Source organism: Pogona vitticeps, chromosome 3 (assembly GCF_051106095.1).
Source record: "Pogona vitticeps strain Pit_001003342236 chromosome 3, PviZW2.1, whole genome shotgun sequence".
NCBI classification, from domain to species: Eukaryota; Metazoa; Chordata; class Lepidosauria; order Squamata; family Agamidae; genus Pogona; species Pogona vitticeps.
This window is the reverse complement of record NC_135785.1, coordinates 242,368,349-242,511,752: the sequence shown is the minus strand read 5'-3', so window position 1 is coordinate 242,511,752 and position 143,404 is coordinate 242,368,349. Positions and strand designations below refer to the sequence as shown.

Genomic DNA, 143,404 nt, shown 5'->3' with positions numbered 1-143,404 from the left:
TTCTCTGGAACTGAACTTCTATCTCTTATGTCAAGTGGAAGTTTAACAAATGAGCCTGACTAATTAACTACCTATACTCTCTTGTGAGTGTATTCACAATTCATTGTTTTTCTTTTTAAAAAATGTGCATGGTCACATCTTGAAGAAGAACAGAGCCTGGCATAATTTTAGTTATCAAATGCTGGTAATTGACACAGAGACAGGCTACGCTTTACACAGGGTTATAATTAATCCAGTTCAGTGACCTCAAAGGCTGCTCTTCTGAGAAATGGGTGACTTGCGTTTTGATATGTTGTCAGCTACTTCAGCAGACATAAATTACAAATGAGGTACTAATGAAGTATTTCATCACCAGTTTACCTTCTGAGATCAGTCTTCCTACAGCAATTTGCTGGTGGCTCATAGCTTTGGGGGAGGGGAAAAATACTTGGAAGCACCTCTGAGATGTTATGAATTAGCACATAGATTCCAAAAAGAACTCCTCTGACTTTAACAAGGCTTTGTGCTGGCCATTAAAGTTTTGGATGGATGGAGGGAGGGAGGGAGGAAGGAAGGATGGATGGATGGATGGATGGATGGATGGATGGATGGATGGATGGATGGATGGATGGATGGATGGATGGATGGATGGATGGATGGATGGATGGATGGATGGATGGATGGATGGATGGATGGATGGACAGGTCACACTGGGGAGTGGGCAAATACTCTGGGCAGCACTGGCAGGCGGACTGGAGCACCAGATAGCCTGTAATGGGTGGGAGGGAACTGTGCCATCAACACAAAGCACAGCACAGTTGAGTGAGTGAGCACATTCTCGGAGTAGCAGTTAGAAGAAAGGAAGTGGCAGAAGGAAGGGGCAGCAGACTGAAGCATGGCATACCTAGTACTGTGAGCAGCGTGTGCCATTCTCTCTTACTTAAAAAGGACTTCAGAGAAGTCCAGCAATGGGAGGTTGGCCTTAAGGAAAACAAGTATTTTAACAGATCCACGTGTGAGCGATGTAGGCTGACAATGTCCCCTATCCAAGAAAACACTCCCTTGCTGGGAACACTTGCTGGGAACACAGCAGTCCCTCAGCCACCTTGGCCAGAGCCCCCCAAAGAGACTCTTTGTCATCCCAGTACGACAAGGGACCAGTCACTTTTGACACAGGAGGGATTTGCTAGGAATGAGGGCTGGGGGCAAAATCTTCCTTGAATTATGATGAAATGGCATGGTACAGATATGGGAGGCAGTGCCTGGTGCTCTTCATAAATCTCTTTCCCAGCACCATCTGGTGCTGCCCAAGCTGACAGGGTCAGTCTGACTGCTGATGCCATTCTTGTCTTTCTTTGGCACGTCGGCTCTTTGAAAGCGCGATCTTCGCCATCTTTTTTTGGCCCTTTGCCGTGGCAGGATTGGCCGAAGATGTCACTGGAACTTGTCTGAGGTTCACTCTGATCTATCCCACCTTGAACCAGAGGCTTCCCTGCCACACCTTTGGCACACATGTGCACACACATGCACACACACACACACACACAGAGAGAGAGAGAGAGAGAGAGAGAGAGAGAGACGGTTGCTTGTTGCCCTTTCATAGGGTCAGTGCTGAACCAGACAGCTAGGTGGCAAGTTTTGTTTGGGGGCTCACAATAAGAGTTGTAGGCCTCTCCTCCCCCTCTCCCCTCGGAAGAAGCTGATACAGGGGGTGCAGGCCACCTCCTTCTACCACACACGTTTCATCTTGCCTGCAGACTCTACCCAAAGAACTGTACAGGTATCCGATTCTGCTGCCATGGCACACAAACCCTTCCAATGAAAAACACACAGGCACACACAGACACAAAATCTATTAACTTAATAGACCTGTCTATATATAACAAAATCTTATTCCCCTGCCTGCAATATCCCAAAGGGGCCTAAACCTAATATAAGAAATAAGAGGCACTTTAAAAAGTTTCATTTGCCTTCAATGACAATCTGCTTAACAGCTATAAACAGCACACTTTATAAATATGGCAGTCTTAAGTTTCTAAAAAAGTTAAATATCTCCTGCCCTATTTTTCACTGGAAGCATTTAGTCTGATGTAGTGCTCGTCAGGAAATATTAGAAAATTAAATTGGTAATAAAGGTAAACAGGCATAAAGTTTTAAAGGAAGGATTATTTGATTGTTTAGACTAAAAAGAAGCACAGCTTTATAAACGCCGACCTGTAAATAAGCTCATTATCTTTAATGAGACTCACTTTTAGGGAAATGTGTATAGCTGTGTTTCTCGAACTCAGATCCCAAACATTGCTGGACTTCATTTTCTAGAATTAGGGTCTGGCCGTAGCTGGGGACCAAAAATTGAAAACCCTTAGCATACATGACTCATGGTTAAATGACTGCAATGATCACAGTTGGAAAACATGGAGAAAACCTTCCCCAGTCAGAGAACACACTCCTGAGTCTGGTGGAGCTCTCATTCCATCCAGTATAATGCAGGCTGCTATGCTTTTCCTCCGCTAATATGCGAAAAAGAGAATATGCATGTGTGTGTGGTCAGGACAACATCTCGCTTCTGCTATGGATAAACAAAGAGGCTTTTTGGAGAAACCTATATCCGCTCATGGGATTTCAAAACTTTTTTGTTTTCTTTTCACTAATACCTAATGACACACAGACATCGCAACAACAGGCTAGTGCAAACCTGCCTGCTCACCAAGTTTGAAACCATATTCCAGTGCCAAGTCTGCAGGTGAAGATCTTTTGTTTGTGACACGAAGCCACATAGCAAGCCTTTTCGGACATCACCTCTTCGGAATCCATACTGACGTTGGATAAAACCCTTATTACTAATCCTTAGTCAAAACACTTTCCCCGCCTTTCTTCATTGCACATTGGCAGACCAGTGTATTTTTTTGGGAGCAGACTGCAGTATTTTAGGCAAAACCTAATGGCATGCCGTATTTTAAAGGACAGAAATGGCAGAGCAAGATGGAGGCTTGCTTGGCTGCACATCATTAAAAGAACTGATGAAGCGCAGGTCTGCAGTGAGGGGGACATGCTGACAAATTTACTGTAGCTATAATTAAGGATGTAAATAAAATCTGTCCGTTTTATTTCTGTTGTGTTTTTCAAAATAATATCCACAAAAGACCAGCTAATGACACCCATCAATCACAGTGACAGATAATGTCTCCTCCTTATCACAACAATACACCCACAACAAGACACACTAATCACCCATCTCCTGAATAGGACAAAAAGCCTATCTCACAGCCATAAATACTCCACTCCCAAGCAAACTACACCAGAGCACAGAGTGCTGTCCTCTGAAGATGTCAGCCACAGAGACTGGCGAAACGTGTGGCCCCTGGAAGCTACTGAGGAGAGAAAGTTGTCCCCTGGACGCGTCGAAGTTACCAATCCATGGTTTGTTTTTTGCTCCCCTTCCTCTGTTGTTTATCCTATTCCAAATTTGGGAACAGAGAGCTGTCCTTTTATATTCTGTAAAAAGGATCCGGTGCATTGCTGGAATTATAGGTAAAGGTAAAGGTTCCCCTTGATATTTTTAGTCCAGTCGTGTCCAACTGTAGGGGGCGGCGCTCATTCCACTTTTCAAGCCATACAGCCAGGGCTTGTCCGAAGACAGTTTCCGTGTCACGTGGCCAGCGTGACTAGGGAACGCCATTTTACCTTCCCACTGAGATGGTACCTATTTATCTACTCGCATTTACATGCTTTCGAACTGCTAGGTTGGCAGGAGCTGGGACAAAGCAACGGGAGCTCACTCCGTTGTGTGGATTCAGTCTTACGACTGCTGGTCTTCTGACCCTGCAGCACAGGCTTCTGTGGTTAGGCCCCCACCACCAACAACGCCATCAAGAAGATGCATGTCTTTGCATGGGGAAGAGGAGAGAGGGGACCTTCTGGAATTATAACTAGGGCCTATTCTGTTGGAAGTAACCATGCACAATTCAGCTTACACTCAAGAAGATGCATGTCTTTGCATGGGGAAAAGGAGACAGAGGGGACCTTCTGAGGTTTTCTAGCGTGTCCTTTACTTGCTCTGATTTGTGCTGACTTCCCTTCAACAGACTGCTATTCTTAGGACTGATGATAATCTTTCTCTCACCTCTCTCTTGTTTTGCCAAAGAGACATTTTGACTTTGTGTTTGAGAGATGAAATCTGAATATACACATGCTGTAAAGCACTTTGTCAGGGACCTGAGATTCATAAGTGGGTCCCTCTTGACAACAGTGGTGCAGTGGTACTTGGGACTGAAGGGTCAAAGTAATGGGACTTTTGATTATCAAGAGGGTGACATCATCTGCTCTCCCCATGTCTTTGCTTTTTCTACACAACTTTAATCTTCATGGTAGTTCTGGTGGATGATGTGGGCTTTTCCCTAGAAGCAAGGCTACCCCTATTGCAATCCCAAGTAGTTATGAGTGGCTTAATCTCAAACAGCAATTAAGATCCATTGGCATTACAAAAAGTCTGTTCCTGATGGAGTTGAAAACTGATAATACTGTTTACCGGTTTGTGGATCAACATAGCTGATTGTTTCTGATTCTATTTGGGAGCATAGCTAATGAGTTGTCATCATAAGTGTCAGCAGTCCAAAATTTACCACTGCACAACTGATTATTGAGAGCAGACCAAATGATGAGTAAGGGTTGCTGCTGTAAACTATAGGAAAATGAACAGAAAAAAACAGCTGGTAGCCATTTAAAATGTGTAGGTGTTAGAGGGATCAATAGAGTGGAGAGAATTTAAGAGACAAGCAGCAGAGAAAACAGAGAAGTAGGATTGCATACCACATAAAGAAAGCTTGAAAGAAAAATTATTGCTTAATTCAGATGAGAAAAAAACAAGCAATGAGGAAATATAAAAAGATATAACTATTTGGGAAAATTCAGAGAAAAATGGCTTATCATCACTAACAATGGTTAATGGTTTAGTTCAAGGACTGGCCTCAGTTCCATGTCAGTTCTACATTAGTGCACTTTCATTCAGATCACCTGTGTTTTGGAATTTCATCATGGGCAACATGTTTCAAAAATAAGTAACACCAGTGTTATCAAAGAAATCACTTCCAGAAATCTAGCTATATGCATATCTACTCAGAAAGAACTCCCATTGAATTCAAGGGGACTTTGGCCTTATTCATTCACTCAGGAAATTGGCTTACTTAACATGCAAGGTACAGTAGCTCACGAACATGTCTGCTTTCTGTCTTGGGTTCTGTTGCCCTTGTACACCTTGAGGGTTAGAGCCTGAAGTAGAGGCAAATATACACACACAATCTGTGGAGGTTCTTGTGACGGCTGTGATGACGTCACCTGCCTATCAATATTATGCTGGAGCTCTTCTGCCTATAGCAGGGCAGGAGGTGGGACTCCAGGAGATGGAGCTATGTATATAAGGGGGGAGTGAATGATGTGTGGAAAAAGAATGAGCTAGGATGAGAAGATAGAGTTGGAGTTAGGGCATGTATGTTATGAAGTACTGTGTTAGATAAGGTCTGAGTGATAGAGTGATTGAAGGGATTCTTTATTTTAATGATTGACTTATTCAGTTCATATATTGATTTACTATACATTAAGTTGTACCAATAAACAATAATTTTTATTTTTAAAATCCATACCTTTGTCTGAGGAGTCAGATATATGTGTGTGGTTGGTGGCAGCATGTTAAGAGAAAGAAAGTGTGAAGTGGCGTCCCCTCTGTGACGTATGAGGAGGCGGCCACAGTTCTCAACATGGCTTAGAAACCTGTCATGAATTTCCAAGGATAAATGCACCTCTCTTGAGGTTTGCCACCATGTGTAGAGGTTAGTCAAGCAAGTGACAAAATGTTTGTCAAACTAACATGGAGGGCCTCCAAAGATAATGCTGTCCTTTTCAGACTTTATCAGCCTCCATATGTAAAGGGCAGTTGAACCAGGTAGGCAAGGCGAATATATTCCCACCCCCTACTCTCATGTTACATTACCATATTCTGTGGATGGATGGAAATGACTTTACACACAGGTGAATGTACTGGAATGTCCATTCTGTGCAGTCCTATATATAAGCCCCATTGAGGTCAGTAGGGCTTACTCCTAAGTATGTCAGTATTCGATCACAGTCTAAAGCAGCATTTCTGGAGAATTAAATCCTGAGTCCTGGACCACCCAGTTGGTTGGCCTGAGGAAGTCTTCTCACAGTCAGCTAGGCTTTGGCACAGCAATAATGACTGCATTCCTTAGACCTAGCTAAGCAGCTGGGTTTTCTCTCTCCTGATCCAGACTCTGGGTGTTCTTGTATTATTTTTCAAAGGCTGGAGTGTGAATCGAGAGAGCTTGAGCTAAGAGTCGAGACAGGTGGTGACATTTGAAAAGGCATCATCAGGCATCCTGCAGTTGCAGTGGGAGGGGCTCTTTTGCTCTTTATTTACTGATTTAAAACTATAAGTCGCTTTCCTGCAATTATATCCAAAGCTGCATACATGTAAAAAGTAAGCATCAAAAGAGTAAGACAATAAGAAATAAGCAGCACCATGTGTCAACAAAGCACCAGAACACAAACAATTAAATGGCAAAGAACACTGGGAGTAGAATAGGACATCTTAGTGATGGTGTTTTCTAAAATATGTATTAACTTGGTGCTTAAATTCGGTTAATAAAGGTATTTTCTGGGCAACAATCTTGGAACCAAGAAGGATCAGCTGCAGATACTTGTTTGTCACACTTATAGTTCATTTAACACAACAAAAAACACATAAAATAACAACATCAAAACACACAAAGAATAATCAACCCACAGGTAGTACCTATATATTAAAAATAAAACAGAGAATCCTAAACAAGTTTACAAGCAAGGAAAACGATGCATTATAAAGTAGAGGGTTTTTAAAATAACTTACCACATTTAAAACTCGCATTTTCTCTTCTTGAACTGTACATAGAAATGACTTTCAGAGCATGGAAAATAGAACGGCGGGGGGGGGGGGAGGCTAAGCCAGCTGAGGCTTTGCTAAATCTAAACTCCGCCCAGCCTGTTTGAAATTTTCTCTAATTCTGGCCTAACGTTGGGCTGGGATAACAGCTGTGAGTCTGTGCTCTGGATCTGGCATAACACAGCTCCTCCCCTGCTCCTTTTTTGACTCTTTCTGCCTCTTTTTGATGCTCAATCACACATGAGAAAAGAACCCATTATACTAATTCTTTTCATACGTCCATTGTACTGACACATTTTTTTCTCAGTGCTCACATGGTATCTATATCAGCATGAGCGCTCACGTTGTTTTTAACTGCATTAATTTCTTTCTTTATATTTGAACCGTTATAGCAGGCTACATTGGTGTTTTTTATTGATTCATTTTTCTCTACTGTGTCTTGGGGAAATGAGGCCCCCCCCCCACTTGTTCTTGAAAAATAACAAAAGTGATACATTGACAGAGCAATAGAGAGGTCCAGGCATCAAGAGGAGGAAGCGGTTTTGAAACACTTGCAAAATATTGTGAAGAGCAAGGTGAAAGAAAGAGAGAGGGCAATGCTGAAATTAGAATCGAGATACAAAAAAAGATAAAATTGTGGGCTTTTTTGAGGGGAAAGTTCAGGTGGATGAATTATGGATTTATACTCATGAGAAAATAATCAAATATATATATATACTTATTGGATTATGACTTGGAGGATGAGATGGTGAAAAAGAAGATGGTAAAATGGGCACATAATTTTGGGTATAATATTGATACTGATGAATGATGTGGAAAGAGAATCATAAGATAATCAAGCCAGTGAGTCTTAGAGAAAACATCCTTAAAATGTTTCATAGATGGCATTTCACCCCTGTAAGATTGGCAAAAAATATCAGAAGGTAATAGCAATGTTTGTTGGAAGTGTAAAAAAAAAAAAAATCCAGGGACTTACTATCATATGTGGTGGTCATGTGAAAAAGCCAAAAGATTTTGGATACAGGTTTGGGAAATGGCAAAATAAATTGTTCAACAAAAATTAAATTTTAAACCTGAAATCTTATTATTCAATATTATGCCAGAAATTATTGATAAGAAAATAAAATATAGTCTACTGTATATATTTACAGCAGCTAGGTTACTCTGGGCCCAAAAGTGGAAGAATGAAGAGATGCAAACGATGGAGGAGCTTTCGAAGAAGCTATTCAACATTGCAGAATTAGACATCCTTTTAGAGGCACTACAGGATCAACCAAGAGACTTTGTAAAGCAAAGTTGGAAGCTGATACATAACTGAGCCCAGAAAAAGACAGGAAATTGGGGGGGGGGGACTTAGTATTTAGCGAAATCACTGCTCACTGGAATCCTCTTGAAGACACTCAAGGTCCAGACGATGATGGAATCTCTGTTCCAAAGGGGGAGGAGGGATGGATTCGCGAAGGTTTTCACGGCCAGGATCTACTGGTTGTTGTGTGTTTTTTGGGCTCTTTGGCCGTATTCTGAAGGTTGTTCTTCCTAACGTTTCGCCAGTCTCTGTGGCCGGCATCTTCAGAGGACAGCACTCTGTGCTCTGGTATAGTATGCTTGGGAGTGGAGTATTTATGGCTGTGAGATTAATGTGTCTTGTTGTGGGTGTATTGTTGTGATAAGGAAGAGAGATTATCTGTCACTATGATTGATGGGTGTCATTAGCTGGTCTTTTGTGTGTAGTGATCCCCTGTCCTTGTGGCTAGGTAGAGTTCGTTACAGCGAAGTTTACTTTCATAGGGGATTTGATTCCACCTCTCCCCACACCCTCTTTTGAGTCTCAGGGACCCTTATAAAAATGCATTAGGTATAGCATAAAAGCCTGCGCTGAGACAGATTACCAAAAAATCTGGTGGAGGTAAATACAAGTTATCCCTGCTCAACTCAGACAACCCAAGCAATTTTATCCCTAAGGATTATCTTAACATTAGCAAAGTTTTGGGATTGCAAGGGCTAGACCAGAATAGAGGGTGGAAAGAAAATATAATTAGGATGCAAATAAGTATCGACTCACACAAATTTGGCTCCAGCTATGTCATTTTTAACAGCAGATTATTAGCTGACAGCTCCTATGTTGTAATGATATATACTGTATGATATTTGTAGGTGATCAAATAGAATAAGAGGAGTTTAAGGGCAGGTTAATTAATTCCCATGGTTCTCTGTTTATTTTAATCAGCATTTAAAAAAAAAACATTTTAAAGAGATCAAGCTTTGATATTCTTAAAATAACCCTACAAATCAGCATGATGGAAAAAGATTTTAAAACACTGACTGTTTTAGAATGCAGGAGCACTTTGTCTTCTTCAGCCACAAACACTTTTTTATTCTGTTCTGCTTTGCATTCACCACTGACATTTTTTTTCTTTCAGGGAATTATAACTATTGGATTTTATTCCAACACATCCCAAAACATCCTTGCAAAAAGGCATTTAAGACAAGTGAACAACATGTCCTAGACGAAAATATGTCACAAAGTAAACATAAAGGAAAAAATGCTTCCCTCACACCTTTCTAGGTCATTTTGGAAGCAAACCATGCAAATGATAAAGAGGGAGAAAAATCATTAGATTGTGTATTTTTATGCAACAGGGATATGCCATCAGGCATTCTCTGTCATGCTGTGAAAATTCCCAGGCTGGACCTAAGGCCAGTGATAATCTGCCTTGAACGGTAAATGTTATACAGTATTAGAATAATATATTTATCTCCTGAGAAAGCCATATGTGGGACAGGAAGCAACAGTTAGAACTGGATATGGAACAAGTGATTGGTTCAAAATTGGGAAAGGAGTATGACAAGGCTGTATATTGTCCCCCAGCTTATATAACTTATATGCAGAATACAGAAGGCTGGACTGGAGGAATCCCAAACCAGAATTAAGATTGCCAGAAGAAATATCAACAACCTCCGATATGCAGATGATACCACTCTGATGGCAGAAAGTGAGGAGGAACTAAAGAACCTTGTAATGAGGGTGAAAGAGGAGAGTGCAAAAAATGGTCTGAAACTCAACATAAAAAAACCCTAAGATCATGGCCACTGGTCCCATCACCTCCTGGGAAATAGAAGGGGAAGATATGGAGGCAGTGACAGATTTTACTTTCTTGGGCTCCATGATCACTGCAGATGGAGACAGCATCCACAAAATTAAAAGACACCTGCTTCTTGGGAAGAAAGCAATAACAAACCTAGACAGCATCTTAAAAAGCAGAGACATCACCTTGCCAACAAAAGTCCGAATAGTCAAAGCTATGGTTTTTCCTGTAGTGATGTATGGAAGTGAGAGCTGGACCATAAAGAAAGCTGACCACCGAAGAATTGATGCCTTTGAATTCTGGTGCTGGAGGAGGCTCTTGAGAGTCCCCTGGACTGCAAGGAGAACCAACCTATCAATTCTGCAGGAAATCAACCCTGAGTGCTCACTGGTAGGAGAGATCCTGAAGCTGAGGCTCCAATACTTTGGCCATCTCATGAGAAGAGAAGACTCCTTGGAAAAGACCTTGATCTTGGGAAAGTGTGAAGGCAAGAGAAGGGGATGACAGAGGACGAGATGGTTGGACAATGTCATCGAAGCAACCAACATGACTTTGACCCAATTCCGGGAGGCAGTGGAAGATAGGAGGGCCTGGCGTGCTCTGGTCCATGGGGTCATGAATAGTCGGACACAGCTAAACGACGACGATTAGAATAAATATTAAGTCCCAAAATACACAGAATTCTAATATCAGTCTAGTTAGACAGGATCTAAGAAACCAATGAGTGAAGCAACTTCCTGGATCACTTGCCAACTATGGGGCAACTACACAGTTGCAGTGGGGGTGGGCTGCAGTGGGAGTGGGCTGGGTCACTCCTAAAGCCAGGGATCAGACAACGTCTTTGCTGAAGTCAAGCAGCCTTCCCCTAAGAGCATTGCTATCCGCATCTTTCTGGGGTGTTCTACTTTTGGGGGGCAAGTAGAATCAGTCTGTTTTGGTTTGTTTCCAGCACATGTGATCACTGGAAATCAACCAAAACAAGCCAGAAAATTGAAGCTTCTTGCTTTAGTCTACCGCCTGGTTTTCAGTTTCCCTGTATCATTAGTGGTTTATACTGACAATTTAACAATTTAATAACATGGGGTAAATGTAATATTTAAAACCTTGTCTCCCTGTTCTTTGTTCGCCCTGATCAGCTGGGAGGCAGGGACATGCTCAGAGGCAGTGACCAGCTTCCCTGCAAGGAGTCTGGTTGCTGCCTCAGAGAACGGCATCCAGGAGGAGGTGGCAGAGGTGGTGGTACAGAAGTGGCATGGCAGCAGGAGCAGGTAATCCAGAGGACTGGAGCAGTGGGAAGGGGGCAGATTGGCCACCCAAGTTTGCCAAAGCAAACAAAGCACCATGTGGGGGGAAGATCAGTGTTTCCTTTTGCTTCAGCAAAAAAAGATTCTACAAACCAGGTCATGAACTGAACCATGAACCAGCCCAGTTCATCTTTTTTTTCTGTTCATGGTTCAGTTCATGCCCATCTATAATCAACATCCTCAATTTGTTTATTTGTACTTTTCCATGAGAAAAACCGTGTTTAACACAGCTTGCAATAATATCAGTAAGTCATTATGGTTACTATAAGTCTGTTCTGACTTGATTGCACATAACACGCAGATGTATGGTGAGATGACAAGACTGTCTGGAAGAGATGATAAAGTTAGGGAAAGTTGAATAAAGGTAGGGGAAGTGTATGGAAAGAGGAAGACTGAACATTTGTGGATTGATTCAATAAATGAAGATGTACCCATGAATGTGAAGGGACGTGGTGGCGCTGTGGGCTAAACCGCAGAAGCCTTTGTGTGCTGCAGGGTCAGAAGACCAAGCAGTCGTAAGATCGAATCCACGCGACGAAGTGAGCTCCCGTTGCTTGTCCCAGCTCCTGCCAACCTAGCAGTTCGAAAGCATGTAAAAATGTGAGTAGATAAACAGGTACCACCTTGGTGGGAAGGTAACGGCGTACCGTGTCTAAAGTCGCACTGGCCATGTGACCACGGAAGATTGTCTTCAGACAAAAACGTTGGCTCTATGGCTTGGAAACAGGGATGAACACTGCCCCCCAGAGTCGAACACGACTGGACAAAAATTGTCAAGGGGAACCTTTACATTTACCCATGAATGTGGGTTTATCTGTGCATGCATGTGTGGATCTGTGCATATGGTACATTTCACCCCATCTGTCACTGAAACTATATTGTGCAACTTTTCCTCAGCAAATGAAGTTCAAGTTAAAGAAAACTTTCACTGGGACATGACTACCAATGTAAAAGAATCTCATTGGATTCAACAGTCCCAATAAAAATACCCATTTCATACTTCTCAAAGTTCTCCTTGTAAGAAGAAAGGGCCCTTGCCTCAAGAAATGGCATTCAGGGAAAATCAAGTTGAGATCATACAATGCACATATTTTTAAACATGAAAAGCTAAAAATGTCTATAACCTGGGGGTGGTGGTTTAATAGACACAACCATGCATTAGTCAATGGAGGTGGGGAAGGAGTGGCAGAATTGAAATGAAATGTGCAAATAAATGTGCATCTTAGGGGGGGGGGGAAATCATACAGATTTTAGAGCAGGAAGAAAACACAAAGACTTGCAAATCAACAGCCAAAAAAGTCAGGAAGAAAATGCAGGTGAGATTCTGAGAAATATAACACAATTGAATCCAATGTATTAGTATTGCATCCTAAGTGATACATTCAGCTGTGAAATAAAGTCCTGTTGATCAGAAAGGGTTGTTATATGCTATCAAGTCGTTTCTGACGGACAGCAGCTCCACAAATTAATGAATTCCGAAAGTTCCTTTCATTACAATTCAGGCCTTGCAGACTAAAGGTTATGGCGTCTTTTATTGAGGCCACCCATCCTATGGCAGACTCTCCTCCTTTCCTGCTGCTTTCCTCTTTCTCCACAGGCTGGATAGATCAGTGATTGAGGTACCTAGTTGCAGAGCCAGAGGTTGGGAGTCCAATTCCCCACTGGGCCTCCAGAGGAGAAAAGCCAGCTAACGTGACACTGAGCAAGTTGCATAGACCCAGGGTGGCCCCAGAGGAAGGAAATAGTAAATCACTTCTGAGTACTGTATTCTTTTCCTGGGAACCCCTGAAAAAGGTTGCCATAAGTCAGAATTGAGTTGGTGGCACATGATGATGATGATGATGATTCACTTTCCCCAGTACTGTTGTCTTTCCCTGTGATTCTTGTCTTCTCATGGTATGTCCAAAGTATATTAACCTAAAGTTTAGTCATTTTAGTTTCTATTGAGAATTCAGGCCTAGTTTGAAGGGCAGGAGGAGATATTTAGTTTTTGTGGAATGCTACAGATCTTTTCAACTAGGAACTCAGCTCAGGCTACTTGTCCACCTGTGCCAGTCTGTGCTGACGGGCAGCAGTTCTGTAGGGTTTGAGACAGAGATTTTTCGCCATCACCTGCTGTCCTTCTTATGTATCTTCATATTGTTTCTGACTTAATGGCAACACAATGAATGAATGAACTTGAAAAAGTCCTATCAATCTTCTCAACTCTTGCAAACTCAAGGCTGTGAATTCTTTTATTGGCTGAAATCCAGCAGTAAGTAATTAACAAAGAAAGTAGACCCACTGAATCAGTGGGACTTTTGTGAGTCAGTTCCCCCATAGGTTCCATGGGTGGAATGGGCCTACTCTAGTTGCCATTTACTTCAGGATTTCAGCCACTTAATCTGTCACATGACATGCTGATCCTTTTAAAGGAATTGAACCTATAATATGAGTACTGTAAATATAAATGTTTGTGCATTTTCAGACATGGCAATGAGATCATATTTTCATCCTATCACTATGTTTGCAAACTGTGATCATTTTGTGTTAATATAAAAATGTATCTGTGTTGGTCATTCCCAAAAAATATTATATTCTCCATTCTGAATGGTCCTTTTTTGTCTAGCAATAATCCAGGGTACATTTTTAGGAATTCTCTGTCAAAAGAGATATTGTCCATGCCTGGTTGGGGCTTCTGAATGTTTGTCTCATGTCCTTCTATACTGTAAGCTCCACGAACAAAGAAGGAATGATTTAATTTGCCCCCTCTTGCAAAAATTCCAAAGCTACCCTGATAAGTGATTGGTTACCTGCTGTTTGTCAGACCAGAAATCTTATGTTACAGTTCAGCTTGCTAACCTTTTTCTTGCTGCAATAAGAATAAAGGCCTACTAATTGGAAGATGCTTGATAATTTGTCACTGCTTTTATTTAAAAAATTCTATTTTTCATATTGTGTGTAAGTCAGTTAATTTGTATCTAAGCAGGACATATGACCGTAATGAACTGTGTATTGAGAATTGATTCTAGCAACAATTAGATCAAGTGACTTCCACAAACCAAAGCTCACTGCTGCTCATGGTGGATTAGTGATTCATCTTGGGCAGCTGAAACATTTTAAGGAACTGTTGAAGAGAAAGCTAAAACAAGAAGAAAATGTTGTGCTTCAGCTCCACCACATGGCTCTAAGTAAAATCTACCGTTCACTTGTACAAATGCAGTTAAGTTAACCCTAAACTTTCTACATTCTTCAATAAGAGCAATTCTCCTTGCAAATCTGTTTCCATTTCCCACTCAAACTTTTGCTATACTGTTATCCAATGACAAATTAATAAATCAACAAATTCAGAAAAAAAAATCAAAAGTGATAAATAAAATTATTGAGGTACTGTACATTTTTAAATGGAAATACTGCGGGAACAATCCAAACTAGTCTGCATGATGAAATGTGCAGAAATATATATATATGCAGAACAGAACTTGGAAAAATGACTAGTCATGCTAGCTACAAGATTCTGGGAGCTATAACTGCTCTGTAGGTTAGGATCAAACTGGACAATATACTGAGCATGTTTTCAGAAGGGGTGCTCTTTCACATGGAAAAAATGTTCGTCATAGCGAGTCACATTTAGTGTGCTCTGTTTTAGCACTGATCACTGGAACGTAAACATGGACATAATTTTCTGTCTGATTGTGGAAGCACACATTATGGGCTGTCAAGTCAGAACAAACTTATAGCAACCCAATGGGGCTTTTAAGGTAAGCTTGATATTTGAGTAGTTTTACCACAGACAGACAGACAGACAGACAGACAGACAGACAGACAGACAGATAGATACAGTGGGGTCTTGACTTGAGAACTTAATCTGTATTGGAAGGCGGTTCTCAAGGCAAAAAGTTCTCAAGTCAAATCTGCATTTCCCATAGGAATGCATTGAAAACCATTTGATCCGTATCTGCTCTTTTCCGTCCATAGAAACTAATGGGAAGCTGCTATTCCGCCTTTGACCACTAGAGGGGGATATTTCGTTTCTTTTTTTCTTAGGTCAAGAAAGGTTCAGGGAAGGCAGGGAAAATATAGTCCAGGCAGTACAGTACCAGGCAGTCCGAAGACTGTCTCCCAATCCACTCTCTAAACGCTGGGAGGAGTGAGGAAGCAGACAGGCACCCTTTTCACTGGCCAACAGTTAACTGAAAGTTCAAATTTTGCACTTTCCCTGCCTCCCATGTGGTTTTTTTTCAGTTCTTAACTCAAATCTAAGTATGTAAGTCAAGTCAATATTTTCCTATGAGAGTGGTTCTTAAGTCAAAATGTTCTTAACTCAAGTCGTTCTTAAGTCAAGACCCCACTATAGATAGATAGATAGATAGATAGATAGATAGATAGATAGATAGATAGATAGATAGATAGATAGATAGATAGATAGATAGATAGATAGATAGATAGATAGATAGATAGAAAGACAGACAGACAGAAAGACAGACAGACAGACAGACAGACAGACAGACAGACAGACAGACAGAGAGAGAGAGAGAGAGAGAGAGAGAGAGAGAGAGAGAGAGAGAGAGATAGATAGATAGATAGATAGATAGATAGATAGATAGATAGATAGATAGATAGATAGATAGATAGATAGATAGATAGATAGATAGATAGATAGATAGATAGATAGATAGGGGTAGGGAAATTTATTAGCAAGTACAGTACCTTATTGCTATTCCCAACTAGACAAAACCCAGGGATTCACTGGAAGATACATAAATGTGGACTTACCTTTCAGCAATTGATTCAATGGATCTCCTATCTAGTTGAGACTATCAATAGGATATTGGCTTCAAAAAGCAATATTTGAAGAGTAATATTATTTGTATATTGACTCTGTGAACCACAGCAAACTATGGCAAGTCCTTAAAGAAATGGGAGTGCCTGACCACCTTATCTGCCTCCTGAGAAACCTATATGTGGGACAGGAAGCAACAGTTAGAACTGGATATGGAACAACGGATTGGTTCAAAATTGGGAAAGGAGTACGACAAGGCTGTATATTGTCACCCTGCTTATTTAACTTATATGCAGAATACATCATGCGGAAGGCTGGACTGGAGGAATCCCAAGCTGGAATTAAGATTGCTGGAAGAAATATCAGCAACCTCTGATATGCAGATGATACCACTCTGATGGCAGAAACTGAGGAGGACTTAAAGAACCTCTTAATGAGGGTGAAAGAGGAGAACGCAAAAATGGTCTGAAGCTCAACATAAAAAAACCCTAAAACCATGGCCTCTTGTTCCATCACCTCCTGGGAAATAGAAGGAGAAGATATGGAGGTAGTGACAGACTTTACTTTCTTGGGCTCCATGATCACTGTAGATGGAGACAGCAGTTACAAAATTAAAAGACGCCTGCTTCTTGGGAGGAAAGCGATGACAAACCTAGACAGCATCTTAAAAAGCAGAGACATCACCTTGCCGACAAAAATCTGCATAGTCAAAGCTATGGTTTTTCCAGAAATGATGTATAGAAAGTGAGAGCTGGCCCATAAAGAAGGCTGACCACCAAAGAATTGATGCTTTTGCATTGTGGTGCTGGAGGAGACTCTTGAGAGTCCCCTGGACTGTAAAGAGAACAAACCTATCCATTCTGAAGGAAAGCAATCCTGAGTGTTCAGTGGAAGGACAGATCCTAAAGCTGAAGCTCCAATACTTTGGCCATCTCATGAGAAGAGAAGACTCCCTGGAAAAGACCCTGATGTTGGGAAAGTGTGAGGGCAAGAGGAGAAGAGGACAACAGAGGACAAGATGGTTGGACAGTGTCATCGAAGTGACCAGCATGAATCTGACCAAAGTCTGGGAGGCAGTAGAAGACAGGAGGGCCTGGCGTGCTCTGGTCCATGGGGTCACGAAGAGTCGGACACGACTTAATGACTAAACAACAATTATTTGTATGGTTTCTGTTGAAATATTTATGGCTATCTGGTAATCCTCTTTACACATGGGAGTAGGATGTCAGTTTTCACATGTCATTGTGGACTCTATCATTTGCTACCATTCCAAAATCCACGATGTATTTTCCTAATATTGTAAATGCAGCAATATGGGCTTTGCAGCTATGAAAGGAGAAACGCATTCTCTTTCTCTCTTAAGCAAGGGCGGGGGAGAAGGATTAATGCAAAGATGTGGCTTATGTTCTGCATTTGTACAATACTTTTCTGATTTCATTGCTCCAAGACGGAACTTTATGACTTAAGCTAGGTTTGCTAAAAAATGTTGGGGCTTCACCACTGCAGGCAAAATGGGATTTACAGTATACACAAATTCTCAGACAGTTCCTTTAAACCTACGGAAACTCCCATTATGAGAGTTTTACGGACAACCTTGCCAGAGTTTTCCTGCTGAATTGGCTGGATCTAAAAGCATGTCTGGGGCTCAACATGATTTTCCTACTGTCTCTTGCATGAAAAGCCATCTTATTTCCCCCATGAGTATTACCTATAAAGCAATTGTAATTGGATGTGTAGAAATCCCTCCCACTTCCACTTAATGGTTTTAATCAAGATCTAGAGTTGAATGAGATCACCTTTGGCAGAAACCTATTCAGGTGCAGACTTCTATTGTTCCTTCAAACTATGTAACAGGAGTTCTCCTGTAGGCTAAGCTCAAATAACTCTGGCTTTTCTTTCCAGCTCTTTAAAGAGCAATCTATACACCTTTCTAGCCACAATACTGGGCTGAGTGTATACAAAGAAGCAAAGTGAGAATTAGTCTGGCCTTGTCCTTCAACTAATGGAAATTGTAGGACTCATTATGTCAGTGAGATGCATGAAAGGAGCCAATCTTACCTAAAAGTAACTGATGAAGACAGAGTAGACAGTGCACAGCAATGTGGTTAATAGGTTGGGTACCCCATACTTTCTTTTAATACAGTGTTCATGACCTCTAGTGGTTTATAGGAACTGCATATACAAGAAAAGTCAGGGACATTTTTGTATTAGCTATTTTATACTCTTAGACTTCGTTTTTGTGTGTTTTTCTACTAGGTTAATATTGTAGTTCTGTTTATCTTACAACACTGGAAGCCATCCAGAGTAGTGGCCTGGCCACTAAATAGGCAGGATAAAAAATAATAATAATAAAATAAATTAAATAAAACATTACTCAGCCTCCTCCTTGGAGGGTTAGAGAAAGTTGCCTGGAAGGACTATACACTCCCAGAATCCTTCTGCAGCACAGCGGCCATGTTGTCTGTGGATTTTGTAAGCTGTAGTCCAAAAAAAAAAGTGACATTTTCAAGCTCTTTTTCTCTGAACAAAATAGCAATCTATGGAAAATAGCCTGCAGACATGACACATGTTCTCTCATTTTAAAAATGTGGAGCTCACCCATGTTGAGGGCAGAATATTAGCCCCATCCCCTCTATTGTCATTTCCAGCATATGAAAGGAACAATTTGAAGAGAGGGAGAGTACTGTGGCCAGGTAGCCTCTCAACAAAGTAAGTCAGGGCCCAAAATAAGTCAGGGGTGCTTACACAGTGTTTAGCAGGGGAATTTTGGGGAGAGGATCAGACTTCCTTTCTTCTTCTCTCTTTTTTTTAATTGACTGGCCTAATTGTTCAATATGGACAGTGATGGAGTCGCTCCAGTCACCTGCAACAGCTGTGGGATGTTTATATTCTTACCAAAGGATGTGCCTGGCTACACATGCACCAAGTGCAGGTTGGTGGCCCACTTGGAAGATAAGGTCCGGCAGTTGGAGGTCCATGTTTCTTATCTTCAGATTACTAGGGAGCACGAGGATAGGGCAGTGAAGACCATCTTCAATACACAACACATGGAAAACATCATTGAGGATGAAAGGCAGTTCACAAATACAGGAGGCAGACACATGGAGGAATGTCACACACAGAAGCAGAAGGCCCAGGAACCTTACAAAGAGTTTGGAGCTACAGAATGGATTCCATCCTCTCTCCCTTATTAATCAAGAAATGGAACAGCAGCAATGAAACCTGGTGGGATGAAACTCATGACTGGAATGTAGTTATTGAGGGGGTATAAACTATTTTGGAAAAATAGACCTAGCAAGAAAGGAGGAGGAGCTTTATATATCAAGGATGTTTATACTTGTGAAGAGATCCAGGACTTAAATCCAGGAAGCCAGGTTGAGAGCATCTGGGTAAGAATTAGGGGGAGAGAAACAAGAGGGATGTCATTGTGGGGATATACTACAGATCCCAAAGCTAGCCCGAGGAGTTGGATGATGCCTTCCTGGAGCAGATGGCCACATATTCAAAAGGGAGAAATGCAGTAGTAATGGGAGATTTCAACTATCCCGATATATGTTGGCAGTCAAACTCTGCCAAGAACATAAAGTCCTGCAAATTCCTCATTTGTCTTGCAGGCAGTTTCATGGTCCAGAAGGTGGAAGAGGCAACAAGAGGATCAACTATTTTAGATCTGGTCTTAACCAACAGGGATGACCTTGTTAATGGGGTCAAAGTGGTGGGATCCTTAGGTGGAAGTGACCACACTTTCTTGGAATTTGTTATACAGTGGGAAGGGGAAGGCAAGTACAGCCAGACTTTAAGAAGGCCAATTTCAGTAAACATAGGGAATTACTGGCTGTAATTCCAAGGACAAAGATACTGAAAGAGAAGGGAGTTCAGGATGGATGGGAATTTCTTAAAAGGGAGATACTAAAGGCACAATCTAAAACTGTTCCAATAAGAAGGAAAAATGGGAGATGTCTAAAGAAACCAGAATTGTTGACTAAAGAACTTTCAACTGAACTAAGTGTTAAAAAACACATGTACAAGAAATGGAAAAGTGGGGAAAACACCAGAGAGGAATACAAGCAAATAGCCAGTATATGCAGGGGGAAGGTAAGAAAAGGAAAAGTGCAGAATGAACTCAGGCTTGCCAGACAAATTAAAAACAATAAAAAAAGAAAACAATAAAAAGGGCTTTTTAGTTATGCCTGCAGCAAAAGGGGGGGAAAAGGAAATGATAGGGTTGCTGCATGGAGAAGATGGCCGGCTACTAACAGAGGACAGGGAAAAGGCTGAACATCTCAACACCTTCTTCGCCTCAGTTTTCTCCAAAAAGGAAAATACTGCTCAACCTGAGAGGTGAAGAGCAGGTGATGTAATGGGGAAAATGCAGCACAGGATAGGTACAGAAGTAGTACAGGAATACCTGGCTACTCTAAATGAATTCAAGTCTCCAGGGCCAGATGAATTGTATCCAAGGATATTAAAAGAACTTGCAGAAGTAATTTCAGACCCATTGGCAATAATATTTGAGAATTCTTGGAGAACAGGAGAAGTCCCCACAGACTGGAGGAGGGCAAATGTCCCTATCTTCAAAAGGGGGGGGGGAGAATAATTATCACCCAGTCAGCCAGACATTCATTCCTGGAAAAATTCTAGAACAGATAATTAAACAGACAGTTTGATATTACTTAGAAAGCAATGCTGTCATCACTAAAAGTCAACATGGGCTTCTCAAAAACAAGTCCTGCCAGACTAATTTGAATTCTTTTTTTGATAGATGAAGGGCTGTGGATATTCATTAGGCATCCTTTAGTCACGAGAGACTATGGTAATGTGCCCTGTATGGAGGACTTGGAACAGCATCTAGTGTGGCTGAGAAGGCCAATTTGAGAGTGACAGTCCCTTCCACACTCAAGACAAATACAATCTGTCCCCTGTCCAGCTCTGATTTTGCTGCTTTCGGGACAGCCTCTTTGCCTCAGACTGCTCAACAAGTGTCTCTTCAAAATGGGAGAGGCCATGCTGCACCACCTGCCTCTAGGCTGAATGCTCAGATGTCACAGTTTCCCATATGCTGAGGTCCATTCCTAAGGCCTTGAGATCCTGCTTGCATATCTCCTTGTATCGCAGCTGTGGTCTCCCTCATAGCAAAACAATGGTCTGAAAGGGGTTTTTTCGCTTTGCGATGATCGGTTCCCTGCTTCAGGAACCGATTCTTCACAAAACGACGATTTTCCTCCAGCTGATTGGTGGTTTCAAAATGGCCACCAGGTAAATAAAATGGCTCCCCGCTGTGTTTTTGGACAGATTTCTCACAAGACAGCCACCGAAAATGGCCGCCTTCTGGAGAATCTTCGCTGGATGGTGAGTTTCCAGCCCACTGGAACACACTGAAGGAGTTTCAATGCGTTTCAATTGGCTTTTTATTTTCGCATTACGACGTTTGCGTTCTACGCCGATTTCGCTGGAATGAATTAACATCGTAATGCGAGGCACCACTGTACAGTAAAAGAGATTCCACCTGACTCTCAGCAAGAACTTCCTGACCGTCAGAGCTGGTCGGCAGTGGAATAGGCTGCCTCGGAATATGGTGGGGTCTCCTTCTTTGGAGGTTTTTAAGCATTGGCTGGATGGCCATCTGTGGGGAGTGCTTTGATGGAGTTCCTGCAAGGCAGGGGGTTGGACTCAATAGCCCCTGTGGTCTCTTTCAACTCTGTGATTCTACGATTTTGAAGTGTTGTGGCTTGTGTGGAGAGACAACATGGATAAAGCAGCCTCCTTTTCTTTAGACTATTACTTTCTTCCCTGTTTTCTTTTCACCAGCTTGGCTAATATCACTGTATTCAGAATAAGCCTTTTCATCATTATTGATAGTTTGAAATATTTGAAACTGTGATTTCAGTTTACTGCAACTTGTTTATACATGACAATTATCAATTCACAAGTGACAATGAAATGAAACTAGCTTATTAGTTCCCTGGCATATCTACATTCTATTGTTTTAAGTTCTAGTTTAATGGTCCATAGAATGCTGAAAATCCTTTTCACTTACATTTGGTAGTTTACATCTGGAGTGAAATCAAATTGCATGGTTGTGGGGAGGTGGGCACACACATGTGGGATGAGTGTGTTACTTACAAGAAAGACATCACCACTATTTGCAGCTGCTAGCAGTTACTTGTTGTTATACAAACAAATGTGTATATGTTGCAATTTCCCTGCCACAAAGAGACATCTGGTTAGCTATCCTCTACTGCTTCTGACCTTGAGTGGTTACTTTTCTTGACTCTGCATCATTATTCTCTGTTATTGCTGAGGCTCACGCATGTCACTTTATCACTTGTTTTTCTTGGCAAGGTAATCCATAATTACAGAAATGACAGCATGTGCTAATTTAAGTTGTATCTACATCCTGTTGTAAGTACTTACCAATGTGGAAACACAAAGGTGAACCAGAAAGGCTTATTTCACCAGTCAACAAATGGTCAGCTTGGAGCATATTATCATACCACTCCAATATTGCAACACATTACAGCTTGTAATGTAGGCAGATAAAGCAGCATAGGACCTTATAAGCATAGTGCCTGACAAAAATCAACAATTAAAGAGTCAATACTGTATAACTGTAAAGAGTTTGAAAAAGTTACTTTTCAAACTATGACTCCCAAAAGCCCCCATGCAACTGAGAAATTCTGCGAGTTGTAGTACATGATGTATTGCCAGCATAGTACCATCTTATGCCATTCATCCTATTTCTATTCTGTTGGTGATTTTTAAATTTTGTTTGCTTCGGAGCATAGAATAATGGAGCTGGAAGGAGCCTATTAGGCCATTAAGCCCAATGCTAAATAGATGGGAACTAGCACCTCATAGAATTTGGAGACTACACTTCTGGTACTGCAGCCTACAATATCATTGGCCTTTTTTTCAGCCACATTGCTCATATTCAGCTTGTGGTCTACAGTAATTCCAAGAGGCTTCTTGCATGTAGTATTACTGAGCCGAGTATCCCCCATCTCATAACTGCATTCAGTTTCTTTTTCCTAGGTGTAGAACTTTGCACTTATCCTTGCTAAATTTCATTCTGTCATTTTCAATCCAGTGCTTGAGTCTATCAATATTTTCCCACCTTTGGCGGATTGCCCGGCTGCGACCTTACCTAGACACGGGGGCGCTCACTACCTTAGTACTTGCACTTGTAATTTCTAGATTAGACTACTGTAACACGCTCTACGTGGGGCTTCCTTTGAAGCTGATGCGGAAACTTCAAGTGGTGCAGAATGCGGCGGCCAGACTCCTTACTGGAGTGAGAAAATACCAACATATCTCTCCTACTCTGGCCATGCTGCACTGGCTGCCCATCCGTTTCCGCATTAACTTCAAAGTGTTAATGCTTACATTAGGACCTCGATACTTGGCGGAACGCTTACTCCCAACTAGTTCTACCCGTGTCACCTGTGTGAGCCAGGAGGTGAGGCTGAGGAGCCTGACACCGAGGGAGGCCTAGAAGGAAAGAACTAGAAACCGGGCCTTCTCGGCGGTGGCTCCTCGTCTCTGGAATAACCTACTTCCGGAGATTCGCGCTGCACCCTCGCTGGGTACTTTTAAGAACCAACTAAAAACATGGATGTATAGGCAGGCCTTCCCTTCCAGTTAATTCCTGTCCTCTTTCCCTTTTTTCCTCTTTATTTGATTTATTTTTATTTTTCCCATCTTATAGAATCATTTAATTAATTAATTGTTATAAATTTTTTAAGAACTTGTTATCCTTATGTTGTAAGCCACCTAGTGTGGTTGAAATGACTAGATAGGCGGGGTATAAATAAATAAATAAATAAATAAATAAATAAATAGATAGATAGATAGATAGATAGATAGATAGATAGATAGATAGATAGATAGATAGATAGATAGATAGATAGATAGATAGATAGATAGATAGATAGATAGATAGATAGATAGATAGATAAATAAATAAAATTTTGTTTCTCTTCTCTATTTAATATATTTCATGTTATTATTATATTGTAATAAGAATAATTGTGTGCTGTCAAGTCCATTTAAATTTATGGTGATTCTTTCCAGGATTTTCTAGGCATAAAATGCACAGAAGTGGCCTACCATTTCCTTTTGGGAGGAGGCATCCTGGGACTGTGTGCCTTGCCCATGGCCATGCGGACCGGCTCTTCTCCCAGGAGGAACAGTGCAAGATCAGATTCCCACCACTGAGCTATTGAGCCAGTAGCATATGATGTAAGGATCTAAAAATCCCAGACTATTAATTTCAACGCATTTGTCTGAATCCCACCTACGTTTTCATCCCTCATTCATTTTCAATCAGATTGTGAAACTTTCTTTTCTTTCCACACTGAAATTCATTAGGCATGTGCACTGCGTTCAGAAAAATGAGTAAGTACAACCTAAATTAAGGGTTTGCATGTATTTCTGGAGTGATAGTGGTGCAGATGAAAGAGCAACTGTCATCCACAGGGTACAGCAACACTTCTTCAGATCTTTCATGTTAAATAGAGCATTCACACATCACAATTAGAAATGTGTGTGTGTGGGGGGGGAACTATAGAAGATGAAGGACAGAACACTCTTCCTCATGGATGTCTTAGGAAACCTACTCAGAATTAGAAATAAAACAGATCGGCCAGCTCAGTCTATGATTTGGTCTTCCTGTTTGCATTTCTTCATTTGCAGGAAAAGGCTGTTCATGGAGAACTGAAAATGCACAAGGAGCATTGCAGATCTGGGCAAGGATAGCATTGGACTGTCACCAGAAGGTTACAGAGCGCATCAGCCCTGATTTGTGTGCCTTTTATACAGGGACAGAGTGAGCGCCAGAGGGCCTCTGCACATCCCTAAAAATCCATACATAGGTATTTGGATGTATTTCATCATCATCATCATCATCATCATCAACATCATCTCAGAACTGAATACCTGGGAGCCTGTGGATCATCAAGTACAGCTGTGCCTGTCAAGGAGGCACAGCTGGGAATCGAACTCCCAACCTCTGGCTCTACACGGAGCTATCCAGCACTTACATATGTGCTTACCTAACTGACACAAGCATTTTAAAATGCACACATCATGTTATATGTACTTTCTATGAAAAATCTCACAGGCCACACAAATATGAAAATTCTTCAGGTGACATGTATGACTTCTTGCAGTGAGTCTCTCAGTGAGTCTCAAGACATGGTGGTTGCATGCCTCATCAAAATTCAATTAACTCTCTCTCTGTATTAGTTCTCCTATTAATACCTCAGAATGATTTCCCATAAAAACACAGATAAACAGGAATGGGAATCTCGCAGCTTTTTACTCTTAGAAACAGAGAGGAAAAATCCTTTTTCCTCCTCAATTAAACAATTAAACACAACAGTTGCCATGACCTGCTGACATCATGTAACTGAACAAAAGTACAGTTCGAGTTTTCATCCCACAGCTCAGTGGTGACTGAGGTCCACTTAACCATCTATCAGGAAAAAAACTGGAATGTTCCACAAGTCAACCCCCCACATTGTGCTAGCAGAGACAAAAGGAAAGCTGGGTCACTGACTCCTTTCAGAGAAACACAAGCATTCTCCCACATAAAAAGGGACCCGGCAGACATCATTAGACACGTCAGCTCTGTATAATGGGGCAAATTTTCAGCAAGGGCTTGAAAGATAAATGACACTTTTGATGTCCTTGTTTGTGCTCTAGAAATAGGAGTTCATTTTAAACCCTCACAAGAGCCTGAAGCACAACCCTATGGATTACCTGTCCAGCAACTAAAGTGCTCTAACCATTTATCTGAGCTCTGAAAGGGTAGCTGGCTTTTCTTTATGAGTGTCTCTCCTCAGCTCCTTTAACTCTAATGACAAATAATTCCACACATTTGGTAAAACAAGGCAGTATTTTTTTAAAAAAGAATGACACTTCCGTTTCTAAACAAACAGGTTACTGCTTCATGCAGGGGGTGGTAAACCACTTCTGAGTGCTGTATACAAATCATGGAAAGAGTAAGTATTTACATGACAGTAAGGAACTATTATTGTTGTTGAAAAGAGTAAGCTTTTCTAGGCTCTGCTCATCCTTGCCTTTTGCCCCATGTAGGCCTCCTCATCACTTCCCACGGCAGAGGCCCCTTCCTTGTAATTCTAGTCCTCCTTTCGCTAGTCATGCATTACATATAAACGTGCATAGAAAAATAGATTATAAAATGTTTGTATAAAGAGTTTACTGTAGTTTTGGTGAAACTGCTCAAAGTAATGTCTAAAAGGAGGATGTTAAATTATGTTTCAAAGAATCACAGAGGCAGTAGAAAACCTCTTCACCTCAAAAGGCTCTAATGGGATAAAATCCGCTCCCAAAGAACTGAGCTGAACTTGTTTCATCCTCCTATCTTGCCCTCGACAATTGCAGAAGAGCACATCACCACATCGTATCCATAAATTGTGACTTACATTTGTTCCAACTACTGTACATTTAAAGTAGCTAGAATGCCTGCAGTTGATGCCCCTCACTTCCTGGAAAAAAAGCCATGAGACAAAAAGATGATGGAAGTGGTAGGGGTGATTAAAAAAGTGGTTTTGTCCTGGAAGATTGATGGGAACTTTTTCAATTTCTTTAACTAAAAAAGGCACTTTGATCTGGAAACAGGAATATGGCATTCAGCACAATTCAGAAGCAATGCATTACTTGTAAAATGCTCATCAAGTAATGTGTTGTGTTTCTGTTACATTAATGAGGTGGAACAGAATTATTTTCAGGTCTCTAATGACCATGGCTATAATTCATTGCTTTTTCAATGTAGCAAGAATCTCAGCCTGTTTTCATTACTTCTCTGAGCGACTGAGGGAGGACTAGGATTCTACAAACATACATTTTATTATTATTCAAAAATGCTAGACACAGTCAATAAAAATTATAAAAGCATTGAGTGATATTATAGTACAGAACAGATACAAGTTTCAACCAAAACCCTAAGTATCTATTAAATATTGGCACAGTATTATGCTGTTCCTAATATTGCCATTTTTTGTAACTCTGATGGTATTATTTCTGAGATCTGCAACTACTTATAAGATTGTGAAATTTCTTGATACTGTTCCCAAAGCCCCAATAACTATGGAGACCACTGAAGTATGTTTCTTCCAGAGGCAAGATGTTTTGATTGCTAGGTCTCTGTACAGTGGTGCCTCGACTTACCACCATAATCCATTCCAGAAGATGGACGTAACTGAAAATGGTTGTAAGTCTAAATACCATTTCCCATAGGAATATATGGGAACACGATTAATCCGTTCCAGCTTTATTTATTTATTTATTTATTTATTCATTTATTCATTTCATTTCATTTATTTCATTTATACCCCGCCTATCTAGTCAATTGTGACCACTCTAAAAATACAAAAAATTAAAAATTAAAATAAAACACTGGAAAGCCCATAGGAACGTGCTGGGGCTGCAAAAAAACAAACAATCAAAAAACAAAAAAAACCAAACCAAAAAACACCAACAACCCAAAAATAAACACTGGAGCAAGTCCCATGCTGGGACTGAAAAAAAAAATCACAGAAACATAACTCCCCCCAGCCCAAACTCACCCAGAACAGTGCTTATAAAGGAAAAAAACAGCATCTTATCTTACCAGGCAGTCCAAAGCCTCCTCCAGTGGCACTCATTCCCGCCTGCCGCCAAGGACAAGTTATATTTTTGCATAATGACCAGTGCACTAACTTTGCCACTCTATCATGTCTAACTCTGTAATCTGTTTGTGCAATCTTTGGACTTTTGCAGATGAAGTGTGACACAGTTTCATCTTTTTCTTAGCAGGGTCAACATTTGCTGTTAGCACTAATTCCTTGGATGTTAGCTTTCATCACGTTGATTTGGAGTGCTTGTTCTTGTGCAACAAAAATCAAGCCTTTGGTTTCTTCCTTAAGGGTCACCAGTTTTAGCCATGCCCATGTTGAATTATGATCATGCTTTCCATCAATATTTCTCAAGTGTTGTCTGTGTTGTGGTTTATTTTTCCAACTGCTGAATTTCTTTCAAATCGTTGTTTCTTATATTGAGCCTATGTTACTGTTGTTTTCAAAATATTCTCCGTTTTCACTGCTTTCAATAATTTTCCTCTGCTTCTACTGATATAATCATTTAGGATTCTTTTTTCATCCTCTACTAGCTGTTATATTTGCAGTAATCCGTGTCCTCCAGTTTTTCGTAGTAAATACGATTTGTCCATATCACTTTTTGAATGTAGTGTGTGGTGCATGTTAATTAGTTTCAATGTTTTTCAATCCAATTCTTCTAATTCATTTTGAGTCCAATCTATTATTCCAGCTGGGTATCTAATTACTGGAATGACCCATGTGTTTATGGCTTTGATTGTATTTTCACCATTTAATTTTGATTTTAAGATTTCCTGCAATCTTTTGATATATTCTCTTTCTGTCAGTTCCTTAACTTTTGTGTGCACAATGTTATCTGCTTCTAGTATTCCAATGTATTTATAATGTTCATCACTTCATAGTGATTTTATGATATTGCCATTTTTACCTCTATTCCATCTAGTTTTTAGATCTTGCCACGGTGTATAGACAGAGCTGCACATTTGTCAATTCCAAATTTCATTTGGATATCTTCACTAAATAATTGCACTGTGTTTAGCAGTGATTCTATCTCTGTGGAACTTTTGCATATAGTTTTAGGTCATCCATGTATAAGAGATATTGATTTTTCCAGGTTGTTCTGTAATATGGTAGCCCAATCTAGTTTTATTGAAAATTATTGACATGGGGCTTAGTGAGATGTTAAACAACAGTGGTGACAAAGAACCCCACTGAAATATTCCTCTTTTTATGTTAACTCCCCCAATTTCTTCACCATGGGCCATTAAGATGGTTTTCCATTTTTCTAATATTTTTCTTGAGGAACTTCTGAATGTTTTTACTAGTCCCAAACATTTTAAGGCAGGTGTTAATCCAGCTGTGTGGCAATGGGTCAAATGCCTTTTTGTAGTCTACCCAGGCCATGTTCAGGTTTGTTTTTCATCTTTTTGCATTCTTCAGTACAATTTTATCAACAAGCAGCTGATCTTTTGTGCCTCTTGACTTTTTGAAGTTCCCTTTCTGTTCAGTTGGGTATCGGGAGTTTTCAGTTACATATTTCAATTTTGATCTTGCAAGTAAATAAATAAATAAGTACTCCTGTGAGGAGCTTGAACATTGTTTGAAGGCATGTAATTGGTTGATATTTATTGAGTTCATTTCTCTTTTGATGATCTTTTATTATCAGAAATGTGTGGCTTGTTGTCATCCATTGCATAGTCTGGCTTTTACTTTTTCATTTTTAAGTTTTTAATCTTTCAAGTGTTTTAAGTTGTTGTTGTTGTTGTTGTTGTTGTTGTTGTTGTTGTTGTTGTTGTTCCAGGCACAGTGAAAAGTATAAAAACATTGACTGGTATTCTATAACAGAGACAACCTCTCACCAAAAACCTAAGTATCTGTTAAATAGTATGATTATAATTATGATTTCGCGAAGGCTTTCACGGCTGGGATCTAATGGTTGTTGTGGGTTTTTCGTGCTCTTTGGCCATGTTCTGAAGGTTGTTCTTCCTAATGTTTCACCAGTCTCTGTGGCCGGCATCTTCAGAGGACAGCACTCTGTGCTCTGGTGCAATTGGCTTGGGAGTGGAGTATTTATGGCTGTGAGATAGACTTTTGTCTTTTTCTGTAGATGGGTGATTAGTGTGTCTTGTTGTGGGTGTGTTGTTTTGCTAAAGAGAAGAGATTATCTGTTGGTTGATGTGTGTCATTAGCTGGTCTTTTGTGTGTAGTGATCCCCTGTCCTTGTGGCTGGGTAGAGTTCGTTGACTTTTTGCACGCTGTATTTTTGAGAGCTGGGAGCCAAGTTTTATTGAGCTTCACTCTTTCCTCTTATTTGTTGAAGTTCTGCTGGTGCTTGTGGATTTCAATGGCTTCCCTGTGCAGTCTGACGTAATGATTGCTGGTGTTGTCCAGTATTTCAGTATTTTGAAATAGAATTTCTACATCAAAGCTGATCAGTCTGTCCCCAGGGTTGAGTTTTAGGGTGCTGATCTTGCTTATGAAATGTCCTGAGTCTTTGATGTAGGATGAGGTTTGTCCAATGTGGGTCTGTGGGAGGGTCACTAGGTGTTTGGCTGACACCTTTGCAATTTGGAGTCACAGTGAAGAAAAATTCTTCATAAGGAACATTCACATAGCATGACAAGAGTTATTATTATTCATTACCATTTTTTATTATTTATTGATCATCCCTCTGTCCAGAAATGTCTCCAAAGGGATGCACAATAACAAAAAGACAAAATAAAACAAAATGATAAAACAGATAGGAGGCTGCAGGATGGGAGAGGGTAGCAGAATTAAAGACTTCCTCCTACTGCCCTGAGTGGCTTCCCAATGATGAAAGTGATTGCATATGAGCCTCGGGATCTTTGGGGATGAAATAAACAATGTTTGATTTCTGAAAAACCTCTACAGTAGATGGCATCATAACCTTATGCAGCATAACTTACACAACAGGATGCTGGCCAACATGGGACCTAATGAAACAAACGAACAAAAATATCAATCCTGATCCCACAGAATGATGAGAGTTGTAGTACAATAACATCTGCAGGAACAAAGGGGAACAATTTGATTTAATGCGATCTTCTAGCTCTTTCTTCAAAACATTTATCTTTTAAATGTGTGGGCAAAATGAGGGCATGCTGGCCCAAAGATATGTTTGTGGCTCCACAGGCAGAAAAAAAGGATGAGAAAAAAATTGAAATGTAATTTTTTAATCCTGGAAGCCTTTAGGAACAGAGGTTTTGCTACAGAATAGGTTGCAGATCTGAAAACCTTGATAACATTTTTACTGCATGAGATGTTCTTTAAAAGTGTATGTCAGACTGTACAGAATTCATTCTCAAGATGGTTGCTAGATATGCACACATTTGAGAAGCACAGTTCTTATATGTTTTTCTTTCCAGCTGAGTGTTATTAAATTGATGTGGGCCTCACTTAACGAAGCTCCTTAGGCCCTCAATGTCAACTAAAGCTACAAAGAATGTGTGCAGACAAAACATAGATTAGATCTTTAGATACAGTCCCTCCTTCATAGAAAAAGGACCTGTAGGATGTTGGTTGTAAATGTTGTAATAATGCAGTGCCTACTGCCTCCCACCATACGTCTGAAAGCTGCTTTCTCTCAGACAGACCACACGCATGGACACACACACTTGCACATACACATATGAGGCCTCTAGATGTTATGGGAGAAATATCCCCTTTAGTCCGGGCGACTTCTGTTAAAATCCTCTTTGAAGGTTTGAATAATGTATAATGGGCTGAGGAAAATGTTGTGTGGTCTCCCCCTCTACAAACTTTTAAACGGTGCTTTTGTTCATACAAAGAAGTGTACACAACATAGTCCCAGCTTAGAGGAACATTGTCCAGTGAGACATAAGCCACTTACCTTGTACACCACCTTGGGTGTTCTTGGAGAAATGGCTCTCAGATATATAGGGCAGATACAGAGAGAGAGAGAGAGAGAGAGAGAGAGAGAGAGAGAGAGAGAGAGCTGTCAACTTCAGTGCTTCCAAATTCCTTCATCATACTACTGCTTTTTCGATAACACTCCTGTCCAAGCTGGACCTGTGAAACAAGGACACAATGTGTTTAAATGAAATGTTTTACTTAGATGCATAAGAAAAGCCCTGATAGATCAGACAAAAGACTTATCTAGTTTATCATTCTGTTCCCAAAATGGCCATTTGAAGATGACTGGCAATCCTACATTTTGTTTCTTTTGATAATGACTGCATTTCCATACATAATATTAGGGAAGTGCCTTACTTCATTTTCATGAGTTGTTCTGGAAAACAGTCTCTTGATTAGAGAATACTGCCATCTGAAATATATTCAAAAGAGGATTTATTATTAGAATGGAAAGATTGTTGGTGTAAGTTGGCAGAGTTTTGTTTCAGTCCAGGCAGTCCAGCTGAATGACACAGACAAAGACAGCTTCTTCCAACACCAAGTGCATTTACAGTATAAACAGAAGTTTAGCAGTACAAACCGGCAGCATAGCATTAGAAGAGATCTGTACATCTCCACATAGTTATACACATGCACAACTAATCAGTGTGGGCACTGCATCATCCCAGACTTCATGATTCAGCATTTTTCACACCTGTCAAGTATGGCTGCTGATTATCATAGGCCTTGTTCTGCCTCAGTGTGGAAATTCACCTTGACAAAGATCCATTCTGTGTGAAATAGACAACCCAATTGGAAGATTACTAGCTCCTTTCTTTAGTCATATCAGAGTGCTGCACGATTTAAAATCATGGACATATGTGACATATAGGTAAAAATTAAAAACAAATTAAAATGTTAGAAATTATTGTCATTTGTGGTCCTAAAGGTTGTTCTTCCTAACATTTTGCCAGTCTCTGTGGCCAGCATATTGAGAACACCAGAGCACAGACAGAGTTCTGACTCCTGTCCTCTGAAGATGCTGGCCACAGAGACTGGTGAAATGTAGGAAAAACAACTTCAGAACATGGCCAAAGAGCCCAAAAAACCCACAACAACCATCAGTCCTCTCAGTACATACGTCTTTCCTCTTGCTATATCATTACCATCTTCTCTGTTTTCCTAACCAGCTCTATCTCTCTCAGTATATGTTCCCTCTCTCTCTCTCTGACTAACCAGCCCTATCTGACTTCTCTTTCTCCTCATGTAGCTGCTGATTCTGCCTCTCCAGCCCTCTCATAGATATGAATGGCATGAGTGACATGGGCAGTCACCACATTCCTCCCACCTAAGAAAAAGTTTGTTTCATGGTAGAAAACCATACAGTTTACCCTTATAAACAATGGAACATACAGGGAAAATTACATACAAAACTTGGTGTTATTGGGATAATGTAATGTTGTTTTGCTCCTCGTTGTTCATGAGAGGAAAGCACTTTAGCTTTTCCCCCACGAAACAACTTGTTAAGGGGGAGGTATTGTAACATACAGCCCTGCTCTCACCTGTCCGTCACAGCTAGGCAGTGGAACATCAGCCAATGTGGGGATGGAGGGTGGAGCAGAAGGGGGAGGAGCTGAAATATAAAAGATGTGTGTGAGGTGTGAGAAGATTAGATGGAGAGATTGATAGATTCAGAGTTAGTGATTAGCATGTTAGTAGGCCTGTGAGCCAAATGGTCAGTGAGGGAAAAGTCTATGTGTGCTATAGTGAATGAGAAACCGTGATTTACAACTTGATTAACTACCTGTGATTTACACATTTTCTTTTGTTAAATCAATAAACAAATTTTGTTTTGGAAGAAACACTTGTCCTTTTTGAATATTAAATACTGTATAAGTGGTGGCAGCAGTTGAAGAAGAGTAGTGAGCACTCCTGGAGGCCTGAGTTGGCAGAGGTTTCAGAGTGGCCCGCTACAGTGCCAAATTCAAGTTTGGCACTTTCCCCGCCTCCCCCTTCTAGTCCGTAGGCCATAGGCCGTGCCTCCGGATGCCTTCCAGGGCTTCTCCGCTGCCATGGGAGTCATCTCGGAGGTCTCACCACCACCAATAGTGCTTCAGAGGCACTATCGGCGGTGGCGGGGGGACCTCCAAGATGCCTCCCATGGCGGCGGAGAAGCCCTGGAAGGCATCTGGAGGTCCCCTGCCGCTGCTGCTAGGAGCCGAGTCGCACCGGGCGATGCTGGCCATGCTCAGACTCCTGGACTGTGCAGGAGTCCGAGCATGGCTGGGATTGCCCGGCACAGCTTGACTCCCAGCAGCAGCGGCAGTGGCAGGGCGGGGGACCTCCGGATGTCTTCCGGAGGTCCCCCCAGCTGCTGCTGCTGCTGCTGGGAGCCTTCGGAGCTCTCAAAGGGCTTTCTGCCCAACATCGGAGGAAGCCCTTTGAGACCTCCAAAGGCAAAAAGGCAGGGAGAAAGGGCTGGAAATTCAAATTTTTCATACTATGCATTATTCTAACAGCTAGGTAAAATGTATTCGCGAAGGCTTTCACGGCCGGGATCTAATGGTTGTTGTGGGTTTTTCAGGCTCTTTGGCCGTGTTCTGAAGGTTGTTCTTCCTGACGTTTTGCCAGTCGCTGTGGCCGTCATCTTCAAAGGACTGCACTTATATGCAGAATACATCATGTGAAAGGCAGGACTGGATGAATCTCAGCACAGAGTTCGGGCTCCTGTCCTCTGAAGATGCCGGCCACAGGGACTGGCAAAACTTTAGGAAGAACAACCTTCAGAACATGGCCAAAGAGCCCGAAAAACCCACAACTAGGTAAAACTTGAAATTTGTTTTCAGTGTGTTTAGAAACCCTGCGTAACATGAGGCCCTAAACATCTTATTCAATTTGTAAATAAATCCTGCACTATAGTCTTTACGGCATCTATTATTCATTTTTACTCTTTAAAAAAATGTATTTTAGGGATGGCGAGAGGCATTTGCGGGATTTTCTGTGGCATGTGGCAGAATAACACAGGGGAGTTTAGGCAACGGGGAGATAAGGAGACTTTGGCTGCTCTGCCTCAAGCAGGCTGAAGTCCCCTGGTTTCAATCCACCTTTATGAAAGGGTTTTCAATTTGTCAGGTTCTGTGAACCTTCGTTCCAGGGCACTGCAAAAGAGAGAAAAAGACCCATCTATCCCTGCCACCGAAGACCTAGTGGGGGATTTCGTACTGTTACAAACAGCCTTCCTGGCTGCGTGCTTGAGCGTGCATGAGCGCAGAAATGTGTGCGTTCCAGCTTCCGAGTATGTGTGCGCGTATGAGTGCGTGAGCGCGCGGGCGCGTGTAGTTCTTGGAGAGACAAAAGGCGCACTGTTCCCAAAAGCGAACAGCCGTCATTCCATTTTATCGGCCCGGACACCGAGCTCGGAGGGACAAAAAGACGGGGTCGTTGGCCCCGTCGTCGCCTGTTGCTGGCTCGGTGGGCAGAAGGGCCGAGAGGCGCCCGCACCTCCGCGCGTCCCTCAGAGGCGGCCGTAGCAGCAGCGGCGGCGGGACCAGGCAAACGCGGGGGCGGGGGGCGGCGCCGGTTCGGCCGTTTTGGCGGCAACGGGAAGTCGCCGCCTGCCGGAAGGGGAGCGCTGAGGGAGGGGGGGGGAAGAGAGCTGGCGTCCCTGAAGGCTGCGCGCCTGCCTCCAAGACAATGCGAGGAACCCTCTGCTCTTCGTTCAGCCCCCCCAAAGGGGGGGGGACCCGTAGGAGCAGCAGGTGAACCCGCAGGGGCACCCCGGGGTGGCCCTCCTGCCATTCACACTTGACTTTTCCGAGATTGCAACCCCGGCCCTTGCTAGGGAGAAAAGACCTGCTGAGTTTAGTGGACTTACTTCCGAAGGAAGGTGCTCAGGATTTCCGTGCGTTCGTGCATACATCCTGACGGTATGTTTAGTCGCCCCCTCCCCTTCCCTTCTCTGATCTTTCTCTGCTCTTCAAGAGGGACAGTCTAAAGATCCATAGCCATCAACTCATTTCCACCGCCTCATAAGTTTCCTGTATTGCATGCAACGATCGATCCCTCAGCATTCCCCAATTCGATGTACTGTATGTGATTTTTAATAATAAATGTATGCCATCAAGTCAATTCTGAGGTATGGCGACGACCCTTTTCGGGGTTTCTACATAAGGAGCAGTACTCAGAAGTGGTTGACCATTCCCATGTTCTGGCGGGTGCCCTGGGACGAGGCAGCTTGCCCAAGGCCACCCAAGGCTGGCTCCTCTGGGATGCACACTGGGGGGAACTGAACTCCCAGCCTCTGACTTCACAGCCAAATACTGTACCTAACTGGCAGAACATTCATTCAGTCAATTTCTTCTTGTTTGTATCCCATTCCTGTTTGTCAAACTCATCTTTGCTTTACTCTCCTGTTTCCTTTGGCTGTTCACTGTAGTATTGGATGTAATCAGGCACCTTTTCTTTAGAAACATTATCTTTGAATTGTGCAATCTTCCCATGATCACACAGTGTCCTTTAATGAACCCTTTTCATTCTGTTCAAATTTTGGTAGCTCATACAGTATAAGCACATATTTATTATACACATAATCACACACTTTGTACTTGCTACCCCACATACCCCAGCAGACAACCTTCTACCACAACTATAGAGCAGTTCAATGTATCCTAAACTGACATGCGTACTGTTGCATAGTCTCTTGACACATGTCTTCAACATTTACGTATCCAGAGACTGGATACGTACATGCTGTACACATGTACGTATCCACTCTGAGTACTGTACAGCACGTACCCTTTTTCCCAATATATATGTCATCTGTTATATAATGCTCCTATCCTCATCTATGTGGTCCTCCTGTAGCTATTTCTTGGTTCCATCTACAGTACATGCTAACTTTCTTTTTTTATGTGCATTCCCACTTCTGTTCATACACGTTCCGCATCATTTTCTCATATTGTTTCTACAAGGAACAGCTGTCTCATCTACAATGCAAATGTATACATTGCTACTCAGAAGTATGTCCCAACAAGTTCATTGAGATTTGCACCCAGGTTCAGCGCTGCAGCTTGAAGCATCATTAAGTACTTGAATTCATGCCAGAAGAAAATTACTTTAAATTGACCTTAGATCAGAACTGTCTATGTTGTTAATTTGTTCCAGTTTTCTCCAGCTGAACTAGATTCCAGATTTGGTAACTAAAGGTTAAAGAACCAAGATTCCTGTGCTTTGTGTAATATAGTATTTTAAGAGATGTAAGTACTAGTCTATGCCACTAATGTATGTATTTGGAAGAGGTTTAGCACATGTTCGGGGTGTTATCCTTAGTCCTATAAAATAAAATGTTTTGCTTCCTCCAGAAAAGAACTTGTAAATGTTGCAATAGTTTGTTATAGTTCTCTGGACATCCATTGATTGATGTTGAGAAAACGTATCACCCAAGGTGAAAAGTTTTGTTTATATGTATTGGGTTAGATCCAGTAAAATACTTTTGTCAGTCTTTGGCATACATACATCTTATCATATTTAAAAACAGACTTAACGAGTCTCATTGATTTCAGCGAGTCGCTAAGAATAATAGATTCAATCTATTCATTTTTTTAATTTCAATATTGTACCCCATCTTTCCAATTGACTTTAAATAAATTGAGTAAATAGATAATCAGAATAAATAAATTGATCAAAATAAATTGATTATAACAAACTGAAATTACATCAAGCAATTGAGCAAGGAAGTGGCAATGATTATTTGTATAAAGGTTGCATGAAGATGCAGAATGTGAATGCTGGATTGCATTGATTTCAGATAATTTGGTTGGTGTCAAATTGTTTTGAAGTTAGCAAATTACTTTGTTTACAAGTATTTTTACCCAGTCCTATAATTCCTTATAATATAAAATTATAATGATTGGACTCCTAGAGCTGATTTACACATGATGCTTGTGACACAATCCATATCTAGGTGATATGTGAATTTTATGTTACCAAATAATATATTTTAGTAATGTTTTACTAATTTTATTTCTTTTTTAAAAGCATGCACTCTTTTGCCTAGTCATAGCTTCAGAAACAGGAAAACTGAAAGCTGTGCCTCTGTATATGGACTTAAAGGTTCTTTTAAATATGTGTAACTTAGAACAAGCTGGATTTCGAAGGGGCAGAGGAACTAGAGACCAAATTGCTAACATGCGCTGGATTATGGAGAAAGCCAGAGAGTTCCAGAAAAACATCTACATCTGCTTCATTGACTACGCAAAAGCCTTTGACTGTGTGGACCACAGCAAACTATGGCAAGTCCTTAAAGAAATGGGAGTGCCTGACCACCTTATCTATCTCCTGAGAAATCTATATGTGGGACAAGATGCAACAGTTAGAACTGGATATGGAACAATTGATTCGTTCAAAATTGGGAAAGAAGTACGAAAAGGCTGTATATTGTCTCCCTGCTTATTTAACTTATATGCAGAATTCATCATGCGAAAGGCAGGACTGGAGGAATCCCAAGCTAGAATTAAGATTGCTGGAAGAAATATCAACAACCTCCGATATGCAGATGATACCACTGATGGCAGGAAGAGAGGAGGAATTAAAGAACCTCTTAATGAGGATGAAAGAGGAGAATGCAAAAAACGGTTTGAAGCTCAACATCAAAAAAACTAAGATCATGGCCACTGGCTCCGTCACCTCCTGGGAAATTGAAAGGGAAGATATGGAGACAGTGACAGATTTTACTTTCTTGGTTTCTGTTATCACTGCAGATGGTGACAGCAGCCACAAAATTAAAAGACACCTGCTTCTTGGGAGGAGAGTGATCTTAAAAAGCAGAGACATCACTTTGCCGACAAAGGTCCGCATAGTCAAAGCTATGGTTTTTCCTGTAGTGATGTACGGAAGTGAGAGCTGGACCATAAAGAAAGCTGACCGCCGAAGAATTGATGCTTTTGAATTGTGGTGCTGGAGGAGAACAAAGAGAACAACTCTGTCCATTTTGAAGGAAATCAGCCCTGAGTGTTCACTGGAAGGACAGATCCTGAAGCTGAGGCTCCAATACTTTTGCCATCTGATGAGAAGACTCCCTGGAAAAGACCCTGATGTTGGGAAAGTGTGAGGGCAAGAGGAGAAGGGGACGAGATGGCTGGACAGTGTCACCGAAGCGACCAACATGATTTTGACCCATCTCTGGGAGGCAGTGGAAGACAGGAGGTCCTGGCGTGCTGTGGTCCATGGGGGTCACGAAGAGTTGGACACGACTAAATGACTAAACAACAAAGAGACTGATTGAATCCCCTGTGCTCATTTGTACTTAAAAAGCTAAGCCTTGGCTTAGCCTTTCAAAAGCAGAGCAACAGCAGGAGAAGAGAGGAGGGAGATTTTCAAAAGCAGCATGAGTAGGTTCCCTTTGAAAAGCTGACCGCTCCTGTGCAAGTACATGCTCCCCTATCTGTCTGTGTGGCTTGGTTTGGTTTGGCATTTTAAGAAAGGCAAGTGGAGTAGCAGCAGTGGAAAGAACAGACAGGATGGGGGGGTTGTTTGCTTTTCTTGACTGGCTCTTCGAGAGAAGAATACATATTAAAAACCCTTCTTGCCCTCCTGTCTCCTCATGCTTCTTGAGAGTAGGCGGGAAGGATTCAGACATGGTTGCTTCAGGTCTTTGCCATATGTGTAGACCCTACCAAATGGCATGGCATACTGGGCTTCTTAGCGGCCCTATTTAGCCTGCTCCAAAACAGGCAAATAGACAAGCCCTTAGTCAGGTTCTTAATTTGTACTCTGCAGCTGTTTAACTTTAGAAAGAAGCCTCATGTTCTCCTGCCATCTTTTAGTTGGGTCCCCTAAAGGGAGGCAGCCACATATAAATAAGAGAAGATTAAATAAGCAATAGTTCCTGCAGAAGAAAGCAGGGAACCTGATGAGAGGGTAATGAATTGATAGAAATAGATACAGTCATGTGATAAAGAAAGTGCACCCTCTTTTAATTCTATGATTTTATGTATCAAGACATAATAAAAATCATCCAGTCCTTAGCAGGTCTGAAAATCAGGGAAATGCAACCTCAGTTGAACAACATGACATATTATACCGTGTCATGATGTATTTTACAGAAATAAAGCCTAAATGGAGAAGCCATGTGTGGAAAACTAAGTACACTTAGAGACTAGTAAATGACGTAGAAACACCTTTTGCAGGAATAACTTGAAGTAATTGTTTTATTTTCAACTTTACCAGTCTCTCACATGATTGTGGAGGAATTTTGGCCCACTCTTCTTTACAACATTACTTCAGTTCTTTGAGGTCTGTGGGCATTTGTTTCTACATCATCATCATAGGCATCCTTCAGTCTCAAGAGACTATGGTAACGTGGAGGACTTGGAACAGCGTCTAGTGTTTTGATGCTGTACACGAAGCTGGAGTGTCCTCTCCAGGGCACGGAGCCTGGGTAAAATAATGTGGAGGATAGGCTGTTACCCAACCAGCAAATCCCCCCTCTCCACGTCACTGAAATACAGCATCTCAAACAGGTTGAGGTCTGGATTTTGACTTGGCCGTTGCAACACCTTGATTCTGTTCCTTTTCAGCCATTCTGTTGTAGATTTGTCGGTGTGCTTGGGATCATGGTCCTGTTGCGTAACCAAGTTTCAGCCAAGCTTGAGCTATCTGACAGATGACCTCACATTTGACTCTACAATACCTTGTATACAGTTCATGGTCAACTCAATGTCTGCAAGATGCCCGGGTCCTGTGGCTGCAAAAGAAGCCCAAATCATCACCCCTCCAACACTGTGCTTGACAGTTCATAGGAAGTGTTTCTGCTGATATGCTGTGTTTGGTTTTTGCCAAAAGTGGCACTGAGCATTATGGCCAGACTTCTCCACTTGGGTCTTGTCTATCCAAAATGCATTGTTCCAGAAGTCTTGTGGTTTGTCCAGATGCATCTCAGCAGACCTAAGCCATGCTGTATGCTCTTTTTAGAGAGAAGAGGCTTTCTCCTGGCAACCCTCCCAAGCAAAACATACTTGATCAGTCTTTTTCTAATTGTACTGTCATGAAATTTAACATGTTCACTGAGGCCTGTAGAGTCTTAGATCTGAATGCTCCAAACCAGCAAGCTGCTAAAACTTCGGCTTTTATAGAGGTGGTCACACTTGGTGATGATCAAATTATTCAAGGGCATTTGGTTAGCAGCACCTGGTTGCTACTTAGCCTCTTAAGTGCTATGGAAACAGCAAGGGTGTGCTTAGTTTTTCACACATGGCTTTTCCATTTTGGCTTTATTTTTTGTAAAATAAATCATGATACGGTGTAATATGTCATGTCTTGTTGTTCATCTGTGGTTGTCTTTACCTATTTTTCAGACCTACTAAGGACCAGCTGATTTTTATTATGTCCTGATATGTAAAACCATAGAATTCAGAGTGGGTGTACTTTATTGTTCACATGACTGTATACTTGTAGTTCACCCATGTTAAAACTTTTCTCCTTATGCACAGTCAAATGCAAAGAATTTCAACTACAAATATACATATTGTGGATGAAAAGAAAAGTTGAAGATTTGAGTTAATATAAAGTGAAGTATGCTTTTTCAAGCTGTTAAGGAGCCAGCATGAGTGAGGAAAGAGGAGCACAGCGAGGGTCCAGTGTATGCAAAGTGAGAACAGGTCCAGCCAGACTTTTATAGCCTACTGTTACTTTGTGCAGTGTGTGGAGCAGCCAGATTAGAAACTATAAACAGATCTTTCTCTTACATGCCACTTCAGGGATGGGTCAGGCTCTCCTTAGAATAAATTTATTCAAGGAACAGTGCTGATTAAGCCAAAAGCAGAGTTTGTGACACTCACACATTTGCTTTTGATTCCCCATGAAGACCTTTTTTTCCTTCATTCGAAAGACAATTTGTATGTTCTTTAAGATATTTTATATGTGGATACTGATGACAATGCCTTAAACGTTTTGAAGAGTTCAGTAGAGTTCCTTTTGCACAGGCAGGACTACAGATTCTGACGTCAGCATTTTAAAGAGCCAAAATGTTGGGATAATCAATGTTGTTTACCATCACAAAGTCAAGAAGGGACATTTTAGTACTATGTTCCTCCGATTCCTCAGGACAGAAGTGAGTTGGGCACGTCCAGACTCGCCCTTCTGGTGTAGGTTGGTGTGGTCTAAATAGGGTTGGTTAAGGTTGGCAGGGGGTGATATGCCATTTAGTGCCATCCTCACATCCAAATTGGCATAAAGAGAGAGAGGCAAGCTACACATGGTGGTTGGTGCAAGAGGAGAAAGAGGAGCCAAGCAAAAACAGACACCTGTCTGCCCTTTGCACTCCTGTTTGACTACACCAGATTTGGACATAGAGGCAGAGAGAAAGGAGCAGGACATGCAGAGAAGGGAGTATGCAATCTCCCACTGCCCCCTCATCTTGCAATGTAAACAAAAGAAAGGGATCCCCCACCATTGCGCCTTTTTTTGTATATGTGCACACACAAAGGAGATACAGGAATTGGTTGAAGCATGCAAAGCAGAGTAAAGTATTCAGTTTTGCCACTACCTGAAGTAGCTTGTTTATTAAGCACTTCACGATACTGGAAATTCAAACTGGAAGCACCCTTGGCAGCTTTGACTGCTGCAAGGCTCGATTTCAGTCCATTCCCAGTGATGGCAGACTCTTGGAACAGACTACACTAGAGCAGTGGTCCCCAGCCTTGAGCCTCAAGATGTTCATAGACTACAACTCCCAGAAGCCTTCACCACCACCTCTGCTGGCCAGGATTTCTGGGAGTTGAAGTCTAAGAACGTCTGGAGGCCCAAGGCTGGGGATCACTGCACTAGAGCATACCAACCTGCACCAAAAAAGTAGACTTCTGTGATAGAGGTTCAAAAAAGTGCTGCTTGGGCTGCCTTGCGGGACATCTGGAAGCAAATTGGTCCACTCCTCATGTGGACACTGGAAGAAAGAACAGACTAATGTGCCAAATGGGGACAAATGCATTTGGAAATGTTTTTAGAAAGCAAAAATCCAGTTAAAAGTTCCAGAGACCTGATTCTCTCAGTAGAACCAGGAGGTGGGGTTGGTTTTCTCCCTCCCCCCTTGCACTCCCTACGTGCCCTGAAAACCTCTTCTAGAGGGCTGTGAATCACACCAGGAGGATTTAGGCCCACACAAACAAACCTAAATCCTATACAAGGTCCAGTGAAGAAAGCATACATAAGAATACATTTTCCTACAAATAGAATTAAGTCAAGCCTTTTTCTGAAGGCATTAGTACAGTACCAGATAGTTTGTCATAGATTAAAATTAGCCCTGCCTGTCTTGCCAGTGAAAGGCAGTGGAATGTGAGATGTGGCCAAACATGTAAACAAGTTCAGCCACGCCTAAAATATCTCCCCCTACAAGTGGAGGAAACTATTCTGTAGTAGAGAACGAGTCTGAAACTAATTAGTTCAGCAAATTGAGGTCCATCCCCCCCTGCACAAGGTAAGTCTTTCAAGTACAATATATTTATCTATTTGACTGCTGTATGACACATTTAATACAGAGTTTGAACAGTTTTTAATTTCTGACACTTTCAGTTCTGTTCATGTGCCCTTTTGTTCTGCAATTCAACCAATACTTTTAAGTTCAAGCACTAAATACGGTATTAACATTCAGTGTGTGTTTTATTATTGTATATCACGAATTACATAAAACATTGTTAAACATTTTGTTTGGCAAACTAATGACATTATCAAAGCAGCAAAGGCTATTCTGTTTGGGTCAGTTTGATTTCCACAGTATGAAATATCTTGTTATGCTGCTAAGAAATCATGGCTGTCAGGTTTTCCTGTCTCTTGCAAAAAAAGAAAAGAAAAAAAGCTATCAATGTATATACTGTAGCTGTTTTTTAAGTGCAAGCATTCCCTCAGTGGTGGTGCCTGAATGGGGTTGTTAAATGGATTGTGTCTTATTGCTTTGAATCTCTTAATGTGTTTGTTTACCACGTTGTAGTGAGGTATTAGATCCTTTCTATATATTTGTATACATGCTGTTTTAATGGTGTAGGCTGCCTTGGGTCCTTTTTGAGGAGAAGTAGGGTAAAAAATATTTTAAATAAATTAGTGATAGAAATGGGATGTTACTTAATGAAGTATTTTTACTTGCACTTGCCATGTATGGGCATGAATATAAATTCCTATTAATATTGGCTAAAATCTTGTACAGCTCTACACAACAGGAATTAGATCATTGGTAGTAGCCGATGGCCACTAATTAAAGAGTTCCTTCCACAATTTTGGGTTTTGCACAGCTCACAAAGTTGCAGTCACCCCGAAATCTCAGAATAAAGCCTTTAACCAGAGACAATCGACACCTGTCAATGACTTAATTCACAGTGTTCAGGCAGATCCCACACAGCAGGATTTGGGCCATTATATATTTATGTTTATTGTTCACATTTATTGTATAGCATATGATTTGTGGGCTGCCTTTGCCATGGACACAATTTCCAGAAAGAACATCTGTTCTGTTGCATTTGTGTGTAAAGAGGGAATTTGTTCACAGAGCCTGATTTTTGTATACAGGCTATGTTTTGTGAATCAGGGCAGCACATTAAGAAGTGGTGGAACAAGGAAGAGAGGAAAAGTTTGCTGTAATAAATGGGGTTGAGTGGGAGTGGGCAGGAATTGGTCTCCATAAATTAGAAGCATTGTTCATAGACCAGCTTCCCCCATGCTCCCTTTTGTGTTTTGTGTCTCTGGCAATTCAGTGTCGTTCTTGTTTTGCATTTTGAAAATGTCAAGGTATGGCGAACCTATAGAATTTTCCTTCGTTGTGGTGCTGCCACTGATAGCCAGACAGCTGTATGTTCATTGAAACTATTTTGTCACACCTGTCTACTAAAAAGTGCCTGTGACTGCTTCTAATTTTTTTTAACAAGAACCATAAAATACAGCATTATAAAACAGATCTACAAAAGGCATTGCCCTGGTCTCTACTGACTACATGTTCACAGAGCACAAGGGAACTCCTGATGATAGTGTTAGCAAGACTGAAGTTCACATCTTTAGCCAGCTCCAAATAGTCACTTGCCATGTTGAGATCTCAACTGGGACCATATGGGCTTAGATAACCCATCTCAGGTGCTGCTCCATTTTCGGAATAGTGGAGAGTAGTTATTCTCTGATATGTGGCCACTGGCCATGTGTTAAGTTTTACATTCTAAATAAAATATGATCCAAGGAAGGCAATGTATTGCCCTGAAATTTTGGAATGAGGCTGCCCACGCCCTCTCAAACCATGAACCACTCCTCCTTTACAGAGGAAAGTTCTATATACAAAGGGCTGCTAGATTACAGTTTTTCCTTTGAAGGCTATTTCTGATTGAATGTCTTTATCCAGTCCACGTTTATGACAAAGACCACCAAGAAGAGACGGCCTTGAAGTTGCTTCTTAGCAAGATATCTGAAGATTCTCAGTCATCCAGGTGTGGGTATCTGGAAGCTGAGTCATGGCAACTGGACTGCTTTCTTGTTAGGCCCAAACGTTTCGTTACTCACCGAAGGAGCTTCTTCAGCTTGGATGAGTAGTGAAACGTTTCAACCTAACAAGAAAGAAGTCCAGTTGCCATGACTCAACTTCCAGATATTGCTTCTTAGCAGTTAGCACCTGGAGAACCAGTGGACAGTACAGGTTGGCCGGTCACATACTTCTCAGTATAGTGAGATGCATTTCTATTTAAACATGTTCATTATTTCTATCCGTGTATTTTTACATGAAAATTAGTAAATGCCATTGTTTTGCAGACCTGTGGCCACTTTTGTACTCATTTTCAGGGAGGTAAAATGCCTTCCTCTCTTCTGGATAGAGGCCAGGCACTCTGTATTGGTAATGCTGATTCCTGGAACATGCTTCTGATCCAGCTGTCCACCTCTCTTCTGAGGCCCTGGGTGGTCAACTGTGGGGTAAATCAAGCATGTAAAGGGAAGTACTGCAACCTTCATGCATTATTTTGTGCAGAACCTGTGTGTGTGCAGCTACTTGTGCATAGAGTAAACTCTTAGTCATTACTTGAAGAAAAAAAAGATGCGTCAGGAATAAAGGGCTGAGATTTGCAAAATAGAAGTTGACTATGATTGTTAGTTTTTAAATACCGATATTTATATTCCATGTAGCTCTGAAGATTTCAAAGCAGTGTATAAGAAGAATAAAATATGTAACTACAGTATACGCAGAATTAAAATACAATATTTATCTCTTCTAATTCAACTGATAGTAGCCTGGATGAAACAGGGAAAGCTTACAAAAATAGATAAGTTTTCAAACATACGTTTAAAAATAAAAAAATTGTTAGAGCATGGTGAATATCAGAAGAGAGAGGGAGTGCTACAGTGCTAAATTATCTGTTCCACATGTCAGCAGTTTAGATTTTAGCTGCACATGGCACCAGCAGTAGGGCCTCTCCAGAAATCCTCAAGGGCTGAATATGTAAAAAACTCAAAATAGTAATAATTATTACAATGTAAACAGTTGTATAATGCCTTTCCACTCTGTCATAGAAGGCAGACCACGCAGCTGCTTGTTGTTGAAGAGGAACCTCAAGGCCTTTGTATACCATTCTAATGATTCTTTGGATGAAATCCTGTTGCCAGAAGTTATACTGTTTAAGGCTGATGATGTCATTAGCTCCTGCAATTTTTCACAAATAACATTCTGATTCCCTTCAAAGGTCCTGAGGTTCCTGTAGGTTCTTCTTCGTGGCCTCTGTGAATTTCACCCCCCACCATCTCCAACCCTACAAGAAGAAATAAGAAAGTTACTCCTCAAGTATGCCATACAAGCCATCTCACAACACAACAAAGGGTTTTTCTCTCGCTATTTCACTGTGCCCAAAAAGGGCGGAGGTCTTCGCCCTATCTTAAACCTACGAAACTTAAACAAATACATAATTACCACAAAATTGTGTATGGTTACCCTCATATCAGTTCTCTTGTTACTCCACAAAAACGACTGGTTCACAGTCACAGATCTCAAAGACACATACTTCCATATTTCCATACACCCTTCACACAGGAAATTCCTTTAATTTCAACTAGGATCACAAGCCTACCAATTCAAAAGGCTTCCTTTCGGCCTTGCAACAGCTCCAAGAATATTCACCAAGTGCATGGCACCAGTAGCCATTTACCTCAGACTGCAAAAAATTCTCATATTTCCATATACTGACGATTGGCTCCTTTTAGCTCACTCCTGTCACAAGGCCCAGCAAGACACTCACTTCACTCTTACCCTCCTTCGTGAGCTCAGTCTTGCTGTCAACGAACAAAAATCAAAATTGAGACCTACAAAGATTATTCATTTTATAGGCGTACACATAGACTCCACACAAGCTTGCGCCTTTCTTCCTCCAGACAGAAGAGAACATTTCATCACCTTACTTCAAGTTTTCACCTCTCATGCTATGGTACCTGCTTTAACTGTGCAACGTGTACTAGGCACCATGGCCTCTATGACATCAGTCCTGCAGCATGTACATCTCAATATGAGATCTCTTCAGTCTTGGTTTCTCTTCCTCTTCGACCTGCTCACAGACCCTCCTCATACTCTTTTAAGGGTCACTCCAGAACTCACCTCCCAACTTCAATTGTGGCATTTCCCTCCCAACCTATCAGTCGGGCAGCTGTTCTGACAACTACGACCACAAATAGAGGTCACCACTGATGCCAGCCTCACAGGCTGGGGGGGCTCACTGCAAATCCCTCAGAATCCACGCCAAGTGGTCTCCCAGAGAAAAATTGTTCCACATCAACGAATTAGAGCTGTTGGCAGTTATAAAAGCTTGCAAAGCTTTCATAAATCTCCTCGCTGGCAAGAGGGTACAAATTGCCACTGACTACACCATGGCGATGCACTACATTCTGAAACAAGGTGGCACCCACTCTCCAAGTCTCCTCTGTTTAGCAGTCGACCTCTGGGAGTGGTGCCTAGCACATCATATCTGCCTCACCGCTTTACACATTGCCGGCGACAACAACGACTTGGCGGATCTACTCAGCTGCACAAACTCTCAAGCTCATGAGTTGGAGTTAGACCAATCAGTTTTTCTTCGCCTATGTGAACAATGGGGCAAACCAATTTTCAGTCTCTTTGTCTCCCGTGTGAATCAGAAGTGCAAACGATACTGCTCCCAAGCCGGCATTGGCAAACACTCCCAAGGAGATGCATTAGTCAGCTGATGTCTCAAGACCCACACTTACCTTTTTCCGCCATTCCCGCTCCTCCACAAGGTCATGGTTCGCCTACCACAGGACAAACCCAATGCCATCATTATAGCCCCTTGGTGGCTGAGACAACCCTGCTTTCCAGTCTTTCACAATCTCTCATCAGACATTCACTACCTCCCTCGCCTGCCCCACCTCCTCACGCAGAACGAAGCCCAAGTAATCCACCCGGACTTACCTGTTCTGCACCTGGCAGCATGGAGGATTCCGCCTCACTGAACATCCTCCATCCAGCAAAGAAGCCCTACACTAGGAAAGTTTACCTGTATAAATGGAACAAATTCAAATCTTTCACTGAAACTTCCTCATTGCCTTCTGTCAACCCATCACTTGCTACTGTTCTACGTTTTTTGCTTCATCTCAAGTCTAGCGGCCTTTCCCTCTCTTCCTTGAGAGTTTACCTCTCCACCATAGTTTCTTATCAGCCCCCTAACACTCCAGCAGCTGATTTCTTCAAACATCCAACATTAAAATGTCTTCTTAAAGGTCTATCTCATATGTACCCAGATATTCGTCTGCCTTCCTCGCAATGGTCATTCACACTAGTACTACAATAACTTACTAAAGGTCCTTTCGAACATTTAGCTTCAACTAATATACGACTACTTACCTTTAAAACAGTTTTTCTTGTCACCATCACCTCAGCTCGATGAGCTAGTGATTTAGCGGCCTTATGTCACGACTATCCTTATTTACAGTTTTTTCCAGACAAAGTCAAACTATCTATGGATATTTCTTCCTTCCCTAAAGTCCATCTCTCTCAGCCATTTATCCTTCCTTCCTTCTTCCTGTCACGTTCCACAACTCAAGAAAGAGTCCTCCATACTTTAGGTGTTAGACGAGCTCTTGCCTTTTACGTCTAACACACCCAGCCTTTTAGGCGTTCACCTCGACTTTTCATAAGTCACCAACCACCTACTAAAGGTTGCCAGGTGACATCTCAAACTATATCTAGATGGGTCGCTTCAACCATTCACCTTGCCCATCAGCTGGCATGCAAACCAGTCCCGAAGGTGATTCACTCCACCAGAGCAGTGGCAACCTCTATGGCATTCCTATGCGGCATACCTCTTCCAGACGTGTGCACCTCTGCCACCTGGGCACAGCTGTCCACTTTCATCCGGCATTATAGACTTGATCTCTGGGAGAAGTCTGATGCAGCCTTTGGACGGGCTGTTCTAGCCGCTAACTTGGCGTGACACCCGGCCTCTGGGTAAGACAGCTTTTAGTCACCCAGGATGTGATTCACAGAGGCCACAAAGAAGAACAGGATACCCACCTGTAATTGTAGTTCTTCAAGTGGACCTCTGTGCTGCACACATCCCACCTGTCCTCCCCACTGTCACGCCATTCTGCTTGATATAGCTGCAGTTGACACAACTGAAAGGGGAGCCTTGGCGCCAAGGTACTTATACAAAGGAAGAGGGGCCTTATTCTAATATGTTTTTTGCTAATTCAAAAGTTCTAGAACTTTCCAATGATGCTCTGCGCAGGCACAGATCACCCAGGGTGTGAATCACAGAGGTCCACTCGAAGAACTACAATTACAGGTGGGTAATCTGTCGACTCCTTTTCTTGTGAAGAAGCCATGGGGGGTTGCGGAAGGGAGGGGAAGGCTTAAATTACTGGAGTGATTTTACCAGCAGCTGTAATTTTCAGAAATTAAGGATCCTGCTCCCACCCCCCAAATATCACAGCTCTCCAGGACTTCCCTAGGACAAAAGTGATCACATGGGACCTTTGCAGGGGATTGGAAAATTTTTGTTTCTGCAGAATCATTCTGGTTGATGGCAACGTCAGCCTGAAGGAATCCACATTACAAAACGCAATTTTAGGGTTTGTCTTTAAGCCATAATTTAATTTGGCAGCCTTGTGAATCAAGGATTCTACAAATGTTACCCCCAGCTAGTTAGATATTTATGGCTCATATAAAGGCCTAAAATATTGGCCTGCTTTTTTAAAAAAAAGGGAGCTAGAGAATCAGAAGTTTAGCACATTTAGTGTGTACTTTTAGAATAATTCATTTTTTGTTTTTTTCTAATTATCTCTTTCTGACTGCAGATAATTAAAACAGCTCTATCTTGCTTAGGGGGATAGCATTCGCCAAGAATATATTGTCACTATAATCTTTTACTCCAAATTAGGTTGTGAAAAGTATTTAATAATCAAATTCCATTATTTTGTGAGGCAGAATGCTGATTAAGATGAAAATATAGCTACCATGTTGTGAAATGCTATGGGACAGTGCTAATCCATTGCCAGAGAAGGAAAGAATGGACCACAAGCCATATTTAACAAGGGAAAAAAAACAGTTTAACACAAAACTGGAATTGAAAATTTCTTGCACATTCAGTCATTCAGCAGCTTGGTGAAACATTGTGAATATATACTTTTAAAATTAAATTAAACAGTTCTTCCAAGCATCCATTTTAGCTACAGATGAGAATCTTCATTACAGATATAAGATAAGTCTATATGCACACTTAAAATATCTCTTGCATCTTGTACTCACATAGGTATTCGTTTCAGTTGTGGGCCAGTGAAATTCATATCTAAGGAAGACATCAGGTCTGTTATTTAATCAGCATCCATTCTTGCTTTGGTAATAGCAGAATCCTATAAATGTTGACTCAGTGATAAGTACCATAGAGCTTGTTCTAAGATAAGTGGGATTAGATTTGCAATATTCTGTTCCCTAGAGTGGTGGCCTAAAGCCATAACTTTTGTGGGAGAGCTTCTCCATCTAAGGACCGAAAGAGGAGAATCTTCCATTGCCAAGGGAAAGAACTAATTTTGTATGCCTCATCCAACCCTTGAGGAAACTTCCACAATCTTTACATCTTTGTTGCCAAAACTCCAGTGTTAGTAGAATGAAAGGGGAAGATCCATAGGCATGCAGTGTACAGTAAGTAGTTCCACTGTTCTGTGTCTACAGTATGGTCATTCATAGAACTGTGCTAGAACTGGTCCCCACTCTTTATTTGAGCTTAAAAAGGCAGTAGGGACACAAAGGAGAAAGGATGAGCATCTTTTCCAGAATTGAAAGTTTTGATGGTAGTGGAACTGGAGGAATGAAGATTATGAGTTTAAGCATAAGTGTTGATAAACTGGTTTACATATTACACTAACCCATTGTGTCATCAATAACAATCAAGTCAATAGTGAATTATAAAGACCCTTTTCAGAGCAGAGAATACTCAGAAGTTGTTCTAGGGGCATCCTGGTACTGTTAAGCTTGCCCATGGCCACACAGGCTAGCTGTGCTTCACAGGAGGCATAATGTAGAATCAAGGTCCTAACTAAACCATTAAGCTAGACAGACAGACCGACCGACAACCCATTGTCTAGCCTGCTATAAACAGGAACAAGTTGCCGGAGTCTCAGGGTTATTAACTAATTTCTTTCCCTCTGTTTCTCACCAGAGGGTAGGAAAAGATATTTGGAAGCTTTCACTTCCTCTTTTGGTTTGCTACAACTTGTTGTCACCTACAGCCTGAGTGAAACTGAACTTTTAGTATCATGGAATCAGAAAAGTGAAGTTGGAAGGGGCCCACAAGGCCATCGAGTCCAACTCCTTGCTCAATTGCAGGAATACAATCAAAGCATATCTGCCAGGTGATTACTGTATCTAAGTTTTTCCTGAATGTCTCCAGTGTTGGAGCACTCACCAACTCCCGAGGTTACTGGTTCCACTGTCACACTGCTCTAACAGTTAGGAAGTTTTTCCTGATACTCAATCAAAATCTGGCTTCCTTTAACTTGAGCCCATTTTTGCGTGTCCTGCACTCTGGGATGATGGAGAACAGATCCTGCCCCTCCTCTGTATGACAGCCTTTCAGATATTTGAAAATTGCTATCATATCACCCCTCAGTCTTCTTTTCTCAAGGCTAAACATGGCACAGTTCTTTCAGCCTTTCCTCATAAGGCTTGGTTTCATTGGTCTCGAGATGCCAGCTTTAGCAACTATTGCTTGACATTGGTTTGATGGTTGTCCGTCCAAAAAGCAACAGAAACAGGTATTTCTGAACTTCTAGCTTTGAGGGAGGAGGAAAGGCAGGTGGGGACCATGGGACCTTGAGCTAGCTACTTACATTTATTCCTCCTTGTACTCATCAAGCCAAATTGGTTGTGTGTGACATGGGTGTCACCATTGCTTCATGTCCTTCATTCCTGTCTATTAATTAGGTTCTCTCCTCCACTGCATTGATGATTTTTCACTTGCTTATCATTTTTACTGGCAGAATGTGGTCACTTGTGTAAACCTAATTTTTCATAGATTCAGAAAACCATTAACTGGCAGCAGCTTTTCTGTTATATTGAGCTGGACTGAAAAAACAGTCAGCCACATATTAACTGTTGCAATTAGTTTGTTTCTGCTGGATTCTGTCTGATACTCCTGAGAGACACTATGAAGTTATTGGCCTGGCCTTCTGTAAATAAGGCTAGGGCAGAAATAATGGAATTCTTGTCCCTGGGCGTCAGCGTTCTGCCATGGCTTCAACTCCTAGATAAGTTGCAGTTAAAATGGGGTGTAGCTTGGACTGAAGGTAGCAAGTAGTTGAAAGAAGAGGGAGGGAGGGAGGGAGGGAGGGAACGTCCCACCAATGCTGGGAACTTGGTAGAAATGTTAGAATTGTGCAAGGGATGAGCAGGAAAACTCCTTTGAAAGACCAATATTCTCCCATACTTGATTACCAAGAACAGAAATCTGCTCACCTTGAAGGCTCCCTTTGTAGCTCAGTTCATTGAGGCTACAGCTTCTGCTACATATCATGGCTGCAGAAACACACGTAATCTAGCATGAGATTCATTCTATTTTAGTGGACTAGAGGACGTTATGGAGTTCCTGTTACACAATGTTCTCTTTTGGCTAAACACAGGCAATATAACTTTGTTTTGCTAATTTCAACCATAAATGAATATAATCAGTGGGTGTAAATATGATGCTTTGAACCGGATCAAACTGCATTCAGTAACAAATGCAGAGTGGTCTTAAGGTAAAGGTTCCCCTTGACATTTAGTCTGGTCGTGTGCGACTCTAGGGCGCGGAGCTCATCCCCATCTCCAAGCCATAGAGCCAGCGTTTGTCCGAAGACAGTTTCCGTGGTCACTTGGCCAGCACAGTTAGACACGGAACGCCGTTACCTTCCCACCGTGGTGGTACCTATGTATCTACTTGCATTTACATGCTTTCGAACTGCTGGGTTGGCAGGAGCTGGGACAAGTGACGGGAGCTCACTCTGTCGTGTGGATTCAATCTTACGACTGCTGGTCTTCAGACCTTGGAGCACAGAGGCTTCTGCGGTTTAACCCACAGCACCACCACATCCTTAATTCAGATTTATAGCTTTATATAAATCCAAACTGTAAGGATGCAAATCTGTGTCTACTTGCTTGAGAGTAAGGCCTTCTGAAATCACTTGGATTAATAGCAATAACTGTATGCCACCAAGTCAATTCAGACTTATGAATTGACTTCCAGGATTTTCTCAGTAAAGAGTACTCAGAAGTGATTGACCATTCCCTTCTTCTGGGTACAACCTGAGACTGTGCAGTTTGCCTGGCCAGCTCTTCTATGATGAACACTGGGGAATCAAACTCCCAACCTCTGGCTCTGCTACTGTCTGAGGATATGTACACAGGATTCTGCCTTAACAGACAACAAGGACATAGTATAATGCTGTGCAATGACACAAAAATATTTTCCCATCTATTCCTGGGAAGAAAACCATCTTGGGAGAGGGCAGTTTAAACAGCCAGGAAAGGAGTGGTTAAACAACTGTCATTCACCACACTTCCCTTCTCCAGTAAGAATATGTTTTTTCTTAAACTACTTGCAGCTTAACTTTAGGACTTAAGTATAAAAGTTAAGCATTTTTATATCTCAAGCAATAAATATAAGCATTAAGGATCTGAGTGTGCAATATCTTAATGCAACTTCTATGAAATCTGACAATCTATAGTACCATTGAAATATAATACAGAATATAAGAATGGAAGCTGGCCTTTTTGTACATGAAGGGACTAAAGCCCACTCCCCTAACTTGTTTTAGTACTAGAACTCACACTCATCCAAGGAAGCCGAATGATGAGAGAATCAAGGCAGATAAAAGGACTTCTTCATAGCAACACATAGTTAACCTGTGGAGTTTACTGAAGGCTACCAAAGTGGATGGCTTTAAAGGAAAGCTAAACAAATTCATGGAGGATAAAACAATCCATGGCTCATAGTCATAATCAGGGCTTGAAAAATACACTCGTCCAGTCCTCTGTGACGAGTGAAAAATGCTGCTCAACGAGCCTGTCTCTCTCTAATCATGCAGTCCTCCCCTCCCCCCTCCCATTGCAAAAGGAAAACTGCCCTCATGAGAATAGAGTTTGAGCGGCACATAGAGATATAGCTCTGCAGAAGAAAGTAGAGTAGTCCCATGCTGGAGAATATGAAGATTTCCTGCTCCCAGTTTCAACCAAATGAGGACACATCCTGGGGTGGGAGGGAACTGTGGCTCCTTAAGAGGCTGGGCGCTTTTGCTTTCAGGTGTTATTTTTTATTTTATTTTTTTTATTTTTTTTGCTGGATACATTCAAAAGAAAGGCATTCAAAATACAAGCTTCATGACCCCACAGGCACGCAGGTAATAAAGCAACCCAAGTCTGATGGTATAAATCAGTGATTCCCGTGTACGTAATACAATTTATTTTGGGTTTGTATGCATTGTTACATAGAAATAAAAGTGAACAAGTGCCTAGTTTAAATTTGTTAGCATAAATTGCAAGGCTATAGTCCAGTCATGCTGACTGGTGAAATTTTTGACTGACTGGTAAGACATTCTAAAATTTTTCAAGCCCTGGTCATCATGACTGTGTATTATATGACAATCTATCTCTCAATATAATTTGGCAGGGACCTTGAGCAGGACAATGCTGCTTCTCTCTTGTCCTTGCGCTTCCCAGTTGGCCACAGAGGAAATTGAATATTCGACTGGGAGGGCTCATATTATGTTCTGTTAATGTTTAATCTTGAGCCCAATTAAAAACAGCTTAGTCAGTTAACCTGATTAATTCAACCACCAGAATCCTTTTGTTTTTTACAGGATAATTGCATACATTGTACTGTAGCAGCAAATTGCTGCTAATTAACAAGGTGCCAGTCACATTTCTGATTGCATGTTAATGCAGTGAGTTTGTGACCAGAAGTATGCACAATAGCTTATTTATTAGTGACAGATCACCACCACAGTTTACACAATTACACTTACACTGATGTAAATCAATAGAATTCTGGGTATTGATTCAGTTTTAATATTTTTAGATGAAACATCTTATTGTAGCAGCTGTCGTCATAAAGGAGTCAATTCTGTCTAGAAATTTTTAAAAATGGTACTTGCCTCTGCAAGTTTCAAATATTTATACTGAAAACAATATTTCTTTAAATAGTCACTTCATTGTGGCACATTTTAGTCCACTGATTGGGAGAACAATATCCTATGTATAGTCATGTTGGTCTATCCCATTAAAAGAAACGAAGAGGCTAGAGAGATGCAGTATGAAAAAGCTTGTGCCAAATAAACATTTAAGGTGCCACTAGATCCTTTGTACAGTGGTGCCTCGCTTGACGACGTTAATTAATTCCAGCGAAATCACTGTAGAGCAAAAACGTCAAATGAAATAAAAAAACCATTGAAACGCATTAAAAACCGGTTAATGTGTTCCAATGGGCAAAATACCTAATCGTCCAGCGAAGATCCTCCATACGGCAACCATTTTCGGGTGCCTGTCTTGCGAAAAATGCCTCCTAAAAACATCGGGGACCCATTTTGAGCAGCTGGTGGCCATTTTGAAAACCCGACTATCAGCTGTTTTGATTGTCATAAGGCGAAGAATTGGTTCCCGAAGCAGGGAATCGATCATCGCAAAGCAAAAATACCCCATTAAAACATTGTCGCAAAAACATCGTCATGAAGCGGATTCGCCGTTATATGGAGTTAAGCTTGGCACGACTGTAATTTTTTAAAATGACCTTATTAATAGGTTAAATGCTTATGCCATACTTTACCTAATATTCCCTTTGCTCTAGCAGATGGTACGTGAACAGTATAATACTACAACACCTGGCACTAATATACAGAGACCAGAACCTCAATACATCTACAATGTTGGGATTTATGGCTGGAGAAAGCGCTGTCTTTACCTCTTTGTCCTCCTCCTGATCATCATTGTAGTTGTCAATCTTGCTTTGACAATCTGGATTCTGAAAGTGATGTGGTTTTCTTCCGTAAGTGTCTTCTCTTCATTATGCTCTCTTGCATGTATTTTACGTATCTTTCCCAATGTCTTCTCTGCGATGGCACCTTATCCAAGAAATGCTATCCAGAGAAAATTTTGGAGACTGTTGCATTCTGCTTCTGGAATGCTGTCCCAGGAAATTACCCTTCCCCATGCATTCATTCATTCATACATGCCATCTGGCAGCTAATCCTTTGTTAGTATCAAAGAAAGATCTCTTCCTCCTTATGAATTTTAACTCTTAGTATTATTACAATAATTCATTCTGCTTTTATCTGTTGTCTTTTGTCTGTTCCACTTTGCATTTAATTATTTATAAGTTGCTTTGAAAGTATTTTGATTGAAGGGCAGTATGTAAATTCTTCTAAGTTACAGTGCCTTGCTCTTTTATATCAAATATCATGGACTGTGCCAATTCTATATAATTTTAAAATCATTTGAGTAAGAAATAATGTTTTATTAAAGCTCAGAGGTTTTCATTGCAGATTGGCATGGGGTATTTGTATGTTCAAAGTGAAGGAGTCCGTCTAGAAGGAGAGTCAGAATTTTTATATCCTTTATATGCCAAAGAAGTTCATTCTAGAAAAGTAAGTATGCTACAATGCTTTGTATCATAGGTCCTTCAAATTTGGTGGACCTGTTTCCCAGAAAATAAGGATCTTATATTAGTTTTTGCTCCAAAAATGCATTAGGGTGTTTCAGGGGATATTTTATTTTTTTCATGTACAACAATTTACATTTATTCAAATATAGTCATGCCATCTTCTTCGGGTTGCTGCACAATGGTGGAGGGCGGGGTTTCACTTAAGTGGGGCTTATTTTTGGGTTAGGGCTTATATTACTAGCATCCTGAATAATCATACTAGGCCTTATTTTTAGGTTAGGGCTTATTTTCAGGGAAACAGGGTACTTCTGAGTAAAGATGCACCACTATTCTAGGTTAGTAAACGTGCACAGAACTGGAGCGAAAGTCAGGTGATCAGTGGTTATCTGCAAATGAAATCGTATTTATGATTATGATTTGCAAATTATCATACACAATGTTTATGTAGGCTACACTCAGCAGTATGTCATGGAATAAGAGTGGGTGCTGGAATACATTTAGATTCAATGTAGATTCAACGCATCCAGCCATAAGATGATACTTACATCAGCCCAGAATCAAGAGTGACTCTGCTCAGGATCTTGAAGAATGCATTATTGCAGAAACAGAGAAGTTTATTCCTCTACATAATTTTGGACTGCAGCTTCTACCATTGGTTGTGGTGATGAGAGTTGCAACCCAGTGTATACAGGACCACTTGTAACCTGGCTCATAATAATTGGTGATAGACCGTGACAATTCAAGTTAATGAGAATTCAAGTCAAGGACAATGAGAATATAACTAAGAAGTGGGATAGTGAAACTCTAAACTGAAAGATTAAAAAGTTGCTTACAGAGGCTCGAGTCCAAATGTTAAGTCCAACAAGAGTAGACAAACAATGAGTGGAAACTTGGTGAGTCCACACTTAATAAAAGTTGCATTGAATTAATGAGCTTATTGTTTACTTTCTGGTATTTAAACAAATTTCATGAAATGTATAAATTGGAGAGAGAGAGAGAGAGAGAGAGAGAGAGAGAGAGAGAGAGAGAAGACTTCGCATGTATAAGAGCTTTTCTCAAAAGTAGGAAATATCTCACAGAGGAGTATACCCTCTTTTTTTTGTAGTTTCCTGCTCTTACAGGAGAGAATGGCAGAAGCATGCCTCTTTGCCATGCTCTCTCTGCACTTGCATGAACAGGTCTGCACTTGAACAGAGCTACTGCTTTCAGAATCCTCAAGAGTGAGAGCTTTGGATCATTGGTCCCCTTCTCTCACCTACAGCTCATGTTCCAGCACTTCCTCTCTCAAGATCCAGCAATTTATATACCTTGGGGGGGAAAGTGGGAGGGCAAGATGGGCATACCCTTGAGCTACCCCAACCCAGTTGGTCTGCATTATGTAGGTTAGTTGGCGCAAGATGAGTGTATATTTGGAACATGCTAAATGTGCCTCTCTTTTTCTAAACTCTAGGATGAACCATTGCTGATAAACTCTACTGACAATGTGATTTTAAATGCACGCAATACTGATGGGAATGTCACAGGGAGATTAAGTGTGGGTAGGTTTAACTTATATTTCTTACATTTGTGTTCTGAAAAGTTCCAGTGTGCCAAGAGTTGTACACTCATTCACTGTTGTGATTTTACATACAGCCCTAGCTCCTTCCTCAAATAGCCCTAGCCACCCAAATCAACTGAAGAAATCAAAGTAATTAATTTACACTTAGATGGAGGTCAGACTTTTAGTTTATTAACATTATGCCTATCATTATGCCTTCATTCACAATCCCTTTTTAAAACAATTCAGCTTCCAAGAGGATATCAATGAGTGGACTACACAATCATTTTTATATTATATGCAAAATACATATTATTCTCAATTTTGATCAGATATGACTTCGTTAGCAGTGGGGAATGCCAGTGTCCATATTTAGCTGGCAGTGAGGAAAATCATAAGTTGGACTCAACTTGACAGGCCATAATTTTTTATTTTTCTTAATTCTTATTTAACAGTGAGATTTAGTTCTGTATAAAAATGTAAAAGACTGCACTATAATGGAGGGTTCTCTTTATTCATGATATGAAATGCAGGGTCCTGATTTGATAATGAGAAGGCAATTATATTCTCTACTGCTTTCTTTTTCTTCCCGCTCCCACTGTGCAGTTATACATACTATAAGCTTATTTTTGCATCGTGAATGCCACTTAACTCAGCCCTAACAACTTATTATTATATGATTTTGAAAACATCACTTTTCCTTTCATCGAATCCCAGAAACAAGCCATGAACAGATGCTGAATTAGGAGTATGGTACTAGGTAAAGGTTCCCCTTGACATTTTGTAGTCCATTCATGTCCGACTCTAGGGGGTGGTGCTCATCCCGTTTTTCAGGCCGTAGAGCCAGCATTTGTCTGAAGACAGTTTCTGTTGTCATGTGGCCAGCATGACTAGGGAACACTGTTTTACCTTCCCACCGAGGTGGTACCTATTTATCTACTTGTATTTGCATGCTTTCAAACTACTAGGTTGGCGAGGAGCTGGGACAAAGCGATGGGAACTCATTCCGTCGTGTGGATTCAATCTTACGACTGCTGGTCTTCTGACTCTGCAGCACACAGGCTTCTGCGGTTTAGCCCGCAGTGCCACCACATCCACATGGTACTATGTACATCTGCTTAAAAGTTAATTCTCATTGAAGTCAATGGGGCTTTTAAATAGCACTGGGCATAGGATGCTAAATCCAATTGTTCAGTCCGAACTAAATAGAGCTCTTAAATTAGTGAGATTTATGTAAGTTTTGGCATACCAAGTTTATATTCATTCAGTAGGTTTACTCTACTTGGGAATACAATGATTGGATTTAGGCCAGTATCCTGAACTGTAAAAGCATGTATGATAGTTCCTATGTAATCATAAGACATTGATTGGCAAAGACTTCTTTTATTAATGCTTCTATATTTTTAGATCCTGAAAAGGTACAATTTGATGGTCAAGAATTCCAGATCAATTCAGTGAATATAAAAGGAAAGCCACTTTTCACAGTGAATGAAGATGAAGTTACAGTTGGTACAGACAAACTTCGAGTCACAGGTTTGCACGCATGTCTTGAAGCAGCACAAAAGCATTCTTCAGGGCAATAAAGAAAACGTTATTGCAATGTGTACAAGCAGATTTTGTTTTGTAATCCATGTGAATTGTGCAAACATACCACTGTGTAGTTTTGCTCCCTGCTATGAAAACTTACATATTCTTGGATACATAGATTTAGGAGGAAATGGAAAAAATGAATTAGAAATAATTTTAACCTTGTGACTCACCAAAAGGTGAATGTCAAACCAATTTACTTCCTGAGCAATCTGTAATAATTAGAAATGTGCTGTACGCACAGATTGTCCTTGGTTTTTTCACAATAAATTCCAAGGCTGGAAATTAGTCAATATGGGCAAACTGTCAACAAATAGGCTCCCTAAGACATTTGGACAGAAAACTTTGTCAAGCTTTTTCCTAGAGTTTCCATCAGAATTCATAAATCTTTGCACTCACTGAAGGCTTTGCGATAGCCACTTCCCTGTACCTTAACTTAATTTCTTGACCACCTCCCTTGGAGATAACAACCCATATAGAGCTCACAGATTTGGGTTTACAAGACAAACTGTTCCCCCCCCAGCTCTAGTACTCAATAAGGAATTCAGGGTGTTACTGTCTCTCCAAGTACATTATCAATAAGATAGTATAGTTGGAAAGCTGGGGGGGCGTACATACAGGCTTGATGCAAGAGTGAAGAGGAGAATTGTGCCAGAAAAGAGTTGCAAGGAGTGTCAATAAAAGTAGATTGTGCCTGGTGCTTATTCTCAGAGTTGAGACATATAAGGGTGAGTGATGTCCATTTAGAAAGAGTGAACAATTGGACAGAGAGGTATAGCAGCAACCCTACAACCCCACCAAAATCTGCTTCTGAAGAGTGTAGGATCCTTAAGTATGAGGTAGGAAAGGTTGTGGATGCTATAAATTGAAAGGGGGATCTATACTAATTGCCTCCTTTGCATAAACAGTGGAGCAACATGGGATCCAAGCAAATGTGTGTACGTACATAGAAAGCTATTATTATGATCATCATTGGTGTGTGTCATTTTGTAGCTAGAAAATAATGGGAGGGTGGGTTGTCCATTTTCCCGAATCCCTTGTTGGTCGTCTCAACTATTTTCTGTTTCCTGCATTTCAGGGCCAGAAGGAGCGCTTTGCGAACATTCTATAGAAACACCTCTTATTAAAGGTGTAAAGGGTCTAAGTAGTATTAAAGAACTTAGGTAAGCTTCCCTCTTTAAAGTAAGTATTTATCTACTTGCTGTTGGCCATTCTGGCTAGGGCTGGTAGAGCGACAGCCCACCAACATGTAGAGGGCCACGTATTGCTTACCCTGGCTAGCTCGTTTGCTGCACTCTAGTGCTGAATTGGTGGAATAAATAAGACAGTCTCTGCGTGCAGGTTTACAGTGTGAAATATATGACACAGAAGGAAAATAGTTTAGGAAGGAAGAGGAGAAATACAGAGTTATGGAATAACCATGTACATCGCATAAATATGACAGAGGGGCAGTTGATTTAATAGTGTAATGGAATGCAGGTTGAAAATGTAGATACAATAGTCCCAATCTAGATCAGGGCCACTCATATAGACTCTAATGTAAAATGTATTTTAAAGCATTCAGTATATATGCAGATGGCACTGGCAATCTTGTAAAATGCCTTGTGTTTAAAGGGTTAACATACTGAGGAAGTTAGAAAAGAAAGAAAGAAATAGTGTCATTTTAAAATGCAGTTTAGACCACAGTTAGACAAAACATTAACAAGGTCTTTCCTTATTGTAAATAACAATGCTTTAGGAAAAAAAATATGATGAAAGAATTAAAGAAGTATTGTATTCTCATAATGCCATAGTTTGGAAAATGTAATTCCATGATATATAGATTTTAGGATTCTATGTTATTGTTAGGCTGGCAGAAATGTCAGGTAGAAATTTCCTGGGGTAGCAAGAATAGTCAAAATAGAGGTTCTTGCCAAAATTTGTATTACTGGGCCAGGATTTTGAGTAGATGCAAGGTCTGTGCGATTTTATATTACAGTTGCACATACTGTAGTTTCCTACTATTGTAAAACCTAGGTGAGCAGAAGAAAGTTATTTATGGTTAGTGAGGGAAAGATAAGAGTATAAATCTAATGGAAAACAGTTTAAGGAGCAAAAACAATGTCTGGCAAGCATCGCTAGAGGGGGAAAACTGCTTGGGAGGGTAAGACATTTTCAATTAATGTGATTGTACACATAACCTGCTTATGCTCCAAACTTAAGTTTTAATACATTTTGTTAAAATACATTTTAAGACATTTTAAAGATGTGACTTTATAGAGAGTTTACAGCTGGGAGATATTTCTAACTTAGAAAGTCATGTAATTTAGAGAATGTCTTTTTATAACATCAAAAGGATATTTAACATTTTGTCATACATCAGTTATAGTTTTTCCAAGTATCATATTCAGTTCGGTTAGAACATTTTAGGTTTTATTATTTAGAATTATTTATTACTTAGATTTTATATATTCATTTTATGGTTTTTATGGTTTAAGTTTATTAAGTGGAGGATTTTAAGTCTTTTTCTGAAGGTTTTAAACTCTTGAACATTTATTCAGACAAGCGTCCGTATGTTCTCTTAGCTTGCTTATACTTGTTAAATAGAATGAAGAAAAAAATAGAAGCCTTTTAGACATTCAGTCTATTTCATTTGAGGCTGAAAAATAAGTAAAGGATACTCAAAAGAAGGGGGAGAATTTTTTATACATACATACATACATACATACATACATACATACATACATACATACATACATACATACATACATACATACATACATACATACATATCTCGAGATTAGACCACTGTAATGCGCTCTACGTTGGGCTACCTTTGAGATTGATGCGGAAGCTTCAGATGGTGCAGAATGCAGCAGCCAGACTTCAGTGGGGTGAGAAAAGATCAACATATCTCCCCCACTCTGGCCGCCTTGCATTGGCTGCCCATTCGCTTCTGCGCTGATTTCAAAGTCTTAATGATTACATATAAAGCCCTAAACAGTTTTGGACCTTGATATTTGGCAGAACGCCTCCTCCCACCTAGATCTACTCATATCACTTGCTCCAGCCAGGAGGAGCGGCTGAGGAGCCTAACGCAGAGGGAGGTCTGGAAAGAAAAAACCAGAAACTTCTCGGAGGTGGCTCCCCATCTTGGAATAATCTCCCCTCCAAGGTCCGCTTGTCCCCTTCGCTGGGAATTTTCAAAAGCCAACTTAAAACCTGGCTATTCAGGCAGGCCTTCCCTCCAGTCACCACTTAATCTATTCTCTTTCCTCCATCTTGAATGACTGTTTATTGTTGAGATATTGTTATTTTTCAATTGTGAGCCGCCCAGAGTAGACATTGTCTAGATGGGCGGCATATAAATTTAATAAATGAATGAATAAACAAACACATACACATACACACTTTTAGATTTTTTTTCTAGAAGTCTCTGATTCTGGAGGGCTCTTAAGATTAGTGAGTGTTCTTAGTATTCGTATTGATCCCTTCCAGAATAAGGAGTGGTTTGTATCCTTTCAGAAGCAACAAAACATGTGATAAGAATGGTGTACTGTTACAATATATTAAACAACCAATATAAACATAGGGAGATGCCTTCTACTGAGTCAGATTATGAGCAGGAAGGACTGTCCAGGATTCCAGGCAAAATTCTGTCCTCAAGCCCTGTTAAGCTGGGGCCTGCTTGGGGTTGTATGATACATCAAACATGTAACTGAACAATTCAGTTTTAGATGTTACACCTTCCAATCTCATACACTCAATCTTTTTTTTTATTAAAATGGGAGCATGCATTTAATTTTTCCATAGGAAACCATAGGGCAGAGGTGCCAAAGCTTGCTGAGATTGTCCACGTTCTTATGTGCGTTTAGGATTAAAGCACTTTCTACAGTGTTGACAAATCGAAAGATCTACAGTACTTTCCTTTTCTGCCACTTTGTGGCAATGTAGGTATTTACGCAGATTGTGTTAAGACTTTATTTTGCTTTTATGGTGTACAAATTTTGGTGAGTTCTCTTTACAAAACTAGCACTTCTAATTCTTGAGACACACAATCATACTGGCAGAAATTCTGGGATCTTCTTTGATCAATTTTGGTAATTTTTCTCAAAGAATTAACTACACTAAATCATATGTTTCTCACTTCTTGATAGGCTTTCTTCCAGAACACAGGTTAAAAGTTATTCAATGGCCTTTCCACATTAAATCCCAGCAGAATTGTTCTTCTTAGTTTATGGATCCTGTCTGTTTTGAATATGAAATGTTTCCTGTTGTTGTTACATGCTGTCAAGTCACTTCTGATTTATGGTAATCACATGGATGAGCACAAAATGTCAACGGCCCTACTCAGCTCTTGTAAACTAAAGGCTGTGGCTTTCTTTATGGAGTCAAACCGTCTCATATTTGGTCTTTCTCTTTTCCTGTTGCCTTCAACTGTTCCTAGCATTCTTGTCTTTCCCAGAGATTCTTGCCCTCTCATGGTGTGCCCAAAATACAACAATCTCAGTTTTGACATTATTACCCCCAGAGATAGTACAGGATTGATTTGCTCAAGGACCCACTTGTTCATCTTTCTGGTGCTCCAGGGAATCTGAAAAGGTCTCCTCCAGCACCATATTTCGAATTAATCATTTTTTTTCCTGTCAGTCTTCTTCACTGTCCAGCTATCGCACCTTACATAGTGATTAGAAATACAAGAATGTGGATGGTCTCGGCCTCAGGCTCCAGTGAGGCTTCCTTACACTTGTTGATCTTTTCTAAATCATTGTTTCCCTTCTGAGCCTTCTGACTCCTTGGCAGCCATATCTAATTGGATTGATGATAGAACCAACGTATATAAAATTTTTAGCAATTTCAATTTCTTCATTGTCAACATTAAAGTGTAGAGTTCTTCTGTAGTCATGATTTTTCTCTTCTTAATGTTTAAATGCAGTCCTGCTTTGGCACATTGGTGGTGGTGGTGGGGGGGGGAGAGAAAAGGAACGGCAGCCAGTCCTGGCAAGAAGGATAATGAGAAGTTGACCAGAGACATTTTTTTTTTTGACAAAGGCCAGCAGCGTCTAGGCTTAGAAAGTAGGGAACACTTTCCCCTTTGGTCTGGCTGCCTTTTTCTTACTTGTTTCAAACCAGCATGCTGCCATCTCAGCATTACAAATACAAAAAAATACAATAAACAGATTAGACTCGTGTTTCCTGCAGCCGAAAACTTGTGATCCTGGCACCCATTAGTTGACAAACCCCACAAACACTATTTACTCTGTCACAGGTGTTTACATATGCTGGAGATATTGGGAGACAATATCAGACCTACTTTGAAATAGCTGTTTTAAAAAAGCAACCTTACTGAGTTATTAAGATTATCCTTCTAATAACTTTCAGACTTGAATCACCCACCCGGTCTCTAAGCATGGATGCGCCACGAGGAGTTTTTATAAAAGCACAAACTGGAAAAATTGAGGCCCTTTCTCACCTGGACATCCAGCTCCACAGCAGTGATGGCACGGTGAGATTTCAATCAGTATTTTTCATTTCACATTAAAAAATAGTTTGGCCTAAAGCCCCAACTTCTGATTTTTGGAGGAGGGTTGGCACAATTCAGCATGCTTCTGATCCAAATGGAGTTGTGGCTGTGACCTTATCTCAGGTTACAATCCTGTGAAGTATTAGATGGGTTGTGACATTAAAAGGGAGAATGGAGAAACCCCCTAGTCTATTGTCATATTTTTTTTTTAAAAAAAATTCTCTAACTGACAGTGTAATTCTAATATATTGGAGGTATCTTTCGTTACAATATAATATGTATATCATGCTAGGTTGATGCACTGCTGTTTCGCTACGCTACTTATAATAACAACAACAGAAGTCACTGCAGCTTGCTGAATGACAGCCGCAGGGAAGGGTTCTATGTCAATTTTAGGGGCTCTGCCTCAACAGAGCCACAGCTGAGAAGAAAGGAGGGGAAAGGAGGGTTATCCCCATTCTGTCTCCCCAACATTTTCCCCTTGCACCATTGAGATAACAGATCACACTAAAGATCAGAACCTTTTAAACCCAAACCAGACCGCTCCATAGTCCCTTGTCTGAGCAGGCCCTTAGTCTCTTCATACCTTTTGAGATGTTCACTTAATGCAACTGTTCAGAGTGCAACTAATACCCAAGGTATTAGTAATTTTTTTCTTCCTAATTAGAGCATGTTGAGAAGAATACATGATATTCTTGCAACTTACACTTGCAAATTAATAATACAACTTCTGCTGCTTTGCACAGTAAAGTACCAAAACTGGGGGGGGGGGGGGGCAGGAGAGGATCCCACCCTTATTAGCCCTTTCTGAAAGAGGTCTCCTGTACCTTCATTTGTTTCAAGACTTTAACATTCAAAATAATCTCCTTTGTTCAGAAGTCTCTTCTGTATTTACAGAAATCAATTCAGGAGACATAACTGAATAGAGTATGCCTAACAAAGTAGAACACTTAAAACCTTTTTCTTTGCATTATGGCTGCCTCAATAAATGTGCTTCTTTCTTGCATGTAGGTTATGCTTGATGCTGAGACTTTGCGAATGCCCAAACTGCCTCAAGGAACAAGTGGAGAGTCTGAAATAGCTCAAGAACTCTATGAAGTTTGTGTTTGCCTAGATGGACGACTGTACTTAGCAGAGGCTGATGTGGTTTCAACTTGCCTAGAATATAATGAGGTTTGTCAATAAAACACACTAAACAAACCACTTTCTCTGGCCTTTTTTGCCAGGATTTATAGTACTGAATACAGAACATTACTGACAAGGGAATAAATATATACATTGGCTGCACTAATGGAACAGAACTAGTAATTTAAAATTATATTTAAAATGAATCCTTCCACCAAATAAAATAAATGTAAGCAACTATACTGAAAGTCTAAAAAGAACTTGGTCATCAATATATCTGCTGTTAATATAGCATTCTGCAGATATGCTTTACTTACAGCACTTCAGTGTTTTTTTTAAATGAAAGCATTAGGAGAGGCCAACAAACCTTTTGTAATTTGGCTTGTGCATTTTAACAAAGTTTAGAAACCTCAGCTGATGTAGGTTGTAACTACAGTATTTTTAAAAATCTTTCGGTCTGCTGAAGGGAACACATTTTCTCTAAATTTAAGCACTCTCCCTAATTACATCTCAGTTTCAATGGCAGTTCTGTTATATTAGCAGGAAACTTAACAAGTGGTAATGATGCCAGGTGTTTAATATCAAAGTCCACAGGTGATTTACCAAGCTCTAGCAACAACTTTCTCAAAGGTTTAAAAGGCAGTAGCGCTTTTAAGGAAATATCCTGATACTGAAAGAGAGGTTACTTACCTGTAACCATGGTTCTTCAAGTGGACCTCTGTGAATTCACACAATGGGTTTCAACTAGTGTGATTTTAACCAGAGATGCAAGTATTTGTATTTATATATAAATACAAATATCCCCGTACAGGTGGTGATAACGAGGGTCCAGCCCCATGGGGCCAGACGGTCCACTCACCGATCTGCCACTGCCGCGGACACTATGATTCTTCCAATGGTCTCACATATCGTGATTGGCTAACCTCTCCTGGCAGGAGGTGGTAAGACAAGCCTCGCTGTTAGGTTGAAGAGTTGCTCGCAGATCTGCAAATCTGCAAAGCTATTGGAAGAATCACGGTATTCCTTGTTATATGCCACCTGTGCAGAGATATATGAATACCCCCATCTCTAATCTCAACTAGAAAAAATTAAATCATGATATCTTGCTCTTAGATCAGTCTGCCATAACACTTCCGCCACATATACGTAGATTCAGTTTGAACTTGTTGATCTTGGTCTGCCCATACTATTCATGTGCTCAAACAATAATACACTACAGAGTCTAATTCTGAGGAACTTAGAAAAATAACAGCAAAGAGTCATTAGGATACATGAAGTGTGGCTTTCTCCCTATATTGCAGCCATTTGTCAAATTCCAATTTTGCTGTGAATGTTATTAAATTTTATAAATATATATTTTGTGTTGTTTTAATTATGGAAATAGATGTCCTTTAATGCAGTAGTCCCCAACTTTTATGCCTCACAGACCAGCTGGGGAAGGTGGGGTATCCTCCTGCACTTGTGCCCATGCGCGAAGGCATGCACTCTCTTGTGCAGACACAGGCGCTCACGCACAGACGCAAAGTGCAGCGCAGTGCTCGTGTGCAGGCGCAAACAGGCTGTGCAGGGGGAGTGCGTGGTGGTATGGGGGGGAGGTTTCTCTCCGCAGCCTGGTCCTGCTCAGGCCACATTCTTGGTATCTTCAGACTCCATGGGGATGGCTATGCATTGTGGGTCTGAACTAGGGTTAGGATTAGGGCTGGAGTTATATTCACACATCTGTATTTCCTGAACCTACTTAGAATTCCAGTGTCCTCACCCTGGCAAACAAGATTAATCTTTTGAGAACCTGAATTTGTAATTTCTGCTTCTCAGCATCATAGATTGCTAAAAAAAAATGTGAGGAAATCCATAACACTAGCTAGGACAAAAAAAATGGCTAGCCCACCAGCCACTCTGGAGTGATTGGAAGAGCGGGGCCCCTGTGGCCAGACCCTCATTAACTCTAGTTGTGCAGGGGTATTTGTATACATCTCTACTTACAACTTTTTGGCTGATCATAAAATGCCTCGTAGGACTAGTTCTGTATAAATTCAGTGGCAAACTTCCATCTAAGTGGATAAGGATTAAAAATGGAGGCAAGAAAACTATGAATATTTGGATCAATTTCCAAACAGATAATATTTCTTGTTGCAGTACAAACAACAGTCCTATGGCACTGTTAGAGACTAACACATGTACTATATATGAACTCCCGCGGACTGTAGCCCACCTTATCACATGTACTGTATATCAGTTGTATTTAATGCATACTGAATATACTTAAACAGTCAGTTTCATTCTAATGCTATCATTCTGAAGCTGCATCTATTAAAAAGTTATTAGAGTGGTACTGTTTGATTCTTTTCCCGAAAGGAACTAAAATGTCAAGGTAATGATTATATGGTTTACCAGGAAAAAAATAGAAGAAAAACAAGGAAGAAAACTTGCGAAGAGGCTAGAGCTGAGTCTTCAACTTAACCAATTAATGGAGAAAAGCTCACTCCCAATCTATACTGGAAAAAACCCAATGAAAGAAGACTTATTTAGAGATTAACACATCAGTCTGGATACTTTTTGAGTTTATTATTAAAATTATTTTATGGCACTTAACAGCAGGAATAATCACGTAGCTTTGCAATCGTAATACAGATTTCAAAGCCTAGAATCTGTTGAGATACTATTCACACTGAAAGCCCTTTATTATTTACACTTAACTGCCCAAAGAGCTTTTATTAACATTTCCATTTGTATTGCAATGATTTTGGTACTAATCTAAGTTCATCTCACCCTTTGACATTTTACATTCTTTAAGTTACATTACAACTTCAGTGTACTAATCAGGCAAATAATTATACGACAGGTAACAATGGAACATAGTAATAACCATAGTAGAGTTATTATACAAGTTTTCATGATCTTGTTTTTACAAATACTGAATAATTTACATGTTATTATCAAAAGTATTACAATTTATAAAAGAAGGTATGAACTAAAAACCAGACATCTCATTTGACACAGTGTGGGACAAAATAAAAAAGCATAACATTGCAGCACCATTTAACCAATGATGGCTCACAAAAAATAGATATATAAGCAAAACGAAAAGCTGAAGCAAGGCAACTTCTGAAAATATAAGTTTTGGTGTGCAGTATGGAAAAATATTTTGCTAGGTAATGTATATGCAATTGTCATCCAATAAAAGACGTAAAGGTGTCAAAAACACAAAACATTGTGAAGAAAATGGATCATGTTGAAATAATTCAGCAGCTAAGATTAAAATACTGTGCTGTATCAAAGGTCCCTTATTAACCTCTGATGTAACTTTTGATGTAAGACTACATTCAATCTACCGTAAGAATCCGCAGCCAATCTGAAATAAATGAAGGTCTATGACAAACAAACATATGCGGAATACTCAGGAGTCATTTTTCTGCAGATTACTATTGGACTTGAAAAGAGTAATATACCAGTCTTGTATTAGTACACTGAAAAATGATACCTCTTGGAAACATAACATTGAATATATACACACATACACATTTTACCAACCACGGTCCTATGCTTTGGTTATATAAAGTGCAGTTCAGCCCTGCGAATTGTATCACTGTACCATATACATATAACTGTTTCATAGCTCAGTTTTCCTGCAATCTTTAAATACATATTCTGCTTTGCTATATGAGGCTCAGTTTTAAGAACTCAAATGTAAATTAAATTTCAAATCCTGCACACCTACCAGTTGAACAAGATGTTCACTAATAAACTCAGGTTTGTCACCTGAACTGTTGCAAAACAGCAAGAAGACTTGCAAAGAGGAAGTGCTGGACAGCTGTAATCTTAACCTTTCTCCGATTTGTCATTCCCCACACCCACTCATACCTTCTTCGCCAAAAGACTTCTTCTCCAGTCAGGAGGGGGTAGGAGAAAAAAACAATGGGCCAACAAATGTGTCAACACAAATAACCTGCCAAACACTTTTCTGCTTAAAACTGCTTTGCAGTTGGTTCACCAAAGCATTTCATCTGCCATATACATACTGTATTTATAAGCTGCTTTCTAGAAAAATGCATACCTCCAAACTACAGGAATCGGGCAAGTAAATTACATTTTATTCTATCACATTTAGGATGCAGATCTTGCTAGCAAATGTGTACTTTTACCACATGCCTTGCTGTGATCTCTGTAAGAGGATAGCTTCCCCTGCTGTCAAAAAAGGCATATCACGGACTACAAGACTCATTAATAGTAACATGCCACCAAAAAGTAGCTTGGAGGAAAAACTCTGGCTGCAGATATACCATATATGTTTCTGTGAATTTACCATTACCCTTAACCTTTCCTCAGACCTTCTGCTGTATGAAGTTTTCAAGTTTTATTATAATGCATGCTGTACATTCCATTACTCTCATTGCAACTTCAGAAGTGAACCTGTCATTTGGAATCTGTGGAAAAGGAAGAAGGTCTGGATAGCGAGTTTTTAAGCTATCCACCCCATATGCTTCCAGTGTGTGGACATCATTTGTAAGACCTTCAAGCTGCTGACTATATTCTTCTATTTTTTGTGCTAGTGCAGTTGGTTTTACATCTTTATCTGACTTACCCCTTACTGCATAATCAGCAGCAATCAAAGCTAACTTGGTAGACAAGTAACATTTGAAGCACACCCATTCATTGGCATTTTTATGAAGGTCGTTTCTTGCAGCTGAAAAGTTTGCTCTAGCTTGCCTCAACCATCTACGTGCCTCAACAGGATTTCCAACAGATTTAAATGTAGGTGGCACAAAAAATCGCTGAGAATATGAAGGACCTGTAGAAGATGAACATTTTTCTTTAGATTGTTGTCTTTCAGATTTATGGCTTGTTGCTTCCTGATTCCATGAAGTATAAAATCTCTGAAATGAAAATTTATCTGATTGAAAGCGAGAAGCTGAAGATGAAAATGTCCGTCTCGATGCCCTATCTGCATTTTGGTCCATAAAAGCCTGCTTTTCTAACCTGTTGATCTCATTCTGTAAATGCTTGAACACTTCATTGGCTATATCAAGGTTTTCAGAATTTTTGTCTGGATGCCACTTAAGATACAACCTTCTTATAATCTTTTTCCTTTCAGATTCTGGAAGCTTCCAAGCTTGTTCTATAACTGATGTAACTTCTCTTAAAATTTCTGGCAGAGAATTTGCTTTAACTTTTTTAGGAGAATGATGTTTAGAGGAGGAGGAGGAGGAAGAAGAGGAGGATTTGTGACTCTCTCTTCCAGGAAAAAGAGGAGGAATTGTGCGCTGTCCATGTGTTGGAAACTCTGTAGGGCTTGTTGGAGTAGACGGGGCACTGTCCCTGCTCTGAGAACTTTCATCAGGTCTTGAGAATTTGTACAAATCAAGAGAGCTTACTATCTTGTACTCACTGTATCCAATGTCAATCTGATAAATCTTGCCTAAGAAACTGGAATTTTCATCTTCTTCCCTTTCTACTTCCTGTACAATGATAGCATATGTATAGGTTGGATGGTAGGATCCGTAGATATCACCCCCTTCAGCATCAACAAGATAACCAACATATTCACCTGGATAGAAAACATTCATTGGATCCATAAGAAGGGTATAGTGGATTTCAGTTGGTATAGGAGTACCAGGCATGGGTAGTTCAAGTTTTGAGGGCTCTGAAGAGTCATACTTCACACCTAAACTGTCAAGCTTCTCACTAATTCTATAAATGTCATTGCATCCCAACATGGCTATTAGATAAGAAGTATCAGAAATAAGATTATCTGTTGCAGATTTCAGGGTCATTGCTAATGCTAGAAGGAAATTTATATCTTTGCTATCAGAGTGCTGTATATACAGCAGTATTACTGCATTTCCATACCTCTTTAAAAAGGCAAATGTTTCACTTTTACTATGAGGAATTGGTGCAAACCCCTTAACTCTCAGTGTTGTCTGCAACTTTTCAAAACAAGAAACTTTCAAGCCTTCTCTCAAGGTCTTGCAAAGTTTTATGGCTTTTTCTTCATTGGCTAAAAATGCATTGTCATTTTCATGTTTCATTATTCGAATTAGTCCTGTGATAAATTGTTCAGAAGACAGCAGTAATTGGAGTCTCCCCTGAAGAGAACAAAGTGCTCCGAATTGACAAATTTTGGGTGACTCTTCATCCAACTGCTCCTCAAGAATGCTGCTGAGGAGACGAGGTCGTAGTTTCTGAGGAAACAGCATTATCAACTTAGTATGAAAACCGTGGTCTTTTCCTAAGTAACACTGGCTGAGATCAACCAGCATTTGTACACCTATGTTTCCTTGTATTCTACTTTTGTAATGTGGTGCATCATCAAAAACTAAGATGCTTGATTTTACCAGTCTACCATCTTGACTTGGAAGATAAAGAGCTAGATCTCGCATACTCTCAAGGTCATTTCTCACCTTAACAGAATCATTTTGAAGACTTTTAAACAGACCAGAAACAACTCGTTTAACAGTACGCATTTCGTTAGGATCAAGTTGTTTCCCTTCAGAGTTCTTGAATATACGACTCAGAACCTCAACATACTGCTTTGTTGAAATGACATCTTCGGTGCCCAGGTGCTTAAATAACTGATGAAAGGTACCAAGTTCTAATGGAAGTTTGTACAAGTAGGGTTTGAAGTCAGATTCGTACTCAAGATTTATTACTACTTCCTCAGGTTTCAAGAGCTTCCAGCCTTCTTCAACCATCACAAAAGCAACTCCTCGAAGCTGAAATCTGAATTCCCTCTTCTCTGTGCTGAGAAATTCATAGATGCTCCTCAGGACCTTGGCCCTTGTCTTTACCATATCCTCATCCAAAGTTGTTATATTACAAATGTTTCTGCAATTATTTATAACTTTGTCCAGAGGAGGATCCAAATTGACATTAAGCATAGTCAAAACCTGCTCAAGTTGTTCCTGGGGACCAAGGCTGCTTCCTTCTTGTTCTTTGATGCTTAAAGGTGTTGCTTTCTCTGGAAGGATAGGACATGAAGTCCACAGAAGCTGCAAAACATCAGTCTGTTTGAATTTGGGGTTTACTTGGGCACCACTGAATTTTATAAGTGGGAGTGTTCCATTAACCTCTTGGTACTGTGGATGGAATCTTACAATTTCTGCAGGAGCACGTTCAGGACACAAGAATGCAATTGAAGATAATTCTTTAAGGAAATTTCCAGAGAATAAGTCAGTTCTTTCTTGAAATATATGGTGAAGAAGGACATCCACTGTATTCTGTAGTGTATCCTTAGTCCAGCTTTCAGTGTTAGCTCTCATACTGATTTCTTTGGCAAACTGCAATAGCTGCTGCTGGGAAATGATGTGTTTCAATCCCATGTTTCGGAGGAATGCTACCCATGATGTAAGGAATGCAGCACGATTTTTTGGTTTTGTGAGCTGCTCTAGCTTTTTAAAGAAGTCTTGGGGGATAAAAAGTTTTTCAGGAAGCATAACTTCGAAGACTCTTATAGTCCTATCATAAAAATGCTTTGCAGGTTTCAGTCTATTACATGCATCATGAATGATAAGAAAGCTCTCTAACTTCTCAAACAGTTGTTCCTTTATTTCTGATGATTCTTCAATGCTAGACAGCCTGTTCTTCAAGTAAATGAGATGTTCTAGTTTTGCATCATATGACAGACTTTCGATCTTTGGCAAAAGGTGCTTCAAATAAACTTCAAGGTCATCTACAGGAACGCAGCCAAGCAAAGTGTACAAGTCTTTTAAATGGATCTTCTCTTCAAGAAAAGCAGTGGAGGTTGATTGTGTCCACTTATCCACTTCAACTGATGGAATATTTCTTGTAAGCACATAACATGCTCCAGATTTCATAATGCTTATATATCGTCCACTGATAGATTTATAGCATGGAAGGGACCTCAAAATTTTAATGTCATCCTGAGATGTTAAGTGACTTAAGTTGCAATTGAAGTACATCAAGAGAGCTTCAAAGTCATTCTCAGCTAACCTTTCTGTTTTGAATGTTGACGTTTGAACCATGTAATGTATAGCTCTCAAAATACTTGGAGGATTATCTATATTTGCTGTATGCCCAGACAATAAGGGCACTAAAGCATTGTCCTTGGAGCAAATTTTGTTCAATGCAAGTTGGATGCAACCAGTTTTCATTAAAGCATGGAAAACTTTATCAGTCTGTGAATTTGGGAAGAGAGCTATATGCATAAGACTGAGAGGAAGCAAGACATCACAATCTGGTACAACCAACTGATTAGAGGAGACAGTAAATTTTGTACCAGGAAGCAAAGCCCAATCCTTCAAAGTTTCAACAACATCATCAAACGTTGGTTTTGCATCTTCCTGCTCATCCTTGGCATGTACAGATTCACTAATAAAATTCCATGTGTTCTTAAGCCAGGATTCACTTGCAAAATTTTCCTTCCATCTCATACATCCTCTTGTTTTATATTCTCTTGGCAATACAGATGACAACAAATCAGCAAAACTGGTGATGTCAAATACTTTTGCTACATTGCATTTAAGTAAAATATTGCTGTATTTCAAGTAAAGTGTGTTCATAAACAGATCTTTACGAGATGGAATAAGTTCATGATAGGTTGTTAAGAACTTTGGACGCTTGGAATCAAAAACTTGTAGAACACTGTCAAGTGTAATGAGCAGAGGTAAGCCTTCAATCTGGATTTCATTTTCTTCTGCATCTTTAAAACAATAATCAACAAGAAGTTTTAGACTGTGAAAGAGTTTTAAATTTGTCTGCTGGAGCCGACAAGGCAGTTTTCCAATGTGACAATTAGAATCTGGAGAGGAAAATGTCATCAAAAATGATCGCACATCAGCAGGAGTCACGTAGCTCACAGGAATGTCAGCATCCACAAGACAGTGATAAAGATTTGCAGTTTCATCACAGCTATAGATCAGGCTAAATCCAATTTCTAAAAGGAGATGTTTGAGTCTATACACATTTTCTGCCACTGTTTTCCGTGTTGTTATGTTGTACTCTACATTTTTTAGGTGCTGCAGCTCATCTTGTAAAAGATTGTCAAAAAATGGCCTAGTTTTGCTTGAGGTAGACATATTGACCCAAGTAATGATAACTGCAGAATGCAAATCGGATCCATCAGCACTTGGAGCTCGCACAACAGGTAGGAGACGTTTTGATTCCTCATGAATGCAACTGTAAACTGCTTTCACTAAGCAATACCAATCAGGTTGTAGATCAAGTCTGTTAACTGGGAAGAATGACAGAAACCTTTTCAACGTGTCTTTCACAGTATGCATAGATGTGTTTTGTAGTACTGACACTGTTGGATCAGTCCCTTGAAAGTAACGTTTTTTCAACTGAATCAGAAGTTCAACATAAGCTGGTGCTATCAATGCTGTCATTAAACTGTTATTCCAGTCACTTCGCACTCCAACCCCATTATCATCACGCCACAAATTTCGTCTGGCAGAGTCCAGGGCAAAGTGTCCATTCACATGAAATGGTAACCCAGTTTCTAGAGACAAAGGTAGGAAACAAAATGCTCTGTGGGGTTTTTTGTAGTTATGAGTAATACATGCAGCAACTCCTCCTCGGGGGAAAAGTGTAATATCTTCATTCTTGTGGGCTGACACAACACTCTTAGATACTTTTTCAATAACTGAAAAGCCTGACCTGTTGCAAATGAGCCAGGTAGTAAGATTACCTTCAGAGTCTTCTGTATCCATAGTGTAAGTGATTTGCTGTACAGGTATCTCACTCAGCTGTTTCTTCTTGGTTACACTGTCAATTACAGAAGCATGGAACTGCTTTCGTTTAAGCCTATCTCCATCAGTTATTTTGCCAGTTACAGAATATAACACATTAAGTGCTCCTGTTGATTTCTCAATTTCACAAATAGAAATTTTTTCCATGTGGTTGAGAAACATCAAGAGTTCTGCTCCATCTGTACGAAGCTTATCTAAAAGATTTTGCACCATTCTATCAGAAGAAGGCACTGAGGAGATTTCTGAAACTTTTGCCATTTCTCCATTTCGAAGTGGAAACCTGAACATAGTGCAATTTTCTAGTTTGAAGTGATCACCTAAATAAAGATTCAACACATCGGAGAACTGTGTTCTGAAATCAGCATCCAGGTCTCTAAACATGCGTCCAGGACTAATTGATGTTGCACCTGGTGCATATCTTGCATGAGGATCAAAGATACACAATATATCATTACCAGAAATGAAAGAAGGACAGTCAGTTATATGATACACAGAATTGAATCCTATACCATACTGTCCAGTTTTACATGGATTGCCTTCTTTAGTGCCTTTTCCAAGGTTCTGAATTCCTCTAATGTCATCTTCTGTAAACGGCTGATTATTAAAGACACACAGAGCGGGGCCTTGAAGTGGTGCCCATTTTTCATCAAATATTCTATCAACTGGATGCTGCCGAGGGTCAAACACAAAGCAGACTTCTGTAGCCTTTGCATCATCTGCATTCTGAAGGAGCTCTTTCAGCATTTCTTTCTCAGAAGGATATGCATTAAGAATACTTTTAATTCTGCTTGTTAATTTTTCTTTCTGCCCAAACTCAGTCCCAAGACTAGTAAAACAGATGTTTGAGGCATACCGTTCTAAGGCCTTATGTCGCTTGGGTATAGCCCCAAGCTTTACTGCCACTTCTCTTGGGATGTCAGGATGACAATATTTTACAGTTGTGTCTTTCACTTTTATCCAAGGACAGTCATTGTAACACAGAGAATTAGCAGGCAGAAGGGCAAGATGAGTATCTGGTAACAAAATTTCACCATACTTTTTTTTGCAAAGGTCTTGCTTCTTTTCTCTAATGAGACCCCATATTCCTTCACTGATGATTCTCCTACATAGCTGAAAATTTTCTTCAGTGAGTTGTTTAGTCCCTCTTTCCTCATTGATTAACTGAAGGACAAGAGCAAAATCTTCCACTGTAAAAGCATGACACACACCTACATTTTCAAACAGTTCACGAAAACTATTCCTATATTTATTAGGCAATTGATGGAGATAAGGTGCAGCCTCAAAGTTCAAATGAAAAGACACCTTTGTAGGGTCAACATAGCCATTTTCAACTAGAATGAAACTGCAGTTTTTCAGCTCCTCTATGATGACTACTTTTGTTGCTCCATTTTGTAGCAGGGCTTCGTGGAGATATTTATAGCAAGCATTTGTGATGTTTTCCTGATACAAAGTAATTCCATCAAATAACTTTGCAACTTCTTTCAGTTGGTTTATTACCATATTGATGGTGGGTTTCTTAAGCAAGCCTAAAAATTCTTTGACTGCTAGGGAAATGTTCCCACAACCTTTAAAGGAATGAGAATTTTCATTAAGAATTGGTTTTAACAGACAAACTATATCTTGATAATCAGTGGTGAAAAGGTCCATCGCTGAAAACATAGTTTCTGGTTCGAAATCAGAGCCCTTCCAACGCAAAGAGAAGCCTGCTGGTTTTGTAAGAAATGGAAGGAAAGGTATGGTTTGAAATTTTGCAGCAAATTCTTTAGATTTGGTATCTCTGCATTTAAGTTTCTCATCTATGAGACTTAACAGTATACTGCTTCTGAGACAAGCTGAAGCATGATCAGTCCTATTGATAACTTCTACCGATTCAGAACGTTCAATCAAGTCTTCCCATAAAATATCATCTTTCGCCATGCCTAACTGAACTAACTTGACCAAAATAACTGGATTAAGGTAATCTTGACTGGTGCCATGGGGAAATCTTCCATCTTCTTTATCATACAACCTTGCAACTCGACCTTCAGGATGGATCAGTCTAGAAGGTTCCACCAGAGGATGATCAGTCAAAGAACAAGGAATACATGGTGTAGCACTAAGAATTTCTGAGAACTCATTAACCTTTTCACTTAGAACATAGTACATTAAAGGATCACGGAGTTCTGCCTCAATTTCTTGAATATTTGGGAAAAACACTTCAGAAAAGAACTGTCTCTCTGAAAAAGTATTCTCCATTAATATCTGCTTACATCCTGCTTCTTCAAAGCCTGTTTTGACCCAAGAAGGAAGATCTACAGCACAGAGATTCCTTGAGCCAGTTTTTTTAAGGTATTTGAGAAAAATCTTAAAGGCTGCAGATCCTATGTCTGGACGTTTCAACAGTGAATCATCTAGGAATCTCACATTCTTCATAGACACCCAAGACAAACCATCAGAAAACACTCTGATTGCTTCTTTGCCTTTCATGTGAGCTATTTCCTCATAAAATCCTTGACATATCACTGAAAAATCATCATGCACTAAGTCAGGATCAGGCCACACTGCACAGTAACTGTAATTCTCTAGCTCGCCACAAACTGCCATGTTGCGTAAAACCACAAGAGCTTCCAAATAGGCTTTCACTATAACATGTCGCATGAATATTGTGTTCCACCTTCCTTTTGTGTCAGTTTTCCATATTTCTTTTCGATTTGATGTAACCGCAAAAGAGCCGTTGATGTGAACAGGCAGACCTGTTTTGATTCGAAGAGGTAAATAGCAAAATACTTCTCCCAAGCTGCTACAATTGGGTTTCACTGTCCATTTATGATCCTGTATTTCAGACAACATAACCCCTACTGAACCACATGGAACAAGTCCCAGCCTACGTCCGCTTTCCTGCAATGAAAACTTTAAGGCCTCCCCTGTATCCATACAAGAACATATAAGCCATGTTGTACAATCTACAGTTTTTTGTGGCAGTTCATCAGCAGGCCTTTTTGTCTGTCCAGATTTAGCCATCTCAAAGAAAGAAACTGTGTCATCTTCTGGCCCTCGAAAAACGGGAGAATGCAAGTCAGCTATCCTTCTGAATACATGGTGAAATTCTTCTACTATTATCTGCAATATACACGAGGACTTCGGTGACTCAGTAGGAAGCTTTTTTGTGCTGCCATTGCAGGTTTTCATAAGTTTAGCAGCTTCCTTTAGTACACTTGTAACAGGGGTAGTTACAGCTTTGGACAAACAAATATTTTTTTTAATAGTCACTGTGTCTTGTGCTGCACCAGGATTGGTCTCCTCAGCTTTTAAATATTTCAAAACCATGGAGTTTACACATTGTGTAAAGATGATCAGCCTATGCCCACAAATGCTAAATTCATCCACAAGAGAATAGATGTCTGCAGTATTATAAGAAGTAGTACTTACTTCACTCACTTTAGCCTCCTGTTGTGTTCTAAAAGAGAGTCTAAAAAGTGTCCCGTTATAACTGTAAGGTGCCTCCACAGTCAATGGAAGTTGACAACCAAACACATCTATGAATGGCTTGAACTGATTAGGAAATTTTCTAAGTCTTTTCTGTTGTTTACTCCAATTAATCTTTATCCCAGGATTAGATTTATCTCTTATATGTTTACTGAGATGGTTGATGTTTGGATCAAACATGATCATGAATTCTCTGCTGATAATGATGGGAATATCAGTAATGTGGTACACAGAATTAAATCCTAAACCAAATTTTCCAACTTTATCAACTTCTGCCCTTTTTAGAGATTCACCTAATCGAGTTATATTTAGGAAGTCAGAATCAGAAAATTCAGAGTTATTAAAGGACCACAGTGCTGGTCCATGAGAAGCTGCCATTCCTGGATCCAGAAGATTTTCTCTGATGTCATTATTTCTCCTCATGTCGATCAAAAAATTACACTCTGTTGCATTAGCATCATCAGCATTTTGAAGCAACTCTTTGAAGATATCAGATACAGAAGGATATTCTTCCAAAATGTTTTTAATTCGTACTGTGAGCGGTTCTCTCTGACCTGACTGCTCAAATCCCATATTTTCTGGATTGATCAACCTAGTGCTGAGACATGGTACATTCAGCCACTCTGCTGTTTTCATAGGTATATCTTCATGAACTAAAATTATTGGCTCCACAGCATCTTCAAGCAAATCATTTAAGTCATCAACTTTTATGTCACAGTAACAGCACTCATGAATTGGTTTCATTGTAAGTTTGTAAGGTTTCTTGCTACAGTATATAGGAACAGGGGTATTTAAGCTGGCTGGGATCTGACAGCTGTAGAGCCATCTTATAATATTCAACATAATATGCAGATTTTGCTTACTCTCTTCTTCACTAAGAGATTGTTCACTTTTGAGGTATATTTTCTGAATCACCATGGAAACATGGTCTGGGGTCAACTGCTCAATTGAACCACAACACTTAAACAACTGATGGAATCTAGCCATTGTTTTGGGCACATTATGCAGATATGGCTGGAGATCTAGATCATGTGCTGATTTTATCACTGCTTGAGAAAGTGAGCAAAAGGTTTTACCAGTCCAGACCCAGGGAAATTTCAAGCCTTTAAAAGAGTCTTTTCCTTCATCTAAGTGATCATGCATAAAACCATAGATCTCAAGCAATATTTGCTGGAACTGATAGTAATCTTCATCACTAAATTTTTTGGAACTGTGCCAGTCTACAACTACTTTGAAATGTTTTAACACTGATTTTATGCTAGGTTTAACTGAGATCCCAAGTGCTTTTTCAACACTTGGCTGGACACTTTCCACAAGGGGAACAGAGGACCCAACTAATGTCGCTTGAGATAAATCACACATTTCTGGTGGTGAACAAAGATTACAATGATCACCTTTCCAGGTTAATGACCTTGGATAATTTGGAGGTCTTTCCTTACAAGCCGGAATCCATTTAATTTTTTTCAGTGTTGTTTTTGCTTCAGGAGAATGCAGAAGTGAACAATTCTTGTTCAAAATCATTAACAATGTTCTGGCTTTTTTTTTAAGGGCATCATGATTTGTACCTGCAGACTCCATCAAATTCTCGATTTTATGTGCTACACACAAGATGTCTCTCTCTTCCAAGCTGCTCTCATTTTTTAGACCTATTAATCTCAAAGAATGTAGGATATCAGAAGAGATTTTATAAGTAGTAGGGGGAAAGAAGTGTTCTTCCTCACCATAAAATAGATTCTGTAACACCTCCACTTCAGAATCAAAAAGCTCACTGGCTGATACCATTTTTCCTTCTGAAATCTGAATGAATTTTAGAGGAGTGAGCCAGTCCAGCACTTCTGCATTTTCATTTTTGAGGAAAGTCAGATTTTCCAGAATCCACAGCATAATTTTTGTTGATTCATCAATAGAATAAAAGTCATTTTGAATATCCTTTAAAATAAACTTAATGCAGTCTGTGCTCTTTAGCTGTTCTGCTTTCAGTATTTTTACTAACCGGATTGTAGCTTCATCACTGCCATTGACAAGTGAAACAGAGAGTTTTATATCAGGTGGAATTTTCGCAGTGTGATGTAGCACTTTGCAACCTTTCAGTGAAATAAAAGCACTATCTTCATCAAGTAATTGTTCAGTTCTCCTAAATATTATTAGTTCATTAATAACTCTCCTTTCTTTTTCAGTAATATCAGTTAAACTGGCAAGGAAGCTCCTAAGTGCATCTTTGTATGATGTGGGAAATGATGCAACCTGATTTGTCAATTTTTGTACAGAAAGTTTTTCCATAATTTGCAAAACTACACTAGGCAAAGGGGGATGCATATATTTTTTTAAAAGTGGATGTTGTATAGAAGGGTCCATTACAGTTATCACAATGCCACCAAGTTGCTCAATGATGTCAGCTAAAAATTCTGGAAGCTGTGTCTCAGATCCATCATCTAGAATAATTGGTGATGGAGTCCTTAGTCTAATGAGTTCCACTACTTCTTTGTCTTCATCTAGTAATGTCCTTGGGATAAGCGGCATGTCATAGAACATGGACAAATCTTCAGAGAAATGTATATAGAGGTTCTTCCATACCATTTTAAGCCATGAAACAGGTGGGTGATTTTTATCTTTCGAAAATGGAAACCACTCTACCGTTATTTCTCTACTAGGCCATAAAGTGTTCATAATTTCTTTGATGAGGCGTGCAAATCGTTCAGGGTTCAGAAGCTGCAACTGGGTGCATGGCCTTCCTGAAATAAAAAGTAAACGCTCGTAAAAACTGGAAAACAATTATAAAGATTTTTGCATAGTAACAAATCACAGAGAGAAGAAAAATAGAGTTGTCTAAGAGTTCTCCCACAAAACAAATTTGATATTCTACTCAGTTATCTCAATCATCTTGCGGAGGGGAATAAGAAGCCCAATCACTGTGGATCATTTTCAGCAGTGGTGGCAAGAGCAGTATTTAGATATTTCCACATTACAATTCTATGTATGTTTACTCAAGAGTCAGCATTCCCACTGAAATTTACTTCTAACTTAAGAATATACGGTATAACACTACACACATTCACATGAGGTGGTTTCCTCTAAGTAAGTGACCTTACTGATAAAACCACTTGTGTATATGACTACAATGTAAATATCGAAGATTCCTATAGCACCTTAAAGATTAGCTGAGCTATTATAGCATGTACGTTTTCACTGACTAGAGCACATGTGGGCACTTCCAAGGCCCAACTCTGTCTCCCACTCCAGAACTCCCACAGGTTATCTACTGGTTGTTGGCAGCTGTACTATGACAACCTGTCATACCCCACTGTAGCTTAGAAACAGAATTTAATCAACAAATATGTATTGAATTGAACTTATTTGCTTAGGCCTAAAAGATAGAGTGCATACAATGCATGAATTATCATTGTATATGCCTGACCTTTGTAACCTCTGCCAGTAAAAAGACAATAATGAGACTGCATAAATAGTTACAGGAGCATGATGTATGACAAACAGGCATGTTCATGACTGTGTACAGAATTGGCTGGAATGGAAAGACAAACTTAAGAAGGTGCTCATGACAATTTGAAAAGCTCATTATAAAGCAGAAGTAAAAATTTGTAACTTAGTAAGTGTCTTATAAATATCAATCGTGTCCATTTTGCCTTTGGTTTCTGAACTGTATTGACCCAGGGTAATCTGTGCCATTGCATGCATTCTCTTATAATAAAATAATACCTGTGAAGAACAGTCTTTTTGTTATTGATCTTTAAAGATATTTCTCACGTAGCAACACAACATGCTATTGAAATTCAGTAATACAGTTTTCGAGGGTGCTCTGGGCTGCAAGACATCTCCATCTCTCTTAAACCTACCCTACACTAAATTCTTCATGAGTATTAGTCTGTTTATAAAGTTATATTTTTCCTTAAATATGCATAATTTTCTCCTGCAAGATCAGCGGGACCTTTTTTTCTCATGGTTTTACTGATTAAATCTACAGATATATAATTTATGCTTATTTTCATTTCCAGCATGCAACTATCATTCCACTCATGCAAATTAACACACACTAACATCTCCTCTCTCCAAGAGATGTTTCAACTCAATACATAACTACAAAACTGCATAACAATTGATACTCCTTATGAAACCTAAACGGACATTTGAGCACACAGAAATACGTTTTTATGAGAGACTTATTTCCGCTAAGTATCTTATGGCTAATCTTGGTTATAGAACAAGCAGAGACTCAGTAGGGTTTATTTAAGCATTGGTTTGTTTTTCATCAAATTATTCAGTGCTTTGCTCCCTAATTGAAATTAACAATAAGATGTTGGCTTCAATCTTTAATAGTGGTAGTGATTCCCCTTTTCAAGGCATATTTTGTCTACTCCCTTTTCTTCTTGACATGTTCTCTTGACCATTGGTTTTCTTGCCTTGATACGTGGGGAAATGACACATGGGCTGAAAATCTGATTTTCACACTATTTACAACTCTGCCATGGGAGGTTTTTTAAATGTCTCTGTAAAATCTGTCACACCAAGAAGCTATGAAAAAGATGCTCCTAGGTTTTACTACACTTTATATAGTTTCAACTACTTAAGAGATTTGAAGGAACACCCGTATTCATCTGGTGTATTATCATGATTCAGTAACTACTTTACTCCTTTCAAAATATTACAGTAGCATACATTCTCGAGAAGATGGAAATGGCTTGCCTTTTCATTACCTTTCTTAATGATGCCTAAAATGTCTTTATTAATAGATTTGGAAAATTAATATGATCTTAATTTTAAAAATTATAACTAAAGACACCGTTTCCATTGGCCTAAAATACATTACACTAATATGGACTTGGAAATTCCATTTATTGCCAAAATAACTACCTTTGGTTTGGTTCTGTTTTTTTGTCTTATTGGGACTTTTCAACTCCTGCTCATGCATCCAATGATGTTTTTAAGCTACTAATACTTGGACTGTCCAAGCTGGTAGGCAGTGATCCCAGACTGGTATGAAACAACCACACAAGCACACAAATGTTAGAAGTAAAAACAGGCCATGGCTTTATTGATAATTAATACCAATAGTATTGGTGTTAACATGTAGGGTGGATTAACAGCCGACGTATCTATTAACTGTATATTCAAGGTAGAAACTAGGGGTAATTATATACCGTAGGTGTCTGCATGTGTGGCTCCTTCCAGCACCCCTAGAGTCTCCCGAGCTGACGCCCATAATGTCCCTCTACCCTATCCCCGTAAAGAAAATCCACTAGGCATGATCCAGCACCTGCCTGATGCTACTCTCATCCAATCTGATCTGTCTACATAGTTCCAACTGCCTCTAACAAAGCTGTGACAGAACAAACACAACCCTTTTATTTACTTCCTAAAACACCAAATAAACAAAGGGCAGGAGTTCTGAAGCAAAAAGGCCACTACAAAACCAACATCCTCTTTTACTTTCCCCAGAAGTGGCCCAGATTTGAATCTACCAATCCAGGCCACTTGGGGAAAGATAACCCTGTCCCCATTCCACCTGATTGACTGGGGGTTGCTATTCCAGAATTCTCTATGTCACCATGTTACATCCTGGGCAGGAGACAGTTGGCAGCCTCAAAACAGCAGCCACCACATCATCCCTGCCCACTGCCATCGCTGGATGACAAAGCTGCTTGGCAAGTCAGGGCTGTTGCTTAAATCTAAGTTTGGTTTCTGAAGTTTACATTATTACTGTGATGGTTTCAACAGTTTAATTTAGTTATTTCTTAATAGTTTTACTGGCTAATTTGTTCTTAGCTGCCTTGAGCATTTTCTTTTTATACTTCAAGAACTACACTTAAGTACCTAATTCAAACCAATTTATATTTTACTTATAGCAAAATTAGGTTTATATAAAATAGCATGATTCACATATTTTAATAGTGAAAATTTTGAACTTTAGGTAACCTGACATAAGTGAGCAATGTCAATTACTTTTCAAATATGCTTTGAGTAGTATTAGTAGATGTAAATTACACCTGACAAAACATGTTTGGACAAGGGCAATAACCATGACCAACAAACAAACCATCCAGCAATTAAACACACACAAATGGCAGGCTTCAATTCAGAAATTAATTACCCAGTCAATTGTCCTACCTGAAAATCCCCAGAGAAGCTGCTGGGCTAAAATACAATGAAATGCATTTTAAAGGAGGATGGAAGCTACCACTATTATTTATCAAAATGATAGCACATAATGGTCTCATCAGGTGTCTCTGATGTTTGGCAGGGCTCTTTGTAATTGCAGAGATTTTTCCATTCTTTCCTATAGGAACAATATTGATTGCTATTCTTTTTTCTCATAGTCATTTGATGATTATATTATTCTTTTATATATTATTTAAACTCTTGTTAGCTGCTTTGGATTCTTTTAGTAAGGATACATATAGAACAAAAAGCCAGAGTATTAAATGGACTGACATGGAAGCTACTATATTTCAAGCCTGTACCTTATATTCTTAGTAGTGTCTGCTGGAAATTAATACCATTAGATGATATGAGAAGAAACAATGTTTCCTCGTGAAGATTTAAAGAAGGATGCATTATCTGTGCATTGTTTTCTTCTCCCTTTCTTTTTTTGCTCTGTCAGCTACAAATAACTGAAAGAAAATACACCAGCATCTCCTTTAACCTTCAGAGATTAAAGATGGTTTCTCCCATGCAGGATAGATTCATGTACTAATTGTTGGATATACTGCAACCTACATATGATACCTTTGAGAGATTTTGGCTGGGAGGGACCCTTCTGGACTGGGGTAGATATCAGTCACCTCAGTAACACCCAATTATTCCCTCTTTATCTCAGATTCTTTTTCCTGCCTTTTTTTCATTCAGGGGTCTGTCAGTTAGCTATGGAGTCTGTCAGAAGTGGGCAGTTAAGAGTGATGTGTTCTGTCGGCTATGTAACCAATCAGTTAGTCAGTAATGAAGCTAGTTAACCAGTTAAGCTGAGTGATGTAGCAAGTTAAAATTTGTTTACACAATATGTTTGCTTTTTACCTAGGAAGAACTGTAACAATTTTTTTTTATTATTTCTCATTATCAGAGTCTCTGAGTGAATGCATTGAGACAGTGTCAGTTGAGGTAAATTAACAAATATGGGGGATATACTGAGGGAGACTGCAGCTCAATCTGTAAGGTTGAATTTTTACCTGCTGTGTAATTAGAGGATGTTTACTTTTTTAGCCACAGTCAATTCCTCACACACTCTGCCCAAGACTAGCAACTTCAAGGTAGAATGTTGAAGTAACTTTTTGAAGTTAATTGTCACTAACTAACAAGGTATACAGGCACACCTTGGTTGTGCAACTGAGTACATGACTAGGCATACAACCAAATACACCTTAGTTCCATGTCAATTGTTGTTGTTGTTTAGTCGTTTAGTCGTGTCCGACTCTTCGTGACCCCATGGACCAGAGCACGCCAGGCCCTCCTGTCTCCCACTGCCTCCCGGAGTTGTGTCAAATTCATGTTGGTTGCTTCGCAGACACTGTCCAACCATCTCATCCTCTGTCGTCCCCTTCTCCTCTTGCCCTCACACTTTCCTAACATCAGGGTCTTTTCCAGGGAGTCCATGTCAATTAGTTTTGGTAAAATACACAAACCATACATGAACATCAGTAAGATTCTGGTCACTGTTTCTATCCATCATTTATGTATTTCCCCCCATTCCCTGATAAGGGAGCGCAGAAATCTTAGACCCAACTGTTGAGACACCATTCCTTATTTATTCTCAGGGGAATACCTCAACAAGTTTTCTCTTTTTTGTGAACCAGGCTGCTTTATCAGGAGTACCATCACAAATAGAAAGTACTTTTATTAAGGAAATACCAAAAATAAAAAACGGAATCAACAATTGAAAACCAACCCCTTCTCTTTGTGTGTCACATGATTTTCACTTCAGTCCATCTATCCTGCATTCAGTACATATTCAAGATCCATTAGATTATGATGGGAAGATTGTGTTGTCAATGAATGTGGCAGAAAACACATCAATATTATTCGTAACACTTTTGGGCGAAACAAAACATGCAGTTTTCTACAAAGAAGAACATAACTAGTGTATTAAATTATTAAATAACATGCTAGTATATTAATTTAAATATCTTTAGAGAAAACCTGACAAACTATTGTCAAAATACAACAGTCTCATAAATATATAAATAAAAGACTGAAGTCCTGTTGCACAACTCCGTGGTCATAAATTGGATGATATCATCTGCCACTGATGTTACTTTTTAATTCAATTCAATTCAATTCTTCCAGTCAAGACCTCCCAAAAAAGGTTACAAGTCTCCTTAGAGATCTCTTTCAAACTGGGGAAGCCTTTGGGAGCTTCAGGACAGAAGCAGGAAGCTTTTAATATCCAAAAAAATCACCACTACCACTCCTGATCCTGGCAGTGGGACTGACAGCAGTCCTGAGGCTCCCACAGACTTCTTCAGGTTGAAAGGGATCCCTAGGGAGTCTCGGAAATTGAGTTGGGGGATAGGAAGCTTTAAAAAAATTGAAGAACAACATCTATAGCTGATGATGTCATTACCATTCACAATTAGGCTGCTTTGCCTACAGAACTGCAGCCAGTGAATTCTTCTTAAATTATTCTAGTCATTATCCCTTGGTTTATATCATTTTTACATACTGCAGTTTACTGTCCTGTCCTTTCATTATAACAGAATATATAAATATTTTTACCTCTGCTTTTGGCAGCTTCTTTCAAAGCAGCCAGGACGTGAGGCTTCAAGTCATCAGCAAGTAGTCTTCCTTCAAGACCTGGAAACATGGACCTAGTAAGTCATTAAAAACAGAATATCAATAATCTAAATAATCTGTATTACTTTTCAAAGGCACAAACATTTAAAATGTAACAATGCTGCATATTCTTCTACAGAATTATGAGTAAAAAAAGATATGTTCCCCTTCTTGCTCACATCTACCTCTACTCCTAATTAAAAGTTTCAGCAAAGGCTAAACTAATACATCAAAAATCATATTGTACCTGAAAATAGAGTCCTCATATTATGCACAGTGACATAACCCAACCCAATCACAAAATACCTTTAATACAGTACATGAATGTCTATAATCTGAGTATTTTGTATGCAGGACTGTATTAATCGGATGCTTTTCAAATGGCATAAAGATTGGATAGAAATTACAATAAACCTGAAATTCAGGGATGCTTTCTCAATGTTATTTAATATTTAAAATGTAGCACATGGCAATCTGGTTGAGTCCCACTCTTTCACCATGTTAGTGTGATGCCTACTAAATGGCAGTAACATGCGTGGATACAAGTAGGATCCCCTATTTGCGGGATCAGTATCTGCTGATTGAAAATACTACGTACTGTAAATAAAAACTCACAGAGTGTATTTATGAGACCTGGCCACTAGAGGGAGCCGGAGGCATAATGTATACTGTTTGATACTTCTGCATTTATCTGCATCCATGGGAGGGGGGTGGAGCTTCTGTGGATCCCCCAGCCCTAATGTGTCATTTTATTTTTATATATATATATATAAAAGATTTTGCTTCTCATGCCTTTATTTGTGGTGTGTCGGTTGCAAGTTCCATGAACAGCTCTAACAATGGGGTGGGAAGTAGTTTAATGTATTCTCGAAGGCTTTCACGGCCGGGATCTGATGGTTGTTGTGGGTTTTGGGGGCTCTTTGGCCGTGTTCAACAACCTTCAGAACATTGCCAAAGAGCCTGAAAAACACACAACAACCATCACAACAATAGTTGTTGTGACAAAGACAGTGGTAAAGAGGGGGGCAGAATATAGTCCTTTCACAAAAGCCAGAAACAATGAAGGAGAATACTTTTATTGGACCACTAAAATATTGAAAATAGGTAGGGTTTTGAGTGCAGCAGGACCTTTTTCAGGCTCAGCACTGCACAAATATGAAAGTGAGGAAAGAAACAGGAAAGCCTAAAAATCATCCTGAGAGATTCAGCAGTGTCAGGGTCTGAGGTGAAATAATGGCTTAAGATGGAGAATGCAAACGTATTGTGTAGGTATCAAATTTGATCTCAGGCAAAGAACTTTCTCCATTGCTTTGTATCAAAAGCTATAATTTTTGTTTGGCCAGAAGGCAAGCCAATAGGAAAAGACCAATTTATTTAAAATGTTCTGGAGGAGTTTTAAGGATACTGTGCATCACTGAAGACAAATAAGTAGATTCTAGATCAAATTAAGTCTGAACTCTCACTAGACGTTTTCGTACTTTGGCCATAACAAGAGAAGATAATAATCTTGTGGAAAGCTGAAGGTTGTAGATCTGTTAATTATAGGACCTTTGGTACACAATTAATTTATAGAAACTGCTGGATAGCTCAGTGGTTTAGGTAACTGGCTGCAGAGCCAGAGGTTGAGAGTTCAATTCCACTTTGTGCCTCCTTGATAGGGTCCCTTCCTGTTCTGCAGTTCTAAGATTATTCTTATTATTACGATTATAATCCTGTAAATTGGAAGTAATTTAATAAAAGGCAACACAAACACAGAGAGCCATAAAAAGACAATGCAGTTATGTTTTCCAAAAGCTCTACAATTCTGCCCCATGCAATCCTGAGAAGAAGAGAATTAAACGTTGCAAGTTAAAACTTCCCCTCCTAAGCTCTTACCAGTCTACAAAGAGAAACCATTTCAGGAGCAGAGGAAACATGAATACGGTGCGTACACCTGTGTAGTACTCTTATACAGTAGTGCCTCGCAAGACAAACGCCTCGCCGGACAAAAAACCCGCCAGACGAAAGCATTTTGTGATCATGTCGGTGACTCGCAAGACAACTTCTTCTATGGCCGTGCTTCGCAAGACATTTTTCCCCGAAAGATTGATGCCTCGCGAGACGAAAATAATTCATTCATCTTGCGAGGCTTCCCACAGGAATGCATTGCAATGCATTCCTATGGGAAGCCGCTTTTCGCAAGACGAAAATTTCACAAGACGGCACTGAATGAATTACAGTGGGGTCTCGACTTACGAACGGCTCGACATACAAACGTTTCGACTTACGAACCGCTCTCATAGGAATATATGGACTCGACTTACGAACTTAGATTCGAGTTACGAACTCTTTTTTTTCCTTTTTTTTAAAGCTAAGTCATCTTAGGTTAAAAGGAAAAAAGAAAAAAAAATCCCCCTCTAGTGGCAGAAGGCGGAATAGCAGCTTCCCATTAGTTTCTATGGACGAAAAGAGCAGATACGGATTAAATAGTTTTCAATGCATTCCTATGGGAAATGCAGATTCGACTTAAGAACTTTTCGATCTGAGAACTGCCTTCCAATACGGATTAAGTTCGTAAGTCGAGACCCCACTGTACTTTCATCTTGCGAGGCACCACTATATAAGAGTAAATCTTATATAAAATTAAGATATATAGGTTAGCATCAAATAACCAACAAATCCAATATAAAATATTCTACCTGGGGTAATTTTCTGAAGTTATATAAATTGCATCCTGATCTGATGCAGATGAAGAGAATGATGCAAAATTCCCATTTTGTAATGGTAAAAGCTCCAGTCCAATAAGCTCATTATAGTTTCCATCGCTAAGCACAAAGTCTAAGATATGAAGCTTTTCATCAGAACGTCCCTTATGCCCACATTTTCTTAACACTTGCCGCACTGTAGCAGGAGTCACTTTTTTCACAGGTTTTGTACTAGAAACAATAAGGTCAACTGCATCAGCAATATTGTCTGGTACTTTAGCAATCTTTTTCCCTGAGTCCTGGAGGTAGTTCAGCACTGCCTGAGTGTATTCCAAGCTATCATCCATTTCCGAGAAATATGCTTCTTCCACCTTTATCCAGGTATCACTGAAGGAGTAAATAACTTGGTTCTGGAACAACTCCTTCAAAAGAGGTTCAATAATTGACTGCCAGTGAACTTTTATTTTGCTCTTTTCCGGCCATAATCTATAAATTCTCTCAGCTGACAGAGGAAAATCTGAATTCTCTTCTGTTTCCATTCGTTTAATTGCTTCCAATATGAGGGCTGCATAGGCTTTGGGGACCATATTGGCAACAAGGAGCTCATTCCACAAGGCTGCTGGATCTCGCCACTGATCAAGTTCACGCCATTTGATACTTCTCCTGTTATCTGTAAGGCCAAAGAACCCACTAACATGGACTGGGAGCCCTGTCTTGCTTTCCTCACCAGGAGGTAAAGGAAGAAAACAAAATGCTCTTCCTGAAAACTGTGCCACGGCCCCCTTTTCTTCTCCATTGCTTGATAAAGACATAGCTATACCAATAGTTGGGATATACTTCAAGTCATCAGCCAAACAGTCGAGCTCACTACATATTCCTCTTCCTCCAACACTATTGCACACCAACCATGATGTCTTCTGTGCATCTTTAATACTCTCATCTTCTAAAACAATGTTTATGTGGTATGTCACACATGTTATGCTATTACTTGGAATGCCTTTACAATACTGGCTTATTGCACTTCCCAGAATCTTGATAGAATTGGGTCTTTCATGCTTCAAAGCTTTGTTTTCACTCGCAGTCACTCTAAAAATTAGTCGTTCAGTTCCATCAGCTTCCCTTACATGCAGGGAGACATCCTGCACACTTTTAAGGAACAGAAGAACTGTGTCTGCATCTGCTCTAAATGAGTCAAACAATTCCAAAACTTTTTCCTTGTTATACACATTACTGCTCAGCTGGGAAGGCTGCTGGCGAAGAGGGAAACGGAAGAATGTACCCGGGAAGTGTCCATTTTTGAATGTTTCCTTGGTGCTTCCAAACACACCAATAAAAGGTGCAAATTGGTCTGTCAACTCATTAATTTCTTTGATGTCATCTTTTAGATTCCAACACTGACCAGATTCACGAGGTCCAAACAAGGTCTGATGAGGGTCCAGCATTCCAATTTGGTCACCACTGAATATACTAGGGACATCTATAAAATAAAAGGCAAAATATGTTGACCATTAGAATAGCATGCTTATAGTAGAAGTCTGCAACAAGAAAGATTTTTAAAAGCTTCTAAATGCTATCTACACAATAAACCAAACATACTAAATCAAACGATAAAGAAGAACCCACAAAAACTGTGGGGAAGATTCAAAACCACAGAATCTACATTCCCTTTCAAACATGCTGGGAATCAAACTGTGCATAACCTTATATTCTACGAGGAAATTACAGCTGATAGATAACTTTTTTCTGTTAAGCAGCTGATACTCAAAACAACAAACTGTTTTTTAAAACTTCATAGCAAACTTCAAGAGCATGCTCAAATACTGTATTAAGTCATGGAAACAAAATGTTAATAGTTCATTATTTAAAAAGATCACTGCTATAAATACCTGTAATATGATAAACCGAATTAAAACCAATTCCAAATCTTCCAACTTTGAGAGGATCATCTTTCTTTCTGCTTCTTGCTATCTCCTGAATGCCATCCCAGTCCTCTGGGGTAAAAACTGCATTGTTGTACACATAAAGTGCGGGGCCTAACAAGAAACAAGAAACAGAAAAATTATTTTTTTTAATTAAGCTTGTTAGAAAACACAGCATAGATATTTTATGCCAAATGAAAGTACTGAATGTTGTAAAAATACTGACCCAATTAAGTAGATTTTGAATCTAACTAATCTATTTATGCTATTGTTACCTTAGATTTTCAGTGGAAATATGTTAGGTATCAGTGAACAATCCAGACCTCAAATTTTCATATTCTATGGCCTAATACAAGGTTTGGCAGATCCACTTTATTCTAACTTACGTCTAATATAAATTAAAGCTAGCAACAACTCTGAGAAATTAACTGATAGTGCAAGCTTTAAGCATGTCTTCTAAACAGACTGAAGCAACATTTGGGGGGGGGAGGTAAGATCACACATTAAAGCAAACGTTACTTCCTTGTTTTACATCATCCCTTGAAGCTAATCAAATCTTTCAGGACTATGTGTCCCTGACACATCAGGCATGCAAACAAAGCCATACTATTTCCTAACAATTGTTTTGATTTCTGGATATAGCTATATATTAGTGGACTTTTTTCACAGGTTTTTTCACAAGAAAAAGAAGAAGAAGAAGAAGAAGAAGAAAGAAGAAAGAAGAAAGAAGAAGAAAGAAGAAAGAAGAAGAAAGAAGAAAAGAAAAAGAAGAAAAAGAAAAAGAAGAAGAAGAAGAAGAAGAAGAAGAAGAAGAAGAAGAAGAAGAAGAAGAAGAAGAAGAAGAAGAAGAAGAAGAAGAAGAAGAAGAAGAAGAAGAAGAAGAAGAAGAAGAAGAAGAAGAAGAAGAAGAAGAAGAAGAAGAAGAAGAAGAAGAAGAAGAAAAGAAAGATAACAGGGGTTATGGAGAGATAAGAGACTTCAGTGATGACCTGAAAAGTGTGTGCAGTGTTTGCTTTTTTGCCTGAGAACAATACAGTATACACATGAAGCAAGTGCAAAGTGGTTGCAGTGTTGGAAGAAAAAGTGAAAGAACTGGAGTACTGAGCAGACAAACCTAAGACTGTAAGAGAAGATGAGGAGTACACAGACAGAACTCTTGAACAGCAGCCAAGGACAGCACTGGAGGTGGAAGGACAGCAAGACAAAGTAGAGGAGGCAAATGTTAAGAAGAGAATAAATACAGTGGAGGAAGCACCATGGGAAAAAAGTTACAGTAAGGAGCAAAAGGAGACACTCTTCACTGCAAAAGTGCTTTCAGATTCTTGAAATTATGGCAGACAGAATGCAGGGGGAGACATATAGGAGACCCCATGGGAGGACATGAGACTGAAACTGAGCCAAGCAGAGTCACTGAACCCACATTCTTAAAAAAAGGAAAGAGTTGTTGTAATAAGAGACTCCCTACTGTGTGAGACTGAAACTAAACTACACCAGAAAGATACTCTGCCAAATATGCTATGTCTCTGGAGGATGGATCCAGGGTGTGGCAGAAGGATTGTCATTGCTCATAAAACCAACAAATGCATATCCCTTTCTTCTCATCCATGTGGAAACAAATGGCACAGTCAAGTGGAACTAAAAAGCTCTGGGAAGGAAACTCAAAAGATTTTGGGGTCCAGGTAAGTCTTCTTATCCATCCTACCAGTACAGTGGTGCCTCGCATTACGATGTTAATTCGTTCCAGCAAAACCACTGTATAACGAAAACATCGTAAAGCAAAATTTAAAAGCCCATAGAAACACATTAAAACCTGTTTAATGCGTTCCGATGGGCTTAAAACTCACCGTCCAGCGAAGATCCTCCATAGGGCGGCCATTTTCGCTGCCTGTCTTGCGAGGAATCCGTCCCTAAACACAGCGGGGAGCCATTTTATTTACCCGGTGGCCATTTTGAAACCACCGATCAGTTGTTGGAAAATAGTCGTCTTATGAAGAATCGGTTCCCGAAGTAGGGAACCGATCATCACAAAGCGAAATTCCCCCATAGGAAACATCATTTTGCGATCACAAAAGCGATCGCAAAAAGTTCATCGTAATGCGATTTCAGCGTTAAACGAAGCGATCGTAATGCGAGGCACCACTGTACTCAGAAGAGAAACAGAAAGGGGGGAAGTCCAGGTTAACTATGAAAGTGATGACGATGTGAGGGATTTGGATTTTGGGACTATGGACTACACTTCCTAGAAATGGACTGCTGTCAAGTGACAGGTTGTACCTCAAAAGGACTGGGAAGAATGTGTTTGGCCACAGAATGAAGAACTTCAGCAGGACGGCTTTAAATTGAACTGGAAGGGGGAGAAGGATGTGACTTAGAGGTAAAAGATGAAGGTTTATGCACAATAAAAGGAACAGACTGAGCAGCTCTAATGGGGCACAATAATAATCTTCATAAAATGTACAAAGGAAAGCAGGCCACAAATCACACATTTTCTTCCTATACACAAATGCCAGGACTATAGGAAACAAACAAGAACTAGAAATCTTAGTTCAGGAGGGGAAATATGGCTTCACAAGGATAACTGAGTCTTGATGGGATTACTCCTTTGATTGAAATACAGCAATTGAAGGATACAAACTGTTTTTTCCCAAAACAGAAAGAACAGAAAGGGTGGTGCACCCACACTACATGTCAAAAATACATATTGCTACACAGAAATATGGAAAGATGAGATTGGTTGCCCCATCAAGAGCATCTGAACTACTATAATTGGGGTGAAAAGTAAAAGGAACACAGCAGTTCAAATCTATTATGAACTACCCAATCAAGGAGAATATATATATGAAAACTTTGAAACAAATTGCAAGAATTTCAGAGACACAATGTAACAGTAATGGGAGATTTCAATTATCCTGTTATCTGTTGGTAAGCCAATTATGACAAATATGTATCTTCCAATATTGGTTTGTGTTGCTGATAATTTTCTCCTACATAACGTGGAGAAAGAAACTAGAGGAGTTGCTAGCCTGGACTTGATACTATGCAATAGAAATAACTTGGTGGATTCATGCACTGAACAGGGGGTTGGACCTAATGACATTATAAGCCCCTTCCAACTCCATTATTCTATGATTCTATAATTTGCTAAATACGGAGTGAGGCAAACATGCATTGTAATCGGCAGGCAATCTTTCTCTCGAGCCTACACTGTCTAGTGAGGCCCTAGAATACATTAAATTAACTGTTCCTCAAAGTTAAATGCCAGATGCAAATGTAATTGTGCTATTTTATTAAAAGCTATATTACTCAGTAATGAAAAGAAAATAAATAACTCAGGTTTAAAAATTACATTAAAAAGAAATTACCCTGATATTGGCCCATGTCCTTAGACCAGAGCGACTCAGTCCCATACCGAGTTTCATCATACAAAAACCTAACTTCTGTTGCACCAGCATCCTCAGCATTTTGAATCAATTCCTGAAAGCCAAGCATACATGTTACATGTTTTCCAAATCACATCTAAACTACATCACAGCAATTATGTAATTATTTTTAATAACTAGAGTACAGTATTACAAAAATAGTCTAGATCTTTTTAGTCCCAGTTAGAGTAGAACTGTTGAATGAGTAAGACTTGTTAAGCCAAGAGTTATCTAAGCACCACCAACTCAATGTGTATATTCCAAACTGGGATTAATAATTGGATTTAGCCTTACATTTTCACCCCACTAAATCTGCAAATATTTCCTACTGTATTGTTAAATGTTGATTAAACATACAAATATCTGCAAAATAAGTTAAGGCAGTATTTTTATTATCACATTTCATACTCTTCAAAGTTTCTTATGTGGTATAGGGACCATAAATGTGATAATTTCTATTGTAATTCTTAAATTATAATGGAAATCATCACATTTGTCCCTCAAAACCCAAGATGCAACAAACTATGGTTTGTCATCACATAACAAAAGGCTTTGAACACCTCAAGCTTACAAGCTCTCCTTTCTCTTCCCTAGTCCTTTGTATAAGTTAAGAGTACAGTATATAAGAAACTTAAATCATGATTTGCAACAAATCCTGGACCAATATTATTGTTTTCCACATTTTTTAAAAAACCACAATTTCACATATTTGGACATGACTGTGAATGGACACTTCTAAAATCCTTCCCTCACATGCAAAAGACACAGGAGAACACAAGCCCAAGGTCTGGCAATGCACACACAGTACATTTAATATGAAATCACTGGCTTGATACAACATCTTAACCAGGCCATAACATTAAAGCAAGAGGGGGGGAATGCCAAAGATATTGTTCAATACTGAAAGTCCAAGTGAATTAGTACAGAAAGTACAGTTTGCTACCATTTCACAGCAAAATCCTTAAAGAAAAGGGATCATGCTATGATACGTTCGCAAATAGTAATTTGCATACGAATTCACTGAGGGAGGCTTGGAGGTGTCATAGCAAGCAAGTCCGAAACTTCCTGCTGCTTGTTCTTTTAATCACAAGCCACCGTTTACTGTAACATCTGAACTGGGCCTGTCTGTAATAAGGAGAAGATGAGGAAATACATCACTGTTAGCATTGCCTGCCACCCTCCTTCCACAAACATGTTGCCTTCATTCCCTTCCTTTGATATTCTAACCCAGTGGTTCTTAACCTTTGTTACTCGGATGTTTTTGAACTGCAACTCCCAGAAACCCCAGGCAGCACAATTGGTGGTGAAGGCTTCTGGGAGTTGCAGTCCAAAACTCCTGAGTAACCCAAGGTTAAGAACCAGTGTTCTAACCTAATTTCTGAGAGTGATAGCAACTGGAAACTCACAGACACTAACAATAATCCATTTTATTTACTGGTATTTTACTTCTTACCTTAAGAATCTGCCCACCTTCTGGATATCGCCTTAAAATATCTTTAAGAAAATCAACTAGTGGTGGAGTTGTTTGTCCAAAACGACCTACAAAATGTGAAAGAAGCAAACCTCTCTTTATTCTCTTCCTACTAAGGGAACAAATTATGTTGCTACCTTTTATAGGTCTGTAACTTTTATTAGCTTTGGACTACAAGGGGCTACTATGCCCAAGGTTAGTAAAGCCAATATCAGGCCAATTGAAGCAATGATGAATCTAAACTCACCCACCACAAGTGTACTGGAAATTACTTAGGATTAAACCTGACCTCACCTAACTTTGTATTTTCATTGTGGCTGAGTCCCTGGGCTGCAAGAAGTTTGAAACTGACAATTGTCTCACCTGGCTCTTCACCGTTTTCTGTCTCTTCTGCCAGCAGATGCTAACCCTTGGAACATATCTCAAAGCAAATAGCTTTCTTGGCAAGTATCCAAGATCAGCTGGGAGAAGAGCATTTTCACCTATAGAAGATACGTAAACGTTCCCCTTGACATTTAGTTCAGTCGTGTCCAACTCTAGGGCGCGGTGCTCATCCCCGTTTCCAGGCCATAGAGCCAGCGTTTGTCTGTAGACAGTTTCCGTGGTCACGTGGCCAGCACGACTACACATGGAACTATAGAAAATGGGTTGTACCTAATCCTGACTCTCTACAGCTGGCACATTTCCAAATGTGTGCTGCATTCTAAGCCTCCAATCCTATACATGTGGGAATTATCCAAACAACAAAAATTGTCTGGCTGATTAAACACTGATATTTTGATTTATTAGACATGTCAGCAGACATTACAAGAGTATACACTGCCATGGAATGTCTGAAGGTAGTATGATATGTCCAACCTTTTGTGGGTTACAATTGTGGCCAGAGGTTTTACATACACAGGTCTTGAATATAAATGGTCAAAGTGCAGGGTGTAAAAATGTAACTTAGCATATTACTATTCTATAAACTGGATATAGGATGTAAACCCAAATATGGCCTATTTTGAACCCACAGTCAGTTCCAGGTTTGAAGGGTTACTCAGCAAAGTGCTCTCTGACCAATATCCTTTTATCTCAGTGTGATACTGGAAACCAGCAGCAACATTTAATGTTAAATTCAATTTCCCACAACTGTAGCACAGCTATGCTAAGACATTATTAGAAAATTTAGATGATTACTTCCAGACTATCACCGCTATCTAAAAATATTACCACTGCAACTTCTACTGCCAAAGACTACAGACGTATGAGGGGACCTATCAGATAATATTTGGTAAGTTACTCTAATACAGTGGTGCCTCGCATAACGTTTTTAATTGGTTCCAAAAAAAAAACCTTATGCGAAAAAAACTTTATGCGAAACACCATTTCCCATAGAGATGCATTGGAAACCGGTTAATCCGTGCCAATAGGCACGGATTGCCGTCCTTAAGCGAAAAAACCCATAGGAAACATCGTTAAACGATACAATGTATCCTCCATTGGAATGTATTGTAGCTGACTCAATAGGTTTCAATGGCTTTGCGAAGTCAATTTTTGCAAAATTAAGTGTGTCATAAAAGGGTCAAAAATGGTTTTAAATGCTTGGATTAGCTTCTGCACCCTCTAAAACGGATGCAAAAGTTAATTTGGCTTTGATCTGACTTTTCGTTAATTAATGGTGAATTTTTTTCCCCCAACTTTTGACAGCTGTCAAAATCTGACAGCTCCATTATTTCCTATGGGGGAAGAAAAAATTCACAAAAAATTAATGAAGACTCAGCAACTGTTCTAAATTCTTGGGTTCGTTAGAGGACCCCCTAAGTCGTGTGCAAACCTGATTTGGCTTTGATCTGAACTTTCGTTAATTTATGGTTAATTGTTTTCTCCCCCATAGGAAAGCATGGAGCTGTCAGATTTTGACAGGTCCATTGGTTCCTATGGGCCAAAAAACAAAAATTCACAAAAAATTAACGAAAAGTCAGATCAAAGCCAAATCAGGTTTGCACATGACTTAAGGGGTCCTCTAACGAATCCAAGCATTTAGAACCGTTTTGGACCCTTCTAAGACACTTTTTAAATTGAAAACAAAAAAAACGTTAAGCGAAGCAGGGGACCTAAAACCAAAAACGTTAAGCGAAGCATGGTCCCAAAAACGCTATGCGAAAATCGCCCATAGGGAAAAACGTTATACGAAGCACAATCTGCCTCTGAAAAAATAAACGTTAAGCGAAAAAAACGTTAAACGAAGCAAACGTTAAGCGAGGCACCACTGTACTTAGAATTGGCTGTGGACTCAAAGTTAATAATCTTGAGGTTCCAAGACGCAGCCATTTTTTTAAAAAGAGGAGTAGGGCAATTGTTTGCAGCTCTTCCTCCTAAGATTCCAACAGCTACCCAAGTGTATTATGTATCTGATTATATACTTATTAAAATCTTCTAACACAAGGCTAAGCAGGTTTACTGAGAAACAGATTTCACTGGTTTAATGGGCTTCGCTCCTTAAGTAATGTGCTCTGGATTACAATGCTGGCATCCATAAAGATTCCTCTAGATCAGTGGTTCTTAACGTGGGCGATAATGCCCCCCAGGGGGCGATTTCATTTTTCAAGGGGGCGGTGGAACGAAAAGGGGCGGCGTGGGGGCGCTGGAGCAGAAGGGGGCAGTAGGGGGGCGCTGGAGCAAGCCAAACCTGTGAAGATGGCTGCAGCCTTTTTACAGTGTGCATGAATATATATTTTCCTCCAATTTTAATTTAGTTTCAGACTTTTTGTCTTGAAATTTTTAGTTCCTGCATTTGTTTTTATGCCCTTTTTATATTTCTTTTTGCGTCTTAAAATTCACTTGCAACTAAATCATTAAATGTTACTTTTTGGGGGGGCATTTCATTTTCTTGGAATTTAATTTTGTTTTCAGGGGTCATTGGATTTAAGTGTCTTAAATAAATAAATACATAAATAAATAATCACCGCGGGGAGGGGGGCAATGATAACTTCCTCAATGGCTCAAGGGGGTGTTTCTTTCAAAAAGGTTAAGAACCACTGCTCTAGATCAGTAATTCCCAACCTGGCTACGAACCAGGACATTTACGGGTATGTGAAAAAGACCGAATAATGGCAGGAAAAGGCAAATACATCAACAGTGTATGTTGCTTATTTATATCCTGTTGACAGAAACCCCTTGGTTTTTTTCATTCTTTCTCTGCCCACTATGTGAAAGCCCAGCCAATTAGCTTTCATTCCCAGGTGGACTCTGTTCTTGTTCCACCTCTCACCCTGGAGCTTGTGCTACCTGCTGATTTCCTATCAATGACAGTTTATACGGGACAAATTTATTTACAGATTTTGACTCCATCACTGATGTGCTTCTGCATACAAACAGAGAGGATGAGGAAGCTGCCTAAAGACAAGGAAGTAGAGAGTCCCCTTTAGCCCCAACCCTCCTACTATAAAGGGTACAATTTATGAAATTGGGCTACCAAGGGGTATCTAAGTGAAAAAAGTTTGAGAACCATTGCTCTAGATAAATATCAGAATGGAAAACAATGCCAATTGTAAAGAAATGGATGGTTAAGGATCTAGGAATTAATGAAACACATAAAATGTTGACAGAATCTAAACCTGAAAGTGATTTATCATATTAATATTGCTATTACAGTACACAGAAAACTACATGTATTATACTACATGTATTATATATAGGAACAAATGACATAGTTTACTTCATTAGACAGAAATCTGTTTTATAATTTGAACAAATTAATCTTAAAACAGGTAGTAACAGGGAAGGGGGACTAGTAAGAAATGCAAAAGGTAATTTATTATAATACATTGTACCTCCTCCTTTTAGGCCCTTTGACAGAAGATTTAGAAATATATGATTCTGAGTAGTCTGGAGATCCCCAACCTTGACACAGTCTGATAACTAAACAAAAAAAGAGATATTTTTAAATATTGCACATTCCTGATTGTATCTCAAAACTAAATAAATTGCTTCATCCTTTGACTACATTGTCAACAAGTTTAATTTAAACAATTTATAACAGTCAATTTAAAATACACAAGATCCTTATAAAATAGAACTCATTTTCTTGTACTTAATCAATATTATTGCCTTTCTTATACAGGAGGCACCACTTTGCAAACATTACTACTAGAAATCCAGCTTTTTGCTTGTTATTGCTTAAAACCAAAGAATTCTCCCCATGCATTTAAGATTTACATAGTGATGCTCTCCCTCCCAAGTCATTGCGAGATCCTGTATATTACAGCTAAACAGAAGTACCTCAATATTCATAAATCCTATGCTGAATTATGGAATTTCTGCTAGAGCAACAGAGATTTCTAATATATCCTGCAAACAGTCCACATAACACTATTGGGAGATGATCCCCTAATACTCTGGAACACATGTGGTAGGTCTGTAGGAGACTACAGAGAGGGAGGGAGAAAATCAGACAACACACTATCAAGGATGACTTGCTGCCCAAGAGTAGAATAAAAGCCATAAAGTCCACAGTTAATCAAACAGATTAACATATGGGACATAAAAAATGAGAACATATTGGGCTCAATTCATTTATGAAGGTTGAATATAAAAACCAATACCCTGACTAAAGCCTATAGAACAACATTTATTATCATATTTTAAGCCCACTCATTTGACTCAGCAATGTTAAATACACAGAAACACACATTTTATCAGCAAAGCAGTTTGTATCTTAATTATTTGATTTCAGATTAATATACCAAGATTAATACATTTCTCTTAAGGAAAGTATAATATGAAGGCTGCCAAGAACAACATTTCCAAGAGACTGAAGAGGCTCACCTCTCTTCCCTGGGAGTACAGACACTGTTCACCTACAGGAAAACCTGTCTCTTGATGAATTAATTCTTTTATGGCTCCCACAGACACTGAAGAAAGCACCTCAAATGTTCGGCAGCCCACATAGTCATGAAGCACTGTCACCGTGACTGTCCTGCACCAACAATAAAACAAAGGAAGTTCTATTTGAATGAACAGCAGAAACAAAACAGCAGTACAAAACCAAAAAATGATGCCTTTTAACTGCACCAAATTGTGTTAATTACTTTAGATGGATAGCCAAATCACAGAATTTTCAAATACTGTACTGTATCAAGAAATTTCATGTAATATTCTACTGCAGTAATATATACTTCTGTTGCATCTGAGCAGCCAAACTCCTCTAGCATTCTATACAGTGGCCCACCAGGTGCCTGTGGGTTATTCAAAGAGTATGACAGTGAAAGCCATCCTGTTTCATTGTTTCTTGCATTTGGCTCTCAAAACATATTGCTTCTCATGTTGATATATGTACATGGATACATCTACTCCCTATGAATATTTAAGCTGTGTAAGGTAATGGCCCTTCCCACATTTTCTGACAATGCCTTATATCTAAGACTGAGTGATTTTTTGTTTATTTTTCAAGAGTACATTTTTTAAGGAAGAGGACAACCAAAGCTGTACCAAATATTCTAACAGGGATGCATCATACAGTTACATAATTATGGCACTTGATTTTTTCATTTTAAGTCTCTTCTTAAGCAACTCATATATTTGTACTTATCCTTTTCACTACCACAGTATATTACACTGAGACTTGATAACCAAAAATGTGTCGGAGACAACACACGTTCAATATGCATTGTCTCTGATGCATTTTTGGTATCACTTGATAGGACAAAGTTCCAAATAGAGTAGTCCTAGAACAAGATGGGATTTTTAGCATGTACTGTATACATTACTGAAACATCAACGTCTAGGTTGGCTTGGGCATGTCGTGAGAATGGCTGGTGGTCGGATTCTAAAATATCTCCTGTATGGAGAATTAGTGGAGGGAAATTTTCCCAGAGTGAGACCACAGCTGTGATACAAGGATATCTGCAGGCGGGATCTGAAGGCCTTAGGAATGGACCTCAAAAGATGGGAAACCTTGACATCTGAGCGTTCAGCCTGGAGGCAGGTGGTGCATCATGGCCTCTCCTATTTTGAAGAGATACTTGTCCAGCAGGCCGAGGCAAAGAGGCAGTCCCGAAACCAGCAAAATCAGGGAGCTGGACAGGGGAGAGATTGTATTTGTCTTCAGTGTGGGAGGGATTTTCACTCTCGAATTGGCCTTCTCAGCCACACTAGACACTGTTTCAAGTCCTCTATACAGAGCACATTACCATAGTCTCTCGAGACTGAAGGATGCCTAATCTAAATCTAATTGGATAACCTCTACTACAACTTGAAAATTTCTTTCCCAGCTATTCAGAAAGTCAAGGTCCATCTAGCTCCATAGTGTTGATAACTGGAGGCAGTGCTCCAAGATGCCAGCTAGGATACATTTCTAACCCTGTCTGAAGATGGTACAAGTTGGCTCTGACAAAGCATATTAAAGCACTATTTTTGCTGACAGACTGAATTTCTAGGCTTCAAGCAGGATCCTTTCCTAGCCCTAGAGATCCTAAAAATTGTAGATGGAATCCTCCACAGGCAAAGCATGTATTCTACCACTAATCTACACGCCCATACTATACTAGCATATAGTATGGGCTAGTGGGCAGTTCTGGATTTAAGAATTATTTATAAGTGGGCAGAAATTCTATGCTGGCAAAGGAGAAGTGTGACAAGGGAGAGATGAAGTATTGCACCCTTCTTTTTAACTCATTATAGAAACCAAATAGGCTGACAGAGGAAGAAAGTTCCATCGTCCATGCGCAAAGGGTAAAAATGCTGTGGGCTAATGTTGTTTTGTTTATTTGAGAAGTAGTTTTATCAGAGCTCCACAGCAGTTGTGGGCTTATTTATCAGGCTACCATAAGACCAATTACCTATTCCAATTCTCTGAATAAGTTATTTTGGTAATAAGGAAAACAAAAATAAGCACTGTAGTGAAAAGAAAGCATAACAAGCTGGAGATGGAAACAAGAAGTAAAAAATGTAAATAAAATCGTACTAGACTACATGGAGTATGAGTGGTATTAACTGCAATTACGGAAAATTCACACATGTGTAGAAGTATCATGTTTGTTTTTGTGAACTCCATAATATAAGAAGCAAAAGCATATGTCTATAGCATATGCAGATATATTAAGACATCTCAAGGATGTCCACTATGAATTTTCATACATAAATGTTTTCCTGCCAAAGATTATGAGTGCTTCTTTCTTCAGCTTGTGTTGGTCCCAAAATCTATTAGAGATTGGCAGGGCATTCAAGCATGCATAACATAGTCAAGTTGTTGTTGTTTAGTCATTAAGTCATGTCCGACTCTTCGTGACCCCATGGACCAGAGCACGCCAGGCCCTCCTGTCTTCCACTGCCTGCCGGAGTTGGGTCAAATTCATGTTGGTAGCTTCGATGACACCATCCATCCATCTCATCCTCTGTCATCCCCTTCTCCTCTTGCCTTAACACTTTCTCAACATCAAGGTCTTTTCCAGAAAGTCTTTTCATCTCATGAGATGGCCAAAGTATTGGAGCCTCAGCTTCAGGATCTGTCTTCCCAGTGAGCCAAGCCAAGTCAATAGTGAAGTACTTGCCAATGCAAGTATGGGGGGGGGGGGGCACAGTAACATTTTTATGAGGACTCCAAATGAGAGTAAATTAACCATTTATCAGGCCTTCAAATTCCCCACTCATTTATTTATTTTATTTATATCCCGCCTATCTAGCCAACTCAGGACCACTATCATTAGAATTAGAATTGTTTTACCCCTCTTAATTCCTCTCAGACTGTTTTGGGCTTTCCTTTTGCTGCCCTGAATTGCCCTCTATATTCTCTTGGGTTCTTGCACAGATCCCTTTTACCATTTCCCCCAATGGGACACATAGGTGTGAGATGCCAAAAATATCTCAGCTCAGACAGCTTAGGAGCAAAGGGGTGGAGGGGGGAGCTGTTGTCCCTTTAATTCAGAAACTGCTGTAACAACTAGAAGTTACTTTATAAAATACACATCACTGAAGAATGAAGCACTCTGAGGAATACAAGCTTCTCTCTGCCATCTTAAAGCACATTTATAGAAGCTGTGAATGACAGGACATTCTGGGGATCATTCATCCATAGGGCTACCATAAGTCAGAACTGACTTGACAGCAAGAGAAACACAAAACAACAACAACACCAAATAATTGGGCTGGAGTCCATCCTGTTAAAAAGCAACCCAAGGGCAGTGACAATGCATGTGGCCATACGCACTAACTTTCTCCCTTTGCAGGGATAAAGGAGGGATAGAAATGAAATCAATCAATGAAACATAAAATAAAATAAAATACTAGCCACCCCAGACAATGCAGCCCATGAAACTTGCCACACCACAGCTGTGTGGGCGCCACAAGATTAATTAACTCTTTCGTTTCTGCTGCAAGGCATGAAGCGTAGTAGCCCAAGCCTAGGCACATTTTCCACAGAGAAAAGCTTCCCCTCCCCACCGCCCGTCAACACACAGGTCTATCCAAGGCTTCTCCGAAATCCAGGCGGCGGGTCAGGTTACAGCCCGCCCGGCTCCTTCGGGAGAGTCTCCCTCCGAGATTGTTCATTCAAAAGGCAGGCAGGGTACATGCAGAAAGAAGGCAAGGCGAGGCGGGGACGGAAACCAGACGCTCGCCATCCACCGCAGACCCGCTCTCCGGAAGCCCTTTCCCCTCGGGCTGGGAAGCTCCCCGTCGCGCCGGCTCGGCCTCACTCACTCACATGCCCCTTCCAAAAGAACCACCCGCCGGCGACGGCCGCCTCCTCCTCCGCGGGCCGAGCCCCCCCCCTCTCTCGCGCTCGGACGGGCCGTTCGAAGAAGCCGCCCCCCGCGCGCGCGCCTCCCTCAGATGCCGGCGAAGACCGTTAGCTGCTCGTCCCGCCGTTACATCCGCCAGGCCTCACCGCCCGCCCAGCCGCGGCGCGACGCCGGCTCCGCACATGGGGGGAAAGGGGGTGGGGACTGGCGGGCCGGACGGAGGATGGGCAGCGTCGGCGGCCCAGTCAGCCCGCCCGCCTGGCGAGTGAGGGTGGGCGGTTAGGGGGAGCGAGTCGGAAGCGAGGCCTCGAGAAGGCGAGCCTCCCCCTCCGCGTCGCGGCCGGGGAGGAAGGAGGGGGGAAAAAGAGGAGGCTGCTGCCCCGTCAGAGCCGCCGAGGGTCAAGAGAGGGCTGTGTCTCCCTCGAGCAGCCGCCGCCTTGGAGCGACATGGGCAGAAAGTGTGGGAAATGCCGCCGAAAACTTGTCCGTGGATTTTCTCCCACACGACCGCTGAGGGGAAAAAAGGTGGGGGAATCGTCTGTTTTGTCAGGGATCCGTCCTTTCACCAGGGAAGACCACACGGGTGTATCAGCAGCGACCTTAACGGGGCGCTCCGGTGATCTTTGCCGGCGCGTGGGAAATTCGCTTGATGGACTCACAACTTCCTCTTAGAAAAGTCCGTGTTCGGCTCAGTCGGAGGAGCCCCAACGCCACATCGCCGTGAAGCCCTGCAGTGCAGCAAACGCATTCCACCCTCTCGTACTTTTCGCCGCCGACAAGGAACTGAGCAGTTCGGCTTGCCCTCCTCTTTCTCCAGCCCCTTCACTTACCTTGATTCAACCGATTCCACACTACAAACACAGCGATAGTTCTTACCCAATTCGGAATTGTGGAACTAAATTGTTCCAGTTAATTCCAAAGAGAAGTTTTGTTGAATAAAGTCTAAAGCGCAAGGGGTACACGTGTTTCTCCGGAAAATAAATACGATTTTTGGCAACTCTTGCTGAGTGTTCAGGATGCAGTTCTTACATAAAATTCAGGTATTGCTGTTAGAATCAAGCTGCATCCTTAAGCAAAATGAGGAAATAAATGTTCACACTAGAGATAGCACAGCCTGGAAATATTACACACAGTGGAAGCTCTCTCTGTAGGGCTCTTCTAAGCTTTCTCTTAATTATTATATCCACCAACTTATTTACAAATAGAAATTAGATTATGAATCGTGCACTCAGTGCTGTTTTTATGACAACTCAAAAGGCAGAGGGCTAAGAATTACTGGAGCTATACTTTCTACTACTGTACTACTATTCCATTCTTCCCCTGATAAAAAAAATACCAGAGCAGATTATTTGAGAATGAAAACAATGGCCCTGTCCATTTAATTTAAAACTGACACAAAAGAAAAAGGGTTTATTTACCCAATCCTCCCTGACTGAATGAGTCTGCTGTAGTGTAACTTACTACGTTAATCAGCAGGATTTCAGGCCTTGCACTCAATGGGCTTAATTCTAGGAAAGTTGGGGGGGGGGTCTTCCCTTCCCCTTCTGATGGCCATCAGCGTTTTGAACAAAGAGGGGACTTAATCTTTGGTCTGAATATTCGTATCTGAATAGTGTAGGGTATATCTCCTACTATAACTTTTTTTTAACCTTAAGCCAAATATTTTGTCTCTTGGAATTCCACACACACATACCCTTTTTTAAAAATATGTAGAAACATATACAGTACATGAGTTTGGGGAAAAATGAATTGTTACAAGAGAGAAAAAAAGTAAGTCACTATATAAATAATAAACAGCCTACACAACGTTAACACAGAGATTCACTGTAAAAAGTAGACTAGCATCCTCCATATCAGTGCTGTTTGGAACTTATAAGGAAACCACAGCAACTCACAAAGCAGTCAGTGTGGCTATTTAAAAAGAGGACCTGCAAATTGCTATTCATGTGCTGCTGAAAAGATTTCTTCCAGAAAATACATTCCAATATCAGATATGTGCTGTCATATGTAGTTGTACCACATTTTTCACAGTATAACTGTCATTGAGTATTGTCCTTTTGGGTAAAAAGCAAAGCAAAGTGTGCTTATATACTGCCCCATAGTGTTTCAAGCACTCTCTGGGCAGTTTACAAGTTAATTATGCAGGCTACACATTACACATAAAGAAATTTCAGGTAATCAGAATGTGGCAGGACAGCAGCATCAGTCTCCTAATTAAAAGGTTGCCAAAAGGTGGGGGAACAAACCAGTTTTCACCATTTCTTTCGACAGGTGAAATAAAATGGAAACTCGTGACCAATAATAAATACATGGCAGCTAGGGTTACCATATATATGGGCAATTACATCGTTTGTATGCTTCTAAAATTTAAAAATGCACAACATAAGTAAAGCTTTTACTTTTTTTCACTGACATTCCATTTCTTAGCAATAGAAATTCATCAGAGGAGATTCATCATCTTCTATTTAGAGTGCAGTGACATACATTTTTCAGTTAAAACAAACAGGTAATCAAAAAGGGATCTGATTTTATTACAAAATGCCTTCTAAAAGATAATCAGTCAGCCCAATTTAATTCAGATGATTTCTAAGTGCAACAACAAGGGAATTTAAGTAAATAAAATGTGCTTTTTTTTTCTAAGCTAGAGTTGTCCAAATCACTGGAAAGAACAAAGAAGCTCATTCACAGAAATTGCCATGGGATTTACCATGAGCACAAGTGACCAAGCATCTCAGAGTTGGCTGGATAAAGGTGGTTATGAAGCTTGTGCTTTATAAGAAGGTTATCAAATGAAAACTTATTCTATATATCATACTAGTATTTCCGAAAAGAAGAGGAGGAGGACTCTTCTGTTTAAAGCAAACTGTTTGAATTTATACCCACCATACAAGCAAATGTAGGGTTTGTTCGTGCAGTGGTGTTCTCTCGGGTCATTCTGAGGTTGTTCTGGGTCATTCTGGTATTTTTGTTGCAGATTTAAATAGATCATACTATTAATTGCTTCCACACATGTGGAGAGTATTTGTTGTTAAATGTAGTGGGATGCACTGGTCATCCCAATACTGCCTATCTACATGCATATGGAATTGCCCCCCAAGATCTCCTTCCCACCACAGATTGCTCTCTCTCTCTTTTTGCCTTCTCTGCTGTCCCCACATACAGTACTTCATACTCTCTTCCCTTCCCCCGTTGTTTTACCCAGTCACAGGGCATGGAGAAAAATGTCCAAAAGGAAAAATGTCCAAAAGGAAATGTCATCAGATGACACGCACCCACACAGTACGGTACACGAATGAGCATGGAACAATGCAGTACTAGGATCCACACAAGCAGATGCAGCACTAGGACAAATCAGAACAAAAACACACCACCACCTGGTGATGGTGGACTCAAAAGAAAAGCAGTTGTTGTTTGCCCTGCTTTGGCACACGTTTTAGCCTTGCACTGTATGACCACTGAGGGGCAGTTCCATATCCCATGTACAGTACAAGGAAAGATGAACCAATATGTGATATAGATCAGGTTTTAGACTACAAACCAGCTCTCCTCTTCACTCCAACATGGCTATACTGAAAGCCATGGATTTCACTGGAAAGTGGTGAGATGGAGAGAATTGCATCAATAATAATAATAATAATAATAATAATAATAATAATAATAATAATAATAATAATAATAATAATAATAATAATAATAAAAAACAGCAATAAACAATAAAGGTTTGGCAAAAAGTTTGAAATAACTTGGAAATCCTTAATCAACCAAAACACTAAACATGTGGCTTTGGACTCAAGCTAGTTTACTTGGTCTGGAATAAATGAGTCAGTTGACAAGTTCTCTTCTTAGATCAGTGACTAATTTCTTGTGCCAATCTGAAAATGTCATAGCTGCCTGTGCAAAATCCTTGACGAAAGCAGGAACCAGGTGCTCAAGTCATATGCTATAACCCTTCCTGTGTCTCTCCTACATTTGTGTGTCCTGACAGACCCACCTACCCCCCCCCCATTTTTAATTAGTTGTCAGCTTTAATGGGGCAGGTACCTCTGCCAGCAGAGTGAGAGATGCAGAACAGGCATTTGACCTTCCCTGGGAACCTGTCCACCAACTCTACCTCTGCAACTGGCAGATGAGCTGTAGCAGAGTTCATGACACCCGCATCTGTGGACTGCACATGAGCACTGTACCTTTGCCCTCCAGTGGTGAATACAGGGAGCTTTCACACTATAGCAGTCCTTTGCATGGTTAGTAGGACTGATCCACAAAGGCAAAATGTGTCTACATATACATCACTTTTGTTGGAACATGACACCTGTTTATTTCTCAGCAAATTATTTCCCCCCAAAATATTATGTTTTAGGTCAGAAGCAATGAACATACTGGGTCATCATATGGACTGAATTGAATAGCTGTTTGTATTCAGAAATTTTAACATGCTTACAAGAGTTCATTGGAAACATTAGAGTAGAAAACAATGCATGTTTGCTATTGCTGTATATAAATATTTTTAAAAGCATATGAAATCTCAGAACAAACTCAAACGCAGAACTGAGGAAACCAACAAGCTAAATAAGTGTCCCCAATTCACAGTCAGGCAATCAATATCTTTAACAGGGCCAACTAAAATGCTACAAAAATGTCCGGGATTTGACTTCTCTAGACCGCTTCATCACGTTAGCCTCAGGAATCCATATGATTTTCCAAGGCAAGAGGTGGTCTTTGAGCACAGCCAGTCATGTGTTTTCAGAAATGAAGAAACATTATTGCCTCTTCATCATATTACACATTGCCAGGTGTAACTGGCACGTGCACACCTATTAGGGGCTAATTCAGTCTGGTAGTTTCCACCTTGGGACTGAATTTAATTTGCAAAATGAAAGGCTCTGTTTGGCTCCATTTTTATTTATTTGTATCTCACAATTCCTCACAAGGAGCCTAGAGCTGCTGACAATTCACATAACCAAAGTACCCAACATAAATCTATAATCCTTCAAGATACAATAAAGCAAAAATGTAGCATTTGCCTATCCAACAACCCCAGTTTGCACTGACGTATGTTTTCACCTGACAGATAAATTGCAAACGTGATGGGGATAGGAATATTGGCACTAGAGGTGCTTCAGAGCCGAGGTGCCACCACCAAAAACACACTGCAATGTGTGGTTGCCCTATGGCCCACAGTCATTAAGGACACCAGCAACACAGTCTTCCTAGTTGATCTTATATGCTTAGGCCAAGAAGCACTACTTCTTGGTATTAATGTTTAATGTTAAAAGCAACTTATCTCTGTTCAAAAGTAAATTTTTATTTTTCATTTTTAAAATGTATTTTACCGTTTCTTCCCCATCATCTAGTTTTGGCAATATGTAGTGCAATGAAGAAGTCCACATAACATGAAAGTTTGCATATTTTTGTGGCATTTTTGTTGGTGCTAATAGAGATTTTTGTCTGTCTACAGACTTGTTTCTTTCTCTTTCTCATTGACAACACTTTTACCTTCGTTTTTGTATTCTTCTCATCAGTTATCTGAAAACAATCTGTAACACTGAGGTGCAAGAATTACCAGCCTTTTAGGGTACCTGCATCTTCAATGTTGTGTGGCAGCATTTCAGCCCATGCAAACGGATGTGCTGCAGGACTGCTTAATGTGTGATTAGCATGAGTCAAAGTTCTGCCATCAGTGCAACTGTTAAATGTGCAAGAGTTCTCATGTTGAAAACAAAGCCATAAACACTTAGCAGTTATAATTTTGCAGAACCATAAGTTATAGGGAGAAATCTATTTCTGCACAAATTTCATTGCAAGACTTTCTTTTCCCATCTTTTCATGCCATTTCAAAAGAACTCTCCAAAATAACACTATATTTGAGGATTCATTTGGTAAGCCACTCTTAAGACTTATGTTCTGAATTAAACTCTGTTCGCCACTATGGGATGGGGGAAATCTTGAATCACAGCCTTGAAGAGCAGCCAAGATTGCTGGAACAAAATACTGTGCAATTTTGTGTTCTTTATCATAAAACCAGGAGACCAGTGACCCTTTTTGTGTGTGCTAGTAATTCTAAATGACTGCAGGTTTTGTACTTATCTGTGACAACCATGTGCAGCAGTCATCCCTGCCTGCTCCTTAAGTGTTACTGGACATGCCTACAAATAAACTAACAGGGGAAAAACAAGGGTTGGGTTGCATAAATATGAGCATTCTGAACAAATAAACTGGGGTTTACTAATGCAACAGAAAACCTACTGCAGTAAAAGACCTACAACTGCAGCTGCTAAGATTCTGCAGTGCTGGCAGGAAAATGCCAGTGACTCAGCAACCACATTTAAAAGTGAGACAATGCCTTGCTGTTATAGAACTTTTCATACTACAATACGCAATGCATGCATTTCAGATTTAGGTACTCTAATGGATTTTTAATGTCACTATTTTTAAATTCCATGCTTGTAGGAGGGGGAATCTTTTACAATGACTTAAGTCACTATTGTATCACAAAAATGCCTATATGCTGGCAATTATTCAAACAAGAGAAGGTAACAGCTAAATGGAGCCTTAATAGTCAGAGCCACCATGTCACTGAATACCACCTACCAGAGAGCAACAATGGGAGAGGGTGGTTGCCACCATGTCCTGCTTATGGGCGTCCTGTGAGTGTATGAACAGCTACTGTGAGAAGCAAGGTGCTGGAATGAATGTCCTGTTGGTGCTGGCTCTTCTTAAATTAAGCTGTCTAATACAGAATTAATCTTTAATTTGTAGATACAACATCAATATTTAGTTTGTGGATGCCATAGATTCCCAGTGACAAAGCCATAGATTTCCAGTGAAAAACATTTTCACTGGAAAAAAATGCAGGATAAATCCACTTTACGCATTTGATATGAAAACTATGAGCCAAGTAAACCCACTTTTTTCATCAGGTTTCCCCACAAGGAACTCCTGCAATACTAAATGAACTAGATAATTTCGGCTTCTGGATGAAAGCCTTTCCTATTTCAGTAGGAAACCTATTCAGAAAAAAATAATAATGAAACAATAGCTGAAATCCTATTGCTTAGCAGTAAGAAATTTTGGTAACGTTTAGTCCATTCCTAGCTGCTATTCTAAAGAGAGGGGTGTGTGCGCACTGGCTTAATGTGTGCCCATACACCAAGATATGCAGCAGGAGTTCTTTGTCAACTAGGAATGGACTGAATGTTACAAGTTTTCTAACGCTAAACAAGATTTCAGCTAAAATACGTAGATATCACATACATTATGTGTTGTAATAGAATAAGGAGACAATATGTGCCCATTTAACTAGATAACACATAAGCAGGATACATTGTTTCAGAGACACCTGCAAAATATTTTGGTTCAAATGAGGTAAATTTTTATTGTTGCACGCGGTCTGTTGAAAGGCTTTACTTCCATATACTTTTTAGTACTTTTATCAAGGTTCAGTACACCATCCACATAGTCTCATTATAAGGTAAAGGTAAAGGTTCCCCTTGACAATATTTGTCCAGCCGTGTTCAATTCTAGGGGGCAGTGCTCATCCCCGTTTCCAAGCCATAGAGCCAGCATTTTTGTCTGAAGACAATCTTCCGTGGTCACATGGCCAGTGTGACTTAGACATGGAACGCTGTTACCTTCCCACCGAGGTGGTCCCTATTAATCTACGTCGCATTTGCATGCTTTCGAACCGCTAGGTTGGCGGGAGCTGGGACAAGTGACGGGCGCTCACTCCATCACGTGGATTCACTCTTACGACTGCTTGGTCTTCTGACCCTGCAGCACAGGCTTCTGCGGTTTAGCCCACAGCGCCACCACGTCTCATTATAAAGTTCCAATATATCAAGCTATAGGCCATCTTATCTCTCTTAACCATCAATTAGCAGAATCCATTGTATCAAGTTGCAGGAGGCTAAAAGATGGGAAATAAGATAACTCCTCCACATGAGTCACCATCTTTATCAGCCGCCTCCTCTCCCTGCATTATCTCCTTTCTTGGTAACATTAACAATTTATGCCACAAACTGCATCTTTTACTGTGCCCTCCTTATTACCCCTTTCCTTCCTGTATAGTGCTTTTGAAGTTGCAGGCCTGTGGGTAGCGACTGTGCTGTTTGCTACTGATGCAAACCACTCCAGGGGCCATTTCAGCAGAAATGTAAAAAATGCTTTGCAAACTAAAATGAATGAATGACAACTCTGTATTTATTGTCTGCAAAAGCAGCGTTTTCAAAGCAACCACCCAATTATTCCTACTCTTGCAGGAGAGAACTAGAAAAAAAAGCAGTAACCACTGAGGATTAAACTGTATATTACAGATAGGATAAAATTAGAAACTGAAGTCACATTAGTGTTCAGAAACATAATACCAGTCCACCTTTGTTTCTGAATACCCATGCTTGCAAATGAAGCCCATGTTTACCTCCCAATGACCAATAACAAAACAAAACAACCTAATTTATAAACTAGGGGAAATGTGAAAAGCTTATGATGGAACAATCATACCGTTCTCAATCTTAAGTATTTCTGTATTCTAATTATATGTTCTTTATAAAGTATGGCTTGAATGTGAGTCAGTCCTGCGATATATTACTTCAGCACATAGCTGCAAGGCACTTTCATTCAAAATAAAAGAATATGAGAATAGTTTCTCCTTGAAGGGGCAATTAAGAGCCACTTCCATTACAAAAGTTCCTCAATGATGGATAGGGATGAATCCACATGTCTGCATTTTTAGACTGTACTTGGGGGGTTAGCTATGGGGAAAACTTAAGCTGTCACTTTCCTTAAGCCACTTCAGGATAGAATCATTTCTTAGGAAACTGAAAGTTTCCTCCTGTTCCCCAATAGAGAGGGAGACAGAAGAGGATGCCAGATTTTTTTAAAAGCCCTAACTAGTGCTGAACTGGATGTTTGGCAAGCCAAACAATATAAAGCGTGCTGCTTATATACCGCCCTATAACACTTCAAGCACCCTCTGGGTGGTTTACAAGTTAATTATGCAGGCTATACATCCCCCCCCCCCGCAAGCTGGGTACTCATTTTAGCGACCTCAGAAGGATAGAGTCAACCTTGAGCCGGCTACCTGGGATTGAACCCCAGGTCGTGAGCACAGTTTTGGCTGCAGTACAGTAGTTTAACCACTGCACCACGAGGCTACCACATAGTGACCCTGTTTAGGGCATTCTAGTCCTATCTAGCCCAGGACAATTGGCTATCTGGGCACACTCTCACAATAGTTTTTGCAATCAGACCTTGAGATTTTGTTTTAAAAGTGCAGCAGAACTAACAACTGAATGCATAACTGAAACATTTTGTTGGTAACTTTTTATGTTCAAAATGTAACTAGCATACGATTACATCCTTCCCCATTACTGGTTTCCATCTCTATTTAAAACCATGTCTCAGGTCTTAAGTATTCTATTGTTCAGTCTCATGAAGTGGCTACACATTATTAATGCATTATTTTGGGTAGCATTTACACAGCTGCAAAACAGGTGTCCCTACTCAGATTATTCAGGAGTAGTGTGTCAATTTTGTCTTTTAAACTGCTTGGTTTTAATGGTTGTTGTGGGTTTTTCGGGCTTCTTGGCCGTGTTTTGGGCCAAGAAGCCCAAAAAACCCACAACAACCATTAGATCCCGGCCGTGAAAGCCTTCGCGAATACTTGGTTTTAAATTGTGTTAATTATCTTATGTTTTAAAAATTGTTTTGTATAGCTTTGTGACTTGTCCTGAGATTCTGATCCTGTGATATAGGGCAGGCTACACAGATTTTAAATAAATAAATAAATAAATAAGTCAATTTGAATTAAGCCTATTGAGCTAGTCCATAATTTAGACTCTGTGCTTAGTCCAATATCAGCTACTTCATTCCTAGCATTTAAATTTGTCACTTTTTGCTAACGTGCATGACATGGTTGAATAAAATTTGCAATGCAGACATTTGTCTGCCAGGCAACAGCAATGGAGTAATTCATTATGCATATTATTTAAAAGCTAAATCTGTCATTCTTTCAGCAGTGTGCAAACAATTTGATTTTGAGTAAAAGGAAACACATGGATGTTCAGCTCTCTCCTCAAACTGGACTATCTTTACAAATCCTGAAGGGACGCATTGAATGATGCATTGAAGCCTTTGACACAAGGAATGTGAGACCCTTATCAGAGAAGAGAAGAGCTGTGCTCATTTCACTGCAGTGGAATCCGGTCAAACATCTCACGATAGACTACAAATGGGGTTGAGATCAATAGCTTTTAAAATCAAATCAATGACATCATAAAAGTGTAGCTTGGCCTGGAATTATTTGTTGTTTTTCCTCATTGCTCTCTTTCTAGATGATCAGTCAACCTGCATAGTCACTTTGTATATATTTGTCTAGATGACACATTTTGTCATGATTCTGATATTTTAGAGAATAAAAAAGAAAAGTATCATGGTACAATGAAAAAATAGCCAGCTCAGACAATTGCTCATTGCAGTGGTGTCCAAAATTTACCAATTATACTGGTTAACAGCTTAGAGACAGTGGAAGAAGCAATGATGTGGAAGAACCAACATGCTTAGCATCATCAATACTAAGGGTGCAACTAAACTCACAAAAAAATGCTACTAGTTTGGGACAGGCTGATTCATATTTTTTTTCCTGTTTACCACATGATGCAGAAAAAGCGCTAATCAACAGGAGTTTCCTCACACAAATTTGCAGTTTTTCCTCTATTGCTAGGGCTTGTACTTTTTAAAAAAATGAATGGATTCACACCAGTTCAAGCCTTGTAATCACTTCAGCCAGTGCAAAAAAGTGTGTGCTGGTGGTTGGTACAGTAGCGCAGTTAGGGCTAGATATTTGCAAATACTGACTGTTTTTCACAGCTCGGTGCCAGTGCTGTTGAGCTGGCAAAACATGTGCATGCACAATTGGACCAATGCTTCCTCAATGGCCCCAGGGTAAAAGGGGAATCATCAAAAGAAAACACCTTTGCAGTTCTGCTCATTGATGATTTCCATTGGTAGAGGAGCACTGACTGGACACCACTCTAAAAAGTTAGTATTGCATGTACAAAGGTTTTGGAAATAACTATGTGAATAGACTACTTGATTTGAAGCACTAAACTTGTTTTACATCCTACATTTCCCCATAGAAGTTTTCAGCTGTTTAGTTATTACTTCCATACAGCATACTTGATATATATGGAACTATACGGAGCAATACAATACAATACAGAAATACCCTGTCATCTAATTACAGTAGGACCATGGTATCTGCAGGATCAGTACTTGCAGTTTCACTTATCTGTGCCTAAAAATATTAAATAAAAACCCTCATACACATGTTTAAGGTGTGTTACCAGACTCAGACACTAGAGGGAACCAGAGACTATGCTATATAGAGTCTTCATTTATCTGCAATTTCCAGCATCCATGGGAGAGATTTGGAATTCTCCCCTGCCGGTACCACAGTCCCACTGTACTGACAGAGAGTGTGATAGAAAAGATAAAGATAACAGGGGAAAAGTATACACTTTATGAAGGAAGGGGACAGTTAATAGCTAGATTTCTAGCAGGATATTCACTGGCACTATCTGCCTGTGAAAGCAAGTAGTTTGCTCATGCACCACTAGCATAGTGGAAGATCTCACTTCCTGTTAAGGATGTGCCAGATTTTGCGCTAGTAGGACAAGAAAGGTAGAGCTAGCAATCTGCAGGCCATACAGCAAGAGCTTCCAAGCGTAGTTACAACATATCTAAATCCCACCACTCATGAAGTTTTACACAAGTGTGGCATTTAGAGCAGCTGGGTAGACTTTTTCCAGGACTATAATTTCCAAATACCCTGTAAATAGGTGTGTTTGGTGTTTTCTGTGTGCATATCTGTGAAATAAACCATTTTGGACATGCCATTTGTGACTGCACACCTCCAGGAGCTTTTCTTACTTCAAGGAAAGAAGCAGGGAAGTCCTCCAGAGACAAAACAACATGGCAAACCTGTAGCACACAGCCATAGCATATACCATTCCCCTCTAACCACTTAAACTCTCAGGCCCTGGGGCCTCATCCAGGTTTTCCCCACATAGGTTTGTTTTTTGTAATGTTAGCAAGCAAGAAACCGAACAAAAACACAGACAACAAAAGTCAGCACATCATTGCAAAATGCAGGAAAGGAACCAAAGAGAAGGCAACTGTGGCCCAGTACAGTGGGGTCTCTACTTAAGAACTTAATCCGTATTGGAAGGTGGCTCTCAAGTTGAAAAGTTCTTATGTTGAATCTGCATTTCCCATAGGAATGCATTGAAAACCATTTAATCCGTATCTGCTCTTTTCCGTCCATAGAAACTACAGTGGAACCTCTACTTAAGAACTTAATCCATTTTGGAATGGTGTTCTTAAGTTGAAACGTTCTTAAGTTGAAGCAAAATTTCCCATAGGAATGGACTGAAAACCAATTAATCCGTTCTGGCTGTTTTTTTGTTAAGTAGAGGTGCGTTCGTACATTGAAGCATTAGTTCCCATAGGAACTAATGCAAAGCTGGTTAATACGTACTCTACCACTAGGGGGAGAATTTTTTTTTCACCTAAGATGACCTAAGGTTAAAAAAAGAGCAGGAAAGTTTTTTTTTCCTGTTCTTATCTTGGATTTCTATTCTCAAGTAGAAGCAAAATTTAGCAAATGAAGCTGTTCTTAAATTGGATTGTTCTTAAGTAGGGACGTTCTTAAGTAGAGACCCCACTGTAAACGTTGTTGGGTTAGAAATTTTAGCAGGTCTCACCAACCCAGAGAAAGCCATTTTCCATAGAGATTGATCCAGTAATAATCATGCTAAATCAAGATAATAAAATCATGAAAAACAAACATAACAAATAAAAACAGAAATAAACTTTTTTTAAAAGGTGATCGGTATAACAAAAAAAAAAGCAAACATATCTTCAGCAGTTTCAGGTTCTGTTGATTTCAGTGGGGAAAAGACATCTGTTTAATATTTACAGAAAATGATATTTGATGTATTTAGAATAGATCCAGATTAGACAGGGTATAAAACACCATTTATCAAGAGAAGGCGTAGCAAATTTCTCCCTACACTTCTGTCACCAACATCTAGCCCCAGAGAGCTGTTGGAGGGGGAATTGTCTGGAACAGTGTGAGTTTCTCTCACTCATGGGATGAGCTCAGAATGATATACACACCAATTACTGCATCAATATACCATGTCAAAAACATAACATTATGCTGGAAGGCAAGTACTTAGCTAAGGATTCATTGTATAGTTTACTGTTGCTTTTGTTGTGTATTGATTTTATCTTGTAGCATTCCTTATTATAGTTTGTAATAAAAGGCTATCTATAAATGCTGTAGATCTTGTAAAATATGATGCAGTCACACATTTTGATTGATACCCAACATGCATTTTGGTTGATATCCAAACAGATCTTTGCTGAGTTTGCATTCATTTTCCTAAGGATTGTGATGACTTGGGCAGAGAACATAACAATATACCGCATTTTTCGCTCCATAAGACACACCTTTCCATAAGACGCACCAATTTTTAGGAGAAGAAAACAGGAAAATATAATCTGTTTTCTTCGCTCCATAAGACGCACAGACTTTCCACTCCCCTGTTTTGTGGGGGGAAAGTGCGTCTTATGGTGCGAAAAATACAGTAAGAACTTTGGCTAAATCCAAGTATTATTGCCAACTAGAGTAGAGCTGGCAATAATAATCAGAATCAGTGATAGTTTTTAAAAAAGAGGGCCAATTTAATAAATTTTTGCCGTCAGGTTAATTCTGAGTTATAGTGACCCTTTCCAAGATTTTTTTAGGTATCAGAAGTGATTCACTAGTCCCTTCAAATCTTGTTCATTATTTGAATTCTTAAGACTAACAATTGGATTTAGCCCCATTAGGCCCATTTTATACCTTTTAATTGTCATGATTTCCTCTAAAGAAACTTGGGAACTGTAATTTACATAGGACACTGATAATCTTTCATCTTGCTTACAGAATCCAACTGAATACTGATGCCGAGTAAGGCAAGTGGTATAACTCGGAGCAGCAAATTCCTAGTTTTATAACAAGGCACTCAACTGGTGTGCAACTAGGAATCCATCTGGGGACTTATTACTTAGCAACTATCTCCTGCTCCTGCATATGCTTTGCATACACACAAAGGAATAAATATTCAGTTGGATTCTGGTCACAGTTTCTGGGATTCTTGGCAGAGACAGAATTACCAGAACATCCAAATAGTCTAGGTTGTAGATGTGCCTTGAGAACAGGAGTTTGTACCCAACCAATCAAAATCAAGTTAGTTCCCAAACAATCAAAAAACCTAGATCTGGCCTGGTGTACAGGACAGGCTCAAGCCACTTTGTGAGCTTTGATTATAACTGTAGATTTAATTAAATATCCAGAGAGGAAGGAACTGTTCCAGTAAAAGCATTGTGACATAGTAGGAAGTGCCCCCCCCCAAAAAATGTAGGGGTGAGACGTGAAGCTGCCTATGCATGATACAAAGCATAACTTACTGTAGTTGACATAACGCAAAACCAATGCTCTGGGTTTTTCACATCTTTCCCATAGAAAGCCGGGGGAATATTAGCAAAATGAAACTTCCCAAGTCTGCTTTTATCCAGATGCTTTACAGAGGTTAACTTATTTACCTGAAGCCATCCTCGAGTGTCATCCTTTCTGTAGCCATGATTTCTTCCTGCTAGGAGCATGAAGCAGACATAGATGCCACTAGTTTGTTGGTTTTTAACTTTAGCAATTGTACATCAATCTCTCATCTCAGGGAAAAGAAAGCCTGTCTGGAGAACAGTGTAGAACAGCTCACCAGCTTCTTCATCCCTTATTTCCAGGCAACCATTATATTTCTCACTGGCGGCTCTTTATCTGGTTCCCTTTCTCATTCAGGAGTTCCTTGGAGGGCTTGGCTTTCCTGGATTCAGATACACATTAAATTTAGCTGTGCTGTGATCAGATCGTAATAGGGGCTGGTACCACTAGTTTCAAAGAAAATCACACCATCGTCTTTGATATGCTACTGACAGTTGTCCCTTGGTAATAAGAGCAAGTGGGAATGTAGAATTTTCTTATTTCCTGGGATACAGAATGGAGCCTGCCCTGCTTTCTTTCCAGAATCGGCTAATGGCCACGTCTTAATGTTTCACATCTGTCTCACGTCTTGCATCTGTGCTCCTATAGGGTAAAAGAGAAAATGAGTGAGGCAGGAGATTGACATGGATACAGGGAGAAACTGCACTGAAGGGTATGGGAAAGTCATTTCCTCTGAAGACATACAGCAGTTCCAAGGCTATTATGAGTCATGTTGCTAATTATACATTCTTCTCTATGTTGTTGTGCTTGCAAGTACAAGATGAGCAAGAAAAAGAGTTAAGTACTTTCCCTTTCCCTTTATACAGTAATTGCAAGAGTAAGTATTGACTTTCTTTAGAAAGTATCTGTACTGATTTTAAAACCAACCGTTTATGTTTTTTCTGTCCCAGACTCCCAGTTGATATGCTATTAGACATTTTCTGAAGTTTTGCTATCCAGAAGACAGATTTTTGAGCAATTCTACAAAAAGCATGATTTTAGGTAAAGGTAAAAGTTACAATTGGCATTTAGTCCAGTTGTGTCCGAATCTAGGGTGCAGTGCTCATCCCCGTCTCCAAGCCATAAAGCCGGTGTTTGTCCGAAGACCATTGTCCGTGGTCACGTGGCCAGCTTGACTAGACACAGAACACCGTTATCTTCACACCAAGGTGGTACCTATTTATCTACTCGCATTTTTACATGCTTTCGAACTGCTAGGTTGGCAGGACCTGGGACAAGCGATGGGAGCTCATTCCGTCATGTGGATTCGATCTTACGACTGCTGGTCTTCTGACCTTGGAGCACAGAGGCTTCTGTGTTTTAACCGACAGCGCCACCACATCCTTTCAAAAAGCCTGTTTTTACTTGCTAGAAAAACGGAATTGTAGACTTCTACTAGAAACTGATTTGGAGGAAGATCCAACTGAAACTCTCTTCAAGTAGTATGCGTAATGCAGACTGTAGCCTCAAACAGGAAAAATGAAATTCGTTCAACAAGTTTGCATTAAGATATAAATTCTGTGCACATTATAAACATTTGCTAAGCATTAATTCATTCTGATGATGTTAGCCTTTAGATAGATAACCAATGCTTGATAAGATAATGTTGTTATTTATTACTTTAATTAAGAGTCTTAATTGTCCCCATGCGCGCACATATGTAGAGCCCCTGCATAAATCTTTTGTGGCATGGCAAAATCTGGTTCCAGATAAACATAAGGATGACTTCAAATCCAGCAACAATCTAAATAACGGATGAGGTAAGAGATGGCGCAAACAATGCAAACCAAACTGTGTTTAGCATTTGTGGGCATAACAATGTTCCTTTTGCAAACTAATTTAGGTATTGCTAACACCGTATTTTAAAATTGTTATTCATTAAACAAACATCCAACCTAAACAACATAAACCTAAAACCACAATAAAACACCACAATAAGATACAACATTCATAATACACCAATGCCATCTTCACCTTCATTTTCTTTATGTTCTATCTCTATAATCTGTTTATCATCTCTAATTATCTATGCCAATAATTCTATTATCAATGTACAGTAAATAATACTGGAGATAAGGGGCTACCTTGTCTTGTATCACAGCCTAGGTATATCATCTCAGTTATTCCATCGTTAACTATTACTCTAGCTGTATTCTGTGACTATAATTGGTGAATGATCTGCCTAAAATTAGGTTCAAACCCTAAATATTTAATTAAAAGCTTTAATGTATCCCATTCCATTGAATCAAATGCTTTAAATATATTTAATGACAGTATTCTAGGCATTGCTAACACCCGTGCAGCGAGGAATCCGTCCCAGAAAACAGCGGGTGGCCATTTTTTTTAACCCGGTGGCCATTTTGAAACCGCCGATCAGCTATACGAAAATCGTCGTTTTGCGAGAATCGGTTCCTGAAGCAGGGAACCGATCATCGCAAAGCAAAATTCCCCCATAGGAAACATCGTTTTGCTATCGCTTTTGCGATCGCAAAAACTTCATCGTTATGCGATTTCATCGTAAAATGGAGTGCTCGTCTTGCGAGGCACCACTGTATTACCATTTTTTAAAAACTGGAAGATTAAGAAGTACCATGTTAATCATACTGTATGTTATTCTTTGAATAACATTTTAAAGTTACTTTTTGAAAATCATATTTCAAGCTCTGCTTTTAGAGAGATAAATACAGTTAAAGTAGCCAGTTTCTTGCGAGTTGATTCAGATGTTAAGGTCAAATTATAAATGGATGTAAAGCCTGGCAGAACCATCAGGCATGTATGTCCCCTTCTTTCTCTTTCCTTTCCCCTCTTTCTTCATGTGTGGTACGAATCAAGCCATAGTTTCCTGACTGACGATTCCAGTTTTTGGAACAAATGTTAACCATTGCTGGCTCATTCTCAGGAAAGAGCACCATGGTTTGCTTCCAACAGGGAATGAAGGTAGGGGATTGCTTCATACAAAGGGAGGCAACAGAGTGAACAGCAACCCCAAAGAAAGATTCAGCTGGGATCATTTATCTTGCATTTCTCCTTAAAAGGGACATTCCATGTATTCTTTTGTTAACTACAACCTAAACTTAACCGTGACATCTAGAAAATAAAATGTTATTGTTAGAAACTTATTATATTCACGTTGGGAATATGAGTGTATTAATGAAACACAGCCTTCCGGTCAACCCATTGCACGACTGTCAAGGAGTCACTGTGTATGACAATTCACAATCAAATCAACACTCTGTCCCTTGCATGTGAAAAGCACCTCATGTTCCTGTTAGACCATTATCTCTCAGTTTATTTACCTCACGTTGGAGTGCAGCAAGAGAGACAATGTTATGCCATCTTGGGTTTGTTGGAGGTGGGTTAGGATGAAAATGTGCTAAAACAGGAGCAATATATGGCAAATTTATTTGATTGGCAACAGTCTAACATGTGTGTTTTCACCTCCAGAGCATACCAAAAAGTATTAGAAGTTTTCAAGGGTCCTGTTACATAGCCATTCAAGTTATACCCAAAAGGTTTACATATTGTGCCCAGATGGTTGATACAGTGTGTACAGTGGGTCCATATACCACACTGCTTTCAGAAATATTGAGATTACTTTACCAGATTGGTCTTCAGATGGGAGGATTCTGTGCTCTTTTTAAAATGTTAAAACTGTCTTGATCATTATTATTCTAAGAATTCATTTACATTCCGAAGCTTTGGATGAAACTACACTGCTCATTAAAACTTGTGGCAGAACTCCTGTGTCAGACTAAAGTAATATCATGCTCAGAATGCAGTCAGCGATGATTTGTATACCATTCATTCATGGGTTGGTGAATTACCCCTTGATGTTTCTCTCTCATAATGATCTGGTTAACAGCCAACCCTCTTTCCACAAGTTTTGGTCCCCCCTCCCCCGAAACTCCAGTCCCTATTACTGCACGCATCAAAGAGAGCTGACCCAGTAATGATAAAACAAAAATGAAGGGTTTCTTTTAATTGGAAGGAGGACATTTATTTGTTCACTTCTCTCTTTATTTAATCATAAAGAATCAAGAAAGAGTTATGAGGAAAATGAAAGGACCAAATAAGACTGCTGAAGTTTGGCCACAGAATCAGATTTTCCTCAAATCTGCTGGAAAGCATACATCATCTGTTCTGCATGATTTGCTTTGATGTAAAGATGGTATTACATTCCTAAGTTGGATTGTTTTCTGCAAATGATTCCCAATAAAGCCTTCATTCATAATAACAAAGAATGCTGTAAATGGAAGTTCACAACCTCCAAGGCTGTATAAAATTATCAGACATGGACATCTGCACCACATAATCCATTGTGATTTTGTTGCGTGTCTCCAATTGTTGCCTGCATTATCTTCCTGTCCCAATTTTGTACTGGGTTGAGAGACTATGTATAGAGTTTAACACATTTTCGCAAATGTATGCATTTATTTATGCATTTTACCTAACATACATTTTCCTTATCAATTAAATATAATAAAAGTATGTTTGTGCATATTTTTCCAAAAATCTGCATGTGCATCTCTCAGAATATCCCATGCTTTTAGGTATTCTAGAAGCTGTAGCCCCAAAAAACATCTTCAAGATCTGTGCACACTGGTGTGAAGAAACAGTCTCAGAGCAGATGGGGAGGTATGCTTGCAACATTACATTTCATCAGTATTAGACCAATCCTACAAATAAATACAGTAGTTAAGTAGGATTCAGGAAAATGCAACATAAATGAAAACTGCAACTCAAATATTCAGTCTTAATAAGCCACAGATATCTTCAAATATGTAATGGCAAAGAGATTCTCAGCTGTGTGCCATCTGCCAGCGTAAGAGGTATGGCATTCCTGAAACATGTGACAACAGAGTGTACATATTTAGCCACACACTTTAGCTCAGTGGCTGTCTCCTTTTGATGTATGAATTCCAGATGCCATATGTCACTTACACATTCTGAACATTTATCTCTAGGAATACTGACAAAGAAGGAAGATTAAGATTATTGCTTTGCTGCCCAATTCAGAAACATTTGTTTAAGGAGACCATCACTCCTCAAGGACCATTCTCTTTGTCTTAATAAGCAGAATTCCAAGATAGAATGGGCTGTATGTGGAACAGAGGTTATTAATGACAGCAACTGAGTCTGAGTGATTTTTTAAAAGTCTTTAGTTAAACAACCGAGAATCATTTTGAGATTTCCCCGCCAAATACTTCCTCTAAGATACTATCATCACCATGCCATTAGAAATGGAAGGCCTATCAAATTGTTCATTGGCATCCAAGGGTCAGATCACACATTGAGAGACTGCATACTTCCCGCAGTTATCATGTTTTTTTCCTCCTCTCTGGGCATACAGTTTCTTCCAGTCTCCACACCTGAGCAATCAAATTTGCAAAGGAAGATTGCCTTTACCTTCTAATGATCAACCACAAAACAAAAGCAAAATAATTTGCAAGGTATGGAATAGGCCAAAGTTGTGGTAGGATAAGCTACGTTCTCCCTCTTAAGGACACTCTGCTTTTAATGATGTGTTACCTGTGCTGTCTAGTTCTTTCCCAAGAGTTTAACATGAGTGAGAAGGGACACAGGCCCCACATAAGCTCCCACAGTCCTCACCATGAGGCCAAGGGTATGGCTATACTTGAAGGATTGCCTTCTGTCTCTTGCTTCAGCCTTGTCTTTTTATGGTTTCAGTTAGATATGCTGTTTCTGCTATTCTTACATTCCATATTTGATTTCTGTTGTCCCCAATCCTATTGTGCAACTATGCATGCACAACTTGAGGCTGAGCGTATGGTACTTGCACTAGAGCTGAGGCAGAAGTGATACCCCCGAAACACTTCTGCTGTTGCACTGCACAACCGGTTATACCAGAGACACGGGACTCATTTTGCAGTTCCATAGTGCAACTCCATTTTGCTAGGCATAATGCCTGGCACATTTATGCCAGCACAACATGAACACGAAACTGGCCAACATGTACCTTTATTACTTTAGGTGTCTCTAACGTGAAAGCTTTGTGCTGCATGAACTTTGTGCTGCAAAAACCAGAAACTACACTGGTGCATTCCTATTCTCAACATACATCATTCTTATTAGATTCATAGGACTTTTTGGAGGTCATTTATGGGACACCGTAACTTGGAAGTGACTTGATAGCCCATAATAGCATAACAAATACAGTGGTGCCTCGCTTAGCGATTGCCTCGTTTAACAATGTATTTGCTTAGCGATGAGGTTTTTGGAGCGATCTTGTGCTCCGTTTAGCGATGTTTCCAATGGGGAAATTTTGCATAGCAATGTTCGGGACCTTGCTTCACTTAGTGATGACAGTTTAGGTCCCCCTGTTTCGCTTAGCGATGTCCGTTTTACGTCAAACCTACAGTTCAATGCATTCCAATGGGGGGGGGAATTCACCAAAAATTAACGAAGATTCAGAACAAAGCCAAATTAAGTTTGCAAAGGTTTTACAGGGTACACTAACGATTCCAAGCATTTTAAACAATTTTGAACATTTTAAGACACTTTAAAAATAGCGATAACGGACCTGTCAGAACCATTGAAATGCATTGAAACCTATTCAATGCATTCCAATGGGGGAACCGCGTTTCGCTTAGCGATGTTTCCTATGGTAATTTTCGCTTAAGGACGGTCATCCGTTCCCATTGGAACGGATTATCTGGTTTTCAATGCATTCCTATGGGAAATGGTGTTTCGCTTAGCGATGTTTTCTCATAGCGATGTTTTTTTAACCAATTAACATCGCTAAGCGAGGCACCACTGTACTTTCTAGTATTGAAGGCTAAAATAACATGTGGAGGTGAACGCACATTAATGTTACAGCCAAGTGATCAAGGAAGTATTTTTGAGACTGTGAAATCTTCTATGCTTAAGTCCTCAAGACAAGCTACCAAGCAAAGCAAACTAATTTGCAGACCCCAGGATGTGAGGAAAAACTTACTGTGATACTCAGATTAGTTAAAGACTCTGTCTTCTAATTATAGATTTATAACATCTGTTTCTGGCCTTACATATTCCTTACAAATTTTATTACTACCATGAACACCAGCTGATAGTGAGATGTCTGCTACTGTAGCACTCTCACATCGTTTTGTTAAAATGTGCATACAATGAGCCGAGATGCACCCTTAAATCTCAGTTCAATGGCCATGTTGTCTGGGGATGATAGGAGCTGCAGTCCAATGCAGCTGGTGTGCATCAGGTTGGGGAAAACCTAGTGCATAATATTGGTAGCCTAGATAATACCTGGCATTGCTCACTGCACTGACGCCAGATTATAAAACTGTCAAGCTTGGCAGAGAAAACCCAGGATCTTATGGGATTGCTTTGTTAAATGAAATTGCTGCCGTTGGCAGAACTGGAAAGGGGTAATCCCTGCTTCCATCCACTTCTCCAATTCACCCTTGGATCAAAATATGATCCAGCTGAGAAGCACTCCAGAGCAAGATTTCTGGCAGCATGGAAGACTGCAGGGGAAGAAGAGCAAGTCCCTGAGAACAAGCAAATGGCTGGGAGCGCAACACTCAATGTAGACCAATGTATTTTACAGCCCACTGGGGCTTCCCTGTCCTCATTCTTAAAGATGCCTGAGCAAGCTGCTCCTTCCCATGTTCTCAGCTTCCCTCTCCACCTTTTAAGTAAACTCAGTGCCATCAGTTGCACTAAGATGCATGGGTAAGTTCAAACTTACCACTCAAACTATAGTTGGAGACAAGACTGGCAGAACAAGAGAACACCAACATCTACAAAAAAGCACTTGATAGGCATAAAAGAGACGACTTTTTGTTGCGTTGCTCCAAGATTGTGGAATGCAAAAGCAAAGTGTACTGATTATATACCGCCCCATAGCGCTTAAAGTACTCTCTGCCCGATTTACAATTTAATTATCCAGACTACACATTGCCGACACCACCACCCTGTGAGCTGCATATTCAGTTAACAATCACGGAAGGATCGAAGGCTGAGTGAACCTTTAACCGACTACTGGAATTGAACCCGGGTCATGGGCAGAGTTTTGGCTGCAGCAGTGCAGTCAAACCACTGCATCACAAACACATTCCCCTACCCTAATGCTTTTACAATGAGTGCAAATAAACTTTTCATGAAACTGGCCTTTTGTTCGGATGTCAACTGATTATTCTGATGATGTTAAATAATTTAATATCTTTGATTAGTATGATAACGTATATATTGTAGATGGCCTATTTTAACTTGTTTATAACTTATTGTACATTTTTGTACATTAGCTGCCCTGAGCATTATTTGTTAGCAGAAATATGAGATAAAAAATTAAAAAGTAAATAAATAAGGTGTGTCCAATGATTATTTAGCCTGCTTTTTGGAGTGCTTACAGCACAGTTTGGTTCACTCCATTTGCTGGCAACCAGATGATGTACACAAGATCACAAACCAGCCTGATCCCTGCTCCACCTAAAGTCCAGACCTTTTTGGTCCAGCTGCACAGCTTTTTTTTTTCTTGAAGCAGCCTGGAGCAATTGGCACCAGCTTGTACCTGGACATAGGGTTGCTTTAAAGAGCAACCCTTTCCAGTGCAATCCAATGCAGTCTTTATATCACCATCTGATCACATCCTAATTAAAACATTCTACACCTCATATACATACCATAAGCTCACGACTGCACATTATTAGCTGTGCAGGAAATCACTGGGTAGCTTCCCTCTGTGTTCATATATGAACATATGTACATAAATCATGAGAGCAATGATGTTCAAAGTGTAAACATCATTACTTTTGTATGGAGAGTTAACTCCGCCAAATTTGGATTAATCAACAGTGACTGACATGGCTATAATGAAGTTAAGAAGAGGTGCAAAGAAGAGATACCATCTTTCTGGTATCTTTTGAACTCTAGGGCAGTGGTTCTTAACCTTTGTTACTCGGATGCTTTTGAACTGCAACTCCCAGAAACCCCAGTCAGGACAGCTGGTGGTGAAGGCTTCTGGGAGTTGCAGTCCAAAACTCCTGAGTAACCCAAGGTTAAGAACCAGTGCTCTAGAACAGTGGTTCTCAAGCTTGGATCTCCAGATGGTCCTGGACTAAAATAAGCCTTCACCACTAGCCGTGCTGGTCAGGAAATCTGGAAGTTGTACTCTAAGAACATCTGGGGAAAACCCAAGCTTGGGAACCACTGCTATACAGCCTTTTAGCATGACTTTTACATCATCAGCTATAGCCGATCTTAAAACACAGGTTCCACAAAACAAAGCCCTTTATGTAGTACTGTATTACTCTGTTACACCCAGAGGTGGGATTCAGCAGGTTCTCACCTATTCTATAGAACCGCTTCCTAAATGTACTATTGGTTCTTAAACCGTTTGTTAGCCTGAGATGAATGAAGGAGGAGGGGCCAGGTGACCAGCGACGAGGGGGCACAATTAACTGCCTCCCTTCTCACTCCACACTGAGCCGTCTGAGGTGGGATATGGGTGAGAGAGATAAAGCCCTGGAAAGAGCAGAGGTGTCACTGGGGGAAAAGGGGGGAGGATGAGTCCTTGATGTCACTGGAGGAAAGCCCATGGCCTCGAGGCAGAGGGTGTGTGTGATTGACAAGGCATGAGGGCAGGACACAGAGGGAAAAAGTTTTGGGGTGAGACCGCTTCAATCAAACAAACAACCGTCCTCGTTTTACTATGATTTTTTTCAAGTTAAAGGTACCACATATGACTGTTGCTCTGCCTAGAAACAGTTTTTTTTTAAAATCCCAGAGAATATCCAATGCATGAACCAGTGACAGTCTCACTGATCCAAGCAAGGTATGCAATAGAAAAGTCACTCACACCACAAAGAGATGAAACCTCCAAGCCTCATTTAGAGTAACAAAGAACTCTTCCTCCTGCCCCAAAACTGACAATTTCAGGAGACAAATGGCACACAGAGATGGCCCACTGTGTTAGAAGGAGGAAGACAGCTATCAGTATTTTAACACTAGTAAAACTTACTATTCTTGAAGGCCATATATCCAGGGCTAAGAAAGGAAAACACATAAACATATCAATAGATAAGGGGAATTGAAACTCTTCTCTCCAGACATTCAGACGCATCTTGACCACAGGTCAACATGGGGGGTGGGTGGGGGCCGGAGGGACTCCGAGGGGGAGGGACCATCATGAGAAGGCAGCATTCTCCAGAAAAGACATACATGAGAGCATACTAATCAAGCATTTGTTGATATTGGCTGTTGTGGGTTTTTCGGGCTCTTTGGCAGTGTTCTGGACCGATTGAGGTGGTGGGATTGAGGTGGAGTGGCAACAGATTGAAAAGAGACCATACCTTCCAAGCCAGAAGGAAGCGGGGGGGAGAAGAACTCCTCAACAGGTGTGCAAAGGCAGCCTCCAGGTAACAACAAGCAGGGCTATCAGTCATTTCAGGAGCAGGAAAGGGGATGGAAACAATTTTTACTGGTGAGCTATAGGGTGAAATAGGAGGTAAAGGGAAGGAGAGATGTGTCAGTTCTCTGTCAAACCTGGTCATAAGCACCTACTGTGAGGTGTGTGTTTGTGTGTGTGTGTTTGGCACATGCCCATGGTGAGGTTAACAGCAGCGGCATGCCCAAACAGATACACTTATCCAGATATCTTAATCATGTGAGAAGTAGTTGTGATGATAGGCAGTAGGGAGACCACTGTAGAAGAAACTCTCATCGGATCCCACTGTCCTGGGCATTTATTTATTTATTTATTTATTTATTTATTTATTTATTTATTTATTTATTTATTTATTTATTTATTTATTTATTTATTTATTTATTTATTTATTTATTTATTTGCCATTTGGGCATAGAACCTGTTGTTAATTTATTTGAATCCCACCACTGGTTACACCCTTTGCCATAGCATCTCCTATAATGCTTGCTTACAAAGTCCCATTCAGAGAAGTTCATTTTCAGTGTTAATTAAAAGTTCCTATCTGAGACAGGAGCTTTGTATTTGTATCCCTGAGGATACAAATAGGAAGTGTGGCACCTAAGGCCCGTTCCCTCCCCTCAGAACCACCCCTTTCCACTCACCAGGCTCCGCGCGGCACGCAAGTCCGTCATCAGCAACATTGCACCAATGGCAGAAGTAACCTTGCCAGCACTTTCCCACCTCCCTGGGCTGCTGACCACTCAGCAGCTGAGTGGGGAGACTCGTCATCCTGTCACCTGTTCTCACCTGCCCAGTTTTTTTGTATGAGGTTACAACTTTCTTTTTTTGTGTGTGTTTGCTAATTAGAATTTGTTTTTGCATACTGGCTAAAGATCGCCTTTCTCAGTGAAAAGTAAGGAACTTCATTCTTCCCTCTTGAGGCCAGTCAGGCACAATTATTAGTGAAGCACTAAAAATAAACTGGTTGGAAATATCTGAAGACACATCACCAGCAGAGAAAGACTGTTTAGCAAATTAGTACGTAAAGCTCCTTTTTTTTCACCAGTTAGTGACTAAATAATTGATTTATAATTATGTGTTTCTCAGGTTCTGTAAACTCATTACTTCAGATGTCTAACAAAATATGCTACTTTCTAGTACATTCTCCCTCCACCCTAATATCTCTGACAGACACAGTCATGCACCTCATATACAAGGTCAGTAACCTGAATAGAATATCTCAAAAGGAGTATGATGCTCAATCATGTATTTGGTGGTTAAAATATGTTGACATCAATCCAGACTTCTTTGGTATAATATGTTGGAAAAGTTACTTTTTGAACCGTAACTCCCAAAATCAACTCAGCATGACTAGTTGAGTTGTAGTCCAAAAAAGTAAGTTTTCTAAGGCAAACATAGAAAATATGTTTTTCTTGAGAAAGAAACGCACCAAATGTTCAGAGATTTGCCACTTGCCTAGTTTCCTCACATAACACATTGACTGAAGCACCTCTGGCCACTCATAGGTTTGAATATAGCACTGAAATTAAATGGTCTTCACATTCAGCACCCTATTCATAGATGATAAAAATATAGGGCTATTTAGCTAATTTTTAAACAACTGTGGAGACAGCTGCAAGCCACATTCTCCTCATGCCTCCAAATTCCTCTTGGACGACTCTTATGTCATTCCTGTACAGTTTCTATGAGAACAAATCCACACACCCCTTTTCCCTTCTCTCACACAAGGGAATAATTGCCTCCTCCAATTATGGACACAATTAATATGGTATTTGCCATCCATGGTTTTTATAAGTATCTGTATTAAAAATAAACATTGTAAATTAATTGTTCTAATCATTCCAACTAATAGTATGAGATGGCTAGTTTCTACATGAACCAGAATGCTTTCATGAGTGAAAGGGGCACAAAATCATAGTGCTTGATCCTAACAAGGTGAACAGGTAGGTCTTCTATTTACACCCTGTGGAGTGAAGGTGGGGATGGCAGGGGATTGGGTCATCTTGGAGTCTCACAACATGATGATCCAAACAGCATGATAGGAGTTTAAAGCCATTTTGATCAATCAAAAGCATAACTTTGTTTCTTGGGGGGTGGGACCTTTCATGGTGAGCTTGTGGGGAAAAATTCCTGTCAACTCCATTTCCAATACAGTACATAAATTAAGGCCACAGCAAGAAGGTGACTAAAGCTGTGCCCTATGCAGTACCAAATTCTACATATGCCATAACTGATCATCCACCAAAATATACAATTCACCATGGAAAAAGAAATAGAGGGCCAACTCCCATTCTTAGATGTCATGGTCACACACAAAACTGACCTCCTATTGGGACACAAGGTCTACAGAAAAAAAAACCTATACAGACCAGTACCTACACAAAAACTCCAAACACCACCAACAACAAAAAAAGCAGCAAAACACTGGTAGACTGTGCAAAGCTGAACTGTGAATCTCAATGTCTCAGCACCGAACTCAACCATCTGAATTGGGTCCTACAGGCAAACGGCTATTCCAAGAATGAAATCACAAGAGCCATCAAACTGAGAAAACACCAAACTGAAGAGAAAAAAACAGCCACCCACAAATAAAGTATTTCTGCTATACATCAAAGGGGTCACGGACTGCATGGGGAAACTTTTGAAAAAACACAAACTACAAACAGTATTCAGGCCCACCACAAAAGTACAACGAATGTTACGGTCAGCAAAGGACAAAAGGGACCCCTTCACCATTGCAGGAGTATATCAGATACCTTGCAGTTGTGGACAGGTATATATTGGGACCACAAAATGCAGGATCCACACCAGAATCAAAGAACATGAGAGACACTGCAGATTTAAACAACCAGAAAAATCAGTAGTAGCTAAACATGCCCTGAAACAAGTTGGACATGAAATTCTATTTCAAAAGACAGAAGTACTGGACAACACCAGCAATCATTATGTTAGACTGCACAGGGAAGCCACTGAAATCTACAAACACCAGCAGAGCTTCAACAAAAAAGAAGAAAGTCTAAAACTCAACAAAGCCTGGCTCCCAGCACTGAAAAATACAACCTGCAAAAGGTCAACGAACTCTACCCAGCCACAAGGACCAGTGATCACTGCACACAAAAGACCAGCTAACGACACTCATCAATCACAGTGTCAGAACATCTCTCCCCCTTATCACAACAATACACCCACAATAAAAAAACACGCTGATCACCATAATCACCCAATCTCCTGAAAAGGACAAAAGCCGATCCCTCAGCTATAAATACTCAATTATCCAACAAACTGCACCAGAGCACAGAGTTCTGACTCCTGTCCTCTGAAGATGCCGGCCACAGAGACTGGTGAAACATTAGGAAGAAAAACCTTAAGAACATGGCCAAAGAGCCCGGAAAACCCACAACAACCACCAAAACTGGTCAGTTTGTGGCAAATTCTCATCCCATTCCACAGTGTATTAGTTCTTTGTTTCTCTTCCCCAACTGAGCCCTTAACCACTAGAGGTAAAAACCAGCCAGAATCCAGTTCATCACTGTATAATGTAAAATTGCACAGACATAAATTTGCCTTACATTGTGATCAGGCAATGCAGAGGGCCCAATTCAATTGTGCATTCAGTTGTGTGGTTCCTATCATGACCAATTTTTCAGTGCAACAACAGAAACACATCTTGGATAGCACTTCCACCTTGGTGCTGTTGTAGCTACTGTGGACATAATGTCAAGTTGTTCCCACACAGCTATTCAACAGGATTTCAGCCATAATGGTCATATGAACTACCTTGATTTTTTAATGTATATCTCATGGTTTCTAGTTATATTTAGATTGGTTCAATCCAGAAGTTCTTTCAGCAGCCAGATCACCAATACAGACAATGTGTGACAAAAAATGCAAGAAAGAGAAGATGAAATACTGCATTTCTAGGCTACATATATAGAATTGTACATATTCTTGCAAAGAAATATGTACAATATATATAAAGCACTTTCTTTGCAAGAATATGTACAATTCTATATATGTAGCCTAGAAATATTTCATCTTCTATTCCTTGCACTTCCCCCCTCCACTTTTTGCAAGGGGGAATGCAGCTTTTTGCAAAGATAGTGGAGGGGGAAAGCACATTCCTTGCAAGAAAGTGGAGGAGGAAAGCACTTTCCTTACAAGAAAGTGGAGGGGGAAAGTGGTTGCTGCTTTCCCCTTCCACTTTCTTGCAAGGAAAGTGCTTTCCCCTCCACTTTCTTTGCAAAAAGCTGCTTTTCCCCCTCCACTTTTTGCAAAGAAGTGGAGGGGGAAAGCAGGGATTAAAGCGCTTTGATCCCTCCCCCCCTTCCTTATTACCGTATATAAAACAAGCCTCAATTGTTCCTCTAATTATTTTAGGAAAAAGTGTTGTTTTATACACAGAAAATATGGTGCTTTGGAAGATAGACTGAACATTCAGAAGGATCTAGACAGACTTGAACATTGGGCCCTATCCATGAAGATGCAGTTCAGTGGTGGGAAAAGTAAGGTCCTGCACTTAGGCAGGAGAAACCAGATGGACAGGTACAGGATAGGTGGTACTGTACCTAGCTATGAGAAGGATTTAAGTGTCGTGGTGGACCACCACCTGAGAATGAGTCAGCAGTGTGCTGCAGCTGCCAAGAAAGCCAACACAGTCCTAGGCTGAATCAAAACGGGGATAGCATCAAGATCACGGGAACTGATAGTCCCACTCTATACCACACTGATGAGTGTTGTATCCAGTTCTGGTCACCACAATACAAAAAAGATGCTGAGGCCCTAGAAGGGGTGCAGAGAAGAGCAACAAAGATGATAAAGGGACTGGAGGCTAAATCTTATGAAGAACGACTAAAAGAACTAGATATGTTTAGCTTAACGAAGAAAAGACTGAGGGGAGACATGATAACAATCTTCTAATATCTGAAGGCTTGCCACAGGGCAGAGGGCATTGATTTATCCTCCATTATGCCTGAGGGTAGGACAAGAACCAATGGGTGGAAACCCATCAGAGAGAGATCCAACTTGGAAATAAGGAGGAATTTCCTGATGATGAGAACCATTCAGCAGTGGAACAGCTGGCCTCCCAATGTTGTGGGTGCCCCATCGCTGGAGGTTTTCAAGAAAATATTGGACAGCCATCTGTCCGGGATGGTATGAGGTCTCCTGCCTTGGACAGAAGTTTGGACTAGAAGACCTCCAAGGTCCCTTCCAACCCTACAACAATTCTATGATTCTATGAATTAAGGAGATACTCTTGTGAAGATGCACAGCAAAAAGCTGTGTCCCTTTTTGGCTGCTTCCTAGACTCCAAGACTCAAAAAAGATACAGCAAAAACAATTAAGTTGTACAGCAAAGACAACTAAGAATCTTGTGGCTCCTTAAAGACTACCAAATTAAAGGGCAATAGGCCCCTTTTTTAGCTGCAGGCTGTGTAGATTTATGTTTGATAAAATTTTGTAGTCTTTCAGGTGCTACAAGACTCTTGGTTGTGAGTAAAAATAAAGGAGAAAAAGAAAAGCGAAACAGAAAAGGCAAAATATTGCAGCACTTAAATAGGTAGCCACAGACCTACTTGTCTTTCAAGAGCCACAATTTTCTGCTTTCTCCCTCTCTCTTCCCTTTTTCGCCTTTGTCAGCATGCTGAGACAGCTACCTTTTTGGAAACTGACCCAAGACACTTGCCTGGTTTCTTATAACAGACTATGCACCAACAGGGGAAATGTCTAGATCACCTGTTAGCAACTGTCTCCCAGAACTTTGATAGGGTAACAGGGAGATTTCTGGGGTCCAACCAAACAGAATCCTGGAACAGATGGGCATCATCCCAGCTGTTACAGCAGCTGGGCTGTAAGAGATGGATGCATACCATCCTTGCTGGTTGGGATATTGACAGATATGCCCTACAGCTAGATTTTATATTTTTAGAAATGGCAGGAGAGCCCAACCATTCATTCCGGCATTGATTCCTAGGAGCAACTGGATGCTATCCAAAGTGATTACAAAGCCTAATGTGAGGGTCTGTCAACTCCAAAATCAGTACATAAATCAATACAGTACATCTTAAGACTTTGATTAAACCTATGACTTTAATATCAGTCAATTCTTTTTTTCAGTCTCTCCACCCTTTTAGTTTTCTTCACTCTCAAGCCAGATGAAGACTTCTGCAGGACTCCAAAGCTTGCCTATTAGGTTGTGTGTGGATTAGCCTAATGAGGGTGTTATGGCACCCTGTGTGATATACTGCTTTATTTGTCTCATTTATAGGTTACCTTTCTCCTGATAAGGAAATTATTATTTTTTTCCTCCTGCAGATAACACGGAGCCCAGTTTTCTGATTTGTTTTTCTGATTCTTCAACTCTAGCTGAAGATCTGACTTTTTTTTTCGTGCCTGATCTTGCAAAAACCTTTGGTCTACTCACCTTTGTTGTATTTATTTTCTGCTAAAATCCCAAGATGAGTCCTACAGCAAAGACTAAACAGACGACTGTCTTTTACATCATAGTGAAGATGATCTTGTTGGCTATGGCGGCTGGGGATGGCAGGTGCTGTGGTGCAAAAGGTAACTTTTCCAAGGTTCTAGGGTAAAATTAGCTGGAGGCCAAATTCACACCCACCAGAGAAAATAGCACTTCAGTACTCAACCTGTTGCCGAGCCCACTGTGCTTCTTCCTCTGCAACTGTTCTCTTCCCCACCCCCCAAGAAAAAGTTTGTATCACAGAAAGGCATCCAAGCTACATACAAATAAAAGAAATAGCAGACATCTGATATGTTACAGGCTTCTTTGGAGAAGGAGAAATTAAACTAAGTTCATTTTGGACTGGGGTGTATATGCACATATTAGAATCGAGTCAGCCTCCATTCCTGTTGGGGAAATTACAGTTTCCCAAGACTTACGGTATTTATTATATTGATTCAGACAAAGTACATCAGTATAGCAGTAACCATATCCTGTTGTCTTTCAGATTATTTGTTATTTTCAGTGAGGCGAAGGTGGGCCTCTGACACCAAATTAAAATTTTATATTTAAAATACAGTATTACGGGGGAATTAAATGTACTGCTTTCCATTTCAAAATCCAAAGACTTTGTTATAAGATACAGATGGGCCAGCTGCAGTTAAAATATTTATTACTGAGTGATTATCTCCACATGCACAAGAAAGCCTATCTTTTTTGACACCTGTTACCAAGAATACACAATTTCATGCTTATCTGGAGGCAGAAAGTATTAACTGAAAGCAGCTGCCAAAATAAAGGGTATGAGGCTTTAAAATATATCCAGCTTTCAAAACACACTTTTAAGGACTCAAAACCTATTGTTACAACAGCCATCACACCTGACATCTGCTTTGCAGACTTAAAAAACAACAACAATTCTGTCCAAATAATAAGAAAAGGATAAATGATATCATTGCACAAGAAACCTTACTTGTAACTAAAAACAAAGGAAGAAGGATCCATTGTTTTATCTAGCTTGTTGGGAATATTTTTAGACATTGATGATGTCACTGATGGTCATTTCAAACAAAGACTGCATCATGAAACGGGTGCTCAGGGGCTGCTGGCCAACAGCACAATCCACCACAATCCTGCTTTGCTCCCATAACAGTCCTAGAAAAACTAACAAATGTTGCACAGAAAGAGTGCCCAGTGGGTTGCGCCCCATATTCACACAGAAGCCTGGTGACATATCAATTAGAAACACTCCCCCTCCCTACTTTCCCAGTACAATAAAGCAAAAGCAGGTCAACAAATCCCTATGTTTTTTTTAAATCCACCCTCAAACACATTGCCCTTTAGAAATCACATGGGGGGGGTGTTAAACCTCTTAGATTTACAGACAATACTGTGGATTGCTTGCTTGAGCTAATAAGCTAATTAAGGACAAGGAAAGCAAAAAAGCATGATGCATCTTATAGAATTACACCCATGCAGCTGCAGTGACTGAGCAGTTTTCCAACAAGCCGGTACTTACATCTGCAGATGAATAGCCGGCAGCAGCATAGATCAACCACTGTATAGGACTGATTTCTCTACAAACTGCATCCACATACTGGCCAGAGTGGTTACACCATTTCTTCCCCTGGTCGTTCACATTTAGGTACATCTATAGATTGAGTGAAGTGCATGTGCCCTTTGTGAAATCAGCTCTTTGCACATAGCCATGCAGGAGTACTGCTGCAGCCTTAGCCTAGCTAAAGTAGTCCAATGCAGCAAAGGCTGGAGCTCCCCCTTCTTTTCTCTCTCTCTTTTACACTGTTTTTTTCCTCTTGATTTAAAGGGCTATGGTACCAACACTCTAAGGCATTGTTATTGATCACAGTGGATTAGAGTAACTGTTTCTTTAAGGCTCCAAGGACAAGATGTCATCAAAGGACAATATTAAAGATTCAAACTCGATGCATACGTTTATTAATAACTAGGGTGTTCCAACTGAAACACTTTTTAAAAAGTAACAAGCAAACATTAATTTATAGCAGTTTTGCTTTTGTTCCCCTCCTATTTGTAGGAACATTTATTTGTATCCCAAACAATTGGGATGGCAAGAGGATAACAAGGACAGAGCCTTTAACAAGGACAGATTCCTTTAATAGTTGTGTGGCAGAAGGAATAGAAGATGGTATTATTAAAGTCAAAGGGACCCCGACCCTCTTTGTCATATGGCAAACCTCTGACCAATTTAGCTTTCTTAGCTGCAATCCTATTCCCACTTACCTGGGAGTAAATTTCAGTGAAGTGAAGGAGACTTACTTAAGAGTAGCGGGAAGGGTTTGTACTGTGCCTCTGCGATCCTATATATACTTCCTGGACAGTAAGTTTTACTGAACATCTTGAACTTATTTCTGGATAGAAACATATAAGCTCATATTCCTACGATGAGATTTTCGTGTCTAGAGATTCAAATGCTCCAGAAGCTGTAGGTCAAATAAATGATTCTAGTAGAGAAATCCTAAAATAGACATACTTTCCAGCTTCAGTGTTTTAGAAACAAATAATACAGGGAAGAAATTAATATTGGGGAATTTAATACTAAATGAACACAAACAACTATAAGTTTTAGCAGTGCTTTCAGGAGACATCCTTCCTTATTCCTCTGTCTTTCCTTATCTCTCTGTGGTCTTTGTCTATACTTAAGAATAAACAAGGCGGGGCAGAAAAAAGCCCCACCAAAATCATTAACAAACAATACATAATTTGTGATATTTATCAACTTCAAATAAGTAGAAAGAAATTGCCCGTTCTTTTGTATATTTTATTGTACTTTATTGAAACATTTGTAATCAAGCCCAAGTTTAATTACTTAAATTGGTTAAATACTGTGAAGATATATAGAGAAGGGAGGTGTTTCTTGGGGACTTGCTAATAATCTTAACTGCAAAAGTTACTAGTGCTTTTATTGTACAGTAAAGAGAATTAAAGATATTCCTCACTGTTTTTAAATAGACTTGAGGAGTTTTGGAATAATATTTTGTCCTGTAGCTTCTTTGGGCTTATTTAAATTTTGTGGAGACCTCAAGTCATGCATAATTTTTCTACACTTTCCACACCCATGAATGTTCTCATTCTCAGCCTTTTATCCATCTTTGAGCTTCATACCCATGTCTTCACCCGCATCCACCCAAAGTAGGTCTAGGGGCTTTTTAGTGGCATGCATAGGACAAATACTGTACAGCCAGCTCAGAAACTAGTCACTTTGGCCACCCACCGTACCTAAACACCATAATGAAGAACATTTCCTCCCTACTGCCATCCTCAGATTTACACTCTCTTGCAGATCCATAACAAGTCTCAAATAGTAACAATTTTATTATGTTAGCGTCAGCTTTTCCCAACCTCAGATCCACCTTCATATATGCTTTCCAGCAGTAGTTTAAGGACATTATATCTTATATCTATTAGAGAAATACACTTGGGGTAGGAAAGCAGGTAGAAGTCCTAGAGGTTCTGTGTTGGAGGTATCGGGAACCACGGCTGCCTGATTCACCTGTACAGAACAAAAGCAAGAGGACTCCTCCTTGAGAAGATGTGAGAAGGAAGCAAGTGACATCAGCGACCCTAGAAATAGCAATCGAAGGTCCAAATAATCCAGAATTGGAAAAGGAAAGCTAGGACAACCGTCAGTAGCTTTTCTTGCTGCCTCTTTTGTGGCAAGCTACACTCTGGTCAAGTCTCACACAAATCTTTTACACAACCCTTAAATATGAAATAGTTACAGCAGTGAATATGCAATAACGTTGAGGATTTTAATTAGAATGCCCTTCCCAATCTTTTTAGATAAAGGGCTGCCAACTTTGCAGCCCTGATATTTCATTATTGCTGAATGGATGTGATTTAGAAATATTCTGGATCCTACTGGGTTTAAAAAAAATGTTACATTTTATCTACCATAAGTTTCTGGATACGGCACTTTCTTATGTACAGTCTAGAAATTCCTACTTGCAATTCACAGTCACATTCTGCACTTAAAATACTGCGCTTCTGTTTGTTTTTCCTGGTTAATAACTTTTTTTATCTGACAACTCCCTTGGCTTCTTGGCCACGTGCCTGACCACATCTTCATGTTGCCTAGCCACATTTTCTTGACTTGATGTTAAATTTTTCTTACAATTTTTCTTGTGTGTCCTTGATTTCATCCACGAAACTTTGGAGGGTGAGCAGACCAGATGGAACAAGGTCATCCAGTGAGGATCTTTCCCCCCAACACACACCTGAGTTCCTTCCCAAATATACACAGCTGCCCACAACTGTTCTCAGTTGCACATTTCTAGAATGACAGAACAGCAACTCTTTGTGATGCAGTGGTTAAACTGCAGTACTGCAGTGAAGACTGCTCACAACCTGAGGTGGCGGGCTTGAGACTGACTCAGCCTTCAGTCCTTCTGAGGTCAGTAAATCAAGTACTCAGCTTGCTGTGGGGGGGCAATGTGTATCCTTCATAATTAAATTGTAAGCTTCCCACAAAAGACTTTCAGCACTATGGGACAGTATATAAGCAGCATCCTTTGCTTTGTTTTACTGAGGTCCATGGGAGTATATTGCAAGGAAAAGAAGAAAAAGGTGTGTGTGTTCCCTCTCTATTTTTTTGGCAAAGCAGGTAATGAAAGTCCACAGAAACTTATGCCATAATGAAATTTGTCAAATGTCCACGATGCCACAAAGTTGTCATTGTAACAACAGCTGCAATATTGGATTGACAGCTGAAGCCAATACTTTGTTTGGCCATAGTAATGATCTTTATCCACGATTTTTGTCCAGATTATAATTACAGAAGGTTATAACTGACGTAACAATGGAAAGGTGGCTCATGGGTCTTTTAGATATTAAAATGATGAATTTCTTTCTGTTCCCTATACAATATAGCTTTACATCATCGTAGAGAGGAAGCATAAGTTCTGCAATTGTCAAAGAAAAGAGAGAGAGAGAGAGAGTTGAAGCTTTAAAATATGTGTTCCTCTCTTTCTCTTCCAACATCTGCAACACAATGGAAAAAAATGAACAAACAAACCAAACATTTTCTCCTGTATCAATGTCCTTGCACTAATAATCTTGGCACACCTGATGTCAGAATGCAGACCAAAAGACTGTTGTCCTTTTTTTTGTCCACAAGAGGTCCTTGTAGGACTGTGAAAAAATAATCTGAGTTCATTGCCTGCACGCTAGTAAAAGCAAACTTTGTACATACATTTATTTACTTTAAATATGTGTTTTTATTCACATAAAAACTAATAAATCGAATAAACAAAATGTTCAGCATGCAGCTATTGTCTTATGACAAGCATGCTTGTATAATTTTATTCACTGCAGTTTCTACAACGGGGACA

The 143,404-nt window shown here is 40.0% G+C and overlaps 2 protein-coding genes and 1 long non-coding RNA gene across 12 annotated transcripts; 1 reads left to right on the top strand and 2 right to left on the bottom strand.

Annotated features, from left to right (window-relative positions):
- Nucleotides 1–35,340: 35,340 nt before the first annotated feature.
- Nucleotides 35,341–66,516, top strand: SGCG (sarcoglycan gamma). Of its 4 annotated transcripts, none has more exons than XM_072993706.2 (8): nt 35,341–35,476; nt 55,880–56,074; nt 56,571–56,672; nt 58,140–58,227; nt 59,634–59,759; nt 60,892–60,976; nt 65,175–65,298; nt 66,328–66,516. In XM_072993706.2, the coding sequence occupies exons 2-8, from the start codon at nt 55,880–55,882 to the stop codon at nt 66,499–66,501; spliced, it is 894 nt and encodes a 297-aa protein (XP_072849807.2). In that variant the 5' UTR covers nt 35,341–35,476; the 3' UTR covers nt 66,502–66,516. The 4 variants fall into 4 exon arrangements, with proteins under 4 accessions (XP_072849807.2, XP_078246159.1, XP_072849806.2 ...); XM_078390033.1 differs by having other exon boundaries at nt 35,362–35,476; nt 55,877–56,074; XM_072993705.2 differs by lacking the exon at nt 35,341–35,476 and adding an exon at nt 42,877–43,020.
- Nucleotides 45,657–48,093, bottom strand: LOC144588049 (uncharacterized). Its single transcript, XR_013543374.1, has 2 exons — nt 47,977–48,093; nt 45,657–46,312 (listed from the first exon to the last, which is right to left on the bottom strand). It is a non-coding gene; the product is annotated as an uncharacterized LOC144588049 (long non-coding RNA).
- Nucleotides 66,517–68,985: 2,469 nt separating the features above from the next.
- Nucleotides 68,986–139,911, bottom strand: SACS (sacsin molecular chaperone). Of its 7 annotated transcripts, none has more exons than XM_078390027.1 (11): nt 139,558–139,911; nt 121,245–121,782; nt 102,688–102,838; nt 101,694–101,781; nt 97,861–97,946; nt 96,351–96,462; nt 92,956–93,102; nt 91,064–92,546; nt 88,329–88,420; nt 85,731–85,757; nt 68,986–82,342 (listed from the first exon to the last, which is right to left on the bottom strand). In XM_078390027.1, the coding sequence occupies exons 2-11, from the start codon at nt 121,280–121,282 to the stop codon at nt 70,764–70,766; spliced, it is 13,803 nt and encodes a 4,600-aa protein (XP_078246153.1). In that variant the 5' UTR covers nt 121,283–121,782; nt 139,558–139,911; the 3' UTR covers nt 68,986–70,763. The 7 variants fall into 7 exon arrangements, with proteins under 7 accessions (XP_078246153.1, XP_078246156.1, XP_020666734.3 ...); XM_078390030.1 differs by having other exon boundaries at nt 92,469–92,546; nt 139,558–139,813; XM_020811075.3 differs by lacking the exon at nt 85,731–85,757.
- Nucleotides 139,912–143,404: the final 3,493 nt, after the last annotated feature.

Excerpts from the sequence above, each read along its gene's own strand:
- SACS (XM_078390027.1), bottom strand. The coding sequence starts at position 121,282 with ATGGCTACAGAAAGGATGACACTCGAGGATGGCTTCAG. Across the intron at positions 92,547-92,955 it reads TTCGGTTTATCATATTACAG|ATGTCCCTAGTATATTCAGT; the intron begins GTATTTATAGCA and ends TTTATTTTATAG. Across the intron at positions 85,758-88,328 it reads AGAAGCTGCCAAAAGCAGAG|CCCAGCAGCTTCTCTGGGGA; the intron begins GTAAAAATATTT and ends ATTGTATTTTAG.
- SGCG (XM_072993706.2), top strand. The coding sequence starts at position 55,880 with ATGGTACGTGAACAGTATAATACTACAACACCTGGCACTAATATACAG. Across the intron at positions 59,760-60,891 it reads AGACAAACTTCGAGTCACAG|GGCCAGAAGGAGCGCTTTGC; the intron begins GTTTGCACGCAT and ends CCTGCATTTCAG. Across the intron at positions 65,299-66,327 it reads TCCACAGCAGTGATGGCACG|GTTATGCTTGATGCTGAGAC; the intron begins GTGAGATTTCAA and ends TCTTGCATGTAG.